The 121,896-nt window shown below is 43.8% G+C and overlaps 2 protein-coding genes and 1 non-coding gene across 4 annotated transcripts; all 3 read left to right on the top strand.

The window, feature by feature from the left end:
- The first annotated feature begins 593 nt into the window (after window positions 1-593).
- Window positions 594-5,418, top strand: LOC116491121 (lipase member M-like). The gene is made up of 9 exons (XM_032190857.1): window positions 594-698; window positions 1,035-1,152; window positions 1,397-1,595; window positions 1,728-1,837; window positions 2,723-2,859; window positions 3,347-3,493; window positions 4,255-4,326; window positions 4,757-4,822; window positions 4,981-5,418. The coding sequence occupies exons 1-9, from the start codon at window positions 594-596 to the stop codon at window positions 5,212-5,214; spliced, it is 1,188 nt and encodes a 395-aa protein (XP_032046748.1). The 3' UTR covers window positions 5,215-5,418.
- A 15,610-nt stretch (window positions 5,419-21,028) lies between these two features.
- RNLS (renalase, FAD dependent amine oxidase) lies at window positions 21,029-106,669 on the top strand. 2 transcript variants are annotated; one of them, XM_032191455.1, is made up of 7 exons: window positions 21,029-21,140; window positions 21,248-21,341; window positions 21,618-21,760; window positions 22,938-23,096; window positions 82,587-82,760; window positions 99,189-99,364; window positions 105,710-106,669. In XM_032191455.1, the coding sequence occupies exons 1-7, from the start codon at window positions 21,029-21,031 to the stop codon at window positions 105,860-105,862; spliced, it is 1,011 nt and encodes a 336-aa protein (XP_032047346.1). In that variant the 3' UTR covers window positions 105,863-106,669. The 2 variants fall into 2 exon arrangements, with proteins under 2 accessions (XP_032047346.1, XP_032047347.1); XM_032191456.1 differs by lacking the exon at window positions 82,587-82,760.
- Window positions 103,213-103,372, top strand: LOC116491660. Its single transcript, XR_004253503.1, has one exon. It is a non-coding gene; the product is annotated as a U1 spliceosomal RNA (small nuclear RNA).
- Window positions 106,670-121,896: the final 15,227 nt, after the last annotated feature.

The raw sequence follows: 121,896 nt of genomic DNA, 5'->3' as shown, positions 1-121,896 counted from the left end.
CTCCTGACTCAATGTACACCTGGGCAGGTGAGAACAAGGCCACTGTAATCCATCCCTCCATTTTCCTCTCCCTCCCATTCTTCCTTCAGTCTTGTCCTGAAGTCCTTTGGGCTGCTGTAGTAGCATCTGGAGATGAGCTATCAACCACAATGGTGGTTGCTTTTTTTTTTTTTTTCTTTTTTTTTTTTTTTTCTTTCCCACTAAAAAGGTTGTGAGGAATTGGATCAGGCTGCCTGTGGAAGTGGTTGAGTTCCCATCCCTGGAGGTCTTCAAAAACGTGTGGCTGTGGTGCTTAGTTACATCGTTTAACAGTAGACTTGGCAGTGCTATGTTAAAGGTTGGGCTAGATGACCTAAGAGGTCTTCTCCAACCTTAATAATTCTATGATATAAGGCAGGGACAGGACAGAGAAGCTAGGGTCAGCAAGAGTTGCTTGGGGGGGGGGCAGGATTCTGACTGCAGGGTGGGGTGGGAAGCATTAGGACATTCCGAGAAGCAACGCTGACATGGCAAGACACCACAGGAAGGTGTGGGTTAGTGCCTCCAGCTCCTGACCTGTTCACACCAGCCCTGTTATCCCCCAGAGTGGCGAGATGTGGTTGCTGCTGCTGGTGGCCCTGGGCCTGGCCCAGGGGCTGCATGCCGCTGCCCTGCATGGAGGAGTGAGCCGCAACAACCCCGAGCAGTTCATGAACATCGTAAGTGCTGCAGGGCAGAGTCCTCCCCAAGGAACCTGCCAGCATCTCCCCATTCCTTGCCCCCTGTCAGCACACAAGGGACAGTGGTGGGGAGGGCACAGGAACCAAGTTTTCCCCATTTTTCTATTGGTGTCACTCACTTCATGATCTCAGCCTGAAATTGGCCCCTCTGGCCTTCCTCTGGTGTAGACAGGCCTCCAGGTCTTGCATGTGCATGTGAAGGTGACACCAGATAGCATGGTGGCTCTGGGTCAGGCTCAGGGCAGATGCAGCATGTCTGGATGACCTGATGGACACGAGCAGGTCACCTTTCCCATTGGCCTTCTGTCCCTGCAGAGCCAGAAGATCCGTTTCCAGGGGTACCCCAGTGAGGAGTATGATGTGCTGACTGATGATGGCTATTTCCTCAGTGTGAACCGAATTCCCCACGGCAAAGGAGATGCTGGGGACTCAGGTGGGCTCAGTTTCATCACGTGTGGAGTGGAGTTATGACCCTGCTCAGAGGCAGGGTCAAGGTTTCCTTATAGGTCAGGGACAGGGATTGCAAAATGTTTGAGTGAAAAATCACCAGCAAATTATGGGGGAATGGAATACTTAATATACAGCTTGCAGAAAATAATGCACACTGAGGTGTGTAAGGACTTTTCCATTTGGGAAGGGGTTTTCTTGTGTGAAGTACCCAGTTTCTTCTCCTTCAGGATCCAGGCCACCTGTGCTGATAGTGCACGGGTTCAGTTTAGATGGTGGCGACTGGGTGGACAATCTCCCCAACAGCAGCCTGGGCTTCATCCTAGCAGACGCAGGTTATGACGTGTGGATTGGAAACTGCCGGGGGAACAGCTGGTCTCAGCGGCACCTGAACCTCTCTGTCAACCAGGAGGAGTTTTGGGACTTCAGGTGAGGAGGACCACAAGGACATAGCCAGGATGTGGGGCTGCCAGCACCACCCACCCTACATCCATGGGAGGCTGCAGACACCCAGTGGATGGTCAATAGGCATCCCCTCCAGCTTCTCCCCTTGCTTCCCAGTTTCCACGAGATGGCCATGTACGATGTGCCAGCCATGGTGTCCTTCATTCTGCAGCACACTGCGCAGGAGAAGCTGTACTACGTTGGCCACGCTCAGGGCAACTCTCTGGGTGAGTGGTGAGGAGGAGCCAGCTACACATGGGAGCTGTGTTGGCCCATGGCACACCCAGGTTGAAGGCAACCTTTGGGTCCGTGCTGGGTTCATTTCTGCCCTCGGGAGGAGCTTTAGATCAGGCAGATCGTGTCTTTTCTGCCACTGCACATTCACACCAGGCTCTGGCTGGTGGGGATGTCCAGGGTTCTGCCACCCCTCAGGACCCCCCATACCTTCAAAACTAAACTAAAGCTTTAAACTAAAAGAGGGTAGGTTTACGTTAGACATTAGGAAGAAATTTACTCTGAGGGTGGTGAGGCACTGACACAGGCTGCCCAAAGAAGTTGTGAATGGCCCAAACCTGGAAATGCTCAAGACCAGGCTGGATGGGGCTTTGGGCAGTCAGGGCAGGTGGGAGGTGTCCCTGTGCATGGCAGGGGGCTGGAACCAAATGAGCTGTAAAGCCCCTTCCTACCTAAACCATTCTGCAATTTTATGATTCTATGATTCAAGAGGTTTAACTTCAGCCACAGCTGAGAAGAACCAAGGTGAACTTACCCAAACCTCTTAGTGAAGGAGAAACACTAATGGCAAGCTACAACGAGCTAAGAACTTCTTATATTTTATGCCTTACCCTTGCTTCAGATATGCTTCCCTTTCCCTTCCCTCAAAGCAGTTCATTTTTCCAGAGGAAGAAATCTTTCTGCACCCAGCCCAGCTCTGAGCTGCTAGTCAAACCAAGGAGCCACCACCTCCTTCTATAACCTTATTTTCTAGCAAAAAATAAAAAACAACATTCAGTCACGCTTCAGAGATTTCCTCAGTCAGACTGGGCATTGGGCCATATGCTACATCAGTGTTGTTGCTGTTGGGGTTATTGTGAACGCTTGCTGTTTTTCAGGTTTCATAGCATTTTCAAGCATGCCACAGCTGGCTCAGAAAATCAAAGTGTTCTTTGCCTTGGCTCCTCTTTACACCTTTCATCATGCTAAAGGTCCTGTGTTAAAGATAGCATTTTTACCAGACATAGTGCTGAAGGTATGCAAATATATATATATATATTTTGTATGTGTGTGTGTGTGTTATTACCCTGCCTACTCCCAATGAATTAATGAAATTCAAGAACTTTCAGCAAGGCAAGTCACACTCTCTGTGTTGCAGTGGCTCTCCAGCCATTGTGCACTGAGCCCATGCCTGCACCAGATCTTGAAGAGGTGTGTAAAGAGATGAGAGAGAAGATCCCAGAAAGCAGGGATGTCCCTCTCATTCCAGTTTAGGATGGCCACATTTCACTCTAAAACATCATTACCCGTCCATCATTACTGTTTTTAAACAGAGGTGACAGACCAGTTACATGAGTCTGGCTATCCCAGGCAGACCACAGCTAGGCTGAACTTTTGAAGTTGGTACATCTAAAGTGGTACACCAAGATGATGGGGACAACAGCATGGAGTGGAAAGGACAGTCAGTTCCTGTGAAGAGGGGTACAGGACACACAGTGAACTGTTTCTTTGTGCTCTTGCAGACAATATTTGGAACAAAACAACTGACCCTAGTGGGAAGGGAGGAAAGAGCCATACTTGCCAAAACATGCAGCAACCTGCTAACAGCTGAAGTTTGTGAAAATGAGATCTTCCTTATTGGTGGATACAATAAGAAGAACTTGAACATGGTAGGTATATTATCTCTTCCAGGTCACAGTGACTCACACTTGTAATTTCCAGTTTCCTTGAACTTTCCTAGACACGTGGAAATACCTAATGAACTCCAAAAAATAAGGCTTGTTCATGCCTGGAGAGTGCTGGCAGGTACTTCTTCCCCAGCCTGCTCTAGGTACAAGTGTTTTACCTGGATGCTGTGGAGTAAATATGCTCTGCATGGGAAAGTGGAGAGATGATGGCATGGGAAGGTAGTATTAATTACTCACCAATCAAAATGTCTCTCCTGATGTAAGATAAACCTATGTTTGAATGCATGATCTACATAGTTAGCAATACAAGAATAAGGAATAAGTATAAAACCCCCAAAAATGAAGGTGCAAAAATCACTGTGCAAGGCAGTGGGTATTTGGGGGTTTCTTTCAGCAGCATTCCCTGGGCTGCGATGTTAAACCTAAGAAATGCTGCTGTGGGTAAGAATCAGTAGTGGACTTGTCTGCAAATGCAAGGTAACTCCTGCCTTATTTTCTGCTGACTTATGACCGTGTGACAAGTTTGAAGAACAAAACCCTACTGTACCAGTTGCATTTCCATTTTAAAGAGATAGTTAAATGGTCTACCTTTAAAAGCTACTCTTAGCTCTGAATAGAATAAAGCTGCTTTTGCATATTAAAAATTACATTGCAGTTATAAAACAGAACAATTTTTTTTTTTTGGCCTAGACAGATTTTCATCATTCTCAAATCACTTAGAAAAAACTTTCTTTCTCCTGCAGAGCCGATTGGATATATACCTAGCTCATTTTCCAGACTATACGTCAGTAAAAACACTTCTCCACTGGGGACAGGTAGGGACTCTGACTTTATGATGATTACAACCTATGATTTTTAATCTTTGAATATGATATTTTACAATGACCCTTCATTCACCTTGGGGACGGATAAAGAGGTAGAGTTGGACAAAGCCAATAAAAGATATTTTGAAATCACTACACTGAAGTGTCCCAAAAGTCACAGATGCTAGCTGCTGCTTCAGGCTGGCAAAAGCAGGGCCACCCAGATATCTGCTCCAGTCCTGGGTAAGCACCCCGTGGAGGTGTTTTTTGGATGTTGTTTTTGCTTCAGTATGTGGGGTGAGCACTAGCAAGTGCAAACCTGGACACGAGAGCTGTGCTGGGCAACCTCACCTGGCCGCTGCAGCTGTCCTTTCCTTCTGGTGGCGCTGATCCAGGGCACCTGTTACTTGCATGGAATTGAATCTTTGCTCTTGCTTTTCAGACTGCCAAAACTGGGGACTTCAAGCAGTTTGACTACAGGGAAAAGAATCAGGAAAAGTACAACCAGGTCAGTGGCACTTGCAGGAGGAGGAGGAGAGCATGAGGCTGGCTGACTGGGATGAGGGTTGCATCCTCCAGAGGCTGGTGTGTCCAGAGTACACCAGGACCCCATCTAATAGCATTATTAGGGTCAGAGCTGTGAATAACTGGAATGTTTCCCCCCAGACTACCCCACCCTTGTACAGGATAGAAGACATGACAGTGCCAACTGCTCTGTGGAGTGGTGGTGAGGACTGGGTGAATCCACCTGCAGAGACCCAGCGCTTGCTCCCCCGCATCACCAACATCATTCATCATGAGCATTTTCCTGACTGGAACCACTTTGACCACCACTGGGGCCAGGATGCACCACAGCGCATGTACAGGCAGATTGTTGCTCTGATGGAGAAAAATCCATGAACGTTCTACGTGCTGCCCTGGGATGGAGAACCCATTTGTTCCCACAAGCTCAGGGGCATTAGTTTTATGTGAAGTCTACCACTCTCTTCTTCCCTTCTTAAAAATGTCTCCTATCACCCTATTCCACACAGATTTAATGGACTAAATATAATTGTCTAATTTCTGCCTGTGTTCTGTGACTAGAGACTAAAATAAACTCTCATATCACAGCCTAACTCCAACTTTTTTCCTGGTGGGCATTGCCAGGTTTTGTCCAGAGAAGGGCAACAAAGCTGGTGAGGGGTCTAGAGAACAAGTCTTACAAGGAGCGGCTGAGGGAGCTGAGATTGTTCAGCCTGGAGAAGAGAAGGCTCAGGGGCGACCTTATCGCTCTCTATAGGTACCTTAAAGGAGGCTGTAGCGAGGCGGGGGTTGGTCTATTCTCCCGCGTGTCTGGTGACAGGAAGAGGGGGAAAGGGGTAAAGATGTGCCAGGGGAGGTTTAGGTTGGATGTTAGGAGAAACTTCTTTACCAAAAGGGTTGTTAGGCATTGGGATGGGCTGCCCAGGGAAGTGGTGGAGTCACCATTCCTGGAGGTCTTTAAAAGACGTTTAGATGTAGAGCTTAGTGATATGGTTTAGTGGAGGACTTGTTAGTGTTAGTTCAGAGGTTGGACTAGGTGATCTTGGAGGTCTCTTCCAGCCTAGATGATTCTGTGATTCTGTGTTTGTACCCCCCTGCTGGGCTGAGGTGTGCAGAAGACCGTAGTTGCTTTTTTTTTTTTTATTTTCCCTTTTCCTGGCTGAAGACATTGACCTTCTGGGGACATACTGGAATCTGTCTGGCCCCAGAGTTCCTGTCGACACATCTTCTCCCTTGGCTGCATTTTCCCTACAATGATCTGGAGACCTTGGGGAACACACAACACTGATAAACATCCCTCCTTTTGCCAATGGGGATTGTCTTCACTCACAAAATCAACAGTCCCTTGACATTTGTAATGCATTGCCATTATACGCGGTTTGATGAAAAGACATTTTGGGTTGAAATTTTACTCCAGAAATTGAGCATGTATTTTGGAGTATTTGCTGTGGCATTTGCTGTGATTGCTGGCTGTGTCCTTCCTTCAGGCATCCTGAGCTGTGGCAGCTTGGCGCCGCTTGGCTCTGAGGACAGCCTGCCTCCCCAGAGATGTGCCCCCCAATTTTGCAGCTCCCTGCTGTCACGTCCCACCTGTGGGGAGGTAGGGAGAGTGACTCAGATTTGCAAATCTACTCAGTGCAGATTAAGGTGAGATAACATTCAAGGTATGTGCATAGATATCAACTGTAATAGGAACACAGAGAACAAATATTCTGTCAATGTGTCAATGCTGGCACTATCACAGTTATATCCACCTGAGCTATGCATATTTATGGGAAATTGAGGTAGGCCTAGGGTTACTTGGCAGCTTTGATGGAAGGAGAAAGAGATAAAAAAGGAAAGAAAGAGATCCTGGATCCAGTGTTGGACCTTCAGATGGTGGTAGTTGGTCTAGAGCGAGTCCCACTATAGATAAGTACATGCCCCTGTTTATTGGCCCCAGCTCTGGCAGTGGTTGGGACACAGCACTTTTCCATACCTTTGTGGCAAATCAAGGGGAGTGACACTGGGCCCTTCCCCATGATATCTGTCTCTTGGGGTGACGGCCACCTGGGCTCAGAGCACAGCCACTTCTGGGTCATTTCCTACACCTTCCCATGTCCCCATGGCCAGGGCAGCTCCAACACCATCATGGCAAGGCTGGTTTTCTTTCTCAGAGAGGAGACATGCTTTGCAGGACCCAGAAAGGGCCATGAGGCTTCAGGCTGACTCAGCCAGGAGTGTGCATGCACCTGGGTGCAGAACTGCATGGTTTGCATGTGGGCCACTGAACCCAGATGAGGAGTGAAGGCACAGCCTGAGTTCATGCCGTAGGTAAATAGCCTAGAAATGCCCTGTGTGTCCCACACTGCAGTCCCTAAACTCACACCACGAGCAGGGACAGGCCAGCAGCGTGTGCACACTGGTGTGCAGCTGGTGTTGCAGGGCACAGGACCTCTACACCAACTCTTGGCAGTCTGCAAGACCACACACCTACCGTGGTGTCCACTAGGCAGAAAGCCCACTCCAAAGACTGTGGTGACCCAGATGGAGGGCCTGCCCAGAGACATGGCTGTTCAGGCCTCTGGCTGCAGGGATTGCCTGAGCCTGCTGCCAGGGGAGGGCAGAGGGGAGACCGCCTGTTCTCAGGGAGAAGGTCTGCTTGCCATGGTGGCTAAGCTCAAGGCAGAGGTGGAGAGACTGAGGAGCATCAGGGCATGTGAGCAGGAGATTGACTGGTGGAGTAACTCCCTGGTGTGCCAGAGGGAAGGGCGCTAGGGGGATGCCCCCAGAGGGTGGTGGAGCCCCTGCACTGTTGCTGTCACGCAAAGGGAAAGGACCAAAAAGACAAGGAGGGTGGGAAGCCTGTCCCACTTTGACGTTACAGGCAACTCCCCTCCCTACCTACCTTGCTTCCACAGGAGGCCCTCCATAATAGGTTTGAGGCCCTGGATCTTGAAGGAGAGTTAGGTGAGGATGTGGTGGAAGGCCTGCCTACGAGGTCACATCAGAAGAGGCAAATGACACGACACCTCAGGACTGCTTCCAAAAAGAAATAAGGGTAATTGTAGTAGGAGATTCCCTTCTGAGAGGAACAGAGGGCCCAGAGTTCACCCTCATTGAAAGGAAGTCTGTAGTTTACCTAGAGCCTGGATCAGGGGTATCACCAGGACACTCCCCAACCTGGTGCGCTCCACTACTGATCTTCCAGATAGGTGGAGAGGAAGCTGCATCACATAGTCTGAGGAGAATGAAGAAAGACTTCAAGGCCTTAGGATGGTTGGTGAAAGAGTCTGGAGCACAAGTCATTTTCTCTTCCCTCCTTCCATTCTGGGGTGATGACATGGGACAGAATAGAAGGATCTGGCCTGTAAATAATTTGGCACGTGACTGGTGCACAGGTGGGGCTTTAGGTTCTTTCATAATGTCTGTTTTTTTGACACCAGTCCTGACGGTAGTACGCAGGAAAGTTTTATCTCACAGGGGCAAAAGGGTTCTGGGACAGGAATTAACATGACTCAATTGGAAAGCTTTACACTAGATCCGAAGGGGAATGGTGTTGCAGCCAGGCTTGCACCACTGGGGCAGTGCCCTAGCAGTGATTTAGACTGGGAGACCTCCCACCCCTCTAGGGTGAAATCAGTGTGCTCAGCTTTCTCCCTGAAGTGCCTGTACACCAACACACATAGCATAGGGAATCAGCAGGAGGAGTTAGAAATCCGTGTTCGGTCGGGAAACTATGCTATGAACTGGTGGCAATTACAGAGACATGGTGGGACAGTTCACATGACTGGAATGTGATTATGGAAGGGTATGTCCTGCTCAGGAAAGACAGGCCAGCAAGGCGAGGTGGCGGAGTTGCTCTTTTATGTGAAAGAGCAACTACATTGTATTGAGTGCAGGGGTGGATAAGGAGTGAATTTAGAGTCTGTGAATGAGAATTAAGAGGCAGGGTGGCATGGGGGATACTGTTGTGTCTGTTACAGGCCACCAGATCAGGATGAGGAAGTTTATGAAGCCTTCTACAGGCAGCTGATAGCAGCCTTGTGAACACAAGCCCTGGTTATTGTGGGGGATTTTAACTACCTTGACATTTGCTGGAAGGCCTACTCAGCCAGCCATCTGCAGTCCAGGAGGTTCCTTCAGTGTATTGATGATAACTTCCTGATGCAAATGGAGGACATGCCAACTAGGAGAGGAGCGCTGCTGGATTTTGTCCTCACTAACAAGAAGGAGTTGGTTGAAGAGGTGAAGGTTGAGTGCAGCCTTGGTTGCAGTGACCATGAGATGGTGGAGTTTAGGATCTCATGTGGCAGGAACAGAGTACTGAGCAGAACTGCATCCCTGGACTTCAGTAGGGCCAACTTTGGCCTTTTCAAGCATTTGCTAGGGGAAATCACATGGGACAAGGTACTTGAAGGAAAAGGGGCCTAAGATAGCTGGTTAGTGTTCAAGGACTGCTTCTTCTGAGCTCAAGAACAGAGCATCCCAACAGGTAGGAAGTCAGGAGAGCCAGGAGACCTGAATGGTTAAACAGGGAATTACTGGCAAACTCAAGTGGAAGAGGAGAGTCTACAGATCGTGGAAGGAGGGGCTGGCCACTTGGGAGGAATGACTGTTGTCAGAGGATGTAGGCAGGCAACTAGGAAAGCTAAGGCTTCCTAGAATTAAACCTTGCAAGAGGGGTCAGGGACAACAAAATGACTTCTTCAAATACATTGCAGATAAAAGTAACACTAGAGGCAATGTAGGCCCACTAGTCAGTGAGGTGGGTGTCCTGGTGACAGAAGATAAAGTGGAGTTACTGAATGTCTTCTTTGTCTCTGTCTATAATGCCAGAGGCTCTCCTGAGGAGCCCCATACTCCTGAGGCCCCAGACGAAGTCAGAATAACGGAGTTTGCCTTAGTTGATGAGGGCTGGATTAAGAACCAATTAAGCAAGCTGGGCATGCACAAATCCATGGGTCCTGATGGGATGCATCAGTGGCTGCTGAGGCAGCTGGCAGAAGTCATTGCTAGACCACTCTCCATCATCTTTGGTAAGTTGTGGGTGCTGGGAGAGGTGCCTGAGGACTGGAAGAAAGCAAATGTCACTCTGGTCTTCAAAAAGGGCAAGAAAGAGGACCTGGGTAACTATAGATTATATAGTCTCACCTTCATCCCTGGTAAGGTGATGGAACAATTTATCATTGGCATTGTCTCTAGACATATCAAGGATAAAAAGGTCACTAGGGGCAGTCAGCATGGCTTCACCAAGGGGAAGTCGTGCTTGACCAAACTGATAGCCTTTTATGAGGATATAACTGGGTGGATAGATGATGGAAAGGCAGTGGACGTAGTGTATCTTGATTTCAGTAAAGCCTTTGACACCATCTCCCACAGTATCCTCGCAGCTAAACTGAGAAAGCGTGGTCTGGATGACTGGGTGGTGAGGTGGACTGTAAACTAGCTGCAGAGAAGAAGCCAAAGGGTTGTGGTTAATGGGACAGAGTTGAATTGGAGTCCTGTATCTAGTGGAGTCCCTTAAGGGTTGGTCCTGGGACCAGTGTTTAATATATTCATTGATGACTTGGATGAGGGAATGGAGTGCATTGGCAGCAAGTTTGCTGATGACACTAAACCGGGAGGAGTGGCTGACACGCCGGAAGGCTGTGCTGCCATCCAGCATCCTGCTGGATGAATTGGGTGGGGAGAAACTTAATGAAATACAACGAGGGCAAGTGTAGAGTCCTGCATCTGGGCAAGAAAAATCCCAGATGCCAGTGAAAGTTGGGGACTGCCCTGCTGGAGAGCAGTGAAGGGGAGAGGGACCTGGGAGTCCTGGTGGACAGGCAGATGACCATGAGCCAGCAGTGTGCCCTTGTGGCCAAGAAGGCTGATGGCATCTTGTGGTGTATCAGAAGGGGTGTGGTTAGTAGGTCGAGGGAGGTTCTCCTCCCCCTCTACTCTGCCCTGGTGAGACCACATCTAGAATACTGCATCCAGTTCTGGGCCCCTCAGTTCAGGAAGGACAGGGAACTATTTGAGAGGGTCCAGCGCAGAGCCACGAGGGTGATTAAGGGAGTGGAGCATCTCCCTTAAGAGGAAAGGCTGAGGGAGCTGGGTCTCTTTAGCTTGGAGAAGAAGAGACTGAGGGTTGACCTTACTAACATTTATATTTACTAATATGTAAAGGGGGAGTGTCAGGAGGATGGAGTCAGGCTCTTCTCGGTGACACCCAATGATAGGACAAGGGGCAATGGATGCAAGCTGGAACATAGGAGGTTCCGCTTAAATATGAGACAAAACTTTTTTTACAGTGAGGGTGACAGCACTGGAACAGGCTGCCCAGGAGGGTTGTGGAATCTCCTTCTCTGGAGACTTTCAAAACCTGCCTGGATGCATTCCTGTGTGAAATGATTTAGGTGTTCCTGCTCCGGCAGGGGGACTGGACTAGATGTTCTTTCAAAGTCCCTTTCAATCCCTAATATCCTGTGATTCTACAGGTTTGATTGGGCAGGTCCAGCTCAGTTGGCAGATCCCCTAGTACTGACTAACCAGGTGGCCTTTGCCAAATGTCTATCCCAATTTTTGAATGTCCCAGCACCCATTGCTTTCAGTGTAGTCTTTAACAATCCGTTGTATTGCTCAACTTTCCCACAGGCTGGTGCATGATAGGGGTGTTATACACCCACTCAATACCATGCTTTTTGGCCCAAGTGTCTATAAGGTTGTTTCAGAAATGAGACCCATTGTCTGACTCAATTCTTTCTGGGGTGCCATGTCACCACAGGACTTGCTTTTCAAGGCCCAAGACAGTGTTCCAGGTGGTGGCATGGGGCACAGGATATGTTTCCAGCCATCCGGTGGTTGCTTCCACCATTATAAGTACGTGGCGCTTGCCGTTGCGGGTTTGAGGGAGTGTGATGTAATCAATCTGCCAGGCCACTACAGATTTATATTTCAGCCATTGTCCTCCATACCAAAGAGGCTTTATCCACTTGGCTTGCTTGATTGCAGCACGTTTCACAATCATGAATAACCTGTGCAACAGTGTCCATGCTCAGGTCCACCCCTTGATCATGAGCCCATCTGTATGTTGCATCCCTGCCTTGATGGCCTGAGGTGTCATGGGCCCATCGGGCTATAAATAATTCACCTTTATGTTGCCAGTCCAGGTCCACCTGAGCCAATTCAATCTTAGCAGCCTGATCCACCTGCTGGTTGTTCTGGTGTTCTTCGGTAGCCCAATTCTTGGGCACATGAGCATCTACATGCCCAAGAACCTTTACAACCAGGTTCTCAGCCCAGGCAGTAATATCTTTCCACAGTGCAGCAGCTCAGATGGGTTTGCCTCTGCGCTGCCAGTTGCTCTGCTTCCATTGCTGTAACCACCCCCACAGGCCATTTGCTACCATCCATGAATCAGTATAGAGATAGAGAACTGGCCACTTTTCTCATTCAGCAATATCTAAAGCCAGCTGGATGGATTTCACTTCTGCAAACTGACTCAACTCACCTTCTCATCAGCAGCTTCTGCAACTTGTCATGTAGGACTCCATACAGCAGCCTTCCACCTCTGATGCTTTGCACAATATGACAGGACCCATCAGTAAACAGGGCATATTGCTTCCCATTTTCTGGTAGCTTGTTGTACAGTGGGGCTCCTTCAGCACGGGCTACCTCCTGCTCCGGTAATATCCCAAAATATTTGCCTTCTGGCCAGTCCATAATCACTTCCATGATTCCTGGGTGACTGGAGTTTCCTATTTGAGCCCAATGAATAATCAGTGCAACCCACTGTACTGGATCTGGCTGGGATGTTAACTTTCCCTGCAGCAGCCCACACAGTGCAGTGCTCTGCACTTGTAGCTAGAACAGCAGTGGTATCACACCAGTGTTGTGTCTGCTGCTGAACAGTGCTGGCACAGCATCAGGACTCTATCTAACCTTCCTAGGGGGTGGGCAAAAGAGTGAGAAAGAAACATCACCAGGGCAGCTGACCTAAACCAACCAAAGGGATATTCCATACCATATGATGTCACACTCATCAATAAAAGGTAGAAAAAAGAAGAAGAGGGGAGGGGTGGGCTCTCATGAAACCGTCGGTCCTCCCAAACACTGACTATGTGCGTTGAGGCCCTGCTTCAAGGACAGGGTCAAGTATCGCACATTTGTAGGAAGTAGAGAGTAATTTTTTTCCTCTGCACTTTCACATAGCCTTTACCTGTTTTGTTTTGTTTTGATTTCCCTTTCCCCCTCCCTTTTCCCCTTTATTTTTTTCCCCTTTTGTTAAATTGTTTAATTAATAATAATCTTTCCTTAATAATTATTTTTTCCCTTTAATTAAATTATCCTTATCTCAACCCGTGAGTTGTTCTTTCCTTTACTTCTTCCCCTCCTCTTCTGAGGAGGAGTGAGAGAGAGGTTGTGGTGTTCAGCTGCCTAGCACGGAAAAACCACCACACTCCATGTAGTGTCAGTTGCATGATGTGTAAAGGGGGTTCTTCCTTTGAACATCCAGCCCAGTACCAGCAGTTGGGGTGCCAGGAGAAGCTGTGCTTCAGTAACAATCACTTCTGAAGTGGACGAAACTCCCTCATATGCTGCCAATACCTCCTTTTTGGTTGGAGTGTAGTGGGCCTCAGATCCTCTGTATCCCCAACTCCAAAACCCTAGGGGTCGACCTTGAGTTTCCCCAGGCTCTTTCTTTCAGAGGCTCCAGGTGGGGCCATTCTCCCCAGCTGTGGTGTAGACTCTACATCTTTACATTCTCTAAATCATTTTTTCATCTCGGTTATGGGTGCAACTGACACTGGTACAGTTGTTTTTTATCCCCTGGTTCAGCGTTGGGGCCCATCATAGGGCTTGGAGTGGCCATTGGGCCTGTCACAGGACTTGGAGTGGCCGCAGGGTCTGTCACTAGGGTTATAGTGGCATTAATTGCAGCTTGGTAGGCATAGGCCAAGTCCCAGCACGTTGCAGTGATTTGTGTGCCTGGTATTGCCAGGGTGATGACACTTTTTCAAGCACTCTACCTTTTTTTTTAAGGATTTTTCAGTTGTTCAGGGGTGAATTTCCAAAGCACTGGAGATGCCCACTGCTCTAGACGCCTGCTCATATCCTCCCACTCTCCCTGCCATTTGTAACTATCCTTCCTCAGGACAGATCTCTGGATGACACTCTTGAGTGTTTGTTCAACCTTAAACAAAACCTGAAACCCATTCAGGAGACATAACAATAAGAACAGCCTGGTCTAAATATCCCAAGGATATTTGAAGTTTTGGAAAGCTACCATAACTCACCTGGAGGAGAAGAAAGGGGTAGAGGAGAAAGGGAGAGTGAATAAGTGAGAAAAAACATCTTCCCCAACCCCTCCGTAGATTGGCTCCTTGAAGAAAAAGCGTGAAAGGTTTAATTATTAACAGTTTCTGAGGTAGGTCAACTAGGTCAACTCCCAAAGTACGGAGTTGACGGCAATGCTGAATACAAATACCAGGTTAGTCTCATGGCTGGTAATTTTATGATACCATAAGCCAGTGTTACACAGTACAGCAAAATAGTAATCCTGTACCAACCCCCAGAAGCGATAAACAACATGACAGGGAACAAATACACTAAGTAATGTGCCATATAACTCAGTTCAGAAAACAGGCACAGCAGACCTGAGATCACAAAAATTGGCGTTGTGATTACCAACTATTAAACTGATGTAATGCTTATAGGAATTCAGTTTTAACACACTCTAGTCAGATCTGTTGTTATCTCAACCCTTCATGCTCCGCATTGGGTGCCAAAAGGACTGTTGTGGTTTAACCTGTCCAGCAGCTCAGCACCACACAGCCATTTGCTCACTTTCCCCCCTACTTCTCTGGGATGGGGAAAAGAATCAGGAAAATGAAGCTTGTGGGTTGAGATAGAGACAGTTTATTTGGACAGAAAATAAAGGAAAATGATAATAATGATAATAGTACTACTACTAATATGTACAAACAAGTGATGCACAATGACATTAATTAAACTTTGGTGCTTAATGGGGGTAAATGTGTTTAACAGTGCCATGGAGGCTTAGAAAGAGCAGCTCTGTGCTGAGAAAGGAATGGAAGTTCCAGTCCGAACAGCTTTCCCAGCTTAGGTGTGTTTTCTTGGCCTGCGGCTTGCAGCACCAGCTTTTCTCTGAAATTCAGCTGGTGAGCCCTGCTCGGTGCCTGTCTACAGCATGGTCCCTGCAGCATGAGGTGCTGCCCTGCAGGGGAGCAGATTTGATGCAGTTACCACGGACTTGATCCACGTTAAGGAGCCCTTGCAGAAGGGCCTCATGAGGATTTCCAGGAGAGGAATCTCAATGCAGCTCTTACGGTTCATGCTGAGCAGAGGCCAGGAAGCCTAGCCAGGCCTGTGCTGACTCTGGAAAGCCATGTGAAGTGCACTGGGCTGTGGATTTATCACCTCAGCTGCATTGTTGTACCAAGAACATGCTGCATCTGGCTCATAAACTCGTTGAACTGAGTGTGTTGGCAGCAGTGTGGGGCAGCCACATGACTGTTTTGAGTCAGTTCTGGTCTGACAGGGCTTGTTGCTCTTTGCTGCTAGATCCTGAAGTAGACACTTTAAAATGCATGGGTTTTCCACTCTCTGGTTTGTAGCAGCTCTACCAACACTCTAAAGACGAAGAGTTGATCTTGGCTCTTTGTGTTGTGCTGTATCTTGGATTTTAATGTGTTTAAATATACGTGTGCTTCGGAGGTGTTTTCCATCATGGCTGACTCTCAAGCTACTCCAGTTCAGTTAGATCAGCTCACATGTGTCAGGGCTTCAAGCACCTCAACAGTCCAGACTCTACAAATGTATTGGGACAGCCTAAGAAGGTAGCAGTTTGCTTGGTGGTGCGACTAAAAGGGCAAATAATGCACTGTGGTGGCTCTGCCCAGCGTCCCTTCCAACAGGGATTGATAGTGAATGTCCTGGGAAAAGAGTAAGTGGTAGTACTGTCTGATAATATACTAAGGTAAAAATGTATTGTTTCATGAAAATCATGTACTTGGTACCCTACTTGCTCAATGTCACTCTGAGAGCAGTGTCTAGAAGAATGTGCTTGGGTATTGACTGCATTCTTCACTTTGTTAAAGCAGCAAGTGAAAATGTGGGAGTAGACAGACTGAGTTAGTGGAGTTAGGCGTATGTTCCTTGTAAATTGGAAATTATTTTCAAGATGCCATGGCCATGTAAAAGATGAGTATTCTGGAATAAACTGGATTTAATACACATTTAATTACCATGCGGTTTCAGTGGATGGGGACTGAGTGACGATTAACTATCTGTGGCATATGTACATCATATGACTTTATGGGCACTCTGAGGCTCTTACATTGATTGAGAATGCTTTTAAACATTTTGAAATAAAATAAAAAAAGATAATAAAATTTACCAGAAACCACTGAAAGCAGAAAACCTTCAAGTATGTACTAAGTATGTACCAACTGTGCATTTCTGCCCCCGTTTGAAAACATTGTTAGGGCAATTTGTTTTGAGAATTAAATCCTTGCAAGTCCCCTTCAGAAGATGTAGTTAAGGTGAATGGTTCATTTCATCTGCTTTGGTGCTGGAACTGTCAGATGCTGTGAAAAGCATCTTTATCTTCTGTATAACTGCAGTCTTTTCACATCAGTTTTGCTACATGCTGGAGACTCAAGTGCTCCCCATGGACCTGTATTTTGATTGATGAATTGTTAGCATTAATGTAAAGATAAAGGCTGTAAATAAGTGATGGTGCATGGGAACAGCTGTGTGGAATAGGTGAGGCTTTGATCCAGTAGCAAGCACTGGAATTAACCTTTGATACACCCATGTTTAAGAACCCAAGTTGGAGTGTTCAAATGGCTAATCAGAAGTGGAAAGTCGCCCCTCACAGAAATTCACCCTTTTGCTGTGTGAGTCTGGAGCTTAACTCTCACACTAGTACTCACCCCAGCTTGAGAACACTTAAGTGTTTCCATATTGTATTTTTAAACAGTGGTCCCATAAATGTGTAGTATGTTTCTTTAGCAACAGAATAGTTTGGGCACCTATGGCAATACTTTCAAAGATGTGTCCTGAAAATTAGGCCCCTGTATTTGTAGGTAAGTGCTTCAACAAAAGCATCTTACAGGTGCACATTGTGGGTTCCTCTCCTTGGCAGAGCTGTTGTGCATGACTGTGCTGAACAGCTGCGACCTGGCAATCAGTTTAACCTTAACGTAGGTGCCTTTGGGTCTGGTGACTGATCTGGGCTTAGACTGGCAAATGTTTTCCTTGGTTATTATTTTAGACATCTTTAGTATTCTGTTGCAGAAAACAAACGGGATCAGGTTTATAAATTTGAAACAGCAAAATTTTACCCATAGTGAGATGACTTACTAGTTCTTGCATTTGCGTTCTGGCTTCAGAAATGAAGGCGAGCAATAGGGAAAACCACACCACCTTCAGGGAGGCATTCTTTCCTATCCCAAGTCCTTCTAAAATTCACTTTCATGTGATATTCAGAGAACCAAGATTTTGAAATGGCGGGAGATGCATCCTTCCCATCCCCGATTTTATGTTCAGTGGAAAAGTTTCCATTTTAATACTTAATGCTCTGCAGACAGAATCTTTCGTTAGGTTGGTATATTAGTTTGGGTCTTTTCCCTGTTTTTTAACCTCTTTGATGAGACTGAACATTGTCAATGTGGCGTCCATCCACAAGAAGGGCCGGAGGGTAGACCCGGGGAACTATAGACCTGTCAGTTTGACCTCAGTGCCAGGGAAGCTCATGGAGCAGATTATCTTGAGTGTAATCACGCGGCATTTACAGGGCAACCAGGTGATCAGGCCCAGTCTGCATGGGTTTATGAAAGGCAGGTCCTGCTTAACGAACCTGATCTCCTTCTATGACAAAGTGACGCGCTTGGTGGATGAGGGAAAGGCTGTGGATGTGGTCTACCTTGACTTCAGCAAGGTTTTTGACATCATTCCCCACAACATTCTCCTCAAGAAACTGGCTGCTCTTGGCTTGGACTGGCGCACGCTTCATTGGGTTAGAAACTGGCTGGATAGCCGGGCCCAAAGAGTCATGGTGAATGGAGTCAAGTCCAGTTGGAGGCCAGTCACTAGTGGCGTTCCCCAGGGCTCGGTGCTGGGGCCGGTCCTCTTTAATATCTTCATCGATGATCTGAATGAGGGGATCGAGTTCACCCTCAGTAAGTTTGCAGATGACACCAAGTTAGGTGAGTGTGTGGGTCTCCTCGAGGGTTGGAAGGCTCTGCAGGAGGATCTGGATAGGCTGAACCGATGGGCTGAGGTCAACTATATGAAGTTCAACAAGGCCAAGTGCCGGGTCCTGCACCTGGGGTGCAATAACCCCAAGCAGCGCTACAGACTGGGAGAGGAATGGTTGGAGAGCTGCCAGGCGGAGAAGGACCTGAGAGTATTGGTTGATAGTCAACTGAATATGAGCCAGCAGTGTGTTCAGGTGGCCAAGAAGGCCAACAGCATCCTGGCTTGTATAAGAAGCGGTGTGGCCAGCAGGTCTAGGGAAGTGATTGTCCCCCTGTACTCAGCTGTGGTGAGGCCACACCTCGAGTACTGTGTTCAGCTTTGGGCCCCTCGCTACAAGAAGGACATGGAGGTGCTTGAGCAAGTCCAGAGAAGGGCAACAAAGGTGGTGAGGGGTCTGGAGAACAAGTCCTACAAGGACTGAGGGAGCTGGGCTTGTTCAGCCTGGAGAAAAGGAGGCTCAGGGGCGACCTTATTGCTCTCTACAGGTACCTTAAAGAAGGCTGTAGCAAGGTGGGGGTTGGTCTGTTCTCCCACGTGCCTGGTGACAGGACGAGGGGGAATGGGCTGAAGTTGCACTAGGGGAGTTTTAGGCTGGATGTTAGGAGAAACTTCTTTACCGAAAGGGTTGTTAGGCATTGGAACAGGCTGCCCAGGGAAGTGGTGGAGTCACCATTCCTGGAGGTCTTTAAAAGACGTTTAGATGTAGAGCTTAGTGATATGGTTTAGTGGAGGACTGTTAGTGTTAGGTCAGAGGTTGGACTAGGTGATCTTGGAGGTCTCTTCCAACCTAGAAATTCTGTGACTCTGTGATTCTGTGATTCATTTACTCTATCTGCTAACAGTCCATAATGGTCACCAAGTGAGCACAGAGTGCTATGTACTAATCTTGTTTAGGTGCTTTCACCACCTATTACACTCAAGTTTAATAATCTTTTTCTATAAAATCACTGCCAAAGGTTCTGTCTTGATCCTTAATATTTCTCTTTTGGTTATCTTAATACTCTTCTCTTGTCAATACCTTCTTATTTGCCTCCACCAGGACACAATTTACCAAGAAAATGCACCAAGAAACTCTACCAATGTAGACTTTCTTTACCAAGAAACTCTACTTAACTTTCTCACAAATTAAGCTGCCATTGAGAATCCAGACAAACCTTCAGTAAAATAAACCATTCCCAAGCAAACTTAATGTATTTGGTCATTTGGTCTTATGCAAAATATTTATGAGGTTTGAGAAATCTCATTTTCCTGAATAAACAAGCAACAAACCACTACTCAGCCCACTGGCAGAGATATAATTGCATGATCCATCAGATTTTTTTTAGAGGAAAGCAGCTACAATCAATTTCCAATCAGGACCCCATGCCTCTGAGCAAGGCTGAATGCAAAGCTCAGGAGCACCCTGGGCCCAAGGACCACAGGGGGCTACAGCTTTGCCATAGCTATGTCCTAAGTACCAAAAAGAAAGGCACAGCTGTGAAGTGCTTCCTGAGCACAGTGCACCAAGAGATGGAGGGCACCCACAGCGGGCTGAGTGCAGAGCAAGGTGCTGACCTGTGCTCCCTGCAGGAGGTGCTGTGAAGAGTGACATATCCTCCAGCATGGAATGGTGTAGCCAGTGGTATCAAGAAGATGAAACCTCCCAGCAGTCTGAATTCCTGAAGCTTACATGTTGTAGGGTCAGCTGATTGGTCAATTTCTTAAAACAAACAAACAAACAACAACAAAAAAATTTAGGAAGCCCTAGACTGAGCAGCACTATGCCGCAACTCACATGGCAAAGGGTGACAAGGGCTCCAAACTCTCTAAAAGAAGTGCCTATTAAACAACATCTGCCTCGAGGCCAACTCCGGAGCTCCCATTCAAAGTGAGTACCATCAACACCCTCAGCAGGCAAACCCAGTCCTTTAGATGCAATGAGCTTGGTGTAAGGGGTTTTACATCAATCTGTTGCAAGATGTGTGCTGAAGCATCAGGTTATAGTGTCTCCCATGCTCCTATCTGCAGTTCTCTGGCACTTCTTCCCTCACCTATGCAGCTCATTAAGGACAGTAATCCAACCATTTCACAGTCACCCACTCTCCAGGCTGGCAGGATAGGAATGTGTTTTCCTGAATGGTAGCCACAAGGCAAACTGTTGGCAGTGTGTTAAAGGTGGAAGGGCAGTTCTATAAAGACAACAGGTGAGGTGAAGTTCCTTCAGTTTCTGACCGTGGGCTCCAAGAAGCTGCAGCAGCAAGCTAATAAATTCAGAAAATGCTGGTTGTTGCCTACTGGTATCCACTAGTGTGCTATGACCATCATCAAGAAAACTCCATCCTTCTCCAGGTGCCTACCTGCCACCACCCCTCAGCATTATCTACTCCGCTCTCAGTACATTGGGATCCCTCTTTCCTAACACTAAGCCATAGCTTCTTGCAAAATTCAAGCTAGTGCCAGGTATGGTTACAGGAAAATTCTAGGTGCTGGAGATGGCCCATCAGCACTTTCTGGAAGCTGTCACACCCTCAAGTCATTCTGGCTAGGCAGCACCTTCAGGTGGGCAGGTTTTGATTACTTTAGAAGATGATCTTCATCAGGGTGGATCAAGCCCCGAGCATGCCTGGATAACCGGTGCAGGGATGGCTTAGCATGCACCGTATCCTTTATGACACAGTGCCACTCTCCACTTCCCAGGCTGAATGCTGTGGGACAATTTCCCATGGCAGGTCAAGCTCGGTAGATGAGTTCTAGCACACATCCCACCCATGCTCCTAATCGCAGCGTACTGCCTCCCCTGGCTCAAACACCGCGCTTGATCAACTACACTAAACCTAAGGGCTCGAAAACAAGCAAGCAAAAGCCAAAACAGCCTTGCCAGCCCAGGCACGGGGTTATGGGCCCAGGGGCGGGGCCGCAGCCGGCAGGGGGCGGAGCGGGGCGGAGCGGGGCGGAGCGGGCGATGGCGCGGGTGCTGGTGCTGGGCGCGGGGCTGACGGGCGGCGCCTGCGCGGCGCTGCTGCGGGGGGCGGTGTGTGGTCGCGTCGTCGTGTGGGACAAGGCGCGCGGCGCAGGTGAGCCCGGCGGGACGGGGCTGGGGGCGGCCGGGCGGGGCGGGGCGGGGCGGAACGGAACGGAACGGAACGGAACGGAACTGAACTGAACTGAGCGTTGCTTGCAGGGGGCCGCATGAGCACGAGCCGCAGCGCGCGGGGCGCCGCCTGCAGCGCCGACCTGGGAGCGCAGTACGTCAGTCCGCGGGCGGGGCGCGGCAGGTGAGCGGCCCCGCACCCAGAGCGCTCCGTGCCTCCCCGCGGCAGCCCCCCCGGCCCTTGCCTTCGCCCCCCGCTCCCCCTCTCCGCCCTGTGGCCGGTCGGGGGCTTTTCTGCGTCGTGTCTGGTCGTGCATAGTCTGCATGAAAAACACGGAGACTACAGAACAGTTTTTTATTGCTTCAGCAGTCGGGCTTCTCATCTTTAATTGCAGAAAGTAATGACAGCTGGCGTTGGTTTTTGTGCAGTGTTTTCATCTCTGTCACTTCTATTTTTAAGCTTCTTTGATGAGCTTCTGTCTCACGGCATCTTGAAACCACTGACTGCACCCATTGAAGGAATGGTAGAGAAGGAAGACTCTTGCAATTACATGGCACCTCAGGGCATCTCCGCGGTTGTCAAGTATTATTTAAAGCAGTCAGGTAATTTTTAGATGCCTTTGTTTGCAATTAAAGTTTTTAATTCCAATGTTTTTGATGGCATTCTTGAATGTTCTAGTTGGAGATTTAAATTTGAAAAACTGTTCAAGTTCCTTACTTGTTTATATATGTCTTGAAGTTACTTAAATAGTTAAACGTGTCTGTGAGCTTTGGAAATTTCCAAGTCCTGCAGGTGCTTCACTGACTTCAGCTGCGCTGCAGGCATATGAAAAATGTCTACAGATGTAAGGGCTGTAGGACCAATAGACAAGATTGTAGTTATCCTGTTTGGTTAGCAAGTCCTATGCAGTTAGGACAGAAATAATGTAGTGGGAGTAAGATGACACTGTGTTTGCACAGATGATTGAGAAGATATTTAAGCTGCGTACAACTTGAATAAAGTGAGCGCTGTTTTTTTTTTTTTTTTTTTCCATGAGCAGCTGGGAGCATAGTAGTGAGTTACATCCTGTGTTTTGAAGAAATGAGCACTTAGTATGTAAACCTCCTGTGTTGAAAGCTCTTCAGAAAAGACTCGAAGAGAAGAGTTTAAACTGTAACTACTACAGTAGGTGGAATGTGGCAGAACCACGTTATACTGCTTAGTGAACTGATTTAACTTTGGTTTGAAGAATGTTAGTTTTAAGAGCAGTCAAGCTTTGCATGTTTTATGGAACTTATTTCTTTTAATTAGCTGTTTTTTTGAGTCCCTAATCTTTCACATAATTGTGCTACTGTCTTCCTATATGTGGGATATACTAAGGGGGACAGTTCTCTCTTTCAGCTCCTGAATGTATGCTTTGTTCCCTTACCCTGTGCCACGTCCTGTGCTCATCCGATTTCATGCTGCGGTAGTTCAGCTCACTAAAGCCACAAGAAGTTAACCTGTCTGAAAGCAGCTGATAGTTTTCCACCTGTTTATTGAGCTGAATCGTGTCAGTAAGGAGTCGGATGAATGTCAGCCCTAGCACAAGAGAGTTACAAGAATTTTTCAACTAATGAGGATCTCTTCTTTAAATGTCCTATGGTGGCTGTTAAATTCAGCAACCTAATTTGTGAAACTTTGCCCAGAGATCATTTGTGTGCTTTGCTGCTTAAAAGCCATGCATTTACTAAGGGAAACTACTGTGTATTTCTCCATGGAATCCAGTTACAAGTATTTAACTCTTCTTTTTTGAACCAGGTGCAGATGTCTTCTATGAATACCATGTAACTCACATCTCCCTTCGAGATGGGAAATGGGAAATCTCCAGGAAAACAGGACCACCGGAATTCTTTGATGTAGTTATTCTCACAATTCCTGTTCCACAAATTCTTCAGCTACAAGGTGACATTGTAAACAGTAAGTTTGTACCTCAGAACTGCAGGTATTGAGCCTGAAATGATGATTGAGCTTCATGTATAGTAAAAAAGCCCTCAACAGTCTGAGCTGCCTGTTAATTTCTGCCAGAATATGATGAATCTCAAACTGATAGGAGATGGGTAGTTGCGAGGCTATATGTGTTGTGCATGAGCAGTAAATGAGCAGTAATACTAGATGGAAAAAGATCTCTGCAAATTTTTTCTGAGTCACTTTTTCAGGATAGTCTTTCTGTAGCTTGAAAATAGTTATCAAAAAGGACAAGATCCTCAGCTAGTCTGGACATGGTTGTTTCCTTGTTGCTACCTCTTTGTGGAAGTCTGATGTTTTGTTTTGTTTTTGTTTTTTTTTCATTGCTGCTCTTGGTATGTTTGCACTTGGGATGAACCAGGGAGTAAGACTTGAATAACGTATGCGCTGCAGGGAAAATCCTTAGGGCATTCAGTGGGACTAAAATCATATGGCCTTCCGGGGACAAAAAAGCAGGGAGCAGGGCTCTTTGATCTTAACTCTAGAAGATGAAAGCATCTCAGACCCTCCGGCTTGTTTGCTGTTTCTGGCTGTCCCCTTGGGGGTTGTATTTCCGAAACATGATTAAGTCCTAATTAAACTTTGGTGCTTAATGGGGGTAAATGTGTTTAACAGTGCCATGGAGGCTTAGAAAGAGCAGCTCTGTGCTGAGAAAGGAATGGAAGTTCCAGTCCGAACAGCTTTCCCAGCTTAGGTGTGTTTTCTTGGCCTGCGGCTTGCAGCACCAGCTTTTCTCTGAAATTCAGCTGGTGAGCCCTGCTCGGTGCCTGTCTACAGCATGGTCCCTGCAGCATGAGGTGCTGCCCTGCAGGGGAGCAGATTTGATGCAGTTACCACGGACTTGATCCACGTTAGGGAGCCCTTGCAGAAGGGCCTCATGAGGATTTCCAGGAGAGGAATCTCAATGCAGCTCTTACGGTTCATGCTGAGCAGAGGCCAGGAAGCCTAGCCAGGCCTGTGCTGACTCTGGAAAGCCATGTGAAGTGCACTGGGCTGTGGATTTATCACCTCAGCTGCATTGTTGTACCAAGAACATGCTGCATCTGGCTCATAAACTCGTTGAACTGAGTGTGTTGGCAGCAGTGTGGGGCAGCCACATGACTGTTTTGAGTCAGTTCTGGTCTGACAGGGCTTGTTGCTCTTTGCTGCTAGATCCTGAAGTAGACACTTTAAAATGCATGGGTTTTCCACTCTCTGGTTTGTAGCAGCTCTACCAACACTCTAAAGACGAAGAGTTGATCTTGGCTCTTTGTGTTGTGCTGTATCTTGGATTTTAATGTGTTTAAATATACGTGTGCTTCGGAGGTGTTTTCCATCATGGCTGACTCTCAAGCTACTCCAGTTCAGTTAGATCAGCTCACATGTGTCAGGGCTTCAAGCACCTCAACAGTCCAGACTCTACAAATGTATTGGGACAGCCTAAGAAGGTAGCAGTTTGCTTGGTGGTGCGACTAAAAGGGCAAATAATGCACTGTGGTGGCTCTGCCCAGCGTCCCTTCCAACAGGGATTGATAGTGAATGTCCTGGGAAAAGAGTAAGTGGTAGTACTGTCTGATAATATACTAAGGTAAAAATGTATTGTTTCATGAAAATCATGTACTTGGTACCCTACTTGCTCAATGTCACTCTGAGAGCAGTGTCTAGAAGAATGTGCTTGGGTATTGACTGCATTCTTCACTTTGTTAAAGCAGCAAGTGAAAATGTGGGAGTAGACAGACTGAGTTAGTGGAGTTAGGCGTATGTTCCTTGTAAATTGGAAATTATTTTCAAGATGCCATGGCCATGTAAAAGATGAGTATTCTGGAATAAACTGGATTTAATACACATTTAATTACCATGCGGTTTCAGTGGATGGGGACTGAGTGACGATTAACTATCTGTGGCATATGTACATCATATGACTTTATGGGCACTCTGAGGCTCTTACATTGATTGAGAATGCTTTTAAACATTTTGAAATAAAATAAAAAAGATAATAAAATTTACCAGAAACCACTGAAAGCAGAAAACCTTCAAGTATGTACTAAGTATGTACCAACTGTGCATTTCTGCCCCCGTTTGAAAACATTGTTAGGGCAATTTGTTTTGAGAATTAAATCCTTGCAAGTCCCCTTCAGAAGATGTAGTTAAGGTGAATGGTTCATTTCATCTGCTTTGGTGCTGGAACTGTCAGATGCTGTGAAAAGCATCTTTATCTTCTGTATAACTGCAGTCTTTTCACATCAGTTTTGCTACATGCTGGAGACTCAAGTGCTCCCCATGGACCTGTATTTTGATTGATGAATTGTTAGCATTAATGTAAAGATAAAGGCTGTAAAATAAGTGATGGTGCATGGGAACAGCTGTGTGGAATAGGTGAGGCTTTGATCCAGTAGCAAGCACTGGAATTAACCTTTGATACACCCATGTTTAAGAACCCAAGTTGGAGTGTTCAAATGGCTAATCAGAAGTGGAAAGTCGCCCCTCACAGAAATTCACCCTTTTGCTGTGTGAGTCTGGAGCTTAACTCTCACACTAGTACTCACCCCAGCTTGAGAACACTTAAGTGTTTCCATATTGTATTTTTAAACAGTGGTCCCATAAATGTGTAGTATGTTTCTTTAGCAACAGAATAGTTTGGGCACCTATGGCAATACTTTCAAAGATGTGTCCTGAAAATTAGGCCCCTGTATTTGTAGGTAAGTGCTTCAACAAAAGCATCTTACAGGTGCACATTGTGGGTTCCTCTCCTTGGCAGAGCTGTTGTGCATGACTGTGCTGAACAGCTGCGACCTGGCAATCAGTTTAACCTTAACGTAGGTGCCTTTGGGTCTGGTGACTGATCTGGGCTTAGACTGGCAAATGTTTTCCTTGGTTATTATTTTAGACATCTTTAGTATTCTGTTGCAGAAAACAAACGGGATCAGGTTTATAAATTTGAAACAGCAAAATTTTACCCATAGTGAGATGACTTACTAGTTCTTGCATTTGCGTTCTGGCTTCAGAAATGAAGGCGAGCAATAGGGAAAACCACACCACCTTCAGGGAGGCATTCTTTCCTATCCCAAGTCCTTCTAAAATTCACTTTCATGTGATATTCAGAGAACCAAGATTTTGAAATGGCGGGAGATGCATCCTTCCCATCCCCGATTTTATGTTCAGTGGAAAAGTTTCCATTTTAATACTTAATGCTCTGCAGACAGAATCTTTCGTTAGGTTGGTATATTAGTTTGGGTCTTTTCCCTGTTTTTTAACCTCTTTGATGAGACTGAACATTGTCAATGTGGCGTCCATCCACAAGAAGGGCCGGAGGGTAGACCCGGGGAACTATAGACCTGTCAGTTTGACCTCAGTGCCAGGGAAGCTCATGGAGCAGATTATCTTGAGTGTAATCACGCGGCATTTACAGGGCAACCAGGTGATCAGGCCCAGTCTGCATGGGTTTATGAAAGGCAGGTCCTGCTTAACGAACCTGATCTCCTTCTATGACAAAGTGACGCGCTTGGTGGATGAGGGAAAGGCTGTGGATGTGGTCTACCTTGACTTCAGCAAGGTTTTTGACATCATTCCCCACAACATTCTCCTCAAGAAACTGGCTGCTCTTGGCTTGGACTGGCGCACGCTTCATTGGGTTAGAAACTGGCTGGATAGCCGGGCCCAAAGAGTCATGGTGAATGGAGTCAAGTCCAGTTGGAGGCCAGTCACTAGTGGCGTTCCCCAGGGCTCGGTGCTGGGGCCGGTCCTCTTTAATATCTTCATCGATGATCTGAATGAGGGGATCGAGTTCACCCTCAGTAAGTTTGCAGATGACACCAAGTTAGGTGAGTGTGTGGGTCTCCTCGAGGGTTGGAAGGCTCTGCAGGAGGATCTGGATAGGCTGAACCGATGGGCTGAGGTCAACTATATGAAGTTCAACAAGGCCAAGTGCCGGGTCCTGCACCTGGGGCACAACAACCCCAAGCAGCGCTACAGGCTGAGAGATGAGTGGTTCGAAAGTTGCCAGGTCGAGGCAGAAGGGGAAAATGGTTAGCTCCTTGCAACATGTTTGGAACAACAGTAGGTGGCAGCAATCAAATAATGTTTAGGACATCCTGTTTGCATGACTATATCTACTGGGCTTACATGTATTTGGACTTTGCATATTTTGGTAGTAATTATTGTGGTTATGTGGAAATTAAAGATGAATAAATGTGTTTGAGTTTTGTAATATAAATTCAGCGTCAAAAGAAGAATAGACGTGCTTAAAAGCAGAATCTTTGAAAGTGAAAGGTCTAGATTTTACAAATACTTATAGTATTTCAGACATGCTGGGCTGTTTTATTGGTTGCTGATTTTAGAAGAATCAATAGTTGCAATTTTGCACATTTTCAAATGGGATCAACAAACTTATCTTTCAGCTCTGTTTCTAGTAAGAAGTTTGCAATTAAAGATCTCAAGTAGCTTTTATTTGTGTGTTCTGAATATTTGTGCGTTCAGAATGTTTGTGTTAAGTTGCTTTACTTGGAATTTATAATTACAGTTATGTGTGTTTTGTTTTAAGCCTGACCTATTTTTTCATCAGTGTAAATGTCCCACATGTTTTAAATAATACAAGCTGATGAGAAGATATGAATAAAATAGGACTACCTTTACACAGGGAGGCTTTAAAATGTGAATTAGGAATGCAAAATTCTGCTAACTTTTCATGAGTCCTAAGTTCTTTCTGAGCACTTTCTCTGTATGTGTTTATTTTTGGATAGGATGATGGTAAATTCTCCATTTTGTAATTCCAGTTTCAGGCAATCTTAGCAGGGCTTATCCAGACCTTGAGTTTACACTCGTTACCTAACACATCTAAAATGTATAATGTAAACATGTACACTGAATTGTTAGTTACTTATTGGGCCCTAGAAACTGAGGTCACACAGTGCAAATATTTGTACTTTCTGGAAATACTAAGTTACTAACTTTGCGTGAGAGTAGTTGTTGATATTAATGCGATCTTTTAAAAACACATCATTCATTTGAAATGGGTGCATCCCAGTTCTGACTGAGGTTGTCATCATGGAAGGATCAGTGTTGGTAAAATAGGATAAAATTGCTGTCACTGGAGACGTGACAGTGGCTATTGGGATTCTTAGTGCTCTGGCAGAAATGCACGATGTCTTACTCTGACATGAAACCTTGTGTCCTTGCCTATGGGAGAGCTGTTGGAATGATATGCAGGATACAGGGCAGCTCTCCTTAGCTGCAACATTCCTCTTAGTGTGCTTGGTTTCTGGCTGTGAATTTTACCTATTAGGTAAAAGGTAGGGACAGAAGGTCCTGTCCCTACTTCCCTCTGCTAGTGCCAGCTCTGGTGCTTACCTTCTGCTGCAGCAATTTGTTCCCTCCTGTGGGTAGATCTGACCTGCCAATCCAGGAAGTATGTCTATATATGTACATATTATATTGTTTTTGTTGGGTTGAGGAGTTAGGAACCACAACATTGGCTTTAAAGCAGGCTAAGCTGTTATATGCTCTCTGCCTTCTGCAGCTCAGGTATAGCCTTCCTGCTTAGGGAATACCTTAAAAACAAATAAACAAAAAACCAACAACCAAACAAAAAACTACTGAAGCTGAAATCACAGTATCAGGAAAAATCACAGTATGCCGTGCATGCTATTTTTTTAATAGGGAGTGATTATAATAGACTTCTTCCCACAGTTGTTAATAGAACACATTAAAAGCCTATCAAAAATTAAACAGGCTGCCACGCTGATTCCAGTGACCCTCTTCATCTGAGAAGTCTGAGGATTGAGCTAGATGTTTGTGAGCATGAGAGATTTGCAAAGGAGAATGAAATAGCATAGTATTAGATAAAGGACTGCTTTGCATTTTATTGTCAGTCAACACTGCCGCAATTTTGTCTGGTAAAAAGCTGTAATTTTGATTTGACAGATTTCAAATCTGGAGAGGAAAAAATTCCAATACAGTGGATTTTTTACAAGGATACAGTGCTGGAAAAGAAAAAGCCTGCTGCCTTTCCCTTCAGAATGGAAGGGAGTGGGGCAGCTGCTTCCCATTCTAGGGGAGCCTCCAGTTTTCTTTGGCCTATCAAGGATGACAGCTCCTAATAGGAAGCCTGCAGAGGGGTCACACACCATCAGAGCATCTCTCTTTGGTGCCTTGTAATGTTACATAAATGTTTCCTTCAGCAGTCTTCTATTACTTGTTCTACCTTTCCTCCAGCAAGACAGTTTTATCAGCACAACTGTCTGTGGGACCACAATAATGTAGCTTCCTCCCCGACCCTTGCCCCAAAAGGTTATTTTTAGCAGGATTGTGTGTGTGATCTTCAGCTCACCATGTGGTCCGCAGACTCACTGGCACAATATGCACTTTGAGCAAGGGGAGGAGAACAGCACAGGATCTGTGCAACTGATTGAGCCATATAGGCAAAAAAATGCTCATGAATCTGTGGTTCAAATGCTGAGCTTAGATTTCCTGCGTAGTCCCAGGAGAGATTCAGAGCACCTGCACCTTATACAGGCAGCAGATTGTGCTGATTTAGCTGAATTGCTTTTAAAAAATTACTTTTGACTTGTGAGGCAAATCAGCTTTTCTGTGTTGAAACATGTAGTTTATCATGCTCTGGCTATCTGTAAGTATTGTAACCTGAACATGCTTCTCTTCCTGCCCTTACTGTCTGTGTTGGTTGGCAGAATGCTGCAACACCAGGGGACATAATCATGGAAAATTTATTTAATGCCTGTTTAGCAACTTCACGTTGCTCCAGTAGTATATCTCCAAATGGAGAATTGGCACCCCAGGAATATCAGACCAGCTAAACATGAGCCCATGTGTATATGCACGTTAGCTTTTTTCTAAATAATAAAGGTGATGGTATTTGAACACAGGACGTATTTGGAACAGAAGAAATAAATGCTCTGAAACTTGTTTATCTGAACAATAAACAGATACCTCTCAGTTTTTCCCAACAGGCAGTCTTTGGTACTGTCTAGGGATTGTGTTTAAACAGAAATCTTTCCAAAACTGTGAGCCTAAAGAAAAAAAGTCCCTGCCGCAAAATGTGAACAAACTGAACAGTTCTGAAACTTCTTCATTCGTGTTTCATGGTGCATGTGTTTAATGAGCTGATGGTTTCTGTGTTGTAAGAAGCCTGGATGTGCTACTGAGAACTTCCTCTTTGGTAGGTCTAGCCAAGGGATTTATATTAGACTTAAATTTTTAAATCCTTAATGTAAATTTCTTTACAGTTGATTTTTGATAATGTAGTTCTTCACCTCTCACTTTGAGTAAAATCTTTTTGTTTGAAATTTTGCTCATCTTTAGGTGGGGACAGTGGTTAAACTTGTGTGGAAACACATTTAGAAAAGATTTCTCTCCTTTCCTGTTACCATATCTGCTAGGCAAATGTGGGAGAGATGTGGGCTAAGGTGACCCTAGGCTACCTCTGAGGATTTTAAAACCATCGTTTTGAAATGAAACCTACAACTTGAATGTTTTTATGGAGTTGAAAATCTTTTTAAGTCTAGGGTATGCTTGCAGTAGTCTTAATTGCAGGTGTTTCACCTTTGTTTCACGAAAAAAAAAAAATCACATTATCATTATCACAATCTCATTGTAATCAGATAGGCAGATGGAAGTCTTCACTGGAACACTTTTTTTTTCATGCTCTATGCAGTGCCCCTAGGCTAGATGCATTTTCATGGATTTCTACAGAATTTTAATAGCTGTTGTTCACTCACACCACTGTAATTGAGACTATTTTTTATAAAGTTTATCTTTACCTCACACTGATAACATCTGTAAACCTTTATTTTGCAGAAGTATTACAGTGCATATTGTTGGCCTTGAATGTGTCTGATGGGTCAGCTCACTGATGTGGCTGAAAACTAACACTAGGAGAAACATCCCATAACAAAAAAGGTTTGTGCTTGCCTCAGCAAGTTGGTCCAACTTAGTCTGTAATTGTGTGAGCTCTAGAGCTGAGCAACCCGAGAGAGATGGGAATGCCCTTTGTGGTGAGAAATCTGCAGTCAGGACAGTTGAAGATGAAACTTCAGGATAAAGGTGCATTTCCTTTGTACCCCTTCTTATACCCTGTTCTTTGCTCCTTGAACAATGGCCTCTTCCTTCTGTAATTTCAATCCAGAATATTATAATCTGATAGTATTTTAGCTGCAATGTATTATAAGCCCACATTTACTTTTGGCTGCCTTGGCACTAGCCTTATTTGACTTCCACCTTTCCAGAGATAGTCAAAACACTGTGAAGGTCTCCTGTGACTGTGTTCCGTTTAAAAAAAATAAAATTTGTTCAGACTAGTGTAGTTCTTACCTCATTTGAAGGCAGAATCTGGCTTCCTTACCCAGTGTTTTAGAAATTACTGATGATACTGTGTTCTTCAGGTTTACTTCAATTTCATTGTAGCATGATTTTTTTTCAAAACTTTTTTAATGTCCATGGCGTGTTTGTGAGAATGAATTCTGTTCCAGGACTTCTAATTACAAGACCAAGCCCACTGTTCTGACCCACATGAGTTTCCTGAAGGCTAGCAGATGACCATCGGTGGTCACCAGACTGATTCATAAATCGCATGACAGGGAATGGAGGTTGAAGTTTGTGCTAATGACCGCGCTTCATAAAGTAGTGTGCCTGGAGGCAAAATCTTTCATTTGTCATATACCTTAATAGTTTGTTTGAAGAATGTAAATATTGTTGGAGCTTCGTAATAAAAATCAGATGTGAGACTTCCCAAAGCCCTTCAGGTCTTGTTCACTTATCATAATTTCTGTTTTCTTTAGGAACTGTTCTAGCATCTGCCATGAATTCGTATCTATGGATGTTTCAAGGGGTTGAGAACTTTATTTCAGATGTGGTTGGCAGAACAACTTTCAGTGTTGCTTCACTTTCTAATTCCTATCATTCATAATGGCTGGACTAGCTAATAGTAGCATAGCAGTTGGATGTTGTAAACTTCAAGCATTTCCTGTTTGCACAAAGGTTGTTTTGGGCTTTGTTTTTGTGCCTGATTTTATTGATTGACTACTGAAATTTTGATCTTTGAAATTATGAATTACTTTGCTCCAAATGAGAAGCCATCATGTGTGTAAAACTTGATGGCAAGAAAATTGAAAACACAAGTTTGTAGCTTATTAACAATTTTCAGGTGGGTGGCTGTATGTGCATCTTGCAGGTCAAGACTTGCTGTAGGGTGATCAAGGTGGGTTGAATTACATTTCGAATATAGATTAGGAAGCACCATTTGCATCGTAGTTTTCCCAATCCACTGTTCTCTAACAGGGTAAGCAGGCAGTTTCACAATCCCACCACTTAATTGATACAGGAAATGGAATAGGTTAGGTGAGAAAAAGTGATGTGATTGGTTGACTTTGACTTTGCTGTAACATATGGAGCTTCATCAACAAACTCAGTTGCTACAAATTATTAAAATGTAAAGAACATGTTATCTTATTTAAAGGGATTAAAGCTGTTCTTTTACTTAATTTATTCAGAAAAACAAGGCTGTCCAGAGTCAGTTCTGTTGCACCAGTAGCCTATGAGTCTATTCCCAGAAGTAATGGCTTAAAAATAAAACTGGGCTGAAATGTGTCTGATTGGTGCTTCTCTGAGATAGATATAAGAAGATAAGCGTATACCTGTATGTAAAGAAGAATTTATTGATCTTCTCTCATTGATTTGTGCTTTATAGGAGATGCTTCTGCTTTATTTTAATGATAGCTAAAAGACTTTAAGTAAATAATTCTGTGAGTATTTCTAGCTTTTGGACAGTAGCTCAGAACAAAATATATGCATGGACTTCAACATCTTATGACTACATGATCTGAGCTCTTGGTCACTTAGATATACAGTAACTGCAGTCATAAAATGATTTGTTTCAAATTCAGTGCCTTGTACAGTTAATCTTGTTTGCTTAATGCAAACCCTGAAATATAGCTGAACATAGTATTTCTAAGCCGCATGTGGCAGCAAAGTCCCTGTTGCTGCATTGTGTCTGCAAAAGCAGTGGTTAGGAGGGAGCGACAATGAACAACGTGTGAGCTGAAGGCTGAACAGGTTAGCTACCTATGGAAACACATGGAGGCAAACTTTAAGTGTACAATGTGCAGACAGCAAGTGGTTTAAGTGTTTTGCAGACTGTTAAGTGACTGCGGAACAAGAAAGCAATGTATGTTTTTATGAAGCATAAAAGAAATAGCCTTTTCTGGCTGTTTGTTTTTCTTTTCTCACCAGCACAATAGGAATTATATTCATCAAAAGCACTCACTTAATTTGAATTAGGAATGCTTGTTTCAAAAATAAGCTCAAAACCAACATTCCCATTTTATAACCTGTTATGCTCAAAGACAAGTTGGAAGCAGGCAAAAAAATAAGTTTGAAACAAACACTTGTTTTTAAATAGCTGAACTACTACTAGAATTTGTGACTGACCAGGTAAAAAGGTTCCTTGCTTCCATAAGATACAATTACCAAAACAAGCTTAATTTTTTGTTTTGAAGAAAATGCCATGCAATTCTTAACAAAACGAGGAGAGTTTCTTCAAGTTTGGGTTTTGAATGTTTGTTTTAAGTTTATCTGCAAAGAACCATTGGAAGAATTGAATAGTGATAATCAAAATTCTAGGGGCCTCAGAGTCCTTTCCCATACATGCATTTAAGCAATGTGATTCATGAAGTGGATTGTTTAAATTTGGGGAGAAGAAAAAACACAAAACAAACAAATTTCTTGTAATTCTTAATATTTTGTATGTTAGTGTTCCTTTGCATTTACAGAAACATATCATCCCTTCACAGTATGGCATGGAATCGTAAACAGAATCTCAAGGTTGAGAGAGAATGGAAACTGTCTCCTGTGTGTATAAGTTGTGAATTTTGGCATTTCTTCATCTCTGTGTTGTTAGCACTTCATAGGTTGCTAGTGTTTCCTAAATAATTCCTAAAGGCATCACGTAATAGATGTCTTTAGATAAAAGTAAGTCTGTTTGTGTCATGCCTGTGCAACAGGACCTTGGCAGGAGGAGCACTTGTATACCTTTTTCCAGGAAAACCAATAAATGCTCTCTGATGCTGTCAGAATACTTCTAGGAAGGTATTCTACTCTTAATTTGTGTATTGCTTAAAAGCCTGTAAAGGGTCATAATTTTGGGAAGCAAAGGTGTGGTAGCTTTTTTTTTTTTTTTTTTTTTTTTAACTTCAACTCCTCAAGGTTTTTGCCCCTTCATTCTTCAGGAGTTTGTGTGTTTTTTCTAGCTCTCCTCTATGGTAGTAGTCACAATACTATACTTCCTGCTTCCCATATGCTGCAAGAAGTAGAAACAGAGTCAGATCTTTAGAATGGAAATAAAACACTTCAGCTCTTTTTCTTTAACTTTTAGGAGGCGATAAAATGACATAGTAGTCCCATGGGGGAAAAAGTATGACACTTCCTTGTGGACAGCTTCAGTTAAGGCTTGTAAGAGAAAACAGTTAACTTTCACATCTCCTACATACTTAAAAATGCTATGGTAGCGTGGGGCTTTGGAAACAACCTAAGCAGGATTTTCAGATGACTTACTGGCGTGGATTTCCTATTAATGCTATTTTTAAGTTTTTGGCTTTGGATTTTTTCTTAAGTTCTCATAAATCTGTTAGTGAAGCTGCTGCTGATACATATGTGTTTACAGGCAATGAGATACATAGATACCTGGCTTCTTTTAAATGAGTGTTTAGTCTTTGCTGTCATGTTTCCTTTTAGCTGTAGATATCATCTCCATGTGTTGTTGTTTGTGTTTTTTTTTTTTCATCACCCTGTCTGTGGTTGCAGTTTTCTGTAAAGTCAAATATTAAAATACTAAGTATTATAATGGTTCATGGGCTTTAGATTTCAGTTTTCAGTAAGTACCTGCCTTTTCTTTCTTTTAAGTGGCACTTTCAAGGCAGCTAAGCAAGTCTGAGCAGAATTTTATGAGATCAGAACTTCTACTATTTTTGCCTTTGACTATAATTGCGAACTCTGACAATAGTCACCATCAACAGTTGAAAAACAGTTTTCCAAGGAAGGGCTTGTTGTGCTGGGGGAGGGGAGAGTTTGGCTTTTAAGTACAGCATTTGGTATTATGTACTAATGTCAAGGAATTCTTCATTCTGCTCCATCTGGTATTTTTTCATCCTCTGCTATGTTGTAGCTGATCTGTCAATAACTTTCAAGGATCTTTTTGTTGCTGTAATGCATTTTGAATACTGGTAATATGCAGCGGAGGCTTACTTTTAAGAAAGTAAAACAAAACAAAACAACAACAACAAGATAAAGAAAATGTGGGAAAATGGGTTTTTACATTGTATACCTGATTGTATGTCTAAAACTGTGTGCATGATATGCATGTTCTCATTTATGAAAGTTGGATAAATCATGGCATAGAGACCATTCGTAGTCATGTATGATTTGCTTAATTTATGTGTGCTTTCATAACACATGCATATTTGGTTGCACCCCTTCTCTCATATCAGACTTTCCAAAGGATTTAGACATGCAAACTGAAAGAATATGTGTTTTTTTTAATAAAAAAAAAAAAAAAAAAAAAAGCAAGTAAATAGGCAAGACATCCAGAGCACGTGATACAGTTGAAGATATATGATGGAGCTAAATGGCTGTGGATGAGGCATAACAAATGTATGCTGCTTTAATTTTTTTTATCCATTCCAGACTTTTTTCTGTTAGTGGTTTATATTTTAGGTATATCCAAATATCAGGCAAATTGTCTGAAGGAAAAACCCCGTTATTAATGGAAAAGTAGTCTAACAACAACTCTTGTACTGTGAATGTGATTTGTATGCCCATTCTGTTTCAGCTTTGAGGGAAACCTAACTTCTCTTTATTGGTATTTCAACCTGTACAAATGGAGGTTAACGCTTACCACACAGGTACTTACAGAGGGTAAGTTCAATTAGGACTAGATTTTGAGACAAGAAAGCCTATCTGGTGCTTTCTCTGCATTCTTGCTCTACAGACCAGCCAATTTCTAGATACATGGCAATGTAGCGTAACCTTTAGTAAAATTCACAAAATTTACTACATATATTTGAATTAATTTAAAGAAACACTTTCCCCTGTATAATGCTGTGGCCATTTATGTTTTCACAGTCTCTGAGGAGTTTTTGTAGAATCATAGAATCACAAAATGGTTTGGATTGGAAGGGACCTTAAAGCTCCTCTGGTTCCAGCCCCCTGCCGTTGGCAGGGACACCTCCCAGTACACTAGGTTGCAGGAAAAAACATCCAGCCTGGTCTTGAGCACTGCCAGGTATGGGGCATCCACAGCTTCTCTGGGCAGCCTGTGCCAGTACCTCACCACCCTCACAGTGAAAATTTCTTCTAATATCCAGTCTAAATCTACCCTGTTTTCAGCTGCTGTCAGGTCCCCCTGGAGCCTGTTCTTCTTGAGGCTGAACCCCCAGCTCCCTCAGCCTGTCTTAACAGGAGAGGTGCTTCAGTGCTCCGATGATCTTTGTTGCCCCCTCCCTCTGGACTCACTCTAATACATCCATGTCTTTCTTGTGCTGGGGCCCCAGAGCTGAACACAGGCTCCAGGTGGGGTCTGACGAGAGCAGAGCAGAGGGGGACAATCCCCTCCCTCACCCTGCTGCCCACCCTGCTGTTGGTGCAACCCAGGGTATGGTTGGCTTTCTGGGCTGCATGTGCATGTTGCTGGCTCTTGTTGAGCTTCTCATCCACCAATACCCCTAGATACTCCTCCTAGGTATTCCTCAGGGCTGCTCTCAATCTGTTTTCCACCTGAAGAAGGCCAGACCCAAGTTCAGGACCTTACGCTTGGCCTTGTTGAATCTCATGAGGTTTGCAAGAGCCTTCTCAAGCCTGCCTAGGTCCCTGTGAGGTACCTCTGGATGGCATCCCTTCCCTCCAGCATGTCAACTGCACCACACAGCTTGGTGCCACCCACAGACTTAATGAGGGTGCACTGAATCCTGCTGTTTGTATCACTGAAAAAGATGTTAAACGGAGTCGGTCCCAGTACTGACCCCTGAGAAACATCACTATCTTTTTCAAGCATTTGAATAATATTCTGGCATCGTAGGCTTACTGACTTGCTTTCTCAATATGAATTTTTCCATCATTGCAGAACTGCAACATTTAGAAAGTGTTGCTTTTGTTTTGCACTTCCATTAAGGGCAACCTTAATAGGAGGCAGGATACAAAAGGATAGAACAATACCATGATGGCAACAAGTAGTCAGCCTTACATCTCTGCACATTATCTAGTATCTGTGAAGCAAGGAACATTTTTCACAGGAGAGATCATTGCATAACTCATAACTGGAAATAAAATAGAGGCATATTACACTAAGAAGAGTTGTCATTTTCTCTTTGGTATGTTTTAGATCACTAAAAAGTTGTGGTACAAGAGAAAAATGAGGTAGTTAATCTTTCTTCACCGTGTTCTGTGTTAGTCTTCCTTTGTCACTAAAGCATGTATTTTAAAAGAAGATAAGGAAGGAAAAAGAAGAACATGGTTTCAGTAAAAGAAACTGTTAGCACTGTGTGTCAGAGACATGTTTTACAGAAATCTACTTATGTATAAACAACATGGTTTGGTGGTTTCATAGCTTCTCTGAACTGATACTGCAGGGTGTGTGATCAAGGGCTTTAACTGATAGGATAAATTGCAGCACTTTCTAACAGACTATAGACTACATTTGTTACTGAGTTATTTTTACTAGCAAAATGGATATATATATATTTTTTTGCCTCTTCATCTTCAGGTATGTACTATGAATGTCACTGAAGTATTAGGCATGAAAACATCAGACGTATACTGCAGGTACTGGTTGACACAACTTCACAACTGTTTCAAGTGAGAAAATGGGAAAGGAAACCAGATCCTGTCATTCTTGTTAATGTGAAGTGTCTCATGCACTCAGCCTGCCCAACAATGAGAGAAACTATTCCATTTTATGTCTTTTTCTCTGCTTTTAATAATCACGTGTGTGCAGGCTCTCACTCCTGTATTGGTGTCTACCCCCAACGCTTCCTTCAGCATACAGCAAAAGGAGAATGCTGATACTCTCTTTCATACAGTTTTATTTATAATGTGATTGTGGCACACATAGACAGGACTTACTTGTGCGGCACACTCCCTCTCGTTCACTCTGCAAGCAAGCAAAAACTTCTGATGTGTGTGTTTGTATTTTTATGGGGAAAAAAAAACAAACAACATGAAAGTAGGTGGCACTAGTTTATTAAATTGAGGATAAACGTTATTTCACTAAGGTAAATAAATTTATTTTTTGTATGGTAGAAAAAACATATACTTCTTGATGGAAAGTATGTTCCTTTGCATGAGAGCAGGTAATTCCTGAGAGATCTCTGCATGTAGACTAATGGTGAATTTCCATCAGAAAATTCACTGATGTGGGAATATTTGAAGAATAAGAGAGTAACAGGAACTAGTCCAAACACAAATACTGAAGTGCCTGAATGAACAGGAAAATCTGTCCTTAAATGAACGTATTGCTTCTTTGTGTTTTCTACTACATGATGTTTAACTTAAAAATGCTGATAAACTGCAGCATCTTCGTCTGGTCACATCCAAGTGCTTAATATCTCTTGGTACTGTTAAAACAGATTTTTAAAAATAGATTATTTAAAAACTGTTTATGTTTCATTTTCAGCATTCTGTAGCAGATATGATATAAAAAGGGAACAACAGACAGCTACAAAAAAAAAGTTAGTACACTTTGTTTCTAGTTCCAGTTTTGACTTTGAAGTTCTCCCCTGTACTTGCTTCTCTTTTTTTTTTCTTAAACCTAGAGTTGCAATATGATTAGGCATGCATGCTCCTGCATGCATTTTCACTGAGCTCTGTTATTAGGGTTCTCCCTTTCAGTTGTGGCAATGTTATTGACTGTCAGCAGTCTGTGCGTTTTTGAGCACTTCACACAAATCTCTTTTATGAAAGAGGGAAGCAGAAGACAATGATCAGCTTTCACAAGTCCAAAGCATATTATCTCCCAAGGTGATGAGTAATAATAAATTATTTTTGTGGTGCATAATTCTCTATCTCATTGCTTTGAAATGCAGCTAACAACTCACTGGCAACTCATATTTGAAAGGATGCAGCCAGTTTTAGTAATAGGATACGAACCATGAAAACGGTGGTATAAGATAGATGTTGTAATATTCATGAAGCCATCATGTGCAAAAAAAACCCAACTAAATCTTTTGCAGTACAGCTGAAAATCTATATATTGCCTAGGATTAAAATCAAAATCGTCATACATTAGAAGAGTGTGTAATTATGATACTGTGAAAAAGGGTAGAAATGAAAAAAGAAAAAGGATGCTCTGAGTGCCACCTTGCTTTTGCACAAAAGAACAATGGGATGGGGGACTTGACATCTGTTCCACTTAAAAGCTGCAGAGTCCAAACTTTGTTTTTAAAAAGCATAATGTTGACTGATGCTAGCAACTGGATGCCAGGGTCATGAAATTTGTGTGATGCTGTGATCAGTTAAATCCCTGTCCCTAACAATAACAGAGCTTGCAGAGAAATTGTGCCTTGAAATCAGGGGAGTGAGGGGGAGGAAGCCTGTAGTGTAATAAAACCTTATTTCAGTTTTACATTCAAATCATTTGAGTCAACCCATTCTCTGCATGAAGAACAGATTAAAAATTACTCACATGGAATTTATTAATGAGGTCTGGAAGGCCTTATGAGTTTCTTCTTGAAACTTTTGACACATCATGTTTTGTTACAATCACTACTTGCAGCCTTATAGTTTTATATTCTTAGCTGTAGGAAAACCTACTACCCTACTTGAGGGTGATGGTTTTCTTTCCTTTTTTTTTTTTTTTTCTCTCCCCATTAATGTTATTAGCTTGTTTTAGTAAGGATTTGTGCTGGGTCCTCTGTTACCTAGTTCTGTTATACTGACAGTATAAGCTGAATGAGTGTCTTTGAATCAAAAGGAGCAGGGTCTTTTGGACTGCAATAAAGTTGACATGTTTCTTCCTATGGGAAAATATTTTGAGCTTCTTATCTCTCTGTCACTTCTGCACACATCAAAGCATGTCTTTAATTGAAAAAAGACATTGCAGTTTTTGTGTAGGTTTAGCTGCAGTTTAGGTACATGTATTTGTTTTACTCAAAAAATTTTAAATCAGTCTGTCTTAATTGTGCAGCAAACGTTTGACATCAAGTTGGCAGGACACAACACAGGTTGAGTAACTGTGGATTTCTGATTTTAGGTAGTTATCTTGGGGAAAACTTTGTAAAATTAAAAAATAAAATAAAATAAAATAAGGAACTGCCCATACAAAAATAAGTCCCAACAGAAAGAAAAAGAGGAAATAAATTATGGAATCCGTGAACTCAGGAATAAAAGGAAGAGGTGACAAGTAGTCAGCAGAAGAAATTATGGGTCTTATTGATGGAAAATGCTGGGCATCTTAAAAAAGCAACAATGAAAAAAAGCATTTTACCAGTTTATGCTGGATATTTGTGTGAGTATGCAATAACATATGCTTTCTCAGAAACATAATAAAGCAGGAGTAGGAGAATCCTGAAATAGTATATAGGAGGAAAAAAAAAACACCTATTGTTAAAATAGTACTGTCACAAATTAATCATCACCAATGAAAGAGGATGTTGGATTCCATAGTTTGTTCATGTCATCCTGCACACTCAGTTGGGTTTGTTACAGGGAGAAAGAACACAAGCAAAATTAAAACTAAATCTGAATGTAGCTTACGTAACACCCTGTCTATGGAAGGCACAGCTGTATTTTAGTCAAACAATTTGAAAGACAAGGTAGTTGATGCCAATCTAGTAGAAGGATGTTAGCAAAGAGGAGGATGATAAATGTGTTAGTATTGCAGAAGAGAAAGATAATTACTATCAACCATCATCCTTTTTTTTTTCTAAACTGTTACTTATAATCAAGTTACAGTAAGAGCAATTGCTCTCAATTAGTACTTAGCTTGCCATTTATGGCTTCTATTTCAGACTTGAAAAAGACAGAGAAGGTTAGTGAGCCTGAAAGCATGTCTGTTTTTTTGTGCTGTATCTGCTGAACTAACAGAGGGTATGACTTCTCTCAACAGCATGTACCTCACTTATATCCATAAATGATCAAAGGCACACTAACATAGTTATTTAAGATACCTTCATGTCTAAAAAAAATAGCACTTTTATTTCCTGGCACAGTTTTAAGTCTTTTCTAAAAAGACACTTCGGAGTAAATAAAAAGTTAATTTAGTAAACCTGACAAAATGGCATGAAAGGTGACACAGCTGTGAGCCAATTTTGAAAAAAAAAAAAAAAAAAAAAAGTCCCTTAAAAAGAAAACATAATAATTCTGAATATTTATCAGAAAGAACAAGTTCCTTCTGTCTCTCTCCATATGAAAATTTCTAATGTGTTAGATGCTGATGACTAGCTTTTTATTTTTACATCAGTAAGGGAAGATCTTCCTATCCACTTTGTAATCTCAGTCTCTGTCCACAATCCCTCCTAGATCTCCAGTGTAGCCTTGCCCCAGGGAAGACTGACTAAACCATCTGCAGCAAATGTCCATCTTCTTCTTGCCTTTATGGAGTGCTATGTTTGATTGAGTCTTCCTAAGCCCTTGAAGCTACCCTGAACACCTATCTAGGTGTCAGGCTGGCTTTCTTGGACACCTCTCCAGTCAGGGGTTGGGTCAAAAGTCAAACCACGTGAGATCAAGCCATCTGTGTGTCCTCCAGGATCAGTCTACCATGGGATGGTAGTTAAAGCACTCTCTTCTCACAGGTTATTTTGATGTTGTAAGTGCTGAACAACTCTGACTTTACATCTGCTAAATGCTTGAGGACTTCCACCTGCTCTTCTGTCTACTGCTGGCAATGTTAGAAACATTGCTCTGACTGAGCAGTGCTCTCCCAACTCTTGCCACCATGGTATGCCACTTGTTCCGCTCTTTGTCATTTCTGACACCATCATCTTGGAACGAAGAGATGAGTACATATGAATTCTGCTGTGCACACTGCGGGCTTTGGTTCAGCTTGCTGCCTAGCTGTGCCACAGAGGTGAGCAAGGTGACCAAGTCGTGTGCAACAAGGCATATTCCTGACATTTTGGGTTGAATCTTGCTTGGTTCTCTGTGCTGTCAGCCCTGTTTTTGGAGAGGATGGTGGAGGAGATCTCTTCTTGACTGAAGTTGGGTCTTGCATCAGTAAAGGTGCTTGAGCCCTTCTATGCCCACCTTTTTACTTTTGAGACCGAAGCTTAAAGTACAGTTATTACTTCCACAGATACAGAGCTTAAATAAATTTTGCAATAGCCTGTACAACTGTTGAGTCTATTACAACATTCAATAAAATATTATTTAGAAAAGTTCGCATTCATTGCTGAATCCCTTTGAGATTCATCCTTCAGAAATGGAGTCTGGTCAACTTTGTGGCAAGTTAATCATTACTTACTTTTAGCAAAGCTCTTTGTGTCCTCTGGTAGCTTTTACATCATCACTAGAGAAGGACAAACAATTTCATTGCCAGAAAGCTGAATCCACTTTTGCTGCTTACAAGCTACAAGTTGCTCGGTGTCAAAATTCTAGTTTGTGTTTGTGGATCTGTGCTGGATGTTTTTCTCCTAAATGCTTGCTTGTATAAAAACAACTTCTTATTTCCAATTAGTAAGCAGTCCCCAGCACCAACACTTTTAACTTTCTTGTGGTCCTTTTGTCTCTGTGCTGGGAGCCCAGAAGAGATGTGCCTCACTTAACCAGTCATGCTTCTGATTTTAAATACCCTGCACGTTCCAGAAGTGGTGTTCTTTGTCTCAGTTCATGTTTGCCCTCCTAGTATATGGTTGGCAGAAGCTTGTGGGATTTTGTCAGAATTTTAAAAATACCTTGTTTGACCATGCTGGCACTTTCTACAGAGAAAACATTAGTTCTCCGAGTAGTTGTTTTTCCAACACGTATCTGGAGCTGAGAGCTTTTAGTCAAATAGGCCTGAGGTAAAATTCTACAAAACGTGAGGGACTGAGATTTTGCTGTTGCAGTACCTAGTGCTTAGTGAAAGTCCCATGCCAAGATATTGAAAGTAGCACTTATCTGTCCTCAACAGCAAACAAAATGGGGAGGTAGTACAGTAAAATAAATAAATAAATAAATAAATAAATAAATAAAGTTCAGTCAAGATAGATTAATAGTGTCACACACAAGCTTGGTTATATCAGTTCTTTGTATTTTTATATGATCAAAAATGTCTTTCCTTTTTTTTTTTTTTTTTTTTTTCCTGTTTGGGGAAATCAGAGTGAGTGTTCCTTTTATGTAGAAACAGTTGGTACCAAAATTGGCTTCATTTTGATATTCATAAATGTTCCTTTTGGGGTGGTGCAAGTAATGCGTTCTGTGGTTTGACTAGGTTTTAGTACTTTATGTAAAGTTTTTCAATGGTAGTATTTTACGCTGTAGAAAATAACAATCTGTAAGGAAATGTTAAATCAAATGTCTCCATTGTGGGTTGGAATACCTGAAAAACTTTGCTGAATTTTGCGGTGACTGCAAAACAAGTACCTTTAGGAAATGATATTTTGTTCTTCTCTTATGATGTCTAATCCCTGTGTATAAAATGAAGTTGTGCTTACAGGTGTCTGCAGGATGAGTCCTGAATGGTTTACCAGCTATTTGTGCTTTACTAAGAACTGCATTTCTGAGAGAGGCAGTGCTCTTGAAGGTTGTCGTGCTTAACAGTTTTTACTGCTTTCATCTTTATGATTTTTATAGTTCGCCTGGGAAATGAACCGCACAGCCTCCAGACCAGTTCCCTAGACCCTCAGTTGCTGTTGTACAAGGAAGTTCTGTTTCCATCAACATGTGAAAGCAAGTCTAATCATCAGAAGATTCAGTGGTGGGTTTGTGCATGTACATTAGTGTTACCAGAACTTAGATACGGAAGATGCTGGTAGGTTGGTGAGCAGGACACTCTGATTGTGCTCTGTGTGTGTGTGAGTCATCTGTTTCATCAACTCTGCAGTAGCATGAAAAGGAATAGCTATGGTATCACAGTCTAGGAAAGTCAGATCTTTCTCATCTCCAAAAGTTTTATAATGTGATTACATTCTCATCTATCACCTTTTGCATTTAAATACATGGCAGGGTTTGGCAGGGGGAGAACCTCCAGTAAAAGTAAACCTGTACTAATCTAGCCTGATGATTTCAGTAGCCATTGTGGGAGAATTTTAATGATTAGAAAGAATGCTGTGTTGATGACAATGGCAGCCCCACTGAGAGTGCACCCCGTGCTTTAGCTGTCATTAAGCTGTCCATGCTGGCTGCTGTCTCTCTGCCAGATGCCGTGGTACATCATAGAACAACTCCAGGAAGGTGGGTTTGGTATGTTGTGCAAAGATACACTCGTGCTGCGTGTTTCAGCTCTCTGGGGTTGTTGCTTTGTTGTCAATTTGTCTTCTGCTGTGTCTAAATGGCAGAGAAATAAATCCTGCCCACATGTTAGAGTGAAGCATTGATTCTCCTGTGTGAAGCCAGACTTTGTTCTGCATCCCAGCCACTTGCCAGGCTTTCATTCCTCTGTGTAATCCCCAGTGCCATGTTTTGCTTCTGGGAGATGTCTGAAAGTCCTTTCACTATATGCTAGCTCTGCTTGAAGAGCTATAGGAAGTATGATAGGACAATTGGCACAAGTGTGGGAGAGAGTCAGAGAAATAAGTCTGGTGGGAATATGTGATGTGGAACATGGTACCATGAGCAATGTGGGGACATGGAGGTAGAACGAGGAGAACATGGGAGCAGACCACAAAGGGAGGCGCCAAAGGCTGGAGTGAGAGAGGTTAGAAGACCTTTGTGCCACTCAGACAGCAAGCAATATCTCAAGCTTCCCTGTATGATGTATCCCAAGTTGTGATCATGCTTTGCGACACTGTTCATCCAGGCTGCTCTGTTCCTCTTAGGACAAATCTCCCTATTAAATTTATGGTAAGTGCTGACCTGCCCATGTGTTCTCACCTTGCAGGTTGAGAACAGGAGAACTACCTTCACTTGCGGGAGACAGTGTACAAAAGGATACCAGTCACAGAGACAGGAGAGGCTGCAAAAAAGCACTGAAAGGGACAGCTTACAGTTGGTGATTGTAATTATTGTCAGAGTCAGAAGGACAATAGCAAAAGGTCTCTTAAACAGGAGTGCTGGGGATCTAACAATGTTAGAGAGAAAATTCAGCATCTTTAATGCAGAAGGCTCCACAACATAGATGCTTAAACTCTTTAAAAGCAGGCAACGCAGGTTTTCATTAAGGAACCCACCGCTCCTTCACAACTGGCTGGGACAGAAAGGGACATCAGGTCCTTGCTGAAGGAATTAGTTTGGACTTGTGTTGACTTAAAAGGTGCATCTAGATATGGCCTCTGATGTCATAAACAATTCTGCAATTTCTTGAGATGTTTTCTAACAAAGTAGGAAGTAAACCAGTACTGCACAGATGTGGTAGGTGTGCTTTCATTACAAATAGTTATGTGCAATCTGACCTTCCTTAAGTTTCCAATGTTTTTAGGAATGCACAGTAATTAATTGTTCATTAACTGTTGAGATTTACACTGGATTTTACTTGAAAAACTCTCAATGCAGTTTATAACATTTATCTTCTCTTTACAAATTCCTGATGACTGTGATCCTTTTTGAGATGCATTTTCATTTCAGGGTGCCTAAAACACCCTCACACAAAATGGAAAGAATTATCTGTAAATCAAAGGGCAAAACTTGCAAGTCGTAAGTTTTTCATGGGGCCAGTCTTTAAATTAAGGTTTTAATACTCTGGATACTGCAGAGAATATTTTACTAAACTCTTATATTGCAGTGGAAACCTTCTGCTGAATTCTCATCAGTATTTTCATATAAGAACCCTGGTAATTCAGACACCTCTAATTAGACATCGTATCTCTGGTTCTATTTTTGGGAGGCAGGTGGCTAGCTAACAATAAATGGGCATAATTATCATGCCAGCTCACTGTTGGCAATGATTTTGATGTCAGCAGTTTCACTTATTGAGGCTACAAATCATGAGTCATCAATTTTATTAGGATTACAAATCTTACACAAGATTTGAAGATGTTCACTAGATGTTTGCTGGATGTTCCTCTACGTATTTTCAGAACGCTGAAGAGAGTGTTGCATATTCTTCATATGCACAAACATAAAGGGATTATGCATTCTGGAAACTAGAGCAAAAACAAGTTTGTGGGTAATTTTCTGGCATATTCTTGTTTTATAGATCATTCAAATGTACTTGTGTCTGGGCTGTAGTATGTAGGGATTTAATGTACAGCTCAGGTGGCCGGTATGACAGTTTGCATTTAGCACAGGAGTGGAGCAGTGCTCTAGAAGCTGTTACCTTTGAGCATGGGAGCAGACACCTCTGGTTTCTCTCGCCCTCTTCAGACATTTCTTGAGCCTTAGTAAGAACTGTGCACTTCAGCGATCTAGATGAAAAGGTACCTGCAGAGGTTTGCTGTTTAGACTGTTGGAAAGCACAATTTCGGAGCATTAGGAATGACCCCTGCAAAATGGAGTGTGCTGGCCATTTCAGAGAAAGCCTTTGTTTCACTTTTCAGTCTGCTTCCGTATGAAGTGATCTGATGCAGCTTAGCAGGCTCATTCTGTAAAAGGTTTCTTTGAAAGCACCTGAGCCCTGATGACTACTTGTGGAAAGACTTGGAGAAAGCCTGGTTGATTTCCACTAGCTTTAGGCGTGCTTTAGATTTGCACAGTTTTTAAGGGTGTATATATATAATGGGTGTGTGTTTTTATATATGTAGGCGTATATATACACATTGTTTGTATATGTGTCCATATATACAGAAATGCACATATATCTGTATATATGAAATTTGAAATTGTAAGACTCACTAGTTCACTGGAGAATTTCCCAAGGTTGGCTAAGTGTGCGTGTGATATTTGAAGATTGCCTGTTAACAGTCTTACAGTTTTGAACAGAAACATCTGGAATGCCAATAGTTCCTCATAGGAAGATTGTCCATGAAAAGTTCCTTACAAATCATGTTGTTATAGCTTTCTTTCTCCTTTTCTGTTATCCAGTATATCTCATCTGTTTCAGTCTCTTCTCTGCACTGATTCCAAGGAGAACAGAAGTAAATTAAGCCCTTTTAGGTGGGATTCAAGGTTGCCAGTGGAACATATTTGCAGGATATAAGCCAGAAGATGAGAAGGAGAAGTTCAGGTTTGTGGCAACCAAATTAAAACAGGGCTCTGACTGCGCAGTAAACCAAAATCTCTTATGTAGAGATTTTTTGTTTTGTTTTGTTTTTGAATTGAATTTACATAGTTTTTGTAATTAGTGGGGAATTGCAAGGGGAAATCTTGCATACTCTTTGATAAATTAGGTTCTGCCAAGCCCAAAACATAGAACATGCTAAGTGATTTTAATCCTGTTTTAATGTGGGATCTAATCATGCTTTTTTTTTTGCAACAGGGGCTGTGAATGTCTTTAACTATCAAATACGATGAGCTGTTTGAGTTTTTCTGTTAAGCAGATCAGATGGGCACTAATTAGCTATTGCTTATCACTTGCAGACCATTTTAAATGAAGCACTCCCTTTAGGTCCACCCTTATGACCATGAGAAATACAAGTGACTCCAGCTGGGCTGCACAAGAACTGTGGGAGGGGCAAATCTGGCTCAGTGTTTTGAAGGTGAGGTCTACTTGTGACTTCAGTTTGTACTGGGGCTTTGTTTTAATTCTTTTAATTGAGTTGGTAAGACACAGCTGTTGGGTAAACCAGATGTGATCATAGCAAGTTTCAACTCAGGTAATTTTGAACAGACAATCTGAAATTTTGGAGTGAATCCCGTATGACTGGATAAACAATACAGTGATCAGATCACATCAGGATAAAGATTTCATTTTAGAATAAGCTAACCACTGCACGTAGATCAGCATCAGAGTTATTCATGTTGCCTTTAAACACGGGCCTGTTTAGGCAAGTAAAAAGAACTTTGAACGGCTTTGCTCTTCCCTCTATCATGTGTACACAGATCCATGTTAACTTGAAAATTGTCTGTGATGTGCGCAATCTTCCAGATGAAAAATTGCCAGATGGCGTGCTCAGTCTGATGATGCCAAAGCTGAGATGCAGCGATGTTATCTTTGAGTGTCGGCCTTAGTCTTAATTTTTGTTTGGCAATACTACTGTGGGTTGCATGCAGAGAGTTGCTTGGGGAAGCCTGCGGTGTTTCAGGTAGCCTGAATCACTTCCCCAGTTGTCAGGTTTTGTGCTTTTATAGTCTTGCTTGCAGTCAGGCTAAAACCTGTATCTTCAATTCATAAGAATTAAAAATAAAAGGAATGTCATAAATATTCATGTTTGAGTTACTGATTAATATGAATGCATGAAATATTTTCTCAAATGTAAGCCTAGTACAAGCTTTTATATATTTAAAAAAATTGGGGCTTGTTCTGACAGCCCTTAGCAGACCTTTCAGGCTGAAATGGCTGCTGGAGAGGACTGACTAAGACATCCCTGAGCAGCTGCCAGGACTGGCTGGTATTGGCAGAAACTTGCCAAAGTAAGTCAAGTAAGGGACATGGTAGTGTTTCACAGCTGCTTCTGTGCTGCTACAAGGGGACTCACCAGCTGCAAGTCAAACAACCAGGCAGGTAGCAAAGGCACTTGTAGTTTCAGGTACAGAGTAGGGTAAGTGGGAACGGTTCATTGGAAATGAAAATCGCTGTAACTTCCACTAGTAAAATAAAGGATACCACACAGAGTATTAACAAGTTCTGCTGCTGCCACAGTGATTTTATGCAATTTAACAGCCATTTTGTTTTTCTTTGGGGAATTAATAGCTTCATTTTGGAGCTGGCAACACTATCAGTTTAAAATTTGTGATCTGTCTTTGTAGCCTTGTTCCTTACATATGCTTGGTTCAATTAGAAGCATGTTTCCCCTGTTCTGAAGCTGGTCCTGAGGATACAAGACCTCTGCCATCTCTGTAGAGAGATGCTCATTGGAGAAGATGGTGCTAGATACCTGCAAGTCCCAGAGCTGTGAGTGATGTGACAGTATGAAGATGTAATATGAAGATGTGCTCTGGTGGAAACCACCATTAATTACTACTTTGTCCTGTTTCCTTCTGTCATGGAGGCCCAGATGAAGTGATGCCCTTTGGTATTGCATTTTGATGGTCCTTTTCATTTGCAAATACAGGGGAAAGAGTTGTGTTAAGCCTACTCCCCCACTGAAAAATTCAGCCATCCATCTACAGAGAGGGCTTTAGTGGGTCAGCTTTTGATGGATGCACTAGAAACGCAGCTGTATAAGGGGAAATGAGGCCAACAGTAAGATTCTGTTGTGGAGGTTACTCTTACATATCCCAGAAATGTAAAGCCTGTGAGACAGAGAGCCAGAACGAGCTCTGACCCAGTGGCAGCTGAGTTTCCTCTGTGAAATTGTTCAGCGTTTTAGTATAGTTGGGCCCTTACCATGGAATCCCCCTCCAGGGCCTTTCTCAAATACTACAGTCTGGCAGCAAAATTTCCTTTTCAAATCGGGAGCTGGGGACAGCAGGACCTACCCTGATCACAGGCCCAGCCATTTCAGAGATGCAGCTAACCACAGTTCTCTGTGGACTGACAACACTGCATGCTTTTCATGTTGATGTGCTCCCCACATGCACCACTGGAGGAAATGTGGTAGGGGTGATGCTGACATTTTTACTTCCTTTCCTTACTTAACAAACTGGATTTATTTTAAACAGGTTTGTAGGGTGGATAAACAGCTACATTTGCACTTCTCTGTTTTGAGGAGTTACTAATTTCTTCAAAACTGTGGAATTTCTAATTTAACATGAACAGAACTCGTGAGCCTTAAATCTGCTGCAGGAACTGTGTGAATTTATGAAATGCATTGCGACTTAACCACAAAGCAGGCGGACTTCTTCTGTTTCTCTTATGCTAACTGAAGTGAGAGAAAATAATTATGTGTAATTTAAACTGCAGTAGATTAATTATTTTCATTTTCCTTTCTGCTATAGACAGATATGTGTTTTGGGCAGTGATTTGCATTTTTTTCTTTTTTTCAGTTTCTCCTAGTTATAGTAGAGGGAGTTTGTAGTTTATGGGAATCCCAGACTGAATGAACGAAGAGTGGGAATTGTCTGCTTACAGAGCTGCATGGGGTTTAAATCTGTCATGCAGAAAAAGACATGGGACATTGTAAACTTCTACTTTGTTTTTTATTCCCATCTGCTAAGCTACTACTCTAAATTTCAACAGTAATAAAGACATAATGTGGTTTTGGTTTGTTAAAAATGTATGTGACTTTTTGAACTTTTAAATAACATGCACACACGCTAGACAAGTCTTTGCTGCAATATCACACTGACCTCATTGAGCTATTTATTGTTTGTCTGGCTGTAAGTATGCGCTTTTTGTGTGTATAGTTTGTTCCTGTTAACTTTAAAGGAGCTCCCACCCATAAGCTCATAAAGTACAGAAATCAATGGATTAAAAGAATGACTGTCTGTCCAGAAAATTGCATGCTGCCTTCCAGAAAAACTTAAAGTAATTACACAAACAGCTCTCATGGAATGAAATTTGGCTGGTTCATATTTAATAAACAGAGGTCTGCTTATCATATAAAAAGTAGGAGACTGTTGATTTCACAGTAGTACGTTCATTTATATTCAGAATGTGAATTAAAAACTTTTTTACAGATAAGTTGCCCAAAATTTGGCATTAGTTTTTTTCATACAGTTTTTATCTAGACTTTGAAACATACTATTAAAATGTTCTTTACCATTTATTTTCTGAAGCCACACTGGAAAACAATGAGCAAATGTTCACTTTTTTTTGTGTCTGTCTTTATGAATTAAGTTGATCATTTCACAATTCCTGCAGTTTTCCAATGAGCTAACTTTTTACATTTACAAATACAGTACATTTGTTTGAATGACCCACAAATAGTCTTTCCTCCCTATTTCAACCCATCCAGCTTTAAAAATAAGTTTTATGTGCATTCATTTACCACATCCTGTACTGCATAACACTTCCAAGGATGGAACCAAGGAGAGTATGTAGTAGTCCAGTTCTGTGATTGAAAATTAGATTATAGATTGGAAAGCCCAGAGGGACCACTATGACCAGATAAAACAGTCTCCTGCAGGCCAGAAGACTGTTTTAATTGGGGTCAGTCAAGTAAAAAATACCCAGTCTTGGCATATACATCTTCAGTGTTGAATGCTTGAAACAATTCTTCGTATGTTAGTGGGGTTTGCTATGTTTTTTGATGTTAGGCTTTTGGGAAGAACAGGGGGTATTCCATTCCTTTCCCTTGAATGGTTTGTTTCTCTCTGTCGTGGTTCCGCTCGAGTGGGCTTCGCCACAGCCGCTCTCTCACTCCTCATCAAAAAGGAATGGGGAGAAAATACGATGAAAAGGGCTCAAAGGTTGAGATAAGGACAAGAAGATCATGCAGTAATTATTGTAACGGGCAAAACAGACTCTGCATAGGGAGATAGTAAGATTTATTGCTTATTACTAGCAAGCTAGAGAAGCGAGAAACAAAGGAAAGAAAACAAAAGCATCTTCCCCCCCATCCACCCTCTTCCACCTCCTCCCCTGGAGCGGCTCAGGGGAATGGGGGTTATGGTCAGTCTACAGCGCTTCTTCTCTGCTGCTCCTTCTCGGTCACTCTTGTCCCCTATGCTGTGGGGTCCCTCCTACGGGATACAGTCCTTGATGAACTGATCCGGCGTGGGCTTCCCACAGGCAGCAGCTCTTCCAGAACTGCTCCAGATATGGGTCCGTACCACGGGGTCCATCCCTCAGGAGAAAACTGCTCCAACCTGGCTCCCCCACGGGCAGCATCTCCTGCTAGGTCGCATGCTGCTGCGTGGTCTCCTCTCCATGGGCTACAGGTCCAGCCCGGAATCTGCTCCGGCAGGGGTCTTCCACAGGCGGCAGCCTCCGTCGGTGCAGGGCCACCTGCTCCACCGTGGTCTCCTCCACGGGCTGCAGCATGGAACCCTGCTCCACCGTGGTACTCCATGGGCTGCAGGGGGACATCCTGCTTCACCATGGTCCTCACCACAGGCCGCAGGGGACTTCTGCTCCGGTGCCTGGAGCTCCTCTCCCCCTCCTTCTTCACTGACCTTGGCGCGTGCAAGGCTGTTCCTCACTCCTCTCACTCTCCCAGCTGCTGTGTGGCACAGTATTTTTTTTCTCTGTCTTAAATATGCTCTCGCAGAGGCGCAAAACAACATCGCTTATTGGCTCGGTTCTGGTCAGCAGTGGGGCCCTTCCCAAACATGGGGCAGCTTCTAGAGCCTTCTCACAGAAACCACCCCTATGGCCCTCTGCTACCAAAACCTTGCCACATAAACCCACTACACTCTTACTATTAGAAATGTCAGGCCTTTAAATCAGTCTAGCCTTAGCTAGCCATTAGATCTCATTAGATTTGTATCTGCAAAAGCAGAAAGCTATCAAATGTTTGTTTCCCATAAATATGCAATCCCAGAGCAATTTGCATATTACTTGGCCTTCTATTTGTGAGCTTTTCATTAGAAGACATGTTTTCCAATCCTTTGTCTTCATATATTCCTGAACAGGGTTTGTTGCATGTGCTAACTCTGCATTTTTTTCACTGAATAAACGTGAATGTCAAGACACTTTATACCACTGGTTTTCTCATCACAAAATAACTGGTGTCCAGCGCTCTCTTTAAATGCTTTTGAAAAGACCAAATACAAAAGGAAGTTAGCAGTGGGGACATTTACTAGTGCACAGATAACAATTGCAGGAACTGAGAGGAGAATATGCCTGGAAGAGAAACAAACAAAAACACAACAAAACCTTCAAAATAGTGTTCAGAGACCTTGTCTGTTCAGACAACGTTCATCATCCTGCTTCTTTCCTCCTTAGAGCAGCTTTCTTGCACAGGTGACAGTGTTAGTTAAACCTGGAGGCAAAAGGCTCTTCTTTTCTGTCCTTCCCTACAGCTTTGCAGTGGCATTGAGGATGTGGCCAGAATCTCTGGCATGATGATGTAGTCATCTTCCCACAATTTCCCTAGGGAGAGACAAGTTCTTTTGCAATTAACATAATTGACTGGGAAAGAACCCTGTTTGCCTTGGGATAAGGAACTGTGGGATTAAGCCTAGACACATGGTGCGCATGCCGAAATGAAGGCTGGAGTAAGATGGGAGGCACTGGGTGCTGGGAACAGTCCTGCTTGGGAGAGGCAAACCAGAGTACTCGGCTTCTGGTACTGATTGGACTAAACGTGTTTTATACACAGTCTCTGAGTTCTTTGACAAGAGGATGTTAAGATTATTTTTTTATTTATCAGCCTCTGTAAAGGCTGTAATCACCTGAAGAGTAGGTGATTCTCTAATTCACATTGGGTAAAACTGGAGCTCTGAGCCATTGGCAGAATTTTCTGTGACTTCAATGAGGCCAGTGTTTCACCCTGTATTAAAATTTGATGAGACATAGGTATTGTTGACGTGAGAGTGTAATTCTTTGTGATTGCAGCAGATTTGAGCCAAAGCTGAATTAAATCTCAGACCTGAAAGTCTGGTTTAAAGGTCCTTTTTTATTTCACAGACAACAATGATTCCTTGGTTTGTTGTGGGAGACTTAAGCACATTCATGGTTTCAGACTACTGCTGGTGACATTAGCTACTGGTTAATCACTCTTATTCTGTTGAGCACTCCATGGACTGTGGTGTGGGATATAGAAGTGATCTCATTCAGGTGACTTTATTGACAATGCCATTTGAAACAGGATGGTGAAATAAAAGCACTTAATACAGAGGTCAATGAGTACCTGATGTTTTCTGCAGAATCCATGTATTGTGTAAGCAGCTCCAGTGTTGTGGCGCCCACTTTAATTAAGGTTCTGACAGTATTTCCATAATAAACCGTATTTTAAAAGGGTTTATTACTCAACTGCAAAATTTACTGCAGGCTGAGACTTGGAGTAGGAAAGCTTCAACCTTACAGTGTTTTCTTAATTTGAAAAGCTTTTTCTTTTGTAAGTATGGCTGCAGAGAAGTCTTTCTTCAATCATATAGGTATAAGCTTTTTTTTTTTTTTAAATAAAAATAAAACATTTCAGTCTAATAAACAATGCAGATTTAAGCAGCAAGCATTGACTGTGTTGCTTAGGATATTTTTAACCATGATATATCCATTATGGTCATCATATAACTCAATGTCGTGTGAATACTGAAGTGTCTTTATTGTTTATTTACATGTTATATGTAAGAAGATGTCTGTGCATTTGCACAGAAGATGTCTGTGCATTGCTTAATTTTAGGATTTTGCATGTGATGTAAAGGCACATTTTTTCCAAACTGAAGATAGCTGGGCTGGTTTTTAGGTAGATGGCGTGATTTCTTGTAGAACAGACTGAGCTGTAATTGATTTTCCCTTCAGTAACTGATCGTTCTGAGATTCTTTTAGGTTAAGGAACTGTGCCGGTAGGTTTCCAGCAGGATGATCTGCAATGTAACAAGATTTTCACAGAATCACGGAATGTGATTTTCTTTGGGTTTTTATTCCTTCAGAAGATGTTTGCTACTTTGGGTTATCTATTTAAGTTGAAAAGCAATGCTGTTAACTTACTGTTAACGTGATAACATTTAGTTGCTTATTCTGGATTTTATTTAAACATAACACAAGTTGATCGAAGGAAGTGGAATGATTGTCTGAGAAGCCTGGACCACTCACTCAGTGTGTTTCTGCTGCCTTTGTGACAAGTTCAGGTTCTGCAGAATGAAGGGATTTGTCTAAAATAAGTCATTTCTTAGTGATTGAGAGTGAACCTGCTGAACAGTAACTTTAAGACATGGTGGCACTTCTGGTCAGCTTTCAGTGTGTTCATTGTAGATCTTCTGAAACTTACTTTCCTTCTTAGATATGAATTAACAATGATATAGGACATAATAAAATGGCAGAGTTAATGTTATTGAGGAAGTGATGGGTATAATCTTTTCCAGTGAAGTGGTGCAGTTCCTTTGCAACCTAGATGTTTTTTCACTTCCCACAGTAGAATTCCCCACAGCGGGGATTTCTGCTATGAATCAAAGATATTTGGTCCCAATTTTGTAGTGCTTATTCAAGAACACGGTCTTTTTTAAATGTAATATTATCCCACAGAAGATTTTTAATCTGCTGACATAATTCTACTATAATTCTTTACTTTGCCTGTCACAGGTTTGTCTGCTATTATGAGGCTGTGAGAGTTTTCTCTGGCAATGTTTTGCTAGAGAGCTTTGATTGTGCAAGACAGCTATTCAGATAGAAATACCATTTTTGCAGGAATCATGATAGTATTTTTCATGTGGTTATAGCGGTATCAGTTTCTTATTCTGCAACATATGGTGGGTTTGGTTTGAGTTTATTTTTTAAATCCAGGTTTAAAGAGTCATCGTAAATTCTGAGCTGCTTTGATCGTGTCTGAAGAAGTACTTTTATATTTTGTGTAACTGGTGAGTGAAGCTTTAAAGTGCAAAAGAAAGAAAACAATCGGGTCAAGGCAAATAGGCAGAGCCCTACACTTATGCCTCACCAGGAGTTGGGGACACTGAAGTTTAGTGATGACATTAACAACATAGTGCTTCACACAGCAAAGATAGTTAGTTGCCCTTAATAGCTTACTGTGTGATCACCCATGCCTGAGAACTGAAGGTGATTTTGTTCTGTGAGCTGTGTTTGTGCTGCGTTTGGCTGACATTCAGTTCACTTGCAGCAGATGGCAGTGCTAGCAGCGCTTTGTGCAGGTCTGTGCACTGATGCACGAACAGATCTGGGCATCATGGTATTTGAACTCAGATGCATAGCTGCTTGTGGGCTCCCGTCTTCCCCTTAGCCAGTCAGCCAAGCTGCAAGTGGTACGGCAGAAAAGCTGTGTGAATCCGTTCTGGGAAGAGAAGAAGAACAAGCTATCTGTGGTACCTGGCTGCACTAATTCCAGAGGGTCAAGTTCAAGTAGGCGACATTGCCATGATACATTGAGGCTGTTTGCTGTTCACATCCTTTCTTCACACCCTGAAGGTTGCTACCAACACATTTCCATACCAACTACACAACCTGGGATACACTGAATATTTTATTTTGAAATAAAAGTTATTTTCTCCTCTCTTTTTTCTCTCTCTCTTTCAAAGTTTGTATAAACAAGATTTCTTTTTAACTATGGCTCTACTGCCAAAATGGGAATTTCCTTGGCCTGCCCATTTCTTAAGAGTTATTCACTAACACCAGACAGTTACTGTTTTTAAAAGAGAGGTTGTTTGGTAGCTGTTCTTGACAGCAGTTTTGTTAAATAATATCAGCTATTTTATCTATATGGCCTTGTGTCTAGTCAGTAATTGAGTAATGTGTTTCATCTGACAAACTGTGTACAGTGTGAAGAACCAGAATCACTGAGAGATAATAGAGCATCCCTTTTTCTAGCTTAGATACTAGGTCTTTTGTTATATGCAGGGAAGTTGTGTTTTTCTCTTGACTTATGTAGGTCATATGGACTGGTCCAGTAGGGTGAGGGTGGGAGGCAGCAGCATCTGCTTCTTCACAGCTCCTGTCTAGAGGTACAGCTGTAAATGTCAGTGCAGCAAACTCTGTGTTACTCCTCTGAACTCCTTCTCCTTATGAGAGCATGGTCTATGTGTTCCCAGTGCATGAATCAACCAAGCCTTTTTTCAGCAGTCCTGGCTGTCAAGGGGTGGTTCCAGTTGACTGGTGGCAAGCAAATGTGATGCCCAACTACAAGAAGCTGGAAGGAGGATGCGGGGAACTACAGGCTTGTTAGTCTGACATTGGTGCTGGCGAAGCTCATGGAACAGGTTCTTTTGAGTGCCATCATGCAACACTTAAAAGACAATCCAGTTATCGGGCCATGTCAGCATGGGTTTATCAAAGGCAGATCCCACTTGAAAAATCTGATCTTCTTCTACAACAAGGTGACGTGCTCAGTGAACAAGGGACAGTCTGTGGATGTGTTCAACCTCGACTTAAGTAGGGCACTTAACACTGTTTCCCACAGCATCCTCTTGAAGAAGCTGGCTGCTCAAGGCCTGGATGGGTGTATGCTTCATTGGGTTAAGAACTGGCTGGGTAGCCAGGCCCAAGGAGTCATGGTGAATGGAGTTAAATCCAGCTGGAGGCTGGTCACTAGAAGTGTCCTCCAGGGCTTGGTACTGGGGCCAGTTCTCTTCAATGTCTTTATCAGTGATGTGGATAAGGGGATTGAGTGCACCCTCAGTAAGCTGGCAGATGGCACCAAGTTGGGCAGGACTGTTGATCTGCTTGAGGGTAGGAGGGCTCTGCAGGAGGATCTGGATAGGCTGGACTGATGGGCCGAGGCCAACTGTAAGAGGTTCAGCAAGGCCAAGTGCCGGGTCCTGCACCTGGGGTGCAATAACCCCAAGCAGCGCTACAGGCTGGGAGATGAGTGGTTGGAAAGCTGCCAGGCGGAGAAAGACCTGAGAGTATTGGTTGATAGTCAGCTGCATATGAGCCAGCAGTGTGCTCAGGTGGCCAAGAAGGCCAACAGCATCCTGGCTTGTATCAGGAATAATGTGGTCAGCAGGACTGGGGAAGTTATTGTCCCCCTGTACTCGGCCACACCTCAAGTACTGCATTCAACTATGGGGCCCCCAATATAAGGAGGACGTGGACCTATTAGAACGAGTCCAGAGGAGGGCCATGAGGATGATCAAAGGGCTACATCACCGTTCCTGTGAGGACAGGCTGAGGTAGCTGAGGGTGTTCAGCCTCGAGAAGAGATGGCTCCAGGGAGACCTTATAGCAGCCTTCCAGCCCCTAATAGGGGTCCTACATGAAAGCTGGGGAGGGACTCTTCATCAAAGAGTTTAGTGATAGGACTAGGGGTAATGGTTTTAAACTGAAAGAGAGTAGATTTAGATTAGACATTAGAAAGAAATTCTTTACTCAGAGGGTGGTGAGGCACTGTAACAGGCTGCCCAGTGAAGTTGTGGATGCCCCTTCCCTGGCAGTGTTCAAGGCCAGGTTGGTTGGGTCTTTGGGCAACCTGGTCTGGTGGAAGGTGTCCTTGCCTGTGGCTGCGGGAGGGGGGGGAGGGAGGGTGGTTGTGGAATTATATGGTCTCTAAGGTTCTTTCCAACCCAAACTATTCTTTGAAAGCCAACATTCGAAAACTCTTCATCCCATAATTTCTGCTCAGAGTCAGTGAGGAGTAGTTTATGCATAGGTGAGTAAGCATGAAATGGCTTCTAACTCATTGAAATCTGGATTGGTGTCAGAGGGTAGAGTTTAACACAGCTTTTCACTATCCATCTGATAAATGTAGTACACAAATTCAAGCTTTCCTCCTGCTTCCTACTCTAGCTTCCTGCATAGTGTTATGGATCATACAAGGCTGCCTCCTCAGATAGACTTTGCCATTAGTGACTTTCATTGACATTAATTTTTCAGCAATTGTTTATATACTTTTAAGCTTCTTATTGGTCTCTGTAGAGATCTGCTAGAAATACCCAACAGCTGCACTTCAAGACCTGACAGCCCACCAGTTCCTAACCCACTTGGCATATGTTTTGTCAGTGTTCAGTGTCATTTATGCTGTCTTTTAAGCATAGAGAGCTAAGTTACATGGCATACAAAGATTCACATATTGTCAATATGTAGTTGCTTTTGTCAACTAATTTGACAGTTACTCTGAAGAGAGGTTAGATTTGTTCAGGAAGACCTATTTTGGAGTCACATTGTTGTTGTCATTAATTCTGCCTGTTTTACTGAGTGATCTCCACATCAAATTTCACTCACTATGCCTGGGGATTGATGTCAGGCCAATCTTCCTTCCTTCCCCTACCTGAGTCACTTTTATTTTTCCTTTTGGCACAATATTCAAACCATTTAACATCTCTGTGGTTTCTCTAGAATTCCAAGACATGTTAAAAAATCTGCATCAAAGGGGCCACACAGAGATCAGCCAGCTGCTTTTGTAGTTTCAAGTGGAAACTACTTATTATTTGTTCCTGGTCAAGTCTTTATAAATAGTAAGAGCTTTCTCAGTACTGTATTTCTGTATTTGAAGGTGCTTTGTTTTCCATCTTTATGTGATAAAGTCCTCTTCCTTTTGTTCTATATTTGGGTCATAATACAAAGGAACATTTATGCATTCATTGCATTTTTAGTATGTTTACAATTGCATCTGCTAGTGATCTAAATCACTGTTAAGGCTTATTCATTTATTGTCTTGGCCTTTTGGTATGTTTTGTGCAAATGCAGAATGAAGTCAAAACTTGTTTGGGACTGGTGGTGGAGCTGACCATTCAATTACAGAATATAATATTTTTTAAGATACTTTAGGAGAAAGAGATCTGCTCTGGTGCGGTCCTGTGCTTTGGAAGAGTAAATCACAACTCACGTAGTATATTCACTGGGAGAAGAAAAGCAGCTCCCTAGATTAGTCTTCTCTTCAGTTACAGTGGAAATCTTTAAAGACTCTTTTTTAAATTCAGACAATGTCTCCTAGAGCCTGAGGTATTCCCTGTATTTTTTTTATTTTATTTTATTTTTGAGGGAGGTGGGAGGGAGTGACATCATTTCTCTGTTTAATTTATATTTTATTATCAAATGTGAAGTTACAGAGAGTAACTCAAAAAAATCTTAACAAATTAAATGTCACTACTTACTGCTGTAAACTTTCAAGGAAATCTGAAGGCTGTGGATACAAGCAGTACTGAAGCTCAAGCAATTACCAGTTGTAACCCTCAGCTGTGAAGATGACAGACACAGCTGGTCTACTAACTTCTGGTTGATAATGGGAGGCACCCAATACAAACCCTCTGAACTTACTTTTCACTTGAGTTCCTGTCCTGGTTTCAGTTAGAACAGAATTAATTTTCTTCCTGGTAGCTGGTGGATTGCTGTGTTTTGGCTTAGGATGAGAAGAGTGCTGATAATACCCCGATGTTTTAATTGTTGCAGAGCAGTGCTTATACCAAGCCAAGGACATCTCAGCCTTTCGCTCTGTCCTGCCAACAGGCAGGCTGGGGGTGCAGTAAGAGCTGGGAGGGGACAGACCCAGGACAGGTGACCCAAACTAGCCAAAGGGGTATTCCATACCATCTGACGTCATGCTAAACAATATATAGGGGTGGCTAGCCGGGGGAGGGGGCCGGACTGCTCGGGGTTAGGCTGGGCATCGGTCAGCGGGTGGTGAGCAATTGCATTGTGCATCACTTGTTTGTACATATTATTAGTAGTAGTACTATTATCATCATTGTATTATTATTATTATTATTATTTTCCTGTCTTATTAAACTGTCTTTATCTCAACTCACGGGCTTCACTTTCCATTTCTCTCCCCCGTCCCAGAGAGGGAGGGGGGAGGGTGAGCGAACGGCTGCGTGGTGTTTAGCTGCCGGCCAAGTTAAACCACGACAGTCTTTTTTGGCGCCCAACGTGGGGCACGAAAGGTTGAGATAACGGCAGATCTGACCAGAGTGTGTTAAACTAAAATTGGTATAAGTATTAGACCTGCTTAATAGTCACTTGTCATAATGCTGATTGCTTTAATCTCAACTGTGCTGCGCCTGTTTTCCAAATTGAGTATTATAGCACGTTATTTTCCGTATGTGCTCTCTGTCATGTTGTTTATCCTCTCCGGGCCCTGGTTTCAGACCATTATGGTACTGTGTGTTGTATCAGTGGCTTATGAGATGATGAAATATCTGGCCATGACTCTAACCTGGTATTTGTACTCAGTAACATCTTCGATTCTATACTTTGAAAGCTGTATTTTGGAAACTATTAGCAATTATATCTGTTGCCTTTTTTCATTAGGGAGTCAATCTGTGGAGGGGAAAGGGGAAGATAATTTTTCTTACTTGATCACTCTTCCTTTCTCCTTCACCACCCCTGTATCCTCCTTGATCACTCTCCCTTCCTCCTTCACCACCCTCTTATCCTCCGAGTTTATTACAATAGCTCTCCAAGATATTGAATATCCTTGGGATACTCAGACCAGCATAGTCTTGTTGTTCTGCCTCCTGAATGCGCTTCAGGTTCTGCTTAAAGTTAAACAACTACTTAGGAAGCTCATCCGGAGATCTGCCCGGAGGCAGTATAGTTGTGGGTGGCAGGGAGTATGGGAGGATATGGGCAGGCATCTAGAGCAGTTGGCACCCCCAGTGTTTTGGAAATTCACCCCTGAACAACTGCAAAATCCTAAAAAACTGGCAGAATGCTTGAAAAAAAAGGTGTCGCGATTCGGGAAGTTCCAAAGTAACACAAATCATTGTAACATGCTGGGGCCTGGCTCATGCCTGTTGAGCTGCCATGGATACTGCTATCAACTTAGTGACAGACCCTGCGGCCACTCCAAGTCCCGTGACAGATCCAACGGCCACTGTGACCCCTACGGTGGACTCTGCAGCCGCTCCAGCTCCGGTTCCTGCAGCCGCTCCAGCTCCGGTTCCTGCAGCCGCTCCAGCTCCGGTTCCTGCAGCCGCTCCAGCTCCGGTTCCTGCAGCCGCTCCAGCTCCGGTTCCTGCAGCCGCACCAGCTCCTGTGGCTGGGTCAGAGAAAAGAGCTGTAGTAGTGCAAGTTGGCCCTGCAGAGGGTATTCCAACCTCTGTGGCAGACCCTGGAACAAGGTCAGAGAAACGAGCTGTAGCAGTGCAAGTTGACCCTGCAGAGGGTATTCCAACCTCTGTGGCAGACCCTGGAACAAGGTCAGAGAAACGAGCAGTAGCAGTGCAAGCTGCCCCTGTAGAGAAGGTGAAAAAATGGTATAGAGATTCAGGTCGTTTAGAACGCAGAGAATCTTCTGCCAAATCTAGGTATAGAGACGACGGAGACGACGACGACGCTGGGCCATCAAGGGTTCAGGAGGAGGAAGATGAGGATGCCGAAAAATCAGCAGTAACTACCCGAAGCCTAAACGAGCGTGAGTTACGAGATGTGCGAAAAGATTTTGGTCGCTGTATAGGTGAGCAGCTTGTCACCTGGCTGCTTCGATGCTGGGACACTGGAGCCAATTGTGTGGTATTAGACGGCAGGGAAGCCAAGCGACTGGGATCCCTTGCTAGAGACGCAGGCATTGACAAAGCAATTGCAGATGGAGCACAATCTCACAGCCTCTGGAGGCGTCTCCTCTCAGCTGTGAGGGAAAGGTATCCCTTCAAGGAAGAACTTTTATGTCTACCAGGCAAGTGGACTACTATGGAGAAGGGAATCCAGTACCTGAGGGAATTAGCCGTACGGGAAGTGATTTATGAGGATCCAGACCTCAGACAAACATCCAAAGATCCAGATGAAGTCAGGTGTACACGACCCATGTGGCGGAAGTTTGTACGGAGTGCACCATCATCATATGCCAGCTCCTTGGCAATAATGGCCTGGAAAGAGGATGAGGAACCCACAGTGGATGAAGTGGCTAAACAACTCCGGCAGTACGAAGAAAATCTCTCCTCTTCCTTACAGGACTGCGTCTCAGCTGTGGAGAAACTTTCTGAGGAGTTCCACCAACTTAAAGAGAATCTATCTTCATCCCCACCTGAACCAACCAGTGTCCACCGACCAAAAGAGAACACTTGGGAGAAACTTTCTGAAAAGGTTCACCAACTTGAAGAGAGATTATTCTCCTCTGTACCTGTACAGAGCAGTGTCTCAGCTATCAGGGGTAGTCGTTCATCCACACAAGGAAGACGATATGGTGGGTACTCACCCCGTGCCACCCTGTGGTTTTACTTACGAGACCATGGAGAGGACATGAGAAAATGGGATGGAAAATCTACCGCGACCCTAGAGGCACGGGTATGTGAGTTGCAAAAGAAAACAATCAGGAAAAAGGGATTCTCTGAAAAGTTTGCTGCTCCAACTTCCAGCAGACAGTCCTTCAAACACAGAAACGAAGAAGATTCTGACCAGGATTAGGGAGGCCCTGCCTCCAGCCAGGGGGAGGAAAGGGATAATCGAGTTTATTGGACTGTGTGGATTCGATGGCCTTCCACATCAGATGCACCGAAGTATAAGGCTTTAGTAGACACCGGTGCACAGTGTACTATAATGCCATCGAGCTATAAAGGACCAGAGCCCATCTATATTTGTGGAGTGACAGGGGGATCTCAGCAGTTGACTGTATTGGAAGCTGAAGTGAGTCTGACTGGGAATGAGTGGGAAAAGCACCGTATTGTGACTGGCCCGGATGCTCCATGTATCCTTGGCATAGACTATCTTAGAAGAGGATATTGCAAGGACCCAAAAGGGTTCCGGTGGGCTTTTGGTATAGCTGCCTTAGAGACAGAGGGCATTAAACAATTATCTACCTTGCCTGGTCTCTCAGAGGACGCCTCTGTTGTGGGGTTGCTGAGGGTCGAAGAATAGCAAGTGCCAGTTGCTACCACAACTGTGCACCGGCGGCAATATCGCACTAACCGAGACTCCCTGATTCCCATCCATAAGCTAATTCGTCAATTGGAGAGCCAAGGAGTGATCAGCAAGACTCATTCACCTTTCAATAGTCCCATATGGCCAGTGCGAAAGTCTAATGGCGAGTGGAGACTAACAGTGGACTATCGTGGCCTGAACGAAGTGACGCCACCACTGAGTGCTGCAGTGCCGGACATGCTGGAACTCCAGTACGAACTTGAATCGAAGGCAGCCAAGTGGTACGCCACAATTGATATCGCTAATGCATTTTTCTCTATCCCTCTAGCAGCAGAGTGCAGGCCACAGTTTGCTTTCAATTGGAGGGGAGTCCAATATACTTGGAATCGACTGCCCCAGGGGTGGAAACACAGCCCTACCATTTGCCATGGACTGATCCAGTCTGCGCTGGAGCAGGGGGAAGCTCCTGAACTCCTGCAGTACATCGATGACATTGTGTGGGGTGACACAGCAGAGGAAGTTTTCGAGAAAGGGAAGAAAATAGTCCAAATCCTTCTGAAAGCCGGTTTTGCCATAAAACAAAATAAAGTCAAAGGACCTGCACGAGAGATCCAGTTTTTAGGAATAAAATGGCAAGATGGATGTCGTCAAATCCCAATGGATGTGATCAACAAAATAACAGCTATGTCTCCACCAACTAACAAAAAAGAAACACAGACTTTCATAGGTGTTGTGGGGTTTTGGAGAATGCACATCCCAAATTACAGTCTGATTGTAAACCCGCTCTACCAAGTAACCCGTAAGAAGAATGAGTTTGAGCTGTCTTATTAAACTGTCTTTATCTCAACTCACGGGCTTCACTTTCCATTTCTCTCCCCCGTCCCAGAGAGGGAGGGGGGAGGGTGAGTGAACGGCTGCGTGGTGTTTAGCTGCCGGACGGGTTAAACCACGACAGTTCCAAATACAGAGCTAGTGAGGAGCAACATGTGTAAGCAAAAGCTGCCTGTAGAATATCCTTGGAGAAGCAGAGCTGAGGGTGTGATGTCTAGTTTTCTGCAATTGCAGGTAACCATGCATTAAATGTTAGGGCCAGTGTGGTTAGCTGAACTTACCTGAGTTATGTGACACATAAAGGCAAAGATTACTGTTTTTAGGCTCAGCTAAATGCAGAAACAAAGTAAGTTAGTTGTCCGTTTTCTGAAGTTCACTGTGACATCTGTGAACCTTACGTAAATATTTACATTTATATGGACTCCTGTCAGTAACAGTGTCCAACAAACAGTGTCCAACAAACTAGATCTGTTCCACCAGCACATTTTTGTGTCCCTTACTTCAATATGAAATATTCTTTTAAATTTTAGTATGAAAACACCAGGAGCTGAAGAGCCTGCCTAGGTATGTGACTGTAGTTCGGACCTTAAGAAAATGCACAGAGCCTCAAACCAGCATCTGCTGTAAAACTTAGGACAGTTGAAGAAAGTAGAAAAATTCTTTTCGCTTAAGCAGTATCTCCAAAAACCGCAGTACTCAGAGTGAAAGTACCAGAATATGGTACAGGCTTTCAGACATTTATCACCAGCCAAGGCAACTTTAATTATTAAACCACATAATTGAAAATAAAGTACCCTGCCAATTCAGTAAAAGGATTCATCCCGTTGTCTCTTCTAAATTTAGGGAGACAGAACATCTGCTATGGAAATGCACAAACGTATCTGTTAATCTTAGTTGTGAGCCTTTATTCTGTTCTGCCTCTGTCTTATTTCAGTTCTGTTTTCCTCTTTTTAGTTCACATTTTTCTCAACTAATCCCTTACTTTTTTGGAAAAGTGACTTTCCTTAAACTTTTTCCTTTGTAAATCTGTTATCTCTACCATGCTTTACATTGTCTTTTGCTCTTCCCCTATTGCCTTGTAAATACATGTTGTCTTTCTCCTGTACATACCTCCTGGTACTTGGATTCTCATCTCTTCTACTTCTCTCACTTGCATTTCTTTATTCAGTTATGGACTCTTCCCTTCTCTCTCCTTCCAATCCCTTTCCATCCCCCACATCGGATTCTTACATTTGCAGTGCTGGAATATATTGAAAAGTATGTTTTCCTCTCTCCCTCATCCTTTTAGTTACAAAAATATGCACTTAAGAATTCAAATATGCTTCTAAAAATAGTAAAAGGATAAAATTGTTTGTTTCAGCTTTTCCAGTCTCTGCTGTATTAGAACTCGTGGGAGGAAAGCCCCATGAAGTCTATAACTAATTCAGTTGCATGGAAAAATATGAACAACACACACACACACACAAAAAATATATATACAGCCACAAAATATTTGTTTAAAAAAATGCAAATCTCACATGGATGGTGTAAGTGTAGCATATGTAGTTCTAAGTGACATTTCACATCCTGCATCTTTGCACGTATGTGAAGGGGTTTATTGTATATTTCACAGTTGTCATGGATGGGATTAAAGACAATGTAACTTGATGTGAGATTAGTAGAAAACAGTTTTTCTAGGGAAAGTTTTAGAGAAGAAAGGAGGAATGAATTCTGAAAGCTGTGGTGAATGAGAAATTATTAGTGCAGGAAATGTCTGGTAGTTGTGAAGTCTTGGCATTTCCCATTGTCCAATAGACTCTTCCTCCCCAGCAAGTGAATTAGCATTATTTTTCAAAGCTTTTTGAATATTTCTGAAATGAAAACAAATGTACTGGGATTCTTTACATTTTGTACATAATATTGTTAATATCAAGTTTTAAATTACATCCAAAATTTCATCTGTAGATGTTTATGACATGATTACAAAAAGCATCACTCGTGATGCTCTAATACTATATAGCTTTATCTCAGGATATGGATTCCTGAAACTTTGTGTCCCAAATTTTATTGAACTAATTATTACAGTGCAGACAGCTTCTAAAAACAAACCTTCCCATCAGAGAGTATGTTATATAAAATAACTTCTCTACAGAGCAAGTTTTAGTATTTTCTTCCTGAAAGAATAAATGTTACAGTTTTGTTTCCTTACCTACGATCCCCTAAAATTACTGACTGCCTGTAATAAGTGTTTGGGGTGAATTATAGCCTTCCTCTGAGACTAGTAGCAATTAGATGTAATTAGGCAAAGTGCCGATTATCAGAAAGCCGCTAGTGCTAGCATAGGCCTCGTATGGGCATTGCATTTACACATGTGTATCTGTGATGGATTACATTTAGCAAGTATTTGCATTCTCTGATAATAAGGTGAGAAAATAGTGTCTTTGCCTTGTATCATCCTTCTGAATCTTTCACACTTTATGCTTTATGTCTTTCTGTCTTCCATCTGAAACCTATTGCATCGTCCTAGTACTTGTTCTATGAGCAAGCATATTGACAAGGCTAGCACAGTTCTCTCAGTCTTTGCTTATTGGAATATGAGCCTATCCTCTAAAATAATTTGTAAGCCTTTGAAAACATTGACTTGAAAGCCTCATTGGGAGTCTAAATTACATTTAAATGTATTCAGTGTTTAAGCTCATGATGAGAAGATTTCTCTCAACAGTAGAAAATCACAGACTTTCTCTGAATATAATTTAGCCCTTTTTTCTACAAATATTTGTGTGATTTGTCATGAATTTTCTAGCACCTCGATACTGTCTCTGTGCCAGTGCTGTTCCTCTGCTTCTCACCAGCAGCTTTCTAATGACGATCCCTTTTCCTTTTAATTAGTAGACACCTTCCTTATCATGTGATGACATGAACAATATGATTTGTTATTTCTTGAGGTTCCAGCTCACCAAACCACGGGAGAGGGCAGTACTTTATCAAACAGGGAAAAACATGTCCTTGCAGCAAATCTGCCTTTCTTGGGTGATTTCAGGACTCTTCATACTAAGGCTCATTTCAGAATCCCGTTTCATTTGTGGACGTTTGCTATGTTTTGTTTGCCTAAATACTGGTCCCTGCCTTGCTTTGTTGGAAGAAGAATAGATTAGACAGCTGATTCCCATCCTCTCCTTAATGGAATAATTCTTTGCAGATTAATAAATAGCACACACTAAATCATGTTTGTATCAATGTAAATGTTTGACTGTACCATCAAGACTTATATCCCTTAGGAAAGTCAGGTGTCCAAGTTACTTCAAGGTTTTGCAAAATCAGTGAATACAGTGTAGTTTGTTTATTTGGTGAAGTGGTTTACAAGGTCAGTGTGACTGCAGATACTCCTGCCCATGCATCAGGAGAGTCATTTTAGGAGAACACTGCTCTCACTAGATCCAAAAAAGCTCAAAACTCTCCTTTCCAAGAGATGTATCAGTATGCATTGTGTTCCTCATTAGTAGGTCCAGGTTTACTTCAGCAGAAAAGAGTGGAAACCAGCAGAGCTGTAAGGTAACCTATTTGATGATAAAATACATCAGCAACTTCAGGCCAAACTAATCTGCTGGAAGAATGGAAACATATAAGCTTGACTATGTTGCAGATAGAAACTTATGGTCATAATAATAATGAAAAGAAACTGTTTACGATGAAATGAGTATATTGAGAAGTAACAGTATAATCGATGACCAAAAATTCCCTACAGAAGAGTAAAGTCATTAAGTTCCCCAGCAGACATTTTTCTTAAATAGTTAAAGCAGCAGACAAATGGTCTGGTAGTTAACACACTTTTCTTAGCAGTAGAAAATATATGGAAACTGTAGCTCCACTATCACAAGAGGAAGGGATGGCAGCAGACCACTTCCTGAGTGTATCTTCTACTTCAGTTCTACTACAGATACTATTTAGGAAGGAATTTAGAGTCCAGATGCAAGTGATTAATTAATTTCTACAACATTATGAGAAAGATCATTATTATTTTAGTTTCGTTACTAGAAAACCTGTGCATGGGAAAGTTATGTGCCTTGCACAAGGCCACATTGCAGGTTAGTGACAGAGGCAAGGAAGTGTCTGCTCAGGCTCCTGTTCATATTTCATAAGACCAAGTTTCTTCTGATGGTGTTTCCTCACCTGGAAAATGTATGGAGATGCAGAGACCTGATCTCAGCATGATCAAACTTGATTGAGAGCCTGAGGTCCAATAAAAATATCAGCTAGCTTCTCCCAAGGAGCGTTTGAATGTTTAACCTGAATTAAATAGAGAACAGAAGAGGATGCTGCAATATACATCTCCGATGTGCCTGCATCTTCAGTATTGAGTGCAGTTGTGTTTTCATCATTCAGAAAGGTTCAGAGATTGATGACCACAGGGAATGATGACCAGAGTCTTGGAGCAGCTTCCCTGCAAGGGATCACTAAATAAACTGGGATTCTTCAGCCTGGAAGAGACAGCTGCATAGTATTAGCAGTCTCTGAAAGTATAAACCTCTCTTCCAGTACAAGAACTTAAGTCCAATAAAGCTGTTTGGACTGATACAGAAAATAAAAAGAGGAAAGTTCTAAACAGAGGTAATGCTGGAACTTACTAATGAGTCTGGCCTGAATGGGGGAGAAATCCCTTCAAAACTCCCACAGGGGGATTTTTGTAAGCTGAACACTATTCTTGTGGGTTTTTTTTTGAGGTGCACCAACTCTGCCTATTCTTTCCTTTTATGTCCTCCTGATAATAAACTAGACATACTTGTCTGCTTGAAAAGGAGAGGGAATTTTTTTTTTTTTAATCTTAAGTCACTTTCCAGTGGCTGGCTGAATTCTTCCTTAATAATTAATGCCTCAAAGGATTTTATCCAGTATTTATTTAAATTGAAATACATGTATCTTTGTTGTCCATTATTGTAGAGCTGCATTACAATTCTGTGAGCATGCATTACCACTGTCTGATATTGTATTACAGGTATTGACTTGAGGTTAGTAACAGGAACGCGTTGCAAGGACTCTGTCTGAACTAAGATCTTGTGGGTGAGCCTCTGCTTGCTGTGTTTCAGCTTCGCATGCTACTAGGGTCTTCCACTGTAGTCAGCGGGGAGCTGCAACACAGAAGCTGCAAACATCAGGCAGATCTATTCAATTTATTTATGTGTTTATTCATCCGAGTCAAAACACAGAGCAGTAAGCCAACATTTTTCTTTGTTGCCTTGAAAAGCTTTTAATGCTATTTCAGCAACTAGTGTTGTACTCCGAGAAAATAAATCCTCTCACTTTATTATGCAGCTCAGTGCAGTGTACAATAGGTGCATAAGTTATTTGCTAAATGTTTTATGATTCAAATTATGGAAGTAATGAGCTTTTACATTTGCATGAGAGAGTAAAAGAACGGTGTGTACTACTTGGTAATGATGTATGAAGAAAGCTCTTCTGAGTCCTCTATAATGACATGGAACAACAGGAAGATGAACCTGGATGAATGTGTAAATTAATCTAGACTGATTGTGACACTGAGCTTTATTTTATACTTTTTTAACTAAACTTTTTCAAGTCTCTTCGCCCGAAGATAAGATCTTAAATCTATAGTGAGGTAACTGAATAAAATAGACTGATCTTCTCAAAGATGTCTTCTGTCAACTTCAGTGTCAGTCCACAGAAACTAGCCAGACTTTGCCACACCAACCACATAGTAAGTATTGCTCTGCCTGTAGTATGAAAACTGTGTTTGCAGACATGCTCATGAGAGTTATATGATGGTATAGCTTATATATTCTGCTATCTATAAATGATTAGAAAGTGGAAGCAAGACTGTGCCTATGTGTAGTATATGTAGATGCGTATTACATACATAGTTACAATGTGTGTGTGGTTATTTACATTTATTTGGCCTTTATTGCCTAATTTCTTGGAATTCTTTGTAAATGACTCAAATTTGCAAGTAAGTCCAGTCTCCTGGAAAACCCCAAGTATCCTGTTTCCTTTTAGAAGGAGTCAGTCTGTCGTGGTGGCTCTGTAGAGGTATTTCTCTCGCTTCCTTCCAGGAAATCTGGAAGAAAGTTTCCTAGCTAAAGCATGCTAATTTCGAACCATTTTGAATTTTTGAACGAGACTGGCTTTCATCCCCAGGTATGTGGTGATACAACCATAAGTACGTTTGGTTGTGAAGTCAGTTGTCATCTCCCCCTTCATTTTTTACTTTATTTATAGCTTATAAATATCACATCCTGTTCTTCCTAGGGTGGAATCTTAGACAGATGTTAATATTATAAACTAAGATGTGATTATTTTGCAAAACGCTGTGGTTTCATAATGAATCAGACCATTGATAAAATAACTGCAGTGAGTAGCATTCCCTGATATGTTGTGTGTGGACATCACATACGCTGCGGTTTCATGAGATTAAAATGGAATATGGCATCGTAGTGTATATATCTTCAGGGCCTGTATTGCTTACCATGGCACTGCTAAGGAGATGTGTAGATTATTGGTTAAGAATCATCTTCTCCACTCACAACCCCAGTCATTGAAGAATAAGTCTAAAAAGTTAATACAAATGCAAAAGTACTAATAGAAATGAACAACAAAAATAGTCTAATGTAAGCATAGGCTTAAAATCCGTAAATTAGACCCCATGCATAACAGGCTGATGAGAACAGCGCAGTGCTCCTCAGTTGTGTGTGCAGCCTGCAGGTTGAGACAAGCTACCCAAACTGGGGCAGGAGGATGGAAGATTGTTAAATTTTAAAAATGAATTATATTAAAAGGAAAAAAAGGATTAGTGATTTGAATCAGCGAATTTTTTGGAGAAAGTATGACCTTAGTATCAAATTGGGGATCGAGTTAAGGGGAGGGGAAGCAAACACAGTTTTGCAGCAAGCTGCTGGGTCTCCCTGCAGCACCAAAAGGGAGGATCTTGCAGCTGGGGCTGTGCGCACACCCCAGCGCATCAGCTCCCAGAGCAATTCTGTCCTTGCCTCAGCAAATGTCCCACGGAGGATCTCCCCATCCCTTCTCCTCTGCCACCTGCCTATCCCCCAAGTGACAGCAGCACCTGGCCACCTGCCCTTGGGCCAGCCTTGTCCACTGTTCCAACAGTGATACAGTTCCGTTTCACTGTAGCAAAAGTTGACTCAAATGCAGCGCGTGGCAGCGTAGGAAATGAATGTAAATGTTTCTTATGCAAATTGATAGAGGTTTTGGTTTAATAATGAGTGAGTTGTTAATCATCTTCTCTAGGCAGCTGGTGGACTGCTCTTAATTCTTCCTCAAAATCATTAGAGGCTTAATAAAAAGTTATCCCATCTCTTTTTCAGCATTTTTCTTTTCCACTCATAATCATTCGAAGTACACCTTCGTATTTCTTTCATGTGCCACACACTTTAAATAACACAGCTTTCTGTCACATCAGTCAGGTCTGCAGTGATTGAAATAATGATTTAAGTTGTTTCCTGAATCTGGACACTGTGCCTGCAGGACAAAGCATTGCACTGTATCCAACAGGATTATTCTAGCAAAAGCTGAGCATAGTAAGAAAATGAAAACTATATCGCAACGTGTTCATTAGTTTCAATGCAAATACAGGCATGGTTGCATTTAACTGTTAGGATGCATTTTTTAAAATCTCAAGCTGTTTGATAAGGCAGCTGAACTTGAGAACAGTCTTTCTCATAACCTCTGCTCCCTCCTATGCAAACACAAAAGCAGGAACAGCCTGCTTCTTGAAATGGTCAGTGCAGTGGTGGAGGGCCAGTGGCGTGGCGTGGTGCCAGCATCAATGACCATGCAGTGGGGGATTGCCTAAGAAGTCTGCCCTTTGTCCCCACTCAGCTGGGATCTCAGAGCAGCACCTTTGTGTTCTGGAGAGTACAAGGTCTCTGTAAGCCTGCTGAGGGAAAGGGGTTTGCCAGCCAAAAAAGGCTTCACTGTGTGCAGGGTATGGTAACGTGCCATTCTGAATAATGCATATCCCAAACAGAGATATGGTAGCGCATTGTCAGCTGTGTGCAATGAATGGTGTATCTCCAGGTACTTAGCTGAGCTGCCTGTGAGCCTCCTATTAAAATCCTTTAAGATATGCCCAGGTTAAATATAGTTACCGTTTAACCACAGTGTTTCCTTTTAAAACTTTTTAACTAGTGATGATCACTAGACAGTTAAAAATATTTGTGTCAATGATGACATCTGATTGATGTATTTAGATTTGTGTCAGCACATCAGTAAGTCAGATGCTGCAAATAAAACCTTGAGCAAGGCAAGGAAATAATAAAACCTGTAGGGGATAGCATCAGTTGCAGGGTTATCAAGAGCAAAGCTGTGAAAAGAGTGTATGCTCATAGAAATGAAGTATAGAAAATATGAAGGTTGGAAGAAGCTTCATGCTCAAGGGCCAACTGAGTATTAGGGGGATTTCAGGGCTCCTTTTCCATGTAAAAAAGGTTCAATTTTCAGTTAAATCCATCTGCTGGCAAACATATGAAACCTACCAAAATTATCTATAAATTAAGGCAGATTTTCTTAATCTATATGTCTGGCAATTTTTTCCAGAAGGTAAGAGAGAGATCATGGTGGCAGAGCATTTTTATTTCTGTTTCTGCCATCCAGCCACAGGTGGGACCAGAGGTTGTGCATGACTGGCTGTGCTTCATGAAAGGATAAAGCTCAGGGTTCCAAAAGCTGGGGGTCAGTGACGGGTCTGTGCAAAGCTAGGGGGCTCCCTCCTGGGACACGGGGGCATCATGCTATCCATCCTTGATGATGCGAGCCTTTCAGGAGGTGAAGGGGACATTTCTTGGCAAATACTTCAAGTGGTAATATGGTGCAGAGGACACTGCATAAGCCACAGTTGCTGGCAAGCTTCAACTGACAATTTTGCTACAGTAAAACTTAAGCAGAGGGAGTAAAGGTGGCTGTAAAAGTGCCTTTTTGCCTCTTGTGATTCTTGGGGATGGATGCTGGGGGTTGTTTCACCCCCTTGACACAATCAGTGTCCTTCAGGGTATTTTCAATTTTTCCTGGTTTGTTACAGCCCCGCAGGATGCTCTGCTGAGCAGAAACCACTGGTGCCATAGAACACACCTGCTTGTGGAATGGCTTAAGCACAACAAGTAGCCCAGTGGAACAGGAGTTGCACAGAGTTGGGAGGACACGGGAAAAGTGACAAAGCTGAATCTATATTTGGCTGCTGTCATCTTCTTCAGAACTGCTAGTCTCAGGCTCAGCATCCTCTGTGCTACCCAAACAAAACCAGACAGTGGAAACAAAATAGAGCATTTCCCTCTCACCCTGGAAGTATTTCAACCAGATCTCAAATGTTTACCCCAGTTTGCCTTCACATCCTTATGTGCATGCAAGAGCTGGATGCAAGCATCCCATCTGAAGTCACATGGTAGCATGATTGGGAGATAAGAATACACAAGCTTTTTACAATTATTGAATTAGGAATAGCAAAACTTTCCAAAAATGTCTTTTTTCAATGCAATCTCATCTTACCATCTTTTTTTTTTTTTCCCGTGCAGTTCTCCCTGTCTGCCGCAGCTGTGACCTACAGCAACAGGTACATGAAACTTCATGAGAACTGTCTGCTAATGTCACCATACTGACCTGAAACCTTTGCCCTCACATCGTTTCTCTTCCCGTCTCTGCTTGCTTAAAATTGCAGTGCAAGTCCAGTCCTTGCCAGAGCCTCTGATACCTGCTGCATTCTGGTGGTGAGTGCTCCAGGTGTTACCTCACTTCTTCAGTGCCTTTCTTCAGGTAAAGGTGCATATTTTTAGCCCTCTCTATTTCCTGGCAAATGTCTGAACAACCCAGAGTGACACCATGGTCATCATCATCAGTTCTTGGCCACCAGAACAGATGGGTTTATTTTTGCTTCCCTGGCTTCAGTGATGGGAGGCTGGGCTCAGTCCTGGACTCCTGAATGGCACGGTGCCTGTATTCCTTGCCTGCCAGCAGAAGCCTTGGCTCTCCTCTTTCTTGTTGACTCTGATGGGATCTCTGGGTCCTCTCCTTCCCACAGTACGAGCGAGGCAGTGAGGTGACAGTAAAGTACTGGAACAGCAGATAAAAGGCTCTGGCTATATTTATGGAGTGCTATAGATAAGTAACCCACTCTGCTGTCAGCATCTAGAGAAACAGCAAATAAAGTATACATACCCCTTGCTTTGATGTGATGAAATCTCCAGAGGACATTTACTTCAGTGGCATTCCCAGTGCAGCTGTAGCCAAGTTTTTCAGTGGAAAATGTACAATTTTCATGTCTCTATACATTGCTTTAAAAATATCACTATGGCTGACTTCTGTATGCTAGACAATTCCATGGTCTGAAAGCTGTTTTTTCCAAAGTGTTATTAAAATCATCTTAACCATTTTTGTTGGAATGGGAAAAATTAATAGTTATTTTGTGGTTCATACACAACATTAAAACAACAGTCTGGTTTTCATTTAAACCAATAAAAGTACGGAAATTCAAAATGAAAGCTCTGTTCATGTCCTCAGATCAACTTGTTGTCCTTGTTAAGACATAAAAAGGATGAAACAAGCAAGAAACATCAGTCATCATACAAATCAGTTCAGGTTTTTGTTGTTTGATTTCAAACTTGACATCACTTTGTTGCCTGTCTTCTCAAGCTATGTAAAATTCCTCTTCCCTGTAAATTTGCAGTAGTTTAGAATCCAGTGAACTACAGGGTGGCTTTTTTTTTTTTTTTTTTTTAAACTAAGCAATAATTAAGTGAATTGGTTAGCAAACATACATCAGCAAATGAATTAATAAAATTTTTAATTTTGTGTTATAAAGCTGCATGCTTTGGACAATGTGTCTTTGGCGAGGAGGCACTGGGGAATTCCCCACAGATAACTCCCCCTGGAGATGCCGGGACCAGACCCTGTTCCCAGGGGTGCAGTGAGAGCACCGGAGGCACTGGTACACCCCAAGCAGCCCGGGAATTGCCTGAACTCAGCTGTGACTCCATGCACATTTAGACACGGTGCACCTGAATGTGCACAATGCAGATTGATACTGGCCAGAACTGCAAAAGCTTGTTTGTGGAAGTGGAGAGAGGAAAACGGTGTAGTGTGCTTCTTGAGTAAGGTAGAGGGTAGAGGGTGGGTGGGTAATGTTGCAGCACCAACTTTTTGTTTCCATCCCATTTCTTGGGACTGGTTCCCTTCAGTCTCTGGCTTATCTGTGGGGTCAGGCCCCACCACACTGAGTGTCAAACAACTTGTCCTGTTCAACCTGTCCCATAGAGCAGAACTGAGTCTGAGGAGAACCCAGTCTGTGGTTCATTTTTGTCCATGACCAGTGAGTAGCTACCACTGTCCCTGAAAGCCTATGAACTGTTCCATCACCCCATGACTTCAAAAAAATGACTTCTTCCAAAACCTGTTCCTTCCCTTGCTGTGAACAAGTCATCCTAGCTGTTCACAGCCCTGTGGTCTGTCAAGTCACTGCTCCATGACTGTGCTTGGTGCCTGCACTCTGAAAACTGCCTGCCCTCCCCCTTCTTCCCTCTGTTGGGAGCTTGCTCAGCTGGGTTTGTTGCCTTCCTTCATCTGCTTACACCAGCATTCCCCTGCCAAGCTCCACATGCACATATGTACTTCAGGTCAATGGAATTGTTCCTTATCTTTGATGACTGCACCAGTGTTCATCATCTATCCCCAGTGACCTTCTGCAACTTCATAGCCTGTGAAGACAGGTCCGTAAAGTGCCATTGAATCTTAAATGAGTTGCTTAGAGTCAACTGGCTGGCCAAGCTTTGGCGATGCTTAGGTTGTGAAGGTTGTGTTGTACCTGCTGAAGTGCTCCATGTGACAAACCATGCACAAGCAAATTTTAGCCCACAGGTATGTTCCTATGCAGCAGCGAAGATGCGCTGCTGACCAGGGGTGGGATAGGGATCGAGGCAGCTCTCAGCATCTGCTGGGCAATGCAGTCCCCAGGCCAGGCAGTTCACATCTATCTCAGATGCGTTCCCACATTGCAAAGGTTTCTGTGTGCATTACGGGCCCTTCAGGAGCTGAAAGAAAGCTGTGGAAGAGGGGAAGGATGGAAGAAGAAGGAGATGACAGCCTGTGGGAGACTTACAGCACTAAGGAAGCCTGGCACCCAGTAGCCAAGGGCTGCAAGCACACAGCTGCCAGTGTCCAGGTGAATGTAAAAGCAGTAAACGGCATAAAAAGCTGGGATGGGAGCCAGTGCTCTGCTGCAGCCCAGGGTGGCTCTACCAGGCTGCACTGGAGTCCCTGCACAGCCAGGAGATGTCAGTGTGCTGGGTCCTAGGGGAGCAGCTGGCCTGGAGGAAGGCAGAATGCACCATGGAAGGGCTTTCAGCGCTGATGATCCAGGCAACATGTGCAGACAGGAAGTCCACATGATGGTTCCTCAGCTAGGACATGATCAAGGTCAAGTGAGAAGAAATGTCTTTGAAGAGCACCTCTTGCAACAGCCATTTCTTGTTCTTTCTTGAGTGTGTTGTATGGGGTCATTCTTCCTTGGACAGCGTGTGTGTTTGTGTACGCTGCAGAAGCCCATTCAAGGCAGTTCCTGAGGTCCATGAGGAGGAGTGGTCTACTGGGAGGTGTCCCTGCCCATGATCTTTAAGGTCCCTCACAACCTAAACTATTTGGTGATTCCATGATTCTGTGAATGGATCCTCCTTGAAAAGATCTAAGTATAGGAGCAGATGTCTCCACACCTACTCAGAGAGGGAATTGAACCAGAGAAGGAAGAGTGGTTTCTTCAAAGCCCATTTTGATCAGCTAGTCTTGTCTCCTGGGGCAGGCCTGTCTTTTGGCTTCCTCTGGCAACTCTACCACCACCTCTAGTGCCACATGCCTTATTTCTCCTCCTTTCCCCTCCTGGATCATGGCTGGATCGTTGCTTTTATCTGCCCCCCATGTTTCTCTGTCCCCAAAAGTATTTATGTTAAAATTCATGAAATGAATTCATGAAATGAATGAAATGAAATTCATGAAATGAATTCATGAAATGAATCTGCAGGTTTTTGGGGGTTATTTCAAGGTTTATTTCAGAAGGGACTTGGGATGGCATCTGACTTCGATCCTCCGGCATGCTGGTGATTAGGTAAAGCCTGTGTGGGTGCAGAGGTGGTGATGGGGTGGGGGAGACCAGCCAGGAACATGAGTTAGGATCAACAGCACTCTGACATAAGGTCACATCAAGAGAGAGAGCAGAAAGCTGCCTCTTGGGTTAGTCATCTTCATGATGTGGAGAGGAATAGAGTGGAGACATTACAGAAAAAAAAATAACAGCTAGAGAAACACAGGGATGGAGCAGATACCCCATGGTCCCACATGACATCGTGATCTCCAAACTGGAGAGAGATGGATTTGATGGGTAGACCATTCAGTGGATAAGGAATTGGCTTGAAGGTCATACCCAGAGAGTGGTGGTCAATGGCTCTGTGCCCAGGTGGAGGCCTGTGACAAATGGTGTCTCCCAGGGGTCTGTCCAGGGACCAGTGCTGTTTAACATCTGTATCAATGACATAGACGATGGAATCAAGTGCACCCTCAGCAAGTTTGCAGATGACACCCAGCTGAGTGGTGCAGTTGATACAAAAGAAGGAAGGGATGCCATCCAAAAGGACCTGAACAAGCTTGAGAAGTGGGCCCATGTGAACTGAATGAGGTTCAACAAGTCCAAGTGCAAGGTGTTGCACCTGGGTTGGGGCAATCCTGGACAGGAGGACAGACCGGGAGAAGAACTAATTGAGAGCAGCCCTGTAGAGGAAGAGTTGGGAATTTTAGAGGACAAAAAGCTTGACATGAGCCAGCAGTGCATGCTTGCAACCCAAAGGCCAACTGCATCCTGGGCTGCATCAATAGAGGAGTGGCCAGTAGATAAGGGAGGTGATTGTCCCCCTCTGCTCTGCCCTCATGATGCCCCACCTGGAGTCCTGCATTCACATTTGGGGCCCCCAGCACAAGAAGGAGGTGGGTCCAGAGGAGGGCCATGAAGATGATCAGAGGGCTGGAACAGCTCTCCTACGAAGAAAGGCTGAGAGAGCTGGGGCTGTTCAGGCAAAAGATCAGAAGACTTCAGGGTGACCTCATTGCAGCTCCTCCTTAAAGGAGGCTTATAAAAAAGGTGGAGAGCAACTTTTTGCTTGGGCAGATAATGACAGGACAAGGGGGAATGGTTTTAAACTAAAAGAGGGGAGATTTAGATTAGAGGTTGGGAGGAAATTCTTCCCTCAGAGGGTGGTGAGGCACTGCCACAGGTTGCCCGGAGAGGTTGTGGATGCCCCATCCCTGGAGGATTTTTAGGCCAGGTTAGATGAGGCCCTGAGCAACCTGATCTAGTGGGTGGCGTCCCTGCCTATGGCAGGGGCTTGGAACCAGATGGTCTTTGAGGTCCCTTTCAACCGGAGCCATTCTATGTCTCTATGACTATGACTCTATGATTCTGTGATTCTATGATATGCTCTGTTCAAGTGTCTGTGCCAGCAAACTTGAAGCTGGGATGTGGCCATGCCAGTTTGAGATGGCTGCACCCTTGAGTTTGCTATCAGGTGCTGGAGAACGGTCTCTTTACATTTATTAGTATAAACACAGCCCCTGCATGTTAAAACAGCAGCCAGACCCCTGCCATGTTTTCTACAATATTAAAGAGAGTCAGCCTTGATGCTGCTTGAAAAGCAAGCACACCAGTAGCAGTGGGAATGGACCTTGATGCAGACCAGTGGTGTGTAGGCTTTAAATTCAGTGGCAGTTGTTGCAAGGACCTCTCAGTGTGAATGAATGTATTCTCAGATGTGCATCCCACAGGAAAACACTATGCCAGCACTGCTGGATGCCTGCCCCTGGCAGGCATGGCATGACTCAGGAGTCCCTACGTTACGGCTCCAAACACAGAGGTTCTGTCAAGTTGCAGCAGTACCCAAGGATGGAGTCCTCTTTGAGGACCATGTTAGTTACTGTCGTGGTTCCGCTCGAGTGGGCAGCCGAGCTCCACCACAGCCGCTCTCTCACTCCCCCTCCTCAAAGAGGAATGGGGAGAAAATATGTGAAAAGGGCTCAAGGGTTGAGATAAGGACGAGAAAATCACACAATAATTATTGTAACGGGCAAAACAGACTCAGCATAAGAAGATAGTAAGATTTATTGCTCATTACTAACAAGCTAGAGAAGTGAGAAACAAAGGAAAGAAACCAAAAGCACCTTCCCCCCCATCCACCCTCTTCCACCTCCTCCCCCCGAGCGGCGCAGGAGAACGGGGGAATGGGGGTTATGGTCAGTCTACAGCACTTCTTCTCTCCTTCTTGGTCACTCTCGTCCCCTGTGCTGTGGGGTCCCACCCACGGGATGCAGTCCTTGATGAACTGATCCGGCGTGGGCTTCCCACAGGCAGCAGCTCTCCCAGAACTGCTCCAGATATGGGTCCGTACCACGGGGTCCATCCCTCAGGAGAAAACTGCTCCAACCTGGCTCCCCTACGGGCAGCAGCTCCTGCCAGGTCACCTGCTCCTGCGTGGTCTCCTCTCCATGGGCTACAGATCCAGCCCGGAATCTGCTCCGGCAGGGGTCTTCCACAGGCGGCAGCCTCCGTCGGTGCAGGGCCACCTGCTCCACCGTGGTCTCCTCCACGGGCTGCAGCGTGGAACCCTGCTCCACCGTGGTACTCCATAGGCTGCAGGGGGACATCCTGCTTCACCATGGTCCTCACCACAGGCCGCAGGGGACTTCTACTCCAGCGCCTGGAGCACCTCTCCCCCTCCTTCTACACTGACCTTGGCGCGTGCAAGGCTGTTTCTCACTCCCTTCACTCTCCCGGCTGCTGTGTGGTGCAGTGGTTTTTTCCCCGTCTTAAATATGCTCTCACAGAGGCGCAAAACAACATCGCTTATTGGCTCGGTTCTGGTCAGCAGTGGGGCCCTTCCCAAACATGGGGCAGCTTCTAGATCTTTCTCACAGAAACCACCCCTATGGCCCTCTGCTACCAAAACCTTGCCACGTAAACCCACTACAGTTACCTAGCATGGGACTTCAGAATCATAGAATCGTTTAGGTCAGAAAAGACCTCTAGTCCAACAACTAGACGTCCAAAAACGTCCAGTTGGAAAAGACATCAAGTCCAACTGTTACCCTAGCACTGTCTAGTCTACCACTAACCCCTGTCCCTAAGCACCACATCTACATGTGTTTTGAGTATCTCCAGGGATGGTGACTCAGCTGCTTCCATGAGCAGCCTACTTTTCTCTACGTGTGGTGGTTTTACCTTGCTAGGCAGCTGAACTCCACCACAACTGCTCTCTCACTCCCCCTCCTCAGAAAAGGAGGGGAAGAAGAAAAGGAAAGAAACAACTCACAGGTTGAGATAGGGATAATTTAATTAAGGGAAAAATAATTATCAAGAGAACATTATTATTAATTAAATAATTTAACTAAAGGGAAAGTGGAAACAGGAAAAAAAAAAAAAAAGAAAAAAGAAAAGGCCATGTGGAAGCACAGAGGAAAGAAATTACTCTCTACTTCTCACCAACGAGCAATGCTCGACCATGTCCTTGAAGCAGGGCCTCAACGCATGTAGCCGTTGTTTGGGTGTGCAGACGTTTTCACGAGAACCCTGATCATGACAGGGCTGATCCCTGATGCATTCCCTATGTGGTTTGCTGCCTGTCAGAAGTGCACCAGTGGATATAGCCATCAGCTGTTAATTTCATCATACAACACATTCATCATGTCAGGCTTGGCTAAATTTCACATCAAATTAAGCACCTTGATTGGTCTTTTGCTTCTTGATATTGAATCTCTAAACAAGCTGATAGGGATTGTAGTTTCATGTACGAGTGTGAGACCTCCATGATGTTGTGTTCTTGCCTCTGCTATTCCAGCTCTCAGATGCTTTGGCCATCCGTGTTGTAGTACAAAGAGAGATGTGGTACCTAACTCCACAATTGGTCAAACTGAAGTGTTCTTCTTTGGCATGAAATAAAAGAGTATTTGAATGCACAGTGGGGCTAAAACTACTTTGGGCAGTGTTTTATGGAGACTAGAAAATTGAAGCAAAAAGCATATCTTACTGTAATTTGAAGATAGGAGAGTTAATCACATGAAGAAATGGATTCATAATTGTTCTGAAATTTTCTTAACTACCTTAAAATGCTTTCAGCTGAAGTAACTGGACTTCGCTTTGAACCCTTTGTGAGGTCTTCTCCTTTCTGAGACTTTGTCGGGTTGTCCCCACAGACAGATACTGTGTTGAATATATATATATATTTAGGATAAATTCTTCACTTGTTTTCAATCACTAATATTCTAATAGTCTGGATATTTCACTATAATCCAAAAATACAGTGCTAAAGTGCTATGCTGTAGAGATTTTTTCCTTCATTTGAATTGCAACATAGAAGTTGCAGGGTGACTATTTTTCCCAGAAATTCAAGAGTGCTATGTTCTGTTCAGCCTGCAAAAGAGGAGGCTGAGGGGAGACCTCATCATGGTCTACAGCTTCCTCACGAGAGGGAGTGGAGGGGAAGGCACTGCTCTATTCTCCTTAGTCACCAGTGATAGCACCCGCGGGAATGATATCAAGCTGCGGCAGGGGAGGTTCAGCGTGGATATCAGGAAGAGGTTCTTCACTGAGAGGGTGGCTGCTCACTGGAACAGGCTTCCCAGGGAAGCAGTCACTGCACCGATCTTGTTGGAGTTTAAGAAGCGTTTGGACTGTGCTCTTAGTCACATGGTCTGAATTTTTGGGTAGACGTGTGTGGTGCCAGGAGTTGGACTTGATGATCCTTATGGGTCCCTTCCAACTCAGGATATTCTATGATTCTATGATTTTTTGATGAAATTGTACATTCACTTTATGTAGTAGGGACAAACTGTGACCTCTGACTCCCACCAAGAAATATGTATTCACCTTTTGAGGAAAGATTTGAGAAAAAGTCACCTATCATCAAATTTCTAATCAGAGGTGACTAGTGGAGAGATTCCACCCACCAACCAACCAACCACCACCAGATGGAGGAAGATTGCACCAGAAGGGGCTATGTTACATAATGTGCCATTAAAACTTCATGAAGAGGTGTCCCAGAAAAAGTATTGCAAAACACTAGGCTTAGTATTAGATTCTTTGTTTTAGCAGCCTGGGCATTTTCAGGAAGGAGTAAGCTTAACCACAGGATTCATACATTTAATGTTCTGAGAGAAAAGGAATTGTCTGAATTGTGTTTGGTTTTTTGTTTTTGTTTTTGTTTCTCCCACAGTAATTAATGAAAGGCAAAAGCAGCAACTGGAAGCTACAAACTACTCATCCCGCTACGCTCTGGGACTTTTTTATGAAGCTGGTGTGTGTATTGATGTCCCCTGGGCTGCAAAGTACATCACCGATAATCCCTGCATACGCTTCATCTCCATCGATAATAAGAAACGCAATATAGGTCAGTGCTCCCATTATTTCCCTTAAAGATAGTGACAATAGAGGGTGTAGATCATGAAAAATGCTGTTTAATTGAGTGTTGCTATTCTGAACAGAGCAAGTATTTAACTCCAAGCTGCAGTGGATAGCAATTTATGTCACATTTGGCCTGTAATAAAATACACAATGAAAAGGGGAAGGTCCTCAGAAAATCATCACCCAGCACATGGTTTACGTTACTGCATTTATGAAACCAGTGTCAGGGGATTCAAAACATCAAAATGTTGTTATTCCAAGAAAGAACTGGAGTTCCTTTGTTTAAACGTTGATTCACATACATGCCAATTTATCTCCCGTCATCCATTACTTTACAACTCCTGTTCTTTCCACTGAGCATGTTTGGAAGTAGTAACAAGTTATATAATTGAGGCTGTTCAGCCTAATTCACAGTTAGCTAGTTTGCTTTTATAATGACGGAAAATCCTTGAAATGGCTGCACGTTGTACAGCTGCTCGGTAAAGTTTGGAGAACATCCCACAACTCAGACACTTCTCATCTGTTTCTTGAAGGTGGCAGTGAAATAGCTATATGTTTTATTTATTAAATGTACTTCAGATACTAAACAGTCTGCTAAGTATGTTGGCATAGAGTATCTCAGGAATATTTGCTAGCATTTGAGTTTAATCAAGTAAGTTAGGAACTTAAAATTCTTCCCAATTCTATTACTTGCTCACATTGTGATGGTTACCAAGTTTAGCCACATTAGTGAAGTGGGGATGAAAACTTCTCCACCTTTGAAGTGCTATGATGCACTGCCACAGACTAAAGAAAGATTTCCATAATCTTATGCTGCTTAATACAAGGGATAGTTTTTACACATTAGGAAATTCACTGTGCTAAAGCATGTTTCAAGTTAGACCTAGGAAACTTCTGTTTCTAGTCTTCCTTGTTCAGTCAGGATTCACTGTAGTCCATAAACACCAGTGGTGTTAGTACCTGTTGGCAGGGCACTGCAAACCGTGCCTGTCACCCTTATATCCAAACACGCACGCTGTTTCAGGCGTTGGGTACACATGATGAGAGCAATCTCTTCTCCCACTCAGAGCAGGACCATGCGAACACAATATCAGAGCAGCTGCACCTCGTCTAGCTTATTTTTTTATTTTTTTTTAAAGCAGGATGCAGACACCCCACATCTCTGGGCACCTTTCCCAGGGCTGCACCTCCACTGGGGAAAGAGGTGTTTCTTCATCTGCAGTCTGAACTTCCCAAGGGTTAGCCTGTGGATATTGCAGCTTATGTTGAATGCCCTTGCCAGTCAGAATTGCAGTGATTCAGGTTGGAAGATTGTCTGGAGATTGTCTGGTCCTACCTCCCCTCAAGGTTTGAAGTTAGATACAACTGCAAAGTTGGATTATGTTGCTCAAGGCCCTGGCCTTTGAATATCTTCAGGGATGGAGATGTAGTGGGGCTGCAGTACTACTACTGCAAAGGCACGCTGATGACTTCTGAACCATATGGACAACAAGTCCTTGTCTGCAGAGCTGCTTTCTGTTCCCTTAGTCTCAGCACGTAGTATTGCATGGGCCAGCCCCCTTTCAGTTGCAGGGCTTCACGTTTTCCTTTGTTAAACTTCATCCTCTACTGTAGGGTCCCTCCACTGGATGCAGTCCTTCCTGAACTGTTCTATACAGGCCTGTACCACAGGGTGCAACCCTTCAGCACAGGACTGCTCCAGCATGGGTCCCTCATGAGATGCAGCTCTGGCCACGAACCTGATCCACTGTGGGCTCCTCCACGGGCTGCAGCATGGAGATCTGCTCTGCCATGGGACCCATGGGCTGCAGGGGGACAGCCGGCTCCACCAGGGACCTCTCCTCTCCACAGGCCACAGGGGAACTTCTGCTGTTGTGCTTGGAGCATCTCCTGTCATCTTTTTGCACTGACCTTGGTGTTTGCAGGGCTGTTTCTCTCACATTTTCTCACTCATCCCTCCCAGCATTGTGCTGTTGCACAATGTTTTTAAGCCTTGAATCTGCTCTCCCAGAGGCACAACCAACATCACTCAGTGGCACAGCTCGGGCCAGTGATGGGTCCATTTTGAAGATGGGTGGAGCTGGTTCTTCTCTAACATGGAGATTTCCTTGTCTATTCTCACAGAGGCCACCCCTGCAGCACTCCTGCTACCAAACTCTCCCCACATAAACCCAGTGCAGCTGCTCTTAGATCCCTTGCTCCCTCAGCCTCCCCCAACCAGGTCCAACAAGCCCAGCTCCCTTCATCATCTCTCCTTCTAGGCTGTGTGCTCCAGCCCTTGGGAGCTCTTCATGTTGTTTTTGTTCAGTGTTCCACATCCTCATTCACTGCAGGGGATAAGGACTATCTGGACACAGCACTGCAGGTACATCTTTGTGGATGCCAAGTAGAGAGGGTTGATAAATAATTGAGATCTGCTGGCTGTGCTTCTCATGATGTGATTTGCCATCATTGGTGGCTTAAATACAGTGGTGGATCCACCATAACTTGTAGAAGAATCTTTCCAGAATGGTTTGTTGTGACACCCATCTACAAGAAGGGCCGGAGGGCAGACCCGGGAAACTACAGGCCTGTCAGTTTGACCTCAGTACCAGGGAAGCTCATGGAGCAGATCCTCCTGAGAGTCATCACGCAGCACTTGCAGGGCAAGCAGGCGATCAGGCCCAGTCAGCATGGGTTTATGAAAGGCAGATCCTGCTTGACGAACCTGATCTCCTTCTATGACAAAGTGACGCGCTTGGTGGATGAGGGAAAGGCTGTGGATGTGGTCTACCTTGACTTCAGCAAGGCTTTTGACACCATCTCCCACAGCATTCTCCTCAAGAAACTGGCTGCTCTTGGCTTGGACTGGCGCACGCTTCGTTGGGTTAGAAACTGGCTGGATAGCCGGGCCCAAAGAGTCGTGGTGAATGGAGCCAAGTCCAGTTGGAGGCCAGTCACTAGTGGCATCCCCCAGGGCTCGGTGCTGGGGCCGGTCCTCTTTAATATCTTCATCGATGATCTGGACGAGGGCATCGAGTGCACCCTCAGTAAGTTTGCAGATGACACCAAGTTAGGTGCGTGTGTCGATCTGCTTGAGGGTAGGAAGGCTCTGCAGGAGGATCTGGATAGGCTGAACCGATGGGCTGAGGTCAGCTGCATGAAGTTCAACAAGGCCAAGTGCCGGGTTCTGTACCTGGGGCGCAATAACCCCAAGCAGAGCTACAGGCTGGGAGAGGAATGGTTGGAGAGCTGCCAGGCAGAGAAGGACCTGGGAGTGATGGTGGATAGTCGGCTGAATATGAGCCAGCAGTGTGCTCAGGTGGCCAAGAAGGCCAACAGCATCCTGGCTTGTATCAGGAACAGTGTGACCAGCAGGGCTAGGGAAGTGATCGTCCCCCTGTACTCAGCTCTGGTGAGGCCGCACCTCGAGTACTGTGTTCAGTTTTGGGCCCCTCTCTACAAGAAGGACATGGAGGTGCTTGAGCGGGTGCAGAGAAGGGCAACGAAGCTGGTGAGGGGTCTGGAGAACAAGTCCTACGAGGAGCGGCTGAGGGAGCTGGGCTTGTTCAGCCTGGAGAAGAGGAGGCTCAGGGGCGACCTTATCGCTCTCTATAGGTACCTCAAGGGAGGCTGTAGCGAGGTGGGGGTTGGTCTGTTCTCCCACATGCCTGGTGACAGGACGAGGGGGAATGGGCTGAAGTTGCGCCAGGGGAGTTTTAGGTTAGATGTTAGGAAGAACTTCTTTACCAAAAGGGTTGTGAGGCATTGGAACAGGCTGCCTAGGGAAGTAGTGGAGTCACCATCCCTGGAAGTCTTCAAAAGACGTTTAGATGTAGAGCTTAGGGATATGGTTTAGTGGGGACTGCTAGCGTTAGGTTAGAGGTTGGACTCGATGATCTTGAGGTCTCTTCCAACCTAGAAATTCTATGATTCTGTGATTTGTTGCATGGGGCTGTCCTTTGACAGACACAGGACCTTGCTCTCCTCTACGTTATTGTGATAATGGCATACGAATAAGTAAATTTCATGTTCAGTACCCCTTGCCCAATTTGTCTAATAGGGTTTGAGTGCCTGAGTCTGTGTATTTCCATTAAGAGCAGAGCCATGCATGTGTTTGAAGAAAAGTGAATAATTTGTTGACCACTCTTGCTTCTTCTCGTGATTGCTCCATTTCTGTATATCAGCACATCCTTACTGAGCATGATACAGGCATGCTTTCCAATCCTCCTGTGCTCAGCTGGAATGCTCACAGCCACTAATACTGCTCCAACTAACATGCACTGCTCTCTCACCCTAGTACTACTTTTCCTGGAACAAAGTTCAGATCTGCAAAACTCAAGTTCACCACGAAAGACACCACAGTCAAGGAGTCTGGTTGACTGTTTATAAGTCACAAGGAGGAGGGCCTTACGGGAGAGAAATCATCTTCAGTTGCTGGCCCCAGTTTGTTCCAATTTGCTCTTCTTGGAAAAATTCACTTGTATAAACAGATCTCTCCCATGATATGAGGGAAATCACAATGAGAAAGGTATGTGTCAACACTGCTGTTCTAGTAGTTTCTAGGTAGTTGTTAGTGATATGTCCCAAATACTCTGGTTGAATTTCCTTTGGAACCATCAAAGGTACTGCAGATAGCTATTTGATAATTTAATTATAATTACATATTCATTGCTCTCAGCGCTGGTGCTTTGAACCAACAGAAATGACCAGGTGAGGAAAGGATGGGTAATTTTCTCCTTTGGGCTGTGTCCTCCTCTTCTGCACAGCTAGAATCAGGTAGCTGGGGTGGACAATACTGGTAAATGCTATTAACCATCAGGTACTTCCCATTAAACACAACAGTGGAGATATTATCTGAGATGCAAGAAAATCTCCAGCTGCACATTGTCAGTAACAAAGAGACAATGCCAGAGAAAAAAAAAAAAATCACATTGCATCTGGCTTTTCTTACTCTCTTTTTTATGTGTTCACTATTGGCCCTTGCAGGAAGAAGCATATCAGAATGGATGCGTCTTTGCTTTGGCCAGTTCAGACATCATTTTCCATCTTTTCAGACCAGTAGGCTAAATTCTTTGGAGAAACAGTAAAAGCAGGCTTTCACAGTGGTGAGTTTATTCATCTCTGCAATAACTTTGCTTCCAGCATAAGCTGCTGTTTCTGGAGGCACTCCAGGAGCTACTGGCACCCATCTGCAAAGACGGGCACATCTAGAAGAGCTGATCTGACCTGCAGAACATTTCAATAAGAGGAACAGCAACAACTTCCAGTCCCGGTAGACTGGAAGCTGGCAAATGTTGTGCCGATTTTCAAGAAGGGTCTGAAAGAAGACCCTAGCAATTACAGGCCTGTCAGTCTCACGTCAGTGCCTGGTAAAATCATGGAGAAGATGGTTCTTGAACTTATTGAGGCGCACCTGGGGGACAAAGCAGTCATTGGTCCCAGCCAGCATGGGTTTGTGAAGGGTAGGTCCTGCCTAACTAACCTGATTTCCTTTTATGATAAGATCACCCGTATGGTGGACCAAGGGAAACCAGCTGATGTGATTTTTTTTGGACTTCAGCAAGGCTTTTGACACGGTTTCCCATAGGATCCTACTGGACAAAATGTCCACCATACAGCTAAATAAAAACATCATACGATGGGTGAGCAGTTGGCTAACGGGCAGGGCCCAAAGGGTTATGGTAAATGGGGCTGCGTCAGGCTGGCGGGCGGTCACCAGTGGGGTCCCTCAAGGCTCCATTTTAGGGCCGATACTTTTCAATATTTTTATAAACGATCTGGATGTAGGAATAGAAGGTATTTTGAGCAAGTTTGCTGATGACACCAAACTTGGAGGAGTTGTGGACTCGAATGAGGGTGTAAAGGCCTTGCAGAGGGATCTGGATAGGTTGGAGAGCTGGGCGATCACCAACCGCATGAAGGTCAATAAGAGCAAGTGCCGGGTCCTGCACCTGGGACGGGGAAACCCTGGCTGCACATACAGACTGGGCGATGAGACGCTGGAGAGCAGCCTAGAAGACAGGGATCTGGGGGTCGTGGTAGACAGCAAATTGAATATGAGCCAGCAGTGTGCCCTGGCAGCCAGGAGGGCCAACCGTGTCCTGGGGTGCATCAAGCACGGCATCGCTAGTAGGTCAAGGGAGGTGATTATCCCGCTCTACTCTGCGCTGGTGCGGCCTCACCTCGAGTACTGTGTGCAGTTCTGGGCACCACAGTATAAAAAGGACATGAAACTGTTGGAAAGTGTCCAGAGGAGGGCTACGAAGATGGTGAAAGGCCTGGAGGGGAAGATGTACGAAGAACGGCTGAGGTCACTGGGCCTGTTCAGCTTGGAGAAGAGGAGGCTGAGGGAAGACCTCATCACAGTCTACAACTTCCTCGTAAGGGGGTGTCAAGAGGCAGGAGACCTTTTCTCCATTAACACCAGTGACAGGACCCGCGGGAACGGGGTTAAGCTGAGGCAGGGGAAATTTAGGCTTGACATCAGGAGGGGGTTCTTCACAGAGAGGGTGGTTGCACACTGGAACAGGCTCCCCAGGGAAGTGGTCACTGCACCGAGCCTGTCTGAATTTAAGAAGAGATTGGACTGTGCACTTAGTCACATGGTCTGAACTTTTGGGTAGACCTGTGTGGTGTCAAGAGTTGGACTTGATGATCCTTAAGGGTCCCTTCCAACTCAGGATATTCTATGATTCTATGATAACTTTTTTCACTCACTGTTTTTTCAGTGCCATTGCTGATCATAGCAAAATGTTCCACTCACTCATCATTACCCCATTCCTCCATTCTTCAGCCTTCCTCATCTGAGGAGGATGATGGTAACAATGAAAATGTCAGTGTTCAGCAATAGAAATCAGATTTATGTCGGAATTCAGTGTCCTGGGTGAAGCAGCTGAGCTTTTTTGGATAGTGATCCTTCCCAAAGAGCCAGCACCTTAATGCATGAATGTCCCTGTATATTCAGTGGTGTGGATTTCTTCTGTGCCTGCCTGCATCAATCCCTGTATTACTTCAGTGTTAAGATGAAAATTAGCTTTGCTGCACATCAGAGGTGAATGCAGTGCTTATGAGGAGTACATCCTCAGCATACAGGGTAGTGTGGCACATCCTCAGCAAGATCAGTTTGATACCAGAGGCCGTGAGTTTCAAATGGCTGGGCAGAGTGGCAGGTCTGTAATTCTCCAGAAATACAAGCCCTTTCCCCTGCCTTTCTTCCCTGCAGCACAGAGAGCCCAGGGCTGGCTTTGCAAGATGGCTGCACCTGTCTTTCGGAGGTGGCTGCAGTTTGAGTGCTGCCATCAGTTGGCTTTGTCATGACTCTGACTAGTTCCTTGCTGATAGCTATGGGTGACATCTGTTTTCTTCCCAGTTTATGCAGAGGAATCAGTAACAAAGCTGTTTCTCTGATGTTGCCATTAGCAGTGTAATTTGGAGCATTATAAGCCATTACCAGGCCTCTGAGAAGGAAGGCTTTTTGCATCATCTGAGGATCTCAGCAGCTGATCGTAAAACTGTCTCCATCCACAGATGTAATGTGCTCTAAAGTTGCATAAGGAAGAGCCTACAAGAAGTGTATGTTGAATTCCCTATGCAGTATGTATGAATATTAAATATTTGTGTGATTGGCTGCTTTAAACACCCCAACAATATTTATAACTGGTCGGGGGGACGGTAGAAATTCTTCAGTATATGAAATAATTTATTTCAAACCTCATTTCTGCAATGCTGTAGTTTTTGCATCTCTTTGCATTTGAAGGACTAAAGATAGATGACGCACAACAACGGAAGCAGTTCCCTTACTTCTTTTGCGTAAGGATTGTGAGGTCATATAATTTAGAGGGAAGATCTATTTTACAGGTTTTCAGGATCAGTGTAATTCCTGAGTATCCTTTTTAAATTTAAAATAAAGATTCCTTTATCGTCTCAGTACCAAAATATGAGTTCGGTAGCGTTAAAGAGTTATTTAGGTTTTTACCCTTATTACCTGGCCAATTGTTTTGTAATCCCCTGCCTACCCTGCATGTTTTTGGAAAACTAATGAGAAACGATCTGTAAGTCAAATGAAATGCTGAATTTCTGAATATAATATATGCTGTTCTTTAAAGGAAGTCTTCCAAGCTGTGCCTTGCGAATTGCAGCAGATTCTACTCCATGGAGAATAAGGGGCCATACAAACAATGAAAACTGTTAAGGATAACTCAGGAATCTGTCTCTTTTGCAAAACAGCAGTGTGGGATTTTGAAAGGAAATCTCCATCTCTTTGCTTATTTTCTAGGTGTGCTGAAATTATTCACTATTCTTTTTTCATTTTGGTTCTAGTTTTATGAGGCTTGCTTGTAGACTTCTCTTCCATCAGAGAAACTCATCCTGCTGGTCCCTCCCAGGGAGCAGGGATACCACTCCGGTATCTGAAGGAGCCCAGCTTGTCTGCTGCTCTCTGCACTGACCAACAATATTTCCATGCACTTTTTCACAGCCTAGCTTTTAGGGTTTGTTTGACACGGCAATGATAAAACCCTTTCCCTTCCCCTCATGTTATATAGAATGAGAATGTGTTTTGGATAGCAAAACACATCCCCCCAGGCAAATTAGAAATTCCTTAGGGGCAGGAAGCAAACAAGTTTTGTTTTTTTAACTCTAGGTTTTGTGTCACTGGGCAGGAATATGAGAAAAATACTTGACACTCTTCCTCTAGGAAGGAAGAAAACATTCCTGTGGAAGATGTATGCCTATTGCATCCATACACAGATCTCTTCTGCAGACTAGGTTGTAAACCGACATATGTAGATCCCCTAGGAAGGAGCAATGTGCTGTTCATGCCAGTGCTGGAAGAGTTCCCAGCCATTCAACTGAGCCCTGGAACTGTAGCAATACAGTATGACTTTGAAGCTGTCCCTGTTTTCAGCAAGAGGTTGGGCTAGAGACCTCCAGAGGTCCCTCCCTACCTAAATCCTGTGGTTCTGTGGCAGTGTTCTGGTGATCATTTACTGAACATACTGATACATTAACTGGGAAGCGAGTCCAACCAGCTGCAGCACATGCTGCCTCACACTCTCAAGTGTGCTCTGGTCCCAGGCTAGCCCAACTACTTCTAGGCATGAGGCTGGTCAGCCTCTCGGTCTGCCCCGTCCATGGCACTTTGCTGGATACTGAGAGCGGCTGCATCTATTATGGTTCAGGGTTTCTTGCTTCGAAGTCTTGTAGCTCAGTAGCTGTGAGACATGCTCCCTGATGGGCTGCAGACATGATTTTCACTCCTGGAATTTAGTTGTTTGGATAAATGCAGTTGGCTTCTGCTTTCTTAGGAGATGGTAAGAGAAGTGGTATCTGCTGCTCTCCATCTGTGCCAAGTCTTCACTGCTGGTCTCAAGGGCAGACAGATGGTTCTCAAGTTACCCTCTACAATTAAAATAGTCCCAGGAGCACCATGTTCTGCCCTCTTCCTGAAGCACAGAAATCCGTGTTGCCCACTGAATCCTGCCCTACTGTGGTTGCTTATTGACCCATCACACTCCCAGAACAATATACATAGCTGTGCTGACCACTTGCCAAGTCGATCCTACAACTTTCAGGCTGTGAGAATGTTCTCTAAGCTAAAGAAGCATTCAGCTTCAAGCCTCTGTTGATCCTAGGGATCACAGCTAATTGCCCTATATCTCTAAAATGTCTTTTGAATTTAGGGACTCTGAACCCTGACTTAGGCTTGGATTCATCAATTACACAGCACAGAAGTAGCTTTTGTATTTTACAAGGGAGAGTATATATTTCGGTGGACAACGTAGTCAACATTAGGTTTTCTCTGAGAAGTTGTGTGGCATTGTTTTATTGGGATGTTTATGGTTTGGTTTGGTTTGGTTTGGTTTGGTTTGGTTTGGTTTGGTTTGGTTTGGTTTGGTTTGGTTTTCTCAGCAAACTTTTAATCTGTGTCCCTTTTCATCTTAAACCCCTTCCTTCCCTGACACTGATGATAAGGAGGACATGGCCACTGCAAGAGCTGACTTGATGCCTGTAATATCATGTGAATGTTTCCCAGGGCAGAACAAGGTTTCTGTGGGAGGACTTGGCACCACAGGCTATTCGTATTGTCACCATCCTGCAGTACAGAGTGAGTGCAGGGTCTTGGCTGACATGTCTTTTATCCTATCGTAATAGTGACAGGTATGCTTCTAGCCTGAGCAGCTTTGCTGAGCAGCTTCACCCAGGATACTGTGCTCTTTCATCTTACTGTTCTGCATTAAATGTGTTATTCAAAGCTAGAAGCCACCTTTCTAACCCCAGATGTTCTTGACACACAAGCCACAAGCACTGTGCTGGGAGAATGACACTGGGCTCTGTTTTCTGTCCTCTTCTTCAGAGCATCTTTTATTAGCCCCAATATTTTTCTGGATGATTATACTCCTAGCAGGCTTAATACTGCATGAATTCTCCCTGTCAGCAGTCAGTTCTTCTTTTTCTTTCCATAGCATTTGTTTTCTCCAGCTGGGAATTGATGAAGAGTGTAGAGACAGTCCAGAAATATCAAGAAGGTGATGGCCTTCCTCTCCTGCTTGCTAGCCAAACAAATACCCATCCCCTCATCTCCAGGTTGTGGAGGAACACCAGCTTCCCTCGAGAGTTCAAAACAGACAGACTGATAGTGCTTAATTCACTGTTACAACTGGCTGAAATGCAGTGGATAGTGAGTTTTAATTTCTTTCATGCTTCCTGTCCTTGACACCCCTTCCAGATAGCTGATATGTCCTCTACTTGTGGCAGTTTGTACTTCACACTACTACATGTTGGTGCCCTTCCTCATCTGGTTTCAGAGATTTCACAATCCCACCAGGCTCAGCAATCTTCTACTCCCCTGGTTGCTTAGGGCCATGTCAAGGTGAGTCAGGGCTGTCCCTCAGGATTTAGACCCCACGCTGCCTGGGGCCAGGGAAGCCCCAGTCACATGGGGAAGTGCTGCTTCCTCATGTCCTTTTGGGATTTTCTCTTGTTGCAGTTGTGCCCATTGGCTCATGTCCTTTTGCTTTGGACTTCTAAAGAAAGTCTGTCTCTGTGTTCTCTGTCACCTTCCCTTTAGGATGTGGAAGATGCAGATAGATCCTCACTTTTCAATTCCTCACTTATTTTTTCATCTCCTTTCTTTTCAATTCATCCCTTCTCCTTTTCCATGGATATGGTTTCAGAGAAGCCATATTATCCATTATCCATTGCTAAGAGGAGAAAATACTGCTAGTCAGGCTGATAGTGCAGCTGTACTTTGGTCACAAGTGCTTCAGTGTCTCCCCTAATGTCTTTAACTTCTGGGGGACTGGTGGAGCTTCATATGTTGACTTTGAGACAAAAAAAAAAGAGAATTGTTCTTCATTCCTACTACTCTGTTCAGCCCTGCAGGCTGCTCAGAATGACTGCAGGTAGGTTGTGACGGCAGCCAAAACATGGTGGTCAAGATGTCCCAAGGAGGAAGATTTTGTTAAATCTGTATCCCACATCAGAGGCTGGCTCTGCCCCTCTCCTCATCCCCATGAGCCAGCAGCTTCAGAATCTGCAAGGTCCACATAGCCACAGCACTGCTGCAGGGCCTGGCAGGGACGTAGTAACTTCTGTGACAACTTCACTGTCACAGACAGAACGCTGGCTGGATAGGGCAATATGCCAAAGATCACACAGTACTTTTCTGTTTACATGGAAGCATGAAAGTGTTTATGTTCTTCACTTTTCATCTCTTGGTGTTGGTCCTGTGTGATGCAGCAGAGCAAAAGAAATCCACGCTGAAAAGAAGAAAACGAACACCAAAACAAAGAAAACCTGTAGTATTGGCGTTCCATCTTCCACATGCCATAGGGAAGAGGAGAGTCTGAACTTGGGGCACAAGTTGCTGCAGCTGCACGAGATGTTGCCAGCACTCCCCTCCCTGACTGCAACCTCAAGGGGATCTGTGCAAATAAAGTCCTTTTCATCCTGCTGTGAGTGAGTGGGGACAGGCCAGAGTGGCTGGGGCAGGTGCACACCCTGTTGGGCTGACTGTGCAGTGGACGAAGGAGCACCAGGCACAAGTTTTCTGCAACTGAGTTTTTGGTGGGATCCCTCAGCAACTCTGGATGGCAAGGACTCTGCCAACACTGGCTGAGTGGCTGCTTGCTAATTAAGTAGGCATAAGCTCCAGCCAACTCTGCTGTCTCACTCTAGCTCTGATCTACCCAGTGTCTTATGCCTTCTACCACATCAACCGATCAGATTAATTGCTGTGCAGCTGGGATGAGAGGGGGGAGAACTGGGAGGAGATAAAAGCTTTTATGCTGCTTCCATTTGCCTTCAGATCATTACCCCTCACTTTGCCGAGAGTTCTCTGGCTTGCTACATCTCCCATGCTACTTTGTCATCTGCTAGCATGGCCATGGACTGCTAGCTTCTTGCCACAAACAAAGAAAATTAAAATCTCATGGAAAAGTCCTGCCAGAAACCTTGGTTTTTAAACTAGCTGTTGCAGCCTGATCTAAACACACTGGGAGGAAAGTGCCAGTTTTACTCCTGCGACAGCTGAACAGTCATTCATACCTGATCAGAGAGTTCGCAGGTATCAAGGCTGAGATACCCCTGTTGCTTTCAGGGAAAAATCTATTTTAAACTTTTCTGTTAGCCAGCATTTCTGTAGGAAAAAAAAAAAAAAAGAAAGAAAGAAAAGAAAAGGTCTTGAGGCTAAACTTTACCCCTGCAGTCTGCGCATTTCAGTACTGGAAGGCTGTGACTCAGTGGCCTCTGGAAGCTCTCCAAGCTATGAGTAGCTTGAAGGAGGAATTAAAAACTCAACGAACTGCCTGTTCTCCTGAAACTTGTTTTGTACATGCTATGGAAGAGATGAGAGATTTGGAAGAAGCAGGCCCTGTCCAAGAATCATTGGCTACAACAAGTCACAGCAAGCAATGAATATTTATGTTATTAAAATGCTTAGACATCTTTTAATGAGCCTTTTTACCAAGTTTGTGTGGAAGAATTTGCCAAACACCATGTGCACTGTAATAAATCCCAAGGTACCCAATGGGCTTCCCCACTTGGTCTTCTGTCCCTGACAGTCTCTGTGTAGAAATGTCAGATTTAGAATACCTGTTTTCCATCTGAAAATGAGAAGGACAGACTGCACGGGAGTAGCATTCCCATGGATTTTCCAGACATTTGGAAAAGCTGATGTGAACAGAAGTATGTCCTGTTCTAGCCTATGAAACCAGGCTTGAGGGCGGCAGGAGGAATCTCTGAAAGACAAGTCTAAGGCTGGATGTTAGGCAATCACTTCATCAGAGCTTGGAGAAGAAGATGCTTTCTTTGGTTGAGTCTCTGCTTCTAGGCAAGGGTAGACCTTGTTTCACTATATAGTCTTAGTGCCCTGATCTGCTCTGCCTCATCCCAAATCTGGAGATCATGGGCCTTTTCACCCGTGATGGCTAAGACTTATTTCTTCTATTTCTTCTATTAAAATAGGAAACAAACTAAAAGTCTCTGGATGCTTCAGGAAACCACTCAGGAAAAGAGATGCGGTACCTGCTGAAAGTAGAGCCTGTAAACCGAATTGAGGCACTCTTACAAGTGCCTCACTTGGAAAAAGAGAATGTTAAGAAAAAGCAGCACCACGGCTTGGTGCTTTCAGATGTGGCCTCACAATATATTCCCGACCACAACCAGGAAACAGCTCCCTACCCATTTTCCCACATTTTCCCAGTTCTCAAGAGTAAGTGTTGGCTGAGCTGGCCCACCCAAGAAAAAGATTCAATGAAGGGATCCTTCCAGTTGAAGCGAAAACCATCAGTTTCATTCATGTTGTGATGCTGGCATTTAGTCCTGCTGTGCCTCTGTAGTGTAATCTGAAATGATCAGCCCAAAGTTTTCCAGAGAAGGAAATTAATGTTGCTTTTAAAAGCTGGAATATGCTGTCTTCTTGGAGGAGGAAGCCTGTATATCCTCACTGACAAATTAAACATAAAGATTTTGATCAAGCCTGATATGCAATGGCCAGAAGTGGTTGGAAAGTGTTCAACTGCCTCTTTCCATGTGGATTCTTTGGTCAGAAAGTGCTCATTTGCTGAAACTGAAATATATTTTCTAAGAATATGTGGTAGTTCAAACAAAGGTTTAGCTGGAAAAGGCTTTCTGCTTTCCAAAGGAGGGTGTTTCTGGTTAATGGGGTGAGAGGGAATCACTTAATTTAACTACCAGCTTTGTGAATTCAGTCCCTCAGCTGAAATACAGCAGAATCCAGGTCATGCCCTTGCTCCTCCAAATGCATCTGGCTCATTCAAAGTGGAAAAGTCCCAGCAGGAAGGACTCACACAAGGATCTTCTGGGCCTTCATAGTGCCTTGGCACAGCGAAATCACCGAGCCTTAAAATCCCATGTTATAGGGAAATTCTCTTATTGGCTGTCCTCATGCTCTTGTGTTATTTTTAATCAATTTTATTGCTGGAAAGATAGATGATTTGACATGTTTTTAAATATCAAGGAGTTTCATCGACTAGAGGAAGCCATATCCAGTCATGGCCATGACTGACATCACGTTCCCACTCTGCTCACGGTGCAGGAGGTGTCTGTCTGGATCTTATAAAGGAGATCCATGAAAAGGGAAGGTACAGAGACTGTAGCATGAATGAGCAAGTCTGCAAGGTGACAAGCCAACACACTGGTGTGGACAGAAGTAGCTTGCTACAGAGAACCCATAAACTACCTACTCCAGCAATAACGAAGCTATCGCTAATCTCAGCTATCTCCAGGTCTGCTGGGATTAGCAATAGCACTTGAACTGCCTTTGCTTCCTCCCCCTGTGCTGCAGCTAGGTGTATTTTTAAGGGATAAGTTATTTTCTTTGACTTTTGCTCACTTGCAAGTATTTGCCCAAGGAGAGAAATTGTGTTGAAGCTTTAATGCTCGCCAAAACTTGCATGTAGACATGCTTGCTTGTAGACCACATGCTGATGTCCTGGTAGTTGCTAGAGCAACAAAACTAAAATTGGGTTCACATGGGCAGGCCAAGAGGAAGCACTGATTTATCAAGCCAACCTGCCCTGGCTTCTGTTTCCCCTCTTCCCATCCCTGAAAGTAAAGTATTAGCTTTATTGTAGCCTTTCAACTATGTAAATTGTGTTGCGTGGCCAATATGCAACCAATTATGGAGTGAGCAGATGTTTTTCACAATAATGCAACAAACACTACTTTTTTTTTTGTCCTTTGCCTTAAGGATCATTTTCATCTCCTGATGATTTCATGTGCGTGACTCTAGTATGTCTGTCTTGTAGAGATTGTCCCATTAAAGGTGTCTGAGATAATTTCTTCATTGTTGTTCATGAAAGGTTGCTTCCTTTGTGTCCTGGTAACTGCAGATACATCTAGCAGCTGTTTACAGGATACTTTCTGTGTGACTTGATTGTGCTGAGTGGCAGAAGAGATGATTTGCCCCTTGTGACGCCTTGGTCTCCTGCAGCATTGTTGTCCTCACCTGCTGGCCCTGATTGCTTCCATGACCTGCAGCAGACTCAGGGGGAGCAGAGCGCACAGGGGAACGGGTCATGCACAAGTGGTGGGTCTGTACCAACAGGCTTTCAGTTCCTTATGCTTTGGCTCCATCACAAAGCTTAACTTCAGGCAGTTTGGAAGTCCCTTAGTGAAAACTGAGTTGTGCGGCTGCTGCTGGCTGGTAGGGAGTGGAGCAGGAAAGTGGGCAGCGACATGGTAGTGGCATGGCGCACCTTCTCCTGCCTGTTTGCACCCTTTTAAAGGAAATTTTAAAAAAAATCAAAATTCTGAGATAAAATTTCAAATTGTCATTTTGGAGTTTCATTTTCATCTCAGAACAAAACAAAACAAAGCATCATCCAGTGCCTTAATCTTAATTTGTTGCTGATACCAGTTTACAGGAGGAGTCTGGTGGCACTTTGTTTGCCGGGCTGGTTTCAAGCCAGGCCAGGACTTGGCCAGCTTGCCAGCTGGATCTCCCAAGTTCTTGGCAGCCACATCATGGTATTTGCAAGGTCACACAGTCATGCTGACTCTCTGTCCTGTTGTCACTGTCTCTTCCTTGCCACCATGATGTCTTTTAAGCCTTTGTGCCAATGTCAGACCTATGGGGGAAAGGAAGAGTTTGCTTCCAGTGTATTCACTTCATACACTGCTTCCTCCAGCTGCTAGCTATGGGGTGTGGGGGTACCTTGGGGCTCCTCTAGGAACATACAGGATTACTGCAATGAGAAAACCACTGCAAATTCTTCAAAAAGCCTGGATTTCTTCATTGTACTTCTCGCGAACAACTTGTGTTGTTATTCCTTGTGTTTTTGCAGCTGGAAGAACAGGGTGGTGCTGCAGATTCTTAGTGACTTGTAGGCTGGAGGCACAATGGGCAGTACCAAGGGAAGACAAATATTAATGAGTAATCTTTCAAAAGTCTCTCTCTTCTTTATTCCAGAGTCTCCTGAAATTGGACCTTCAGTTGTAGTTCACACAACTGTGACATTTGGGAGTGAGCACCTGGATTCAGACCCTGCAGAGGTACAGCAGTTAATTCTCAGCCACCTGGAAAGCATTATGCCATCTCTGCCCAAACCAGCTAGTGTCAAGTGTCAGAAATGGAGATACTCACAGGTAACCCATGGGTGAACAAGCATCTGGGAGGGTGCTGCCTGGTTAATGCCATAGTACAGACTTTGAGGGCATCACAAGAAACAGGACATCCTACAGTCCAGTGGTTTTTATCCTCAGGGAGAAAGAAGAAAGGATATAGTCATTCGATATCCTTATTGCATTCCTTCACATAGCCTTGAGCAGCATTCAAGGCTGGCCAGGTACAGCCAAACCATTTCTAGTAATCTTTTCACACAGTGGACCTGGCTTAGTGGTAAGTTCGCAACACTCCTGATAAATTGGAATGGGAGCAGTGCACAGGGAGGAAGCAAATCCCACATGCTTCACTGGGATTTTTGTTGGTATTTAAGAATATGACTAAGTCTGTCTCTTCTGCATCCGAAAGTATGTGATACTATTAGCAAAATTCCCACCCTACCACAGAGTAGCAGAAGTTCTTGTGTTTGGACATACTCCAAATTTGTTATTATTTTATTTGGCCCAGTTCAATTCAACAGTATGTTATACAATAAGTATTCTAAAGTAAACTACCTAAGGGTAATAATAGCAAAATATGTATATTTTACAGACTTCTCTTAAAAATCCAAGGAAATAGTTGGCAATTTCCTCAAGTATTGGAGTATATCTACATGTTTACCCAAAGCCTCTTAAGTTAAATTACACTGGTGAAATTGAATGTGGAAATTGATGCAAAATATTTACGTAAAACAGTTCCCTAAAAATTTTTCATTTTATGAAGTCTGGAAAAGATACTGTAGATGACTGCTGTGAAGTCAGCTCATACCCCTTGATCTGCATCCAGTCTAAGAGCCTGGTCTCATTAGCACAAAGCTTATTTTTCTGTGAGTTAGGTATTGGTAGTTTGCAAATTACTTCTCAGTACATAGGAGTTGTTATCAGTTGACGTATAAAGATGATCTTAATATATACTTTCATGTTTTAGATTCCTAATATTACAATGATATTTCATCAAACACCTATGCTTCCTGAATCATAGCAAATTAATTTCTTTCCTTATGGTCAGAGAACATTTATTATACATTTATACCTATTGCTTCATCTTTTAGAGGTAGTTGGAACAGGAATGAACACCTATTTTCCACAATTGCTTCAAATTTGTCATCTTTCTAAATTACTAGGTATGCGTCCTGGTTCCCCTATTTAAAAATTAGATTCAGACATCATATTACTGGACAATTATCTGTTATTTTCTCAAACACCAAAACACTGTACAACTTACTGTTCTTCCCACTTTCTTCTGCCACTGTTGCCTACTATACTATGCTGCTACTAATCAAAATCACCCATTTCAGCATCTGCATGTGTTTTATATCTGTATCACCAATCTTTAACTCGGTGGGTGAATGTGAACATATCCTAGGTTGCAAATAAGTTAGCATAGGTCAGATCAGTTTTCTCAACAAAAGATCTCTATTGCCAGGTGGGGACCCTATAAAATAATCCCTGCCTAAATTAAATATCTGAGACAGAGCTCCCTTTTTCTCTTACAGCTATCTTTACTTTCAATTATAAAAAGTTGTTGCCGAGGAAGCAAAGGAAACTGATAAGATGGGTGCACCTTTCCCCTGACTCTTTCAGACTGGATTTATCCTGCTTATTAATTAAATCCATCTGTAGCATCTTTCAGATCACCAAACATAATCCTGGGATTAAAGCACAGACATTACAATTATCCATGGCAGATGAGGGACTAGGACTTCCAAACTTCTACTGACACTACTTAGCAGCACAGCTGCAATTCTGTATCCCCTGCTTTAATTGCAATAAGACACTATTAGCATTCAGAGCCAGCAGCTTCCTAGCCACCATGTTCCTTTGACAGTCACTTTGTAAGGGAGATTGGCAAAACACTGAATCACAGAAATTGAACCTCTATAGAGAAGACCTCTGAAAGGATCTCTTTGGGTCTCTAGTCCAAACTTTTGCTCAAAGCAGAACTGTTGTCAACACTGGATCTAATCTCCACCGTGGCTTTGTCTAGCTGAGCATTGAAGTCTTCCAATGTTGGAGATGGAACAGGCTGTGCCGTATAGCTGACGGTAATTTGGAATTCATTTTGTACAGCACCGTTAGAGGAACTCGAAAAAGGGATAGAATCATTCCTCTTCCTAGTCACTCTATTTATGATTACTCCTATATTACTATTATTGCATAATATTACTATATTGAGCATAGCCTTGCCACACAGGCAAAGAGATGCCGTCTGAGATTTGAAAGTATCGATCCTTTGATCAGTATAACAAATCAGAAACTGTTCAGTACAGCCAGCATTGAAAAAGCATTGGGTATTAAAGACGGAAGAACACTCCAGAAGCCTTTTCCTGCTAAACATCTCTTCATTATATGTGCTCTGTGCCCTCAATCTAATAGAAAATTGTAGGCATAAATTAGCTTCTGATGTAAAGTTAGAGAAAGAAGATCTCTTCCCAGATTGACAGTACACAACTAGACTCCTCCATCAACTTGAGTAATTGATGAATGAATGGATCACAACTGGCTACAAATTCATTTCAGGTACTTTCTTCCTTTAAAGAAGATGCTAACATTCTGGTAACACACAGTACAGCCAGTAACATAAATGTGGGTGTTTGGCAGATGATGTGTTCTTGGAAAAGGCAACTAGAAGCATGGCAGTGGCTAGAATTCAGTTCCCTGCTACTTTCAGTTTCTGTAATGCTGTATGTCTTCCTTGTCCGTGTTTGTGACCCTTCTGCTGCTGGGAGAGTGGATCCATTCTGCTGGCTTCTTGTTCCCCCGCATTTATGGCTGTCTGGGATTTTTGGTTAGACTTGGCTAGACTCACAGTGTCTGCTGTTGGCAATGTACACCTGTGCATTATGTCTCACATTTCCTCTCTACATATGCATATGCATACAGGCTAAAACTAATGCTTTTTTAGTGAGAATCATTTTTGGTACTGCACTGATTTCCATGGCAGCTCTCAGGCTCTGGGTCTTTTTCTTGCCAATGGTAATGTACGTGTGAGTCAATGGAAAAATTCCCTGGGCTCAACAAGATATCTTGGACTCCAGATCTTGTTCACTGGACTTAATGCTTGCACAATGAGACAAGGTAATGGTTTACTGCACAGGAATCCAAAACATATCTTTGGACCAAAAATAAGGCATAAAATAAAGGAGCGATGGAAAGAAAATTGCATTCTCCATATCATGCTATATGATCTCTTTGGTTTGATCTCTGTTTCTACTCTACCCTACTGTTGTGCTTCCTTCTTCCTTCTGTCATTCTAGATATTTTCTTCTATTTCAACATCTCATCCTTATGGGTCTTGTTTTGTCATTCCTTTTGTCATAATTCCCACCTTCCTCCCCTTATCACTACATCATCAAGTTCTCCATCATCTTCTCATCCTTTTTTTTTTCTCTGACTGACCCTGCTTTGGTGTCATGCTTACCAGTGCTGCTCCTGCTACCTTACCTCTTTTCTGAGATACATCGGTGCTGCTCTAGGATGTACTGACTTAGTACAATGTGGACATTTGGTCTTTGTACATAGGTTTGAAACAGTTGAGAACGTGACACAGCAAAGCATGGTTAAAACACAAGTGCTTTGTGCGTTTACTCTGCTGTTTGACACATGCTGAAATTTGTCATAAAGTACAATACTGAAAAGAGATCTTTTCTCCGTGAGTTAGATGTAGCTTCAGCTTAATAGATATTGGTAAAGCAAAGTCTGTTAAATTTTAGAAAAGCCACTCCACAAATACACAAATACAAGTTTAATCAAGGGTATAGTGCCTGGAATACTATTTTTTAAATAAATACGGTTCATGCATTGAGAATGACATTAAATACAGGTAAGTAAATATACTTACCTGGCAGGGGAGACACCATGATCAGGCAGGTGGTTTTCCCAGGGCGAGGCTCATCCCCTGCACTCCGGGTGTGCTGACCCCTGCGATTTCCCCAAATGCGGGAAACTCGACTGCATAATTTGTGGTAGTGGGGGTCTGCGTTCGTGCTCTAAAAAAATTTTTCTGGCTGCTCTTGGCTTGGACTGGCGCACGCTTCGTTGGGTTAGAAACTGGCTGGATAGCCGGGCCCAAAGAGTCATGGTGAATGGAGTCAAGTCCAGTTGGAGGCCAGTCACTAGTGGCGTCCCCCAGGGCTCGGTGCTGGGGCCGGTCCTCTTTAATATCTTCATCGATGATCTGGATGAGGGCATCGAGTGCACCCTCAGTAAGTTCGCAGATGACACCAAGTTAGGTGCGTGTGTCGATCTGCTTGAGGGTAGGAAAGCTCTGCAGGAGGATCTGGATAGGCTGCACCGATGGGCTGAGGTCAACTGCATGAAGTTCAACAAGGCCAAGTGCCGGGTCCTGCACCTGGGGCGCAATAACCCCAAGCAGAGCTACAGGCTGGGAGAGGAATGGTTGGAGAGCTGCCAGGCAGAGAAGGACCTGGGAGTGATGGTTGATAGTCAGCTGAATATGAGCCAGCAGTGTGCTCAGGTGGCCAAGAAGGCCAACGGCATCCTGGCTTGTATCAGAAACAGTGTGACCAGCAGGTCTAGGGAGGTGATCATCCCCCTGTACTCAGCTCTGGTGAGGCCGCACCTCGAGTACTGTGTTCAGTTTTGGGCCCCTCGCTACAAGAAGGACATCGAGGTGCTTGAGTGGGTGCAGAGAAGGGCAACAAAGCTGGTGAGGGGCCTGGAGAACAAGTCCTACGAGGAGCGGCTGAGGGAGCTGGGCTTGTTCAGCCTGGAGAAAAGGAGGCTCAGGGGCGACCTTATCGCTCTCTATAGGTACCTCAAGGGAGGCTGTAGCGAGGTGGGGGTTGGTCTGTTCTCCCACGTGCCTGGTGACAAGACGAGGGGGAATGGGCTTAAGTTGCGCCAGGGGAGTTCTAGGTTAGATGTTAGGAAGAACTTCTTTACCAAAAGGGTTGTGAGGCATTGGAACAGGCTGCCCAGGGAAGTGGTGGAGTCACCATCCCTGGAAGTCTTCAAAAGACGTTTAGATGTAGAGCTTAGGGGTATGGTTTAGTGGGGACTGTTAGCGTTAGGTCAGAGGTTGGACTCGATGATCTTGAGGTCTCTTCCAACCTAGAAATTCTGTGATTCTGTAAATATTTATCAAAGCAACCTTGTTCAGAACTTGTCATCATATTATTTACAAAGTGTTGATTGTATCTCTGGTGATACCTAAAAAGCTTTAGTGCTACTCTACTCCAATAAAAGAGGAGATCAACGCGGGAGAGCTAGAGTCTCAAGACATATGCATGGAGCACAGACAGGTCATCATGACTGTCATTCCACTGAAGTCCACCTCACTTCCCATCTGGGAAGGTCATCTGGTCAAGCTGATTGTGTTGCAGGCTCTCTCAGAAATGGCAGGTTCCTCTTCCTTCTCCAGCTCTGCCATCCCACCCGACATATCTCAGGAGAACCAACAGAGAGCAAATATATAGGGAAAAGGAACAGAGGCAGATTATGTGAGTCTCTGTTGGCTTCTCTGTGGTTCATTGTTACTGACCTGCTGTCCATTAAGTCATGGCATGGCATCACAGTGATTCTAAATCAAGACAGCTCCATGGGATAACATAAAAATCCACTGGCTTTTCTATGCTGCTGTGTCATGAGTGTTGTCTCTTGTAGGACCACAAGATCTGGCCCACGAATTTCCTTGACCGGATTTCCAACATGGTACTGTTAGTGCCTCATTCCCATGCTTGCCCTTTTTGTGAGTTTAGAGAGCAGGGGACTTGGTTTATTTGAATTAAATGTCTTTGCTGTATTACCACTTGCACATTTTCCTGCAGCTGTGTTCTCAGATGATGAAGAACAGCAAAGCCCCGGTTAGTTCAACTTTAGAGAAAGCAGATAAAGACAACATCTATAGAAACACAGTAGTCAAATCCCCCAGAATTTATGTTTACTCAGTGTATTGATTTTATGTGTGCTAACAACAGTTCAGGCCATGAGGCCAGCAGGTCAAAATCTTGATCAAGAGTGGAATTGATTGATAAGTTGGAAGTAACCATCATTCCTTTTGGCTTAGAGATCTCCACACTTCGTCTGTCCAGGATCAGGCTTTATTTCTTCTGCAACAGATTGAGAATAAGACAGGACAGGGCTGTAAAATTTCCATATGCAGGAAAGTTTTATTCTAATTATTTAAATACACAAGATAAATGTTTTACTACAGCACTTTGATTGTTAATGGTAGAAACTAAGATCTGGATGGAAGGAGTGCTTCATATGAAGGCTCATTTCTCTTTAATATTTCTATTTTTTCTGGCATGGAATTCAGATAAATAAAATAACTTTCTTTTCCATCTCCTATATGCTTTTCTTTTTCAGGTTACAAAATCTGTGCCCAATTGTCCAGGACACATGATTCTTCATACTCAACCTCTCCTGATTTGTGGGGGCGATGGATTTACTTGTTCCAACTTTGATGGCTGCATAGATTCTGCCATGAGTCTTGCAGAGGCTGTGAAGTCTCATTTATAACAATTTCAGTTATCTGCTAAACATAGTCTAGATTTATGATGGATTTAACTATGATGGATTGCATTCTAGTTTAGTATTAACACCACTAGCCTCTATCTTGCAGAAATTAATGAAGTAATAAAGGAAGATGTATTGGTGTATTGTAATAATGCTTGGAATGGAACTTAATTAAATTTTCCAGGATATGTACTTTATGAGTGGTTACTTTGCTTGAAATCTCCAGTCAGAGCCACTAAGTTCCAGCAGCCTTGTCAGATCTCCTGATGCTTTTACAGCATACGAAAATAATGTCAAGGAAAAGAGCCCAACCTGAAGGAGCGTAAAAACCCATGGAGCTACAAAGTTCGCTGTTGTTCTGAGTATTTGGAGCTCTGAACATGAAAAGAAGGAACATGTGCGATTGATCAGAGGTATAGACGTGGTCATTTCTGTCAGTGCAGATCAGCAGTGGTCACAGGTGTGGCCATGGTGAATCAGTGATGGGGCATGCCTTGCTATGCTTCTCAAGTTGGAAAGCCTCCACAAAGTCTAACAACATCTACTCAAAGTCTATTTCTCCAAGTATGGCAAACTTGGAGAAAAAAAAAAAAAAAGTAAGGGATTGTAGTTCTCTGCCACTCAGCTCTCTTAACCTTCAGTGTTCTGAAGCCCCATTTGCAGGGTGGTGGAAGAGCTGATTTATTTCAACAGCTTGATGCTGCTGCTGGAAATGATGTGCCACTGAAACGATGGTACCAGTGTTGGCTGTGGTCCAAGCAACATCTGCCCAGCAGTGCTGGAAGAATAAAGGATGGAGATAAAGTGAAATAGAAGCTGTGCATGTTTCTAATGCTCTCATAGAAATAGGGCTGCTGTACCAAGGCATCTTGGGACTTACCTTGACATCTGGGCTGTAACACAAGTTTAACACAGTAAAAGATAAAAGAAGGTAAAAGTAAAAGAAAAGAGATGCACTTTAAATAGTTCAGTATTTGCCAGGTGGCGAGTGCATTACTAGTGCATTATGGCTCTCTGCAGTTCCAGGCTGCCCTGCATGAGGAGCAGCTTTTTCCTACCTCCAGGTGAATGAGCAATCAGGTAGGCGTAGCCAATGTGGAAGGTGGGTTGGCTGCTTTCTCTGGCAAAGGAGGAGGAGGAGGAGGAGAAGTAATTGAAGTGTATTCCATGGCAGCATGTTAATAAGAAACCTGCGGACATTTCTGGCTTAGAATTAAATCACTGCCACCGTAAAAACTCACTTAAAGTAAACAGTCAGTCTGAAAATAAGGTGAATTCTAGAAGCTCTATACTTTTTTTTGCAAAACTGGTGTAGAAATACAGGGGCAGGTCTAGGGAAGAACATAAATACATGTATGAATGAATGAACAAGGAATTTGATTTGAAATCCTAAAATAAACAGCAAGTGTAATTGTGTTGAAAATACTATCTGTCACAGTTACAAGTATTTTTAAGCTGCGAAACTGTGTTTCTGGGAAATTAATTTTGAAAGTGCTTAGAAATTAACAAATCATTTATTCTAAATTTGATGTTAACTTGCCCTTCCTCCTCAGTCATGCATCACAAGTTCAGCACCTCTCTGTACTCCAGCACTAAAATTATCAAAATATTATTTACAGCAGGCAAAATTTTAACCCTGCATCCATTAGAGAAGTACAGTTAAGCCTCTCTTTCTAAAATACCCACATTTCACAAAAATACGACGTCTTGTATTCACGGCAACTGAACACAGTAGTTTCCTGCTGCATTTGACCATTTCTAATAGAGTATTTTAAGTGAAACCAAAGTTTAAGGTTTAAATTAGTTTTTAAAATATCTTTGAAAGATATTTCATGACACCAGCTGGTTTTATTGATTTATTTCTTCTTTCCTTGCAGAACCCAAGTTTAAAACTACATTTTATTATTGTGTAGGCATCAATCAGCTCCAGACCTTAGGTTTCCGTCACTGCATGTTGCTCAGAAACATGAAAGAGTGGTGAGCAATTATGTGCACAAATTTTTTACAAGAACACATGAATTCCTGTCTTCCAAGGATGAAGGTAGCCAAGAAGAGCCACATGGTAATGGAATAAATCTAATCTGCTGAGGAATTTAGTACTGGCTTGATCTAGTGAGAGCTCAGAAGCAATCAAAGTCCAAGCTGAAGCAGTTTGATTTTGCAGTGCTGGAAAACCTTAATTAATGAACCATAGCTCACTGAGGATGGCATACAAAAACAATGAAGCCACATTTTTCAGATTGCTCCTCAGCTTCCATCCAGGCCTAGGCATCCTCCAGGAATTGGTTGCCAAAAGAAAAACATTTATTCTGTGGTGCTGGACCATACAAGAGGATTTACCACTGGGTACTCAGTTCCCCTGGAAGGTGCCACCATGACAGTGGGGCCAGCTGTTGCTGGTGGTGATGATGGTGATGGTTAGTGGGGACCCATCCCACCAATATCCTTTCATCCAAGCCTTAATACACAGAGATTTTGCATTAAACCACACTAAACTTGTACTTCCTTCCCCTCCTTCAATTTTGAATGGAATTGAGTCAAACTACTGAAAATCCAAATAAAGATTAATCCTGAAAAGTGTGTGACATGCAGAAAACAGAAAATAAGCCATCTTTGACCCAATGCTACATTGTTCCTCTAGCTGCCTCATAAAGAGGCATGCTTCAAGGAGTAAAGATGCATTCACAGTGCTATGGTAATAGAAGCACACTTAAATACCACAAATGACAGATAAGTGGAGATGTTTCTGACTGCATCCTTTCAGCAATCTTACAGCTTTGGTCATTATTAGACTTTGAAATACCCAATAATAAACAAATCACAGATTCAGAGATTTTAAGGCCAGAATCCTGACTGAACTTGAATCATGATGAGCAACAAGGCTAATTGCTCCCAGCATTCCCAATAGCATGCCAATCTATCAAAATGTATCCTTCCAGTAGCCCAAATACTTCAGCTGAATTAAAGCATTTCAGCTTTATTGTCTTCCTCATCACAGGGAAAGACTGGGTCATAAATGCTTGAAGCCTTTTAACTCACAGTTGCTTTAAGTTCCACCCAGAGAACATCACTTGGCTGAGCCCACCAGTGCCACAAAGCCTGTCCCCAAAAAGTGATGTTAATGGCATGCTTAAAGAGCTTCCATCGCTCCCAGCTTTACATCTGCAGTTCCAGCAAGGACAGATCTGCTTGTCTGGTGTCCCATGAGTGGGCAGATAGCCCCCACCATAGAAGTTGTGGTGGGAAGAGGTGAGCCTGGGGGCAAAACATTCAGCTCTAGGCTGGGCTAGTTCTCAGGTGAGAAGCTGTGGATGTGTTCAATAGCCCAAGCCTGTAAGCCCCTTCTGAAGACCTCCTGAAGGCCAGGACTCTGCCATGGCCAGTGGACATGTCCCCACACCTGGCTTACTGTGGGGGCAACTCTATCCCAGCTGCTCTGTCCGAGGTTGCCTCTGCCAGGCTGAAAAGTATATGTCTTCTTGTGACTGTGCTTGCACCTAACAGAGGTGGCTGTTAGTTAGAATAACTCTCTCAGATCTGTAAAACACACTGTGCACCCCGGGGAAGATACAAAGATGCTGTGATGGATGCAGTCTGTAGGAACGTAGCCCATTTCTAAAAAGAGCTAGGAAGAGGTGATAGGTGCCCAGCTCCTTGGTTCACAAATTGCATGTCTCTAATGAACCAGGCTGTGTTTTTGTGCACGCATATGAAAATAAATTGAGGTTGACTTAGGATTTTTTGGTTGGTTGTTTTAGTTGTTGTTTCTTTGTGTGTGTTTTTTTATTTTGTTTTGTTGTTTAATTTTTAAAAGGTGATTGCAGATGGGAGGCACTTCCTAGATGAACATACCTAGTGGGTTCCCATAGCACTGAGCTGTGAAACATCCCTTCAGCCAAAGCCACTGGAGCAAGGCCTGCTTTTCTGGAGGCCAAGATTTGCTCATGGTCTTCCTGCCCTTGGGATATATTGCTTGGCTATTCTGTGTTGCAAAATGCAGCACAACCAGGAGGCTGATGCAGGGGTCAGCAGCCCTGGAGCTCTCGGGGGCACAAGGGCACTTTCTGAGCTGACAAGTGAGCGCATTGATCCGGCATGCCAAAATTCTGTGGGGACAAAGCTGTTTTTTTGCCTTTAATCCACACTCCAGCTTGAACATGCTGCTTGTAAGCTGCTTTGCAAGGCAGAACTGAAACCCCCAAATCCCAGAGCCGCCTGCTGCCACTCCACCTGTCTCACCACGTGGCCTCAGTGTGAGCCGCATCAGGATTTTGCTTAACTCTGATATTTAGGTTTCACCTTCCAGGCCAGGCAGTGGTGATATTGCTGGTGTTTCCCAGTGCAGCCACAGGACAGCAAATGGGTCCTTACCAAGCATGACCCCCATGAGGGCAGCTTGGGATGCAGCCATTGCAGGACAGAATTCTGACTCCAGCCCAAGGTGGGTCCAGATTATATTTCAGAAAAGGCTGAGAAATGTTCCTTACATGGAAGAAAATATATGGAAACCCAGCAAGGAAAAGCCTCATGCACTGAGCAACTTGTGGCTTTCACCCTCCTCTCTGATGGCTCCAAAGATCTGGAGGATCTGGTGGAGCTGCACAGACAAGCATCACTTGGGCCTGCTCGCACCCTGGCTGTGTGAAAGTGACCCTGTTCCCTGCTGTGCTGGCCACCAAGCACCCCGCCAGTCACAAGGACACTGCAGTAAACCACAGCTGAGCTTGAAATTATGTTTTCAGCACCAGGTTCCTGCTGAAATGAGTGGCACCTCCTCCCTCACTTGTGCCAGTGCCGAAACATCCTTCCTTTCTCAGCACTATCGCCGCTCAGATCTCTCCTCCAGGAGATCACGCACATCAAGATCTTTGAAGCCTTGCTGCAAGGGCTGAGATCTCATTTCCCCGGTGCATTTTGGGTCGTGGGCTTGATGCATACAGCACATGCATGGAGCCCTGTGCAAATTTGGCCATCCTCTGCCCTTTTCAGCCCCAAAAAAGAAGTGCTGACAAGTGATGATCAGCACCGGAATATAGGTCACAGCCTCTGCCCTGACGGATACTTTCCTCACTGTGGCAGAGGGGAAGGGGATAAGATCAGCCCTCCTCATTCACCACCTTGTCAGCACACAGAAAATCACAGAATCACAGAATTGAAGGGATTGGAAGGGGTTGGACCTCAAGAGAGGTCCAATCCCGCTGCCAAAGCAGGTTCCTTAGAGCAGGCTGCCCAGGTAGGCATCCATACGGGCCTCAAATATCTCCAGAGAAGGAGACCACAACCTCCCTGAGCAGCCTGTCCCAGCGTTCCATCACCCTCACTGTGAAGAAGTTCTTCGCATGTTGGTGCAGAACTTCCTGTGCTCTATCTTGTGGCCGTTGCCCCTTGTCCTGTCCCCACAAACCACTGAAAACCATGTGGTTGTTCCTTCCCAGGTGCAGGCCTCTACACAAAATCCCAGCCCAGCTCCCCAAAACCTAGTGGAATGTAGCCTCTCAGTTTGCATCTGCCACTGGGTGAACAGTAAATGTGTGTGGCTGTTCCCCATTGCAGAAGAAGCTGGGTCTCACTGAGTTTCATTACTGGTACAGAGATCTACTGCTGGATTTTTGTTGTCCAGCTACTCACAGATGTGTTAAAGGCTATTATAAGTTATAAATTATAATAGCCTTAGTAATTATACCATTATAATTAATTAACCATTATAATTAATTAACCATTATAATAGCACTTAATTATAAGTGCTATTTCTATGAAGCTGGTGGAGCAACTTTGGTCCAAAACACAGCATGTCAGCACCCTGCACCCTTGCTGTCTCTCTTAGCACACCTGGGCACTGCAAAGCCTGCTCTCCTTTTATGTAAAAGAAGGTTTTGGGGATCAGCTTGGGAAAGTGAACCACAAAGAATTGGAGTGGGTATAAACAAAACCCTTAATGTATCACGATCCAGGATTTAAGGCAGTGTCCCCTGGCTGGAGGATTTGGGAAGGGGAAGAGACAAGGGAGGGGGAGGGGCTGTAGAATGTAACAGCTCTGGGTTAGGGAGAAAATCAGGTTTTCTAACCAGAACTTGGCTGGAGGTGACTTCCAGATGTTTTGCTGTTCAAAAGGGCTCCTTGCACTTGCATCTCCAGGACCATGTGCTGCAAACAGTGACAGCAAATTCAAGGGATCTGTCTGCTCCCTGCACCCCTCCTGCTCTGCAAAGGTACCTGCCCCCCCGTTCACCCCAAGTGGAGGTGCATGGCTGCATACAGGAGGGACCGTGACTTACCAGTGTTGTAGCTGGCATCGCAGTACCATGGCTAGCCAGCAACATGAAGCCAGGTGGGCCCATGATATGGAGTTGCATGCATCCATCCCCCCGGGAGTCAAACCTCCTTCCTTCCAGTCACTGGTACTGTGTTCAGCCTCGTCTATTCTCACAGTCCTCAAAGCAGCTGCCATGGTTTGGGACCAAACAAGTAGCAAATAGCTACAAGTTGAAGTGTTTTGTTTGCTAGCAGTTGTAGGAAAGTAATCCATGCCTTAAATTTCTTTTCTTTCCTCAAAGACATCTAAGAATACCTGTTTCTCATGGTACTTCTCCTCTTGCTCTACTTGCCTGCAAGTATTGTATGTATGGGTAATTTAAAAAAGAAAAAAGAGGAAACAAAAAAAAAAAAGAAGAAGAAGAAGAAGAAAAAAGAAGCATGATTTGTTGCTTTGGTTTTACCTGGAGGTCCTATTTGTAGATGAAAACCCCCAGCCGCATGCACTGATGCAGCATAAACACAGAGGACTTGGTGGTGGAGCGTGGTGCTCCACCTGGCCTTAGCACAGTGAATGACTTTTGAAGGAATATGATACTTAGCTCATGTACTAGTGAGAAAAGCAGAGACGGGACACTGGATGACATGCTCAGATTTTCCACATCCTCAGATTTTTGCTCATCTGAATACAGATGAGCAAAACATATATGCAAAACCCAAGGGTATTAAACAAATCCCCACTAGGAGAGTGACCAGAGAGTTAATTTTGTCACTCTCTTTATTGTTTGAATAATAAAATCAGTTGTTCTGTAGTCTCTTGAAGGGCTAAGCCTAGTTTTCTTGCAGAAAAATGTGCACTGTGCTCTCGAAATGAATGCACTTATGGTGAACTTTGAGCTACACGTCTGCTATAAGGAAGTAGCTCTTATTCCCAGTTGACTATTGCTAGCAAAAGAGCCAGGCTCCATCTATGTCTTAGCGCATTTTCATTAGCTGCATTTAAGCCCATCAAGCGGAGCAGATGGGTAAAAACTATTTTTAAACCTCATTGAAATGCACTGGCAATCTTATCTTCTTGTGCCAGGTGAACCAGAGGTGAGCTCGAACAGCAAAGCTCCATAAATCCAAGCATTGACTTCCCTGGCCAGCCACAGATATGGGGAGGCTGTGTGAGGAATTTCCTCAGGCTGTGTTAGCTTCGTGTCTCTGGATTGGTGAGTAGGCCAGCTTCTGGAAGCCACATTTCCTTTCTGGATTTACTCCCTTGTGGGTGCTGTGTTTTCTGTCTCTTTCCCAAAACCCTGTTTGGACCCATCCAGAGTGGGGTGGTCAGCAGGGCTTTTCTCTCCCCAACCAGTCCACACGTTCTGGGTTGATTTTTGGTGGTTTATGATAAAAACACTCCTGTGGACATCCTTCAGGGCAGCCAGCTTGCACACTCAAAATCCCTTACTCCTGGGATGAAGGATGCCCAGGATGAGAAGGTGTTTCCACCTCCCAAGAGCAATGTCTCCCAACGCCAACCAAGTGAGGACAGCAAACAAAACATACTTGAACCAGAGCACACTAAGGTCTAAGACTAAGGTCTAAGGTCTAATGCAGGTATTCCTTGCATTACGAAAAGCCACAGAAGGGAAACGGGGAGTCTAACCCATTACACATATGAATTGTTCCTAATCTACTTAGGCTGTTACTTCCAGGTGATGCTGTTTGTGCTCTGCCCACCCATGCAAACTGATAAGGTGCCGAACCCCAAATTGCATCCATCTCTTTCACTCTGTGGCACTCCAGCTGCAGTTTGGAGGGTCACTCAGAGCACCCTGCCCCATGGGATGGGTCCTGCTCCACTTGGCCAACCCAGACCCAGAAGTGAAGGAGGTAACAGGCCTCTGTCCATTAATTGCTATATTGCAGTATTTCATCTAATTCCACCATGGTGGTGGTCCCATTGACAGCTGTGTGCTGGCTGTAGAAATAAAACCACAGAGAAGAGTCAACTCTCAGGCACTGCTGAGACTTCAGGTGCCACGCTCCTCTTTATTTGTGATTCATAAAAAAGCAAAACATCGACATTAGGGAAAGGCATAAAAAGGGATCCAGATGCATCGACCCAGCTGAAGTATAAGGCGGACCAGGCAGCTGCAGGGGCAGCTGCAGTCCCACACTCTGTGAAGGCATCCTACGGGATGGAGCCAGGCTCCAAAGCAGTAGGAAGGAGCTGTATTTTCAGGAGGTGGGGTGGGGGAGAGCTGCTATTCTAGCAGTTTCTCTGTACCCAAAGCCCCTTATCTTTATAAACCAGAAATGGTAGGACAAGGGTGTAGGAAGGAGGTTCAAATGGCAAAAGCTGGAGGTGATTTGCATGATGTCATCTCACTGGAGACAATAGTTCCCAAAGGGACATGTCATTTGTTAGCAGCATTGATGGCATCTTCTAAACCATCACTAATCTTATACACCTGGTGGTAAACATCAGAGAGAGGCACACTGTGGGTCCCAATGGTGTACTTTGTCCTTAATAGCCAATGTACAATTTTTTTGGCTTGTAAGTAGATTCAGTAGCTCCCTTCCTTCCTTCTTGAAAAATGAAATGCAACCCAGTCCAGCAGCCTTGGGTAAATCTGTTTGATAACACACCTGAATACATCCTAGATGGAGAAAAGTCTAACTGTCAGCAAGCAAGCAGAGCTTACATGCATACCACCCCAGAGTTGTTCATATTGACAGTGCATGTAGGGATGGAGCGATAATTGCAAAGGAAAAATCCTTCCATCCTACTGATAGATACCATGTGTGTCAGTTTGAAGTCTTTCTTCCAGACATCTCAGCCGCCCATGTGTGCAGAGCTGAGCCCTTTCTTTTGGAAGCTGTGTGCTTTATCCTTTTTATGTTGTTCATCACTGGGCAAAACAATCCCTCTCTCCAGCCCAGAGGTCTCTCAGGAGTCATAAGTGCAACAGCCACAAAGGTGGCTGTCAGTAGCACCTTTAATAATGGCAGTGTGCCATTATTGCTACTGTTATTACTATTATCACTATTAGTAGTAACAACAACAGTGGAGTAATTACTGTTAACGACTATTGATAATTGCATCATGGCCAGTGTATCAGTGTGGTTGACCCAACAGGTGGATGATCCACAGGAACCAAAACAGCTAACACTGATGGGTCAGTGAGGACCTCACGTGCATATCGTTTAGCATCACCAGAGATGTAGTGTATATTTGAGGTGATTCCTCTCACCTGAAGAAGCCTAGCTCCATAGCTCAGTCAGCTTCTACCTTTCACCTTATGAGTTGAGCCCCTTCCTGATGGCTTTGGTCATCTAAACCGACTATGGAGAAACAAGAAGGGTTGAAACCTTCCCTAACCTGCTGAACAAGGCTCCTACTGGCCCATATGCCTCTGCCAACTTATGTTGCAAAGGTTCTTCCTAGGACTAGCATGGGTTCAACTGGGTAGAATCCATCTACAAGTATACTCCTGGTTCCACTTACCAAGGCTTTCCATTGTAACTGCACTGCTAGGTGAAATGTTTACAATCAAATAGAAGGAAGCATCTTCTGTTGCTGGGATAACAGAAGGCCTTCCAGTAACTTCAATAGTCTCAGGACAGTTCTCCAAAAAGATCCAGTAACTTCTTCACTGCCAAGTAGCACTCAGAATTGGCACCCATCTTCTCCACCACAAGATGGTCTATGGCTTTTGCCTTGTTTTTGGACAAGGTCAGATGTTTATTTCACTAAGCTAATTCCTTGCAAGACAACGTTGTTTGCTGTATTCTCCCTCCTGACTTGCAGGACTCATTTAACCAGAAAACATTCAGTCATCTTCTTCCTTTCCCTAGCTGCTCTCTCACATGGACAGGACTCCTGACAAGACTGGGAAAACCACATGAAATTAAATGAAATATGGCTACAACACCTCTTGTTGCTCTTTCAGATCACAGCCGCAAGCAAGACATTCAACCTGTAAAATGAAAAGGAATGTTTAAAACAGAAATGAAGACAAGCTCAGCTGGACAATTTATAAAGAAACCTCACTCAGGTCTAACTCTGGATTTAGCCCTGATCTGACCAGGAGCTGGACTTGAGACCTCCATAGGTCCCATCTAGAGTAAATCTACTTGTCATACTATGAAAGCATTGCTTACCCTAATTTTAACCCTAATCCTAACACAATGTAGTATGCTTAAGAGAGGACCAGGAGAGCTTGCCCAGCATAAACTCTCCCTGTTCCATCAGTATCATGCCATGCTGCCCTCCCTTCTCATTCTTAGCTGCTATAACTTGCAAATACCTGAGAAAGACAAAGAGCAACTCAATGTGTGTCTTTAGTTTTTCATAACATACACTATTGGGTAAAAAGCTGGATTAGGCAGCACATAAAGCAAATTAGTGTAAGAGGTAGGGTACATTAGCATTTCATAATTATTATTGCAGATGTCATTGATGATGTTTTACTAGTGTGCTTTTTACCTTCCCAATCTTCTGTACTGCTCTGAGCTGGTAGCCGAGTACTGGTTTACCTGTGGAACATGACACTTTGCTGCTCTCTGGCCTCAAATCCGCAAGCTGATGTGTGGACAAGCAGCCACATGATTGGACAACCAGAGTGGTCCAGCTCTCACGATTTACCTAAATAAGAATTTTTACCTTGAACATCACTTCTCTGACTCAAACCAGTTCCTAGCATATTAAGTGCTATACAAATCAGTTATTTGGAGAGTGCATTGAAATTACAGTTAGCAATGCTAAGCCATAGACATGCTAATAAGCTATGCTAAGATCAGACATTTCAAGTCAAGCAAGACTATTATGTCATATGATTTCTCACACCATCTCATAAACTTTAGCATAAAATCAAGCAAATCCTGCTGCTTCTTTCTTCTTGTCATTCATATTTGCAGTTCCTTGTTGGTCAGGCAAGCATTTTGTCCAGTATAGAAGCTGTCTCATCAAAAATTGTTTTCAGGTCTCATTTTGATCCTCATTCTCTCAGTTTTGCTCTTCTTGATGCTGGGGACACCTCCATCCCATCAACATCCATCAGGGCCTGTGTGGGACATGTGTCCAGCTGAGGTCTTCCAAAACTGGTCTGTGAACATGTACCACCAAGGACCATGTACCATCCACTGACCCAAATTTGATCTTGTTGAGGGAAAGTCAGTGAAGAGTGTAGAAACATAGGGTTTACTTCTCTGTGCTAGAAGGAGCCATCAATTCAGTTCTCCAAAATCATGTGCCATTATACTTCCCCTAGTTTTTGCAAGATTAGTGTCTATTCTTCTCAGAAAAGTTTCCAGGGTTGATCTGAGGATGTTGAGAAATTGTGAAACATCATTCAGTTGCCTGTTTCAGTGCTTGAATCACTCTTGGGTCTCACTTCTAACCTTACAGGTGGTGTAGCTTGAACCTCCAGGACTAGTTAGACCCTTACCCTTTTTCATTGCTTTAAAGATCTCATCGGCACGCAGTAAGTCCCTCTTTAGCACATGGCAAGAAAACTGCTTCATAATCTTCTTTCAAGAAACAAAATAGGTCAACCATCTTGACCCTTTCCTTTTCAGCCTAGATCATTATAGTGATGCTGGAGACAGCTGCAGGGTCCTGTAAGCCCCTGGACAAGAGCATGCACCCTCTGCTCTGCAGGACTTGGCTCCCTGCACAGACATCATCAGGAGTTGCTGATGTGTCCCAAGGGAGAGAGAAATGAATTTGATGGCTGGGATCTGAAGGGGTTCAGGCTCTGAGCTGCTCCAGTTTAAGCAGAGCAACTGAGTAGGTCTTTTTCTCTAATGAAAAAAACACTGTAGCTTGCTGCCATAGAGAAGTGGAGTTATCACCAAACACATAAATGTTTCCTTCACTGTTTACTAATATTTGGTGCTCCTTTCTGGACTGTGTCCAAACTGAAATCCATCCACACACGTCAGCATCTTCCTGTCCTCCTCCCCACACTTTGCTCCTGTGCTCAGGGGAAAGCTAGTGAGAGGCAAAGAGGCAGTATGGTGCAGAAAGAATCTTGGAGATGCTGGGGACAGACCCTGCTCCCAGGGGCACAGCAAGAGCACTAGAGGCACCGGCACAAGCTGCAACACAGGACACAGCCCTGAGGAAACAGCATTTCCCATGTGGGCAGGGAATCTCTATCTTCAGGAATAGCCCCAGTGTGCTGGGACACAGCCCTGAGGAGCTGTGGTGTTGGCAAGGCTTTGAGAAGGGGCTTGGACAGGAGATCTCCACCCCAAGGTGTCTCCGGTCCCAGGGTAAGTAGCAGTGGGTGGTGGCAGGAGGGCAGGGACAGGCTCTGCTTGCTCAGCCCCTCAGGCCACCTAGGTCTTCACTGAGCTGGTTCTTAATGGAAAATGAATAGGATATTACAATTGTCTCATTATTATGGGGATGTTTACAGCTGTCCCAGCCTGTGGGGGAGGGATGGGAGAGCCAGCCAGTTCACATCTACCAAAAGGTCAGTGTGGCACAGGCAGCTACTGTAACCCTCCAACTATATCAGGCATGGAGTTGCCTGTTAATTAGTCTTCCTTGGTTCAGATAAGAACATTTAACTGAGATGTGCATATTATTCTTTGATAACAGCAATCATTATAATAAAATCAGGGCTCTTTGCACAGTCTTCAAAGATATTCACTTTAGTTGTGGGTTCTTTGGCATTTGAAGGTTCTTTGGACTAGCTGTGAATTAACATTATTCTCCCTGATTATAAAGCAATGGGATCTGGAATTTTACCTCCCTGCTCTGCATGCCGTCACAGAGCTGTGTTTTAAAGAGAGATGTGAGACAGGTTAGGTGGGAGTGGAAGCAGAAAAGTTCCCAACACAGAAAGGAAGAAAGCTCAGAGGAAGAGGTAACACTGTCCAAGCAGGCTAAAATACTATTAAAACCAATCCAAGCCATTTCTTGAAATGCAGTGCAAACCTCAGACACAGAATAGTGAGTTTTGCTGCTGCCCTTTCCAGGCTGTGAGACATAGGAACATACATGTAGGGCTGTTCCTCTTGGTTTGGGCAGCTCTTCTTGGAAATGCGTATAACGTGTAGCATGACAGACCTTGGCTTTCAGAGGCACAAACATCCTTTGCCCACATTCTTCTTTCAAATAATCCCTCCATGGGGTAAAATGCCTGGGACACAGCAGTCACACCCAAGACATATGGTGGGTGGGTTTGGGAGAAGGTGAAGGCTCTCAGGAGACATTTATTTATCTAACAGCACCCTCAAACCTGTGGATCCCTCAACTCCCTACTAAGGGCTTTTGGGAAATGCCAGCAAATCCCTGTGTGAATGTTTAGAGTGGGTTTTGGACAGAGGTGTCTGCAAATATGTAGTGTCCCGAGACTTATTCCTAAGAAATACCTGCATCAAAATGCATAACAACCTGAGGCACTTACTGTTGTTCTGCATCGATCAAGGCTGATTGCAGCAGCTTGAGGAAAACATGGCTCCATCAAAACCATCAAGGTGAGATGAATTCTGCTTCGTCTCAGCACAGGCATTGTTGGATACCCACCAACAGTACTTTGAAACACACAGCTGGACTTGCAATTAGGTGGAAAAGTCAAACCTACCGATTCTATTTGTTTTGTTTAATTTTTTAACTCTTTAATTATTTTTTTCCAAGATCCCCTGGGGCTGCTGCCTGCAGTGGGTAACACCTTGGCTGTCCACCCTGGAGCAGTCAAGAACTTATTTCCCAGCTACCATCCCAGCTCCTTCCCCAGCCTCTTGAATCACTGATTCCCTTGGCTTTGCTCCAAAACTGGGGACTAAGGTCCCTCTTGCCCAGTTGGGTCCCAGGGGCTGGAGGGGATTTGGGGGGTTCTGGTAGAAATCCACCTTCTGGGGTAGCTGGGCAGCCAGCCACTGCTCCAGAGCAAGATCCATTGGGATTTACCCTCTGAACATTTTTTCAAGTTTATCAAATAGACATTTATTTATTTGTTGCATGGAAATTGCTTCTACTGGAAAATTTCTGATCAGCTCTAAAGATTACCCTGAAACCCAACTCTGCTTATTTTGCCTCTGCTTGACACAAAGGTATGAAAAGGCAGAGGAAAAAAAAATATGGAACAAACTCCTGGGGAACATGAACTCAGAAAGCAATGCACGTGCTGCAAGACAGCATATCAACCTTAACAATTACTCTTTAAAAACTAATATCGGTTATTTCATCTCAAAAAGAAAAAGAACAGAGTGGCTTGTGCTTATGATGACACGAATGAAAACTGACCTCTTTGACCCAACCAAAAAGTTTTGTTTTTTTTTTTCCTCAGGCAGCTCACAAAAATCACTGGGAATCTCTGGCCTAGCTTGGGGCAAAGACCTTGAATGCTGCATTTCAGGAAAGTGGATGTAATCAGGTGCTGGAGAGCCCTTCATTTCAGACACAGGAGGGGTGATTTCCTCAGGAGCTGACTATAAGGAGGAGATTATACCATCCTGCCTCGAAGATCTTTTGGTAGGGAGATCCTCAGTAATGTCTCTGTGGACATAGTGTTTTTGGAGAGGCCACTCTGCAGAGCCCAAACAAGGCCCCAGCTTGTCTCTTGTTCATCCCACTTCAGTCCATTACTGGCCTAGCTCCTTCCAGGACCAGTTGGTTGAGAGGATTACGGCTCCTACACAATGAGCTCTCCATGGGTGGTGCTGGCAGATGAGCTCTGGGCTTCCAACCCTCACCTCCCACAAGTCTTTTTTCTCATTCCAGCATTAGAAGTGTCTGTTTATTGTAGCAAAATTGTGAAGTATTGCAAACATTACTGTCTTGAGATGTCAGAAAATTAAACAAGACCCAAGGCATAGACTCATACTGTAAACTCGGAAGTGCTGTATGCGTTCAGTGGACCACCACAACCAGCCAGCACAAGGATGGTCACTCACTTGGTATTTTGACAAGCTCTGCATTTATCCACTGAAGGAGCTGAATTTGGAGCTGTGGTTTCTTCAGAGCAACAGCCAGAGACAGCTCTCTCCCATAAATTCTATGGCAGGCATACAGGACTTCATTCAAGAAGCTCAGCATTGGGAAATGAGGGAATTGAATGCACCCTCAATAAGCTTGCAGAGAACACCAAGTTGGGGGGAAGTGTCAATCTGCCACAGGGTAGGGAGGCCCTGCAGAGGGACCTGGACAGGATGGATCAATGGGCAGAGGCCAAGGGGATGATGTTCAACATGTCTAAGTGCCAGGTCCTGCACTTTGGTCACAACAACCCCATGCAACACTACAGGCTTGGGGTAGGGAGTCTGGAAAGCTGTGCAGAGGAAAAGGACCTGGGGGTGTTGGTCGATGCTCGCCTGAACATGCGCCAGCAGTGTGCCCAGATGGCCAAGAAGGCCAACGGCATCCTGGCTTGTATCAGGAATAGTGCAGCCAGCAGGACCAGGGAGGTGATTGTCCTCTTGTACTCTGCTCTGGTGAGGCCACACCTCGAGTACTGTGTTCAGCTTTGGACCCCTCACTACAAGAAGGACATGAAGGCCCTGCAACAAGTCCAGAGAAGAGCTATGAAGCTGGTGAAGGGCCTGGTCCACAAGTCCTGTGAGGACTGGCTGAGGGAACTGGGGTTGTTTAGTCTGGAGAAGAGGAGGCTCAGGGGAGACCTCATTGCTCTCTCCAGGTACCTGAAAGGAAGGTGTGGGGAGCTGTGGGTCGGCCTCTTCTCATAGGACTATGTGATAGGAGTGATAGGACTACAGGGAATGGCCTCAAGTTTCACCAGGGGAGGTTCAGGTTGGAAATTAGGAGACATGGAGTCACCATCCCT

The sequence above is a fragment of the Aythya fuligula genome, chromosome 7 (assembly GCF_009819795.1).
Source record: "Aythya fuligula isolate bAytFul2 chromosome 7, bAytFul2.pri, whole genome shotgun sequence".
Classification (NCBI taxonomy): Eukaryota; Metazoa; Chordata; class Aves; order Anseriformes; family Anatidae; genus Aythya; species Aythya fuligula.
The sequence above is the reverse complement of the archived record's forward strand: the minus strand, read 5'-3'. Positions and strand labels throughout refer to the sequence as shown.

What these genes read in the sequence shown, in the direction of transcription:
- RNLS (XM_032191455.1), top strand. Translation starts at nt 21,029, where the DNA reads ATGGCGCGGGTGCTGGTGCTGGGCGCGGGGCTGACGGGCGGCGCCTGC. An exon ending in ACAAGGTGACATTGTAAACA is followed by an intron (nt 23,097 to 82,586) that starts GTAAGTTTGTAC and finishes TTTCTCCCACAG; the next exon opens with TAATTAATGAAAGGCAAAAG. An exon ending in TAATAAGAAACGCAATATAG is followed by an intron (nt 82,761 to 99,188) that starts GTCAGTGCTCCC and finishes TCTTTATTCCAG; the next exon opens with AGTCTCCTGAAATTGGACCT.
- LOC116491121 (XM_032190857.1), top strand. Translation starts at nt 594, where the DNA reads ATGTGGTTGCTGCTGCTGGTGGCCCTGGGCCTGGCCCAGGGGCTGCAT. An exon ending in TACCAGACATAGTGCTGAAG is followed by an intron (nt 2,860 to 3,346) that starts GTATGCAAATAT and finishes GTGCTCTTGCAG; the next exon opens with ACAATATTTGGAACAAAACA. An exon ending in CACTTCTCCACTGGGGACAG is followed by an intron (nt 4,327 to 4,756) that starts GTAGGGACTCTG and finishes CTTGCTTTTCAG; the next exon opens with ACTGCCAAAACTGGGGACTT.